The sequence below is a fragment of the Pseudochaenichthys georgianus genome, chromosome 23 (assembly GCF_902827115.2).
Source record: "Pseudochaenichthys georgianus chromosome 23, fPseGeo1.2, whole genome shotgun sequence".
Lineage (NCBI taxonomy): Eukaryota > Metazoa > Chordata > Actinopteri > Perciformes > Channichthyidae > Pseudochaenichthys > Pseudochaenichthys georgianus.
Window position 1 is genome coordinate 8,680,368 of NC_047525.1, and position 144,179 is coordinate 8,824,546.

Genomic DNA, 144,179 nt, shown 5'->3' on the forward strand with positions numbered 1-144,179 from the left:
CTCTGATCTCTCGACGAATTGAAAGTACTTATTGCCTGAGATCTCATGATGTTGTTTTATTAAATGTGCCAAGTGCTAGGACTGTCTTAGGGAAGAAAGCTTTTCGATGTGCAGCTCCACTAAACTGGAACAGTCTGCAAACCTGTTTAAAACTGAGCACTCTGGTTCCCCTGCATCATTTTAAAACTCGGCTGGGTGACATGCAGCTTGATACTCATGGTACCTGTCACTGTAAATAGAGTTTTGTAAACTGTACCCTGTACATTATGTTGTATGTCATCCTTATTGTTGTTCTGTTGTTTTTAGAAGAGATCTTTTGATCTCAAGGGGCTTTCACCTGGTTAAATAAAGGCTACAAACAATCTTAATCTCATCCTTCAAATATAAAATGTTCAGACTTCCAGTGACCAACAGTTGAGGTGGAGGTAAATACCATCATCCCTAAATGGCTTAATTTGAAACCCACCTCACTGATGGCGAGGAGATGAAGATGAGGACAGGTGATCACATAGTGGTGGTGTTTTACACACTTCATGTCACAAAGTCTCAGCGACAGCAAGCTATTCATTGGTTGGAAACACATCTTTTTTCAGCATTTGCTTTCTGGCACCCTTTGTATTAGTGCTGCTGTGTATTAGGAAACAAAAGCGGCTTGTATAACTCCCGCATTGTGTCGACTCTCTGAATCAGTCTGCCTTTGTTCGTCTTCGGGGAGTATTATTCACAGAGAAGATAGCTGCAAGGAAACTGTCTCTCCAGAAAGAAAAAGGCCTTTTTCTCAAACATAGCAGAGAAGTAATAAAAAAGTTTCTTGTAATGATGCAGTAAAGTCATCCACCTCCCCTGTTTGTTTTAGTGGTCTCCACAGATGCTGGTGTATTGGATTCATACTGCAGCTTGGGGGGCTTATGGCAGCTGTAAGGGGGGGATATTCTGAGGGTAAATGTAGTTTTGGCAAGGGGAAGAAGAGTAATTGATTTTGGAGCCTTTTGCTGCTCGTGTGTTTTGCTGTTTCACTTGATTGCCAGTGAGTTAACTGAAGAGAGGCACAGCAGGACTCCACCCTGTGTGCACAAGAACACAGCTTACAGCGCAGAGCCGTGTGTGATTGGCCTATCTCTCAGAAGAAAAGAGGATTAGAGAAACCTCTTATGTCTGTGCATGAGTGTGTCATCAGACCCTGTGTTTGCACCAGTGTGTGTGTGTGTGTTGAGAGCAGGTGCACGCCTACCTGTGCACAACATACCAGATAGTAAGGTGGAGTAAGGACAGCAGGGGAGCCTCTGCGACTTTAAAGGTATTTTTAGTCCACAGTGTCTCGTTTGGTCTGGAGAAATTGCCGTCGGGGGGGGGGGGGGGGACTGTTAGGCTGCTAATAGGAATTTAGAAAGGCTCAGTGCTAATTCACCAGAAATTAAACATCACGTGCAGAATAAGTCGTCACTCGGGAGCTGCCTCACCTCACACACAACAACTGAAAGGAAGCATACTCCTGCGCGATTACACGGTCAAATAAAGGTATGTAACTTATTTCTGCTTGTCTTAGAAGTAACCATTTCGTTTTGGATAGAAGAGGTGATTATGGAGAGAAAGCTCTCTAGGGAAGGTTCTAGTAGCTTTGAGCTAACCCTACTACAGGGGAAAGAGCTGTTGAGGTACATGTATACGTAACAGGTATCATTGAGGTGTCTTTGGTGAGTTGTCTTATTGCATAAACCTGCACATGTTTTTGTTTAGATGGATATTATTCGTTTGTGTACTGTTAGAAACGGCCTTTGTGTCTTTACCTGATGCCCCAACTGTGTATTCAAATTTAATGAACACAGTGCAGTGTGTGTTATCTGGTTACCAGACTCAGGTTACATTAGCCAGGCTGCTCAGCACAAATACATTTCACACAAACTGATAATGTCATATTTAAATGCATTGGTAGGAGAACATACTGCTGTAGTGTAAGTGCAGGTGTACTATTACTATACTTCATTTCAGAAGGAAATATATTGTACTTCTTGAACAACATTTATCTTAGCGTTAGCCACTAGATACATTTAAAAAAAAAATGAAGAGGCATTAATAAAGATTCACTACAACTCTACCTTTTTGGCTTGTGAGACCGTACATGCTATTACGTCAATAATATAATGTCACATAAAATAATACTTCAATAACAGGCAGCACACAGCAACAGTTCTTTCTCTTTTGATATGTTCAACACATTTAGCGGACAATATTCCCTCATGTTGACTTTTTCAGAATTGGTAATGCCTCCTTATTTGGGATATGATAGTTCTATAGTGTGTGTGTGTGTGTGTGTGTGTGTGTGTGTGTGTGTGTGTGTGTGTGTGTGTGTGTGTGTGTGTGTGTGGGGGTGTGTGTGTGTGTGTGTGTGTGTGAGAGAGAGAGAGCGAGAGAGAGAGAGAGAGAGAGAGAGAGAGAGAGAGAGAGAGAGAGAGAGAGAGAGAGAGAGAGAGAGAGCATGCATCATGTACGGGCTGCTTCCGCCTCACAGCGTAGAGACAATCTGGCCACGCTTCAGCGATCAGTGGGAAGAAGAGGAGGTGCACTACACACCATCATTTATCACTGGAGACAGAGAGCAAGATTCACCTCGGCCTACACATAGACTATGGTGAGGAGGAGGAGGAGGAGGAGGAGGAGGAGGAGGAGGAGGAGGAGGAGGAGGAGGAGGAGGAGGAGGAGGAGGAGGAGGAGGAGGAAGGACGAGGGAGATAAGAAAGACAAACATCTTTATTCTAAATATGCAGATAAAGAAAGGAGAATTGGAGAATTGGAGAATATTGGCCGGGAAGAACACAAAGCATAAAAGGAAACAGTGAAGATGAGGATTGAACAATATGACCACAACACTTTCTAAAGTCAACAACATGTGACCATTTCCTCTCGTCTTCTGTATTATGTCATGATATTTGCTCTTGGGAAATTAAAAAGATGACTGTAAATATGAAGATAAAGTATACATTATCTTCATATTTACAGTCATCTTTTTAATTGGACTTTTAACATGGTCTAGCTATATGGTTAGCTTAGCGTAGCAGAAATACTGAACAAGAGAGGGAAAACATTTAGCCTGGCTCTGTCCACAAATATGCCTGCATATTTCTAAAGCTCACCATTTAACATATTCTTTTTTAGTTTTTATGATCGTACATGTTCTGGTTTTACCGTAACTTATGTGAAGCACTTTCTTTCCTGGTGCGTTATGTTCCCGAACATAACCCACATAAAAGTCAAGTAAAGCTTTTATTTGTGAGAAATTGAGAACTGATCAAGCATGTAACCCTGCCGAAGACAAAGCAATGCCAACGTTAGCTTAGTTTAGCTTAGCATGAACAAATCAAAACTTGGGAGAGCTTCAGGAGAAGTTTTGGCTAACTTTGAAGAGATGTAGGCTAGCTGTAGCCTTTGTGCTAAGCTAAGCTAACCATCTGCTAGTTGTAGCTTCATATTACTGTGCGGAAATAATTGTAATAAAATGTCGAACTCCTAGAAAATATGCAACAATGTACTTGTTGTGCATTCCGTCATTAATTCAAATTGTGCTATTTTGTTTTTTATATATTTGAAATGGCTCTAATCGACCCGCAAGGACCTCATCATGGTATGTCATATCCACTTGCATCACATCTGACATTGTGTTTAAAGATGATTTGTTGTGAATCCTTAACGCTTTTATTAAGAAGCTTTTCCATGTAGGAAGACATAAAGGATAGTAACACACACATATTGGCCTTTGATCGGTTCATTTTAGGACAGACCCCCCCCCCCCCCCCCTGTCCAGGTACTGAGGGCTCTGAGATGGTGTAGAAGACACATCTGCCTCAGAGCTCCGCAGACGACACAGCAAATGAGCACTCGTTGTCATAATGCAACACATCAGCTTGATGTACAGCGGAGGAGACGTGTTTGAATATCCTACGTGTTCCAGGCGACTGGCTGTGCATATTCTCAATACAGTGGAGCTACATTTACTATAGGTCTGTTCTGCGTCCATGTTCAGTATGTAATGGCATTGCCCTTTATCATTTGGTGTGAGCGTGCTGATGCATTCTGCAGCCTCTGTATTGTCTTCTCATCATGAGCTTTTAATATTACACCGATTTGATCACATGCTGTGTTTGCTATGGTAACCCTAGCAATCTTCACAAGATGAGACCAGATTAAGAATTCATTATGATGAATGTGCCTACAACCTGATGTTCCCACATGCTTCTGCCAGCTTTCACATTTGAGAATATAAAAGATCGAGATATAAATGAGCCATCTAGAGAAAATAGAACAAAGCAGAGGAGATATTATTCATGTTATGAGTCATCTGAAGACCTTCGCAGATGTTATATCTGCGTGTTTGAATATTTTATGGCAGCAATTTCCCCTAAAATGTGATGGTATTTTGAAGTGAATTGCTATAAATGTTTTGTTGATCTGTGGACTAAATGGCTAGTATTGGATACAGATGTTACTTATTTTACATACCCTGGGAAATAGATTATTCATCCTGGGATATAACACTATGAGAGACTTTGTATTTTGAAATCTGGGGTGTGTGTTCATACAGTATGAACCTCCACCTTTCACTGGAGCCCCAGATATTTGACCTAAAAACGACTACCCTCTTCTTTTAGTCGTTCTACTTTAAAACCACAATATAGGTCTTCAGAAAAGCATACATAATCTCACCTGTTCACCTGCTTGGATTCTTTAAACAATAAAGCCAGACACGTTGGGCTGAGTAAGTCCCCTTTAAACATATTTCCCCCCGCTGATGTCTTCTGATCACCTGTCAGGCGGTTGTAGTGTGCGTAAAGAGAACCAGTGTTACATAGGAAACCACGGAAGAAGTAAAAGTTAGGTGTCAACATAAAAGCTTTACACATATTTATTGGGGTTTACGATAAATGCAATGTTTAGATGGTGGATTAAAACTAGAAATGTTAAGTGACACTTTGACATATTCCATTCATCTGGTAGGCTACACCTATGGTTTAGTCTCTGTGGAGAGTCGTAGAATGTGTGTATGTATTAAGGTACCATTTTGAGGTTGTCGTTAATTAGCCTGCATGTTAAGCATTTATGTAGTCTAGATTATATTATTTTAAATATAATTAGTACATTTTTGGCAATTGCCTTGGATTTTATTTTGTAAAACCTACCGGAAACCACCGTGTGACTGTGAGCAGTAGTAAGACGGAGACCCCCTCACGGAAAACTGTGGTAACTGTGGTGTACAGCTGCAGAGATGCGCGACACAGAAAAACAAGGAAAATGAGGGAAATGGAGGGAGATGACAGGAGAGGACGGTGACCACTGAACACACACCATCTGAGAATGTTTCCACACACCGAGGAGCACCGTCGCCGCTGCGCACTTCGGACATAAAAACGCGGACAGGGCTCGGATCGTACATTGATCCGAATACAGGGGACGGGAGGGGTCGATCATGGGGAACGAAGCGAGCCTGGAAGGAGGCGAAGGGCCTCTGTCGGGGCTGCCGGAGGGGCTGGCACCTGACGGGAAGGGAGGCTTCGTCCGGGTCCCCGAAGGGACTCCGGTCAACCTGGGCGACCTGAGCGAAGAGCAGAGGAGGCAGCTGGCCGCCGCGATGTCAAGGGCGCAGGGCAGGCAGCCCGGAGGCGCAGCACGAAGGCAGGGTTTTGTTACCAGCATTTTCCCGTGCTCTTAAATACACACTGCTACGAGAGAGAGGAACGAGTGGATGTGTTTTGGTTGTGTGAAGCATCATTTGGAAAGCGTCTCAAGGAAGCTCGTTCACGCCCATGTTGGAGCCTCCTAAGAAATAATTGTATTCTGAGAGCTCACCATAATGGCTTATTATCATCTGATGATATGCATGACAGAAAAAAAGGTTTCTAGCCTAATACAGCTCTAATAGTAGCTGGGCAAGATACGCTGCCGCTTTGGCCATTGTGTATCAGCTGTTTGTACAAGATGCACAAGCCTCGCTCAAACTGCTCGACATCCGATTGTTTTCTTAGATTGAACGTGTTAAATTAGCCTGAATTGGTTTTAGTGTCCACGGTGTTTCTCTCTGTGTGAGGGACACACCTCCAATATTTGTGCGAAATTTTCGAAATGCCTGCTGGGTATCAAATCTGTCAAGCCCAGAGCTTTTTATTTATTTTTCTTTCTCATCTGAATGACGTGCGAACACCCAACTAAACAAACCCTCCACCTTTGTCGAATGTCTCCCTAATATTACCAACTAGAGTTCTGAATCTGGCATACATTGGATTTGAATCGGATGTATGGAGACTGTGATGGGCTGTGGAGAGCTGCCAATGAAAACAATGTGCTGCCAGATCCACGATACTTTAGATGTTGAATGATATTTACATGATATACAGTAATATGGAAATATTCCTCAATATCAGACACAATGACATGATGTACATCATTTTTCATTGGCTCCGATTTGGGGTAGACTTGTATTTATATCTGAGCTGGAGACTGGGGGAGGGGTGCATCAATATTAATATGACTATTAATAGCACAGCAGTGTTAATGTCATCACCCATAGTAGACATTCCTAATGCTGCTGCTTTCTGATATGTCTTCATTTCAAAGTAGGATATCATCTTGTGCTGTTGAGGCCTTTTCCTTTTGAGTCTTGTCGCTGTCCTTGGTGCTGAAAAACAGCCCGCAGGGGATTGAAGCCCAGGCATTGCAACAGCAATACTTACAATGTGTGCAGGGCTCCCACAATGCAAAGGCTTCTATTACTCAGTACCCACTGTAAAAAAATAAATAAAATTCAAATGCTGTATTCATTACTGCATTAAACTTTATTGCCTGGTAATGTAATGTAACTCACACAATGACAGAAGCACTATAGGGACTTTCAAACTGCAGGCACTAGGTCTGTATGTTGCATTCCCACGTCATACAATAGCACAACATTAGCCCATTAGTGCATTGATGCATTTCTCTAAGGATGCCGTTGACTTTCACGCTTGTGCTGAGCAGTGTGTGTAGGTTGTATGCTGCCTCTCAGCCTGAGCTAACAAAGATGTCTCATCTTACCCCCGCGGAGGCGAGCATTTCCCTTTCTATCTCACTGATCTACACTCCATGTCATTCAGCAGTATTCACTTTCCTGTCAGCGTTGCCCCGGGGCTGCTCGCTACACATTCTCTGCTCACTGATGTGTTGAAAGGGCCTGAGATTAACAAAGGGCTATGTTGATGGACTTAGCTTAGCACAATGAAGCTACATTAGAGGGAGAGGGGTTAGCAAACATCCTGAGCAATTATGTGTGAGATGGAAACAAAGCAAATGGAATGAAAAGACAACTGATACTCAACGTTTGTAATATTTCAGACGGCATTAGTGTTTTGTTTATTATAAGGCTTATTATTCAGCAGAGACAGCTGGTTAAGATATAGTCAGAGGGTGGCCATCAAATACATGGACATGCAAGGATAAGGTAGGGAAAAGGAGCTAGAGTCTTAAACTCTCATTAATAGTTGGCTCTGTTTTAATTGAGGCTCTGGGTCAGCTGTGTGGGGTTATAAGATGTTCTCACAGTGCTTATCACCCACAACATAAAAACCCACATTAGAAATAAAATCACTGCTAACTAATCTGTGTTTTTCTCTTTTCCAGACCGTCAGCATCTGATACCCAGCGTTCCCAGCAGGTAGGGGCCTCCAGGGGCCCTACAGGTCTCAGTAAGAGTCGCACTGTAGACGCCTTCAACCAGGGTCCACCAGGAAAGGCCGCTCCGGGCCGCAGCCCCTCGTCCCTCAGCCTTTTTGAAAACAGATTCCGGCAGGAGCCAAAAGACCCAGAGAGCAAGTCCTCCGGCATGTTTGGCTCCAGCTTCCTGAGCGGGGCCAACCCCCTCAGTGCCATGACCTCCTCCGTCTCCTCCTCCATGTCCTCCATTGGCGACACTGTCACTATGCCCAAGTTTGGACTGTTTGGGGATGAGGCGGAGGGGGACGCAGCCGCAGCGCCTGAGTCCAAACAGGGAGGTAGGCCCCCTGGCAAGGGCCCTCAACAAGGGCCGGGGCAAAAGGGACCACAACAGGGAGGACCTCAGAAACAGGGTCAGGGTCCTCCTGGACAGGGGCCAAAGCCAGGGCAAGGACCCCCAGGCCAGGGACCAAAGCAAGGTCAGGGACCACCAGGCCAGGGTTCAAAGCAAGGTCAGGGACCACCAGGCCAGGGACCTAAACCTGGCCAAGGTCCACCTGGGCAGGGACCCCTTGGGCAGGGTCCCAAGCAAGGTCCAGGGCCTCAATCAAGCCAGGGTCCACCTGGTCAAGGACCTAGGCAAGGCCAGGGACCACCCGGCCAGGGTCCTCCTGGCCAAGGACCCCCAGGACAGGGACAGAGACAAGGACAGGGACCACCAGGACAGGGGCCACAATCAGGCCAAGGTTCTCCTGGTCAAGGTCCTCCAGGGCAGGGACCAAGGCCAGGACAGGGACCACCAGGACAAGGGCCCAAATCAGGCCAGGGTCCTCCTGGTCAAGGTCCCCCTGGGCAGGGACCAAGACCGGGACAGGGACCACCAGGCCAGGGGCCCAAATCAGGCCAGGGTCCTCCTGGTCAAGGACCTCCTGGGCAGGCCCCAAGGCAAGTTCAGGGTCCGCCAGGCCAAGGACCCCCTGGGCAACAAGCCCCAAAACCAGGTCAAGGACCACCAGATCAAGGTGCCAAACAGGGGGCTCCTCCTCAGCAAGGACCTGGAAAGCAAGGGCCCCCAGGTCCTGGGGCTCAACCTGGGGAGCCAGCTAAGAGCGGAGGGTCTCCTGGTCAGCAGGGGGCTGGAAAGTCTGGAGGGGGTCCCTGTCCTCTGTGTAAGACCACCCAGCTGAACGTGGGCTCTAAGGACCCCCCCAACTACAACAACTGCACCGAGTGTAAGAACCAGGTCTGCAGCCTCTGCGGCTTCAGCCCCCCCGACTCAGCGGTAGGTGTCAGATTTCAAATGATGATTATTCAGTGATGAACACAATTGCAGTATCTCACCATGTACACTGGGCTTGATCTCATAATAGAGAAGACAGTCCATGTATTGAGTCAGGGAGTGGGACATTTGGATCTGTGTGTGAAATATCAAAGTGCCAAATCAAGTGTGCTAGATAGCCATTACACTGCAACTATGTCATTCTTAAACATCTATTACTCTAATCGTCAGAGACTAAACTAAAGTGTTTATGGCAAAAAGTGAATGTTGAAAGTTGAATCCACCTTGTCAAATTGAAAATCAAATGAGTAAAATAATACGATTTCAGAAATAAGATCAAAAATAAGAATTCGTACTCTATTATGAAAGCCCACATTAGCCTGTTAGCAGCACGTTGCTGTTCTCTGAGCCAGGCGGGAGGAGTGCATCTCATGAGAGTGGCACATTTGAGAAACAGAGGGACCATATGGACCCGGGAATGTTGACCAAGGTGACTCATGTCATGGCCACAGGAAGAGACTGTGCCAGGCAGTGAGGACACTCCGTCACACGGGGACTGTAAGCACTGGTGGGCCATGACTACAGCACAACAGAATGCCCGGTTCCTTCTGCGTAAGCCTCTTCTGGGGGCGTGCTATTATGCAGCTCTATGTATTTCTGTGTGCAGTTACAGTATCCTACACTGTTTACACATTATGCAATGAGTATTACACCCACAAATACACACATTGTTTTGAGTAAGTGATCCAATAGTCAACATTGTCCCTTTTTAACACTGGTTTGCACACACTGAGATACCCTACACATCGTGGTGTCGCCAGGCTGTTTGGGAACAGGCGTTCAGATATACTGTGTGGGCAGAACATAGACGATGAAATGTATTTGCTAAGCTGGTCCAGCATTTACAGAGCCCATGCTGAATAATAAGAACAAACATCATTGATACATGAATAGTATTACAAATAGTAATAATAGTTACAAATATTCCCCTTGTTTACACACTTTTTTATTTTTGCTGAAATAAAAGGATCGTTTAAAAATCCCAGGGTTTTTCTGATTTAGTTCTAAACAAACATTTATTCTATAACTTTCTGGACTGATGAGTATTTATGTAACCGTTGGCCGATTTAAATTCTCTCATGTTGTAAATAGGCAATTTGGCGCGGGAAGAAAGGATTCAGCAACTTTTTTAACGCTAATTAGTGTCTTTATTTTACACTAAACAAAATGGTTATTTTAGGGTATAATTAGGTATGCCTGTAATTAGCCATTACACATGCCGTTGATGTTTGTGTCAAATCTAACCCATCTTTTGTTTCCTGCGCAGGGCAAAGAGTGGTTATGTCTCAACTGCCAGATGCAGCGAGCGATGGGCGGTATGGATCCCCCCGGCATGACGAAGCCCAAACAAGGCTCGGCCCCGCCCTCGCCCCAGAGACAGGGGCCTGGCAAGCCTGGCAAGCTGCTGATAAGGCAGCAGAGTACCTCCGACCAAGGGTTAACACCTCCGACCACACCCAGGCAGAAATCCCCTACCTCTCCTGGGCCGCTTTCCCCGGGCTCCTCGTTGGGAGGGTCCCCAAAGATCGACCCCAAGACGGGCCGTCCCATTCAGACCAAGCCCAGTCCCCAGCAGTCTCCAGCTAAAGCCAAGCAGGAGTCCAGCTTCTTCGGGAGTTTTGGAGGTATCAGTCTGGGAGGCTTAACAGACACCAAACCTGCGGGTGCTTCTCAAGCTACCGAGTCTGTTACAGGGAAACTGTTTGGAGGGTTTGGCGGTTTGAAGGACTCACCGAAGCCTCAAGCGCAGACTGCCCCAAAGCAGGAGGAGTCGGTGGCTGGGAAGTTGTTTGGAGGTTTTGGAGGGTTGACAGAATCAGCTAAACCTCCCGCCGCTGCTTCTCAGATGTTCAGTTTTGGTTCTTCACTCTTGAGTTCAGCAACCAATATCGTCTCTGGAGAGGAAGAGAAGAAGCCGGCAGTATCTCCACCAGACTCTGGACCAGGTTCCCCTATGGATTCTGAGCCTGGTTCACCACCTGACTCCCCCTTCTCTGCTCCTGGGTCGCCTCCTGATTCGGACTCTGCTCCTGACACTCCACCTGCTAAGTCCAAGAAACCCCTCAGAACCCTTTCTGTGGAGCAGGGGGAGAAGGGGCCAGCAGCTGAACCAGCACCTGCCCCTGACCCAGCACCTGCCCCTGACCCAGCTACCAAGGAGAGCTGCCCTCTCTGTAAGACGGAGCTGAACGTCGGATCAGCAGACGCCCCGAACTACAGCTTCTGCACCGAGTGCAAGAAGACAGTTTGCAACCTTTGTGGATTTAATCCTACTCCCCATTTAGGAGAGGTAAGAACTTCATTTCTCTTAAGCTTCCTGTGCCTTCAGCACTCTGCACCTGCGAGTAATTTATGCAATCTGTCGTGTATTAATAGAACGCAAACATCCTCTCGATGTTTCATTGAAATAGGTCACCGTAAAGATACCATCAGGAGGATGGGCTCCGTGTTTTCCCCACAAGCACATTGCAAAGTACTCTGAAAGGAGGATAGCGTGTTATTATTTCAACAAAGTACATACATTTACACCAACTTACCGTCGCACACATTTGACTTCAGTAAATGTGATCAGTTGCGCTGCATTTTAACAGTCTCTACTACCAAGCTTTCTCTAGGCGAGAGGTCAGCCTGAAGGATGCATGAAATAGTTTTGAGTGGACGTCTCATCATCAAAGAGCACTTCCAACAATTGACTCTTAAACTGAATACTAAGCATGAGTGTGTGTGTTTCTGTTTCAATATCTGCTTTGTGTGTATTCTTATTTGACCGAATAGAAAAAATTTCTTCCCATTGACTATACTTTTATTGTGACATTTGTTATAAGCTTTTTTGAAGTGTGTAATGCTTGTATGTTTGCTTGCTAGTGTTTGTGTATGAGTGTGTTCTTTGTCTTTGTTTGTCTAATGATGACGTGGAAACCTAACACTTTAGGCCGTCTTATCTCCCGAGGTGTGGGGACTGGTTTCCCTGTGTTCCTGTGGTGTTCTGTCTCATATGGAAGTAACACGGTACTTCGCTGAGCAGATGGCACTATGGTGTAGGATCAGTATATGATGTGAATATAGGCCAAAGAGTGCTTTCGTATGAGTGGGTTTTCAGCATGCAGGCAAAACAGATTTACATATGCTAGTCTAAATATTCCATATGAAGTACCTTAGTTATTGTCTGCTTTGTCCTTTGATTATCTTTTCTGACATGACCATGTGATTTAGGGTACAGCTTTATCCTGTATTGAGATATGAAATCACAACTTTGTCAGGTGGTGGTTTCAGTGTGGTGATCTGCTGTGTAGTCCTGGCTCTATTAAGAACCATCTGGAACACAGAATATAACTATAGCAAAGCTTAAGACATGTTTCTATTTAAGTGTTATTGAGTACGCATTAAAGGTGCTGGTCAGCTAATTATTTAGTTTGAATTCATTCTCTTGTTATTAGAGGCTAGCTTTACCCCCTCTTTTCCTGATGTTGTGCTAAGCTAACGTATCATGTAACTCAATTTCTGAAAATGTCTCACTATTTCTATGCCTGTTTGACAAAGACAATCTGGAATATCATTCCTGTGTATGCAAGTGTGTCCTTCCATGCCACATTTCTAATGTATAATCACCAAAATATAACGTAGAAAGATAGAAGTTCTCCCCTGACTCATTGCTAAACTAGCACTCCAAAACAAGATGGCCGCCATAAAGACGACAATGCTTTACGGTCTGTTTCTTTTTCTGTAACCTTAATTTGCACACGCTTGCTGGTTTAATGAGCAGCTGAACACCACAATCACTTAATTGAGGCCAAGCATGGGGAAATATGTAATTATGCTGAAAGAGATGGGCATCCAAGCCACTGATGCTCTAATTGGATATAGATCCTTTCAACACCATGCTGTTTCAAAGCCAGAACTGCCAGCCAGTAAAGAACGATGTTGTTACAAATTGATACCGTACAAGAAGGATGAATAATATTTGACTCATCTAGGACTGAATACAGTAAGAATATAATGAGTATAAAACAGTGTTACCTTGTAAATCCTGGCTGTAGGAGACACACACAACACCTTGGTTGAGTCATCGCCACCCCCCCCTACATACTGTGCCTCGCTTCTTTGTCATTGGCTGTCATAATGCCAGCTGTCAGCAGGGGTTCACTTGCTGACGCATGTGAGTGTGTGTACATGAGTGTGTGTCGGAACTGAGCAGTATGTTTTATAAGCAAGACTGTTGAGATTGTGGAGTCTGGGCAGGGTGAATACAGTGTGTGAGACTTTGAGATCCATGTCCTTCCATGGGTAGGGTTAGGGTTCATGCATACCGTATATGTCTGTCAACATGCGCGCGTGTGTGGGCGTAATCTCTGATGCTTAGAAGGATTTAAAGTACAGTAGGAAGCCAGTCATTTCTATCGAGGCTTGATCCTTGAATCCTCATCAATACGAGTCGTGAAAATAGGCTCCTTAGAAAAAAAGCAGTCACCTTCTTTATTTTCGTCTTTCTTTTGTTGAGTCACCTTTTTTTAATAATCTTTTTATAATTTCCTTCTGTTTTATGTATTTAATCTTTTTAAGGCCTAGAGGAGACACTCTGGATAGCAGCAGTGTTGTTTGTGCTTATTCTCCTCTTAACTGCAGTGTTTCTGTCAGACTCTCCCTTAGTGGTGCTATCCCTTTGCCTTTTTCACAGTCGCTCCTTTTGATGTAGGGAAAGTCTGTCTAGCACGGCTCAGTGATGTCATGTTGCCCTTATCAGTACTGAGTGTGCTCGTTGGAGAAGTCTTACGTAAAATGGGAGAGGCTCCACTTTGCTATCAAGCACACATGAAAGAAACTAAGCTAACAGTGTGGGTTGCAAGCTAGATACATCCTGTACCACCTTACACCAAATAATATATATAATAATAATATTAAATAATATCCCATCTTTCTGACCAAACTCTCTGGAATATGGAGAGTATGGAGAGTATGATCCAATCATAGATACAGTGACTTAGTTAAGAGTTTCGTTTTTCAGTCTGACATGTGCCCCATTTTTTTTTACATCATTTTAAATTATGATTCATTTTGAGTTTACAGTCATGTTTTACTCACCAAGAGATAATGCTTTGCTGTAATACAGTATATATCAAATGGTCTCCTTGGCCTTAATTATTTAACACTGTACTGTATGGCTGAAGAAAATGTTCTGGTTTGCTAATTTGCTGTCTTGGCAAGAATGAAATGTGATAATTAAAACCTTTTTTATGTCTGTAAGCTAAATATGAAGAAGCAGCCGGTTAGCGTAGCTTAGCTTAACATTTTTATGAATCTTTATTGTTTAATTCATGGTTTTTATGTTTGATTGTATTTATTCATTTTGTCTTATGTATTTTATTTTATTTTGAACGCAGAGGGTTATCATTATTTATTTTTTATTATCATACCTATGTTACCTCCTTGTGTCCCTTTAATTCATATATTAGGTTTTTTATGCTGCATGTGTTCCAAAAGGTTTTACCATTTGACCTGAAGAGAATTTATTGCGCTTTAAGCTGCACCTGGGGTATGAAAAGTGCTATATAAAGCTTTATATTCGTAATAATAATACATAGATAAAGGAATAAGTTGGGTAGGTAAGAATGGAGAAACCAGCTCGAGTGCGCTAGAATTTGAAAGTACGCAGCCGAAAAAAATCTGCCCCTTCCTTCAGACTTCCTTACAGAGCCCCTCCTCCAACACACACGAACACGCACATGACCAATGAGGGCACGAGATATTCATCCAGTTATTTTAGCCGGGCCGGCTCAGATGATTGGTCGTGCTTTTTACAGCGCCACGCCTCATTTATTGTGAAAGCATTTCATATATTCATTGCTATAGGGATGTTAAGAGCATTCCATGGAATATAACAAAAAGTGTTTCTGAAGTGAATTACCTACCCCACCTTTAAGGCAAAACATGGTTATAGTCAGGGCTGCACATAACTGGTGCACAGGTGCGGGAAAAAATTCTCGCTGAAAAAAATTCTTCTGAAGCTTTAGACGAATCTTCCACCGCTTCCAACGCTTCTCTGCCCATTGACTTTGAATGGGGATGACGTCACTTTGCCTTGCTTTTCGCCGAACTGCATTGTGGGGGAGCGAAGCGAAGATTTCCAGGATTTCCAGGATTTCCAGGATTCAAAAGTTGAGCAATGTTCAACTTTTATGTAAATCTGACAGTAAGCTGGGAGAACCAGACCGCAGTTCATTTTTTCATATTCCAAACGAGAAATTACGGGAGCAAATCACCCGGTTCTTTACGACCAGAACTATTAACGGGATACAAACCGGAGGAACCAGGCATGGAGGGAGGTGGCAGAGACAGTGGGTGAAACTGGTTGGGGAGTTTATATATATATATTGCTCGCATAAAATCCCCGGGGTTTTTTGCTTTGTATGTCGGGGGCGGGAGATTCATGTGATTGGTTGTTGGTCGCATTGCTCGCAAAAAATCCCCAAGCTGTCAGACACGCTCCAAGATTTTCAAGATTTTTGAAAAGCTGCTGTGTGGACGTACCGTTAGTGATGAAAATGGGGGATGTTGGCTTATCTGGCACCCGCAGCTCTCAGCCAAAATGCTTGGGAGCGAGGGAGGGTGCACCGGTACCAGCGCTGTTGTTATTAGCATCTGGTGCTAGCTGCTCTAACGGAAGAAGAAGATGTTTCTACAATACTGTGGAGGGAGAGTCCTCTCCAGTCAGACTGAGGCTGATAACTCCAGCTCAGTGAGGTAAAGGACTCTGAGTGTTTAGATAGTTCACTTTAGTCTAAGTTATCTCAGTGGGTCTCAAACGTTTTGATCACAATTTATGTAAACACATATTTCCAAGGCACTCCTTTATAATTATTGGGATAAACAGGTTTGAAATCATTCCAATGTATACTATAGGACAGTAACCAAAAACATCCATACAAACTGGAAAGATTAAAAAAAAGGCATAAATATATAAATGTGAAGGTAAAATAAGATATGAACAACAAAAATAAAATAAGTTACATTCACTTGTTATTGGCTATGGTAGGTTATTGGTTATGGTCACATACTTATTTAATTACATCCACTTGTCTAAGATGACAACAGAGACTTTCGACCCAAACCCAGCTGTTGACTTGTGGATGCAAGCAGCTAATCACAGACTCAACCAGAGAGAAAGAAGTATGCCTACATCATCAGCTACCATGTCTGACAGAGAGGAAGACAGTGAGGAGAACAGTCAGGAGGGAAGTGATGACAGCTTGTAGGATTACTGGTCGTGCTAATGTTGTCTTGTGTTCACCTCTGCATGTGTGTTCTGTGTTCACCTCTGCATTTGTGTTCAGCGCGTTTGTCTGGCAAATTTAGTCAAGACCCCCTCAAAAGTTATTTCATTTTAAGGATGAGCACCAAGCAACATCTCCAGGTGCTCCTTTGAGAACCAGGGCAAAACAGTTATGTGCACCCCTGGTTATAGTAACGTGTGTTTCGAATGACTAGATCTCAGTTAATTCAATGTGTTCAATGTGTGTTGGTGCTTGCATGTTTTCGATGTTTAGACCCAAGACTTGCAGCTCACATCTCTGAGGCTTGTTACGCCCACTCCCTACGTGGTGTTCCCTGTGTCTTCCTCCCTCATTGTTATTCTGTGGCCGTGTTGAAAGAATCACACTACCTTGCCACAGTCTGGATCCTCCTGAGTCTATACTGGCAGAAAAAGGCATACTTAGAATATAGAATTGAATCGGAGGGATGAATCCCCTCTTTAATGGTCACACATGCAGCGCACACACCACACACAGGGAAATGTGGCCTCTGCATTTAACCCATCCTAGTACCAGGAGTCTAGTACTAGGAGCTATTGCACAGCACCCGGGGAGCAATGCGAGTGGGGGGGGGAAGGGGGGTGTCCGGTGCCTTGCTCAAGCGCACCACGGCAGGGCCCAGGAGGTGAACTGGGACCTCTCCAAGTAGCAGTCCACACTCCATATATGGTCTGTTCGGGGACTTGAACCGGCAACTCTACGGCTCACAGTCCAAGCCCCGACTGACTGTGCCACTGTCGGACAACTTCACAGTCATACATGCAATACACACATGTGTACACAAACAGCCTAATTCACACACACATGAAGTCAAGGCTCTAAAAAAGCTCAGCCTGGCATTGTTTGTTTTTCTCTTTACATAATCTGTCCCATCTTGCAAATGCAATCCAAATGTGATTGGTTTTGTGATTCATGTGTTTAATCCAGGCTGGTCTGTATCTGACACCATACGGTCCAGTTGCCTCACAGCTTTGCCATCACTTGCCCATGAGGCGGAAGTGTACAGAAATAGCCACAAAAGAGTCACAAAGGGGAGAACACAAGCAGCTGTGGAGCAGCTCTCTCTCCCTCTCCCTCTCTCTGTTGGGATCAGGGGGGCACAGGTTCAAACCCCACTGCAGTCAGCATGTCGTTGTGTCCCTGAGACACTTCACCCCAAATTGCTCCTGTGGGGATTGCCCACAGTATTGAGTATGTAAGTCGCTTTGGATAAAAGCGTCTAACAAGTAACATGTAATGTAAACAAATGTAACGTCACTTAGACAAAGGCACTGTTTACCAAAAAAATCTTTAAAGGTCCCCTATTGTACTCTTTTTCCACAATATATTATAGGACTCAGATATATACAAAACATGTCTCGGAAGTGTTTGGCTTGAAATACCAAACAGATCGTGCATTGTAGCATCCCATAATCCCCTCTGTCGTCGCACTGTTTCAAAAGTGCTGATTCTGTGTCTGTAGCTTTAAATGCTGATGAGCTGCTGCTGGCCACGCCCCTCAGAGAGATGATTGGTTAAAAAAACCACAATGGTGCTCTAGGAGGAGATTCAGGTGATAAGGTGGGCGGGCGTTACCTTGGTTGGTTATTGGCTAATGGTTACACAAACCAAAAAACCATTGTGACATCACAAAGTGACCAGAATCTGATCTGCTCATTTTAGGTTTTACATAAATGGATCAGGACAAAAAGAGAGAGAATCTTTTTCCTGAAATGTTCAGAATGTCTACACAGAGGGGACACATGTTGATGTATAAAAGACATAAAAAAGTGGATTTTGCTTAATAGGTAACCTTTAAAAAAAAGACAATGTTGACGGTACATTGTTGATTTAATGTGTGTGTGTGTGTGTGTGTGTGTGTGTGTGTGTGTGTGTGTGTGTGTGTGTGTGTGTGTGTGTGTGTGTGTGTGTGTGTGTGTGTGCACACGCAATGCATTGGTCTGTCTGCTGGAGAAGTGTTCAGTTCATTTACAGTAGTGTGAATGCTGGGACATTTACTGTTAACATCATATATCCTTGCTTTGGCTGAGTGATTGCACACACAGGGTGAATGAGTAGTCTTGTTTGCCCTATTTACCAGGTCCAGGACCCTGTTCAAGCTGTGACAAGTGGTTTACCATTGTTTTAGAAATTGCTGTAATTGAAATGAGCCGTCCTCAGGCTCTGCAAACAGCCTCTTCTCTTTCTTTTTAAACGGCTCACCCCGACAGCTCCACTCCATAATTAATTTAAATGACTCCTTTCTAATTTTCTGGTGCTTGCAAAGGGCTACATTTTAGCCATTGAGCCCTTAGTGCCAAAAAAGGGTGGGTGGGGAAGAAAGCCAAGACATCATGTGTGCCAGCACTGAGCCCTGCTTAGACTGATAATACCTCATTCACACCAACTGTGTTTCAGGGCCGGTTCGGAGCTGGAGCTTGAAAAGCACCGGATGTTCCTGTTCACACCGCAGCAGAGCAGCCTCTTACAGTAGCTCCGGAATCCGGTTTGTTTCAAGCTCCAAGAAATTGTCAGGCTAGAGCAAAAGCACCGCATACGTCGAGGCGGGGGCAGGGGGCAGAGACAGATTAACTCCTGAACAACAACAAAAAGCCGGCGTTTTATCCAGTTTGTACACAACGATGGAGAAACTTAACAAGCAGCAGTGGTCCACTGAAGAGACCAGCTACCTACTGGGAGTCTGGTTTTCCGAAGAGGTACAGAGGAAGCTGGAGCACAATCGGCCATTGTCGTTGTTGTCGGTGTCAGCTGTGAGGGGTTTCCGCAAGGTTTGGCTTTAAGAAGCAGGCACGCAAACGGTTACGTCATGACGCAAACGATGACGCAATGACGCAGCACCAGTCGGACTCTGGGCGGTGTGAAAAGAGCCTCCGCTAAACCGAAGAACCGGTTCTGAACTTGAAAAGCTCTAGCACGGAGCTTGAACCGGAGTTGTGTTGGTGTGAATGAGGTATTTGAGGCAGGCAGAGACACTGACACTCGATAACACAAACATTCTGGCAGCGCCCTCATCTAGTTTGCACAGGCTGTTGTATTTACATCCTGACTGCTTGCCCCCTGTAGCACAGAGTGACAGCAGAACTTCAGTTTAGAGTTTAAAAAGCAAGTGTCTGACTTTGACATCTCCCTAATTGATATTCAATAGGTGCGACCAACAACAAAGCCAGGATTAGGAAATGGCTCTACCTCAAGAAATCATTTCCATGCATTAAAACCTGAGAGGAAAATATTTTTTCTCACACCTTTCATCCTTATTGGATAAAAATGGAATGCAGCTGGAATGCACTTGTTGGATTGACAGATAGAAACGATCCTGGTCACAAATTGCCCTTTAAGGTCTCTAAATATACTCTTGCATAAAACACAACACTATACTAGAACAAAGTAATGAAAAAGCACAGAAAACAGAAGAGACAAGAGAGAATACTGTGACATAAATACAAGTCTGGCAGAGGAGTCAAGACGATAAAGAGGGGGGGGGGGTCACAAAGGATGTGGGTGCCAGGTAATGCCGCTCTAAGCAGTGCAGACCACGACAACCTGAACATTGTGCTCCGTCGTGACTCACTCCTCTGAGCCACATTAAGAGCACCTATAGGCAGTAATGACTGTCATTGCAGTAACATGTGATGAAGCAGGAATTGGGATATCATGCAGTAGTGTAAGAAGGAAAGCTGTTTTATGTGGCTGTGTAGGGTTGATTAAAGTCTGTGAGGCAGAGTTGCATGTAACTTGTAAAATCATGTTATATTTCATGTTAAAATGCCGTAAATGTCAATACATGAAATGCAAAATGTTCATATACAACATACAGTATCATGTGGTCCTCTATATGGCTGTATGTAATGAATGTATACAGATTACACATTAATTAACATTCTCTGAAAGGAAGCATATGTATTGTGATACCTAGACTCAATATGAAAATATCTATCTTGCTGTATGCAATCTGTATAAAGGTGCCCGTAATGTACGACACATGCAGACAGATTATGAGGTGGGTTGCAGATAAACACACACAGCTCCAGACAGGAAGTGCCCTGAAACGAGCGACAATCTCCTTAATCCCTGGGCTCAGAGTAAATAAAGGCTCTGTCTCACACCTCTTGATTTGTGTTAGAATCCCTAGACTCATACACACTAACGCACAACTATTTCTCCCTTTTTCACTGAGCTGGCACTTTAATATCAATCCACAATGTAGACACACAATCTGACATTAGTTAAGAGAGAACAAGTATTGTACTGTAAGTCATCAGTGAGATTTGAGTTGGGTAAAAGATGGATTTGTTTCCAGAGAATGTTTGCTCAGATGGCTTTTTGTGGTTTCCTACAGCACTCTGCTTCACTCACATGCATCTAGGATCGGACCAGTACAACCACAGCCCACTAGTGCTGGTAACTAAGCTGCTGGAGGTTAAAAGTACTTTTCTCAGAGGCTTTTTGAAAGAACAATTTGATTTATTCAACTTACCCCTCTTAGATTTGGCTGCTCATTTTGGGATTGAAGCCAGCATTATCCTGGTCCAGTGCCCAGTTTTTTCCAGCCTTAAGGCTATCACTGCCAGTGCCCACATAACATTTAGTTTCATGACTCAAACGAGCATTACAACACACACGAGCATGGTTCATGTGTAAAGGGCGCATACAGCACATTGAACCGGAGATTGGAACATCTATAAGAGAGAGATATTTATTAGGACAGAGATCTGTTTTGGCTTGTGAAGGAGCTGATGCTGTGATGTTGCTTGTGCATTATAATAATAATACATTACATTTATAAAGCGCTTTTCCTTGTGCTCAAAGCGCTTACAAGCAAGGTTGTGTCGTTGGATGAGGTTCATAGAGGTAGGGGGGGGGGGGCAAGGTTGTTGAGGGCTTTGAAAGTGAAAAGTAATATTTTAAAGTCAATGCGGTGTTTGATGGGGAGCCAGTGGAGGTCATGGAGGATAGGGGTGATGTGGTCGGAGCGTTGGGTGGAATGCGTTTTCTGTGACCTGGTTGACGTGAGGGAGGAAAGTGAGGGTGGGGTCGAGGATGATGCCAAGTTTACGGATGTGAGTGGAGGGGTTGACAATGGAGCCATCGATGGTAAGAGAAAAATCTTGGGTTGAGCGGGTAAGTGAGTTTGGGCCAATGATTATAAGTTCCGATTTGTCACAGTTAAGTTTTAGAAAATTGTTTTGCATCCCAATTTTAATGTCAGTGAGGCAGGTGCTGAGCTGGGAGTGTGTGGTTGGAGAAATTGATTTTATTGAGAGGTAGAGCTGTGTGTCATCAGCATAACAGTGGAACTGGAGTTGGTGTTGACGGAGGATTTGTCCAATTGGGAGGATGTAGATGATGAACAGAAGGGGACCAAGTACAGAACCCTGAGGGACGCCATGATTGACGGGGGCTGTGGGGGATTTGGAGTTGTTAATGGAGATGAATTGATGTCTGTCAGAGAGATAGGATTTAAACCAGGAGAGGGCAGTACCGGTAATTCCAATGGAAGACTGGAGGCGGTTCATGAGGATGGAATGGTTGATCGTATCAAATGCGGCTGTTTGGTCAAGGAGAATGAGAATTGAGAGGGAACCAGAGTCAGCAGAGAGGAGAATGTCGTTGGTCACCTTGAGTAGGGCAGATTATGTGCTGTGGCGAGTACGGAAACCAGATTGAAAAGGTTCATGAAGGTTATTGCAGTCCAGATGGGATTTTAGTTGGGAGGCAACAGTTCGCTCCAGAATTTTTGACAGGAATGGGAGGTTAGAGATGGGCCGGTAGTTATTGAGGGAATCAGGGTTGAGACCAGGTTTTTTGAGTATGGGAGTGACAGCAGCGAGTTTCAGATCAGGGGGGACGAGTCCAGTGGACAGAGAGGAGTTAATGACTGTGGTGATGATATGAGTGAGTTGGGGGAGGCAGGCCTTGACAAGGGTGGAGGGCATGGGGTCCAGGATGGGAGTATATAATTATAATTAATTAATAATAATTAAGAAGGCCACAGGTGACTCGACCAACATTGTAGGAAGGACACAATATTTTCAACAGCTTTATAATTAATACTAGTGCAGTGTCTGTCAGAAATGTCACTTCCTTGTGTCCTGAATAATACCCCCGCCAAGTTTGTTGAGAAAGCGTATAAATAGATGTGTGCTGTAACTCTCCAGCCTGTCTTTCTGTTGTCTAATCTGTTGTTGAATGTGAGTGACGTTAAACAACCAGTTCCCAGCATGCCGTTCAGTGTTGTAACCGCTAATAGGGTTCCCTTCTTAAATCATTACACCATGTGTATGTATTGCATATTGGCAAATATTTTTGAACAATTAACTAGGATAGCTGGCCATAGCTTGCCATTCAAAACTGCATATTCCATGCTGGCTGGTACTGCGCTGTGATTGGTCGTCTACACTGGGCACACCTCGTCGCAGGTCTCTTAGGGATACGTCACATTTGAATAACTTGTTTTAAAATGTGAGATGTTTCGAGACTAATTCGCATTTACTATTTGGTCTTACCTTGTCAGACTAGTACCAATACATTTAGTTTTGGAATAGTCCATTTTCAGGGGGGAAATATCCATATTTGCCTGTTGTTGAGAGTTAGAGGAGAAGGTTGATATTTGACTGTTCTTTAATATGAAGCTCCCTGAGTCTAAAGAATGGAAACAGGCAAAAAACATCTAGTTGTTATTGTTCTATATTGGTTTTATTTACAATGAAATGTAATGATGTAAGGTCACTCCTGGCATTCACCACGAACTGCAGCTTGTCCTGATTTCCTGGCAATTAATTGGCATATTTCTAGGGTGATAATGTTAAGCTGGTTGGCAGGAGGTGGTGTTGAGTCGCCTCGAATGACCACTAAGCTCCTTCGCTTGCTTCACACTTTCCCTCACCACACCATACTCCTTTTGTTTGAATCCTCTTTGCTTCCCTCCCCTCATCTCTCTGTCTCTTGCCTCTCACACACCATTATCACCCTTTTCTTTCATTCCCTCTACCTCCTTCCTTCTCTCATCTTTCTTTATCCATCCGTCCCATCTTACTCTAAATCCTCATCTTCTCCAAGTGTCAGTGCCAGGCTCTGTCTAAATGTAGATGGGTAGGATCCAAAGTCTTAAACAAAGAGCCTCACCGACCTTCCCAACACTCCAATTCCCAGTTGGGAACAATAACCGAACATAAGTATGGCTACAGCCCATCTCGTCTCAATATCTGCTTTCTGTCTGCGGTTTTCAGTCTGTCTACTTTCTGTGTCCTTGGAGAAACTTTGAAGAGAATGGAAAGTTGTAGATGAAACACTCACACTGAATGTGTCTTGACTTATGTACGTATAAGCTTGTATTTGTTTGAGAAACGGTGGGAAGAGGAAGAGCAAGTTGTCATTTCTCTCCGAAGTATTTCACGCCTTTCATCTGATACATATGACAACAACGTCAACACTCCTATCTGTGGCTGTTGGTATGTGTCAACCTCCATGCACATGTGGTAGTTATGTGAGCGAGTGACTCCCCGGCCTTTATGAATCATCCAGGCTGCATCACAGCAGATTCTCACACAGACGCTCCACATTGCTTTGAAAACTTGCAGCAGGGAAGATTGTTATGCAAAGACACACCTTCTCGTTATATTAATGATTACAAGGCAGAGCTGCAAGAGAAGAGTGTATCATCCCCGCTAATTTAGACCCTGCAGATTCACTCTATAAATGACATTTGTGATGTGTGTGTCCTGGTGAGAAGGCTTATCTGATGGTAAAAGACCAACTAGGTCCTAACCAATGATTGTTGTCGTTATATCATGATCTATTCATTCATTTTGGCCACGCTAAAAGCTAGGGCAGCTGATTGTAAACTTTTTTTAGATGGACATTTCTCAACTACCAGATGGATTGCAATTGAATTAAGCACACACATCCATTGTCTTCAGAAAGATATATTCACTTACAATGATTTTATCAGCAAATCCTTCGCATTTCAAATGACGGACACTTTTTATTTGCCAGAAACTTAGACAGCAATGACCCAGAGAGCAGGCTGCGTGTTCTTAGGTATAAAACTATTTCCAACATTGGGATCAATACATTATATCTCATCTGAAAGTGCCTTTTTGAGATAGAAAACTTCTATGCAGACATCTGAAACAATTGGGTTTCTAGGTATTACATTTTCCTGAATTTGTTGAATTCCGATCAAAGTCATCTTGTTTAACTTTAACCCTCCTATTGTCTTTGTTTCCCCCCCTTACTTTGGTGTTCGCGGTCAAATTTGACCGGTCCTGTTTTAACTGATATTACATTAACACAAAAACCATTAATCATCACCAAATTTCATTTAACACCCTTTGAAACTGTAAATATGGTATCAGACTACTGGTATACATGAAACACTGCAGTAAATATACAAAGAATAGACACTGAACATGTATTGCGTGAGCCAGGTGTGATCCATGCGGGGGGATGGGCACATAAGAGCGGGAAATGTGTCAAATTGTTCTGTGTGTGTGTTTGTGTGTGTCAGGTGTGATTCACATGGGGGGGATGGGCACATCATGGGGGGGGACACACATCTAGAGTATGTGTGTGTTTTATCTGGTCCGGATGGTTACTAATTCCTTTTCTTTATGGAGGTCATTTTTGACCGGGAACACCATGGGTGTTACAAAGTTGACTAAATCATCCAAAATTCAATGAAAGTGGTGATCAGCAATTTCATATGTTCAAATGTCTGCTGTGAAGGATATCATAAAGCCTTAATGCAATGGAATGTAAAACTAAAAAGTTATGATTGATGAAAGTAGTAAATCGGTCAGATTTGACCCGAAGACAACAGGAGGGTTAAGTAAAGCCAGACTGACGTTTCAGGGTGACAGCTGTTAGACTTGTCAGTAGGAAATGCATTAAAGATGGCCACTTAGCAGTTAAAGAAACATATCTGCTTTAACAGATAGAATATTCCTAATGACTTAAAAGAGGGCAATTTAGTTGTGCACAGTAGCTATTACAAACACAGTGGCCAAGGTTGAAGTGCGCCTGTGGGGATGTGTTGATAACGTCGGTGATGACTGGCTCTGGAGAGGCTGAGGCTGACCGGCTGTCTGACTGAGTGGGTTCTGTTTCCCCTATCTGGCGGCCATCTCTTCGGCTCTGATTGTCTGCTCTCTCTGGTTGAACTGATAGAGCCGTCAAACCTGAGAATCTCAAGTCCTCCCAGCAGTGACAGATGTTGATAATGCATGCTTTATTACTCAAATACACACACACTCACATCTGCGCTGTGCCCATCATCATGTCTGAGGATTAACTGGATTGATGTCAAGTTGGGACCGTAACTCACTAATGTTAGCAAACGTGCATGTTTTCATTTCCTCTTTTGCTTATTTCATCTTGTGGGTGGCAATTGCAAGTATGAAATGTTTTCCCTGTCAATAAATGTGTGCTGCTTTTTTATGTTGGGTGTGTGCCACAGATATCTGGTGTCATTCTCTCAAGACTTCAAAAGGATTGAAACACGGCAGCTCATGCCTTATTTACCCTGATGCTGCTGCTGCGACATCCTCCCTCTTTCTTCTGTGCCTGCAGAGAGGTGGCTCGTCTGTGACAAGGCTTTACAGGCCGGCTGCGATCTTCTCTGAAGCCCGAAATGTTGCATAAACCCCACTGTTAAGCCAGGCCAAGGCATTTCTTAAGGGGGGGTCAGAGGCGTATGTTGGAGCACTTCAAAATGCGAAAGGAGCTGTAGATACATGCATTCTGGTTTATAACATGCTGACATTTTACCCTTCTTTTTTGTAATGCTTTTTATTTATCGGTTTATTTAATTAAACAGATGCACTTTGTTCAGATTATAAACTCATATTTTTGTATACAGTATAAGCAAATCAAAACAGAAAAACCAAAAAAAGAACAAAAATCTAGCCAAAATACAACATTAAATAAAAATAAAACAAAAATCTAAGCAGTAATATGTTATGTTAGATTAAAGGTGATAATAAAGCAACATTTCCCCCTTCTAAGAGTTATTGTGTGTGTGTGTGTGTGTGTGTGTGTGGTGTGTGTGTGTGTGTGTGTGTGTGTGTGTGTGTGTGGTGTGTGTGTGTGTGTGCGCGCGCGCGTGTGTGTGTGTGTGCATATAGCTGTGTCAGGCACATCAGAAAGTGTGTGTGGTACTCATAAAACATGTTCTGGCCTAGTGCTATGGCTATTTGTGTGTGTTTGTTTGCACTGTTTATAGCTCCAGTATTATTGTTCTCATATGCAAGCCCATTGATTGTTTGTCAACACTTGTATTTCCACTTAAAGCACAGCAGTGCTGGATATAAAACTCTAATAATAGCTGCAACTCTTGATTTATAGCCCTCATCAGGGCCTTTAGGTGTGGATGTGTACGCCTCGGGCCGGTGTCTAAGTGAATACCTTGGGAATATGCAACAATTATCAGATTGCAAGGACAGGACAGATTTAGCAGAGCTCTAAGATGACGGATTAGGCATCGGTGCCACCAGTTTGTTTCTCAAAATGCAACGCTTCAGGTGAGGACTATATCACAGTGGATTTTCAGGAGGAGATGATGGTATTAAAAAGAAAACGGCAGTGGGAAACTTGGCCTTTGCTCTGCCTCAGCGTTTGCAGAGATGTTCAAGGATCTAAGATAAGATGCTCAGGGTGCAGAGAGTCTTAGGAAAAACTGTCTGGGTTCAGTGAAGGAAGCCTTAACATAGCCTATACACACCATTAAAGTACACAATCAAAGAAAAACACTTTCAAAACGGCCACCCAGCCCTTTCTGACATGCATTGGTAAACCCAGCCCCATTACCATGCATTATGCATAGGTCTGTCTCTTAAGTCCGATACATGTAAAAGCTTAAAATAGCATGCCTTGCACTGGTGCCTCGTCACAGTGACGTTTTAACTACGTGGACACATTTGGTTTGACTGTGAAATTCAAGTCATTTTGTGTTAATCAGAACATCATACAAATGGTTATATGATGTTAAAATGTTAAAAATGATTGCAGCAAACATAATGAATTCCTAAATACTTACAATGTGTTCTCATCTTTGTCTTACAGAAAGAATGGCTCTGCCTCAACTGCCAGACACAGAGAGCCACGTCTGGCCAGCTGGGAGACGTGCCACCTCCAAACATGGCTTCCCCAAAGAAGCAAACACCTGCTCCTGCTCCCTCCCCCACCCCGGCCCCTGCTGCTGTAGATAGGAAACCTGTAGTAGAAGCAGCAGACCTAACCCCACCAGCTCCTGATACCAAGGTATTGCCTGAAAACATTCCCACACCTGATCTTGAAGCCCCTCTTTCCGTTAGCTCCCCTCCTCCTGATGAAACCCAACAGGAAGCACCACAGTCAAAAGAACAACCACTAGCAGCTGAACCAGTGTCTGAGCTTGTAGTTCAGCCTGAGCCTGAACAGCAGATTAGCTCTGATAATGCAGCAGAGAATCCTCCTAACTCAGAGACAAATGTGGATCAACAAGCACAGAGTTCACCTGTCAGTGAAATCCCAGCAGGTGAAATACAGAGTAGCTCTGAGCATGCGACAGAGGACTTTTCTCCTCCTGTGGAAAGTGAGGTGCAACATGTACTGACTAATACAAGTTTAGATGCGACAACTGTCCCTGCTGAGGTAGAAACAGAGCCAACACTTGGGATTGCCTCGAGTGAGGCTGCAGCTCCCCTGACAGACATTCTTCCAGAAGTGACACCTAATTCAGTTGTGGCGAAACCTGCCTTGATTCTAGAAGCAGTCTCACAGGAAGGCCCTGTTCAGGTCGATCCAAAGCCAGATTCTTCAGCTACAAATGTAGAAGCGGAGAAAATAACAGATGTAGAACTTGATAAGCCGAGTGAAGAACCCCCTATAGATGAAACTACGTCTACTCCACCAGATACAGTAGAATCAGCTTCTAATGTGGAGCAAACAGATATCACAAACCCTGAAGCCGACAGTATAGCACCTGATGTTAAAAATGAAGATGTACAAATAGAAGCAGAACCTATAGAAGATAAGCAAGTACTGATAGAAAGTGCTCCTCCACCTGTGGTTGAGGTTGAGGGAAATGTAGCTCCTGCTGACAAAGTTGAGGTCCCTAAACCTGACGAGACACAGCAAGAATTGCCACCTAAATGTGTAGAAACGGATAGTCCTTCACTGATGTCAGAAAACATTCACCCCGTCTTAGGTTCAGAGGAGAATAATGAGGCGAATAAAGTGGAAACTAAACCCATAGAAAAAGAGGAGGAGCCTTCCGCACTTGTCCCAGCAGATAAGTCACCTTCTGTTTCTCCAGTTGAAGGAGAAACTAAAGAGGAAACAAAAGAGGAGATTGTTGTTGTGGATAAAGTTCATATTGAAGACGAAGAAACAGCTAAGCAAAAGATTCCTGATGTGGAACCAACAGTTCCGATTGAAACGGTTAATGATAATGCTGACGAAAAGAGTATTGAGGAGAAAGCTGTAGAAAAAGAAGTTGTTGAGGAGATAGCTGTTGAGGTGACAGTAAATGAGAACACTGACAAAGCCGTTAAAGATGACAGAGTTCCGGAGAACGCAGCAGCAGAGAAAGCTATTGAGGTCAAAGATGATGAAGGAAAAGCTTTTGTAAATGAGGCTGTTGAACAGGAAACAGTTGGGAAAGCAAATGACCAGAAACCTCTTGAGAAAGTTGATAAAGCTGAATCAAGTCCAGCACCTTCCTCTACTGAAACAACACATGTTTGTTATATAATAGAGAAGAGAGAAACAGAAATAGCAAGAGAGCCAGCTCCAACTACTGCTGAACATATCCAAACAGCTATAGATACATCTGAGAAAGTTGTGGATGCATCTGTTCCCCCAACTCCTGATGACAGGAAAGAGATGGAACATGTTGATGTCAATGAATCATTGCAAAGTGTAGAGATGGTGTCATCCTCAGCTGGCATTGGTGAGACAGAAGTCAGAGATGTAGCCGGTGAGGAGAAACTTGTTCAGCATGAGGCAGAAGCTGGATCTCAACGTACAAACGGTATTACTGAAAATCAACATGAAGTCAAGAAAGAGACGTTGACTCTGACAGGGAGTGATAATGAACCACTTGAGAAAGTTGCAGAGCAAAAGGTGTCAATCAAAGAGATGGAGTCACAAGCTGTTGCTGGCAACATTCAGGAATCAGAGAAGGTATCGGAGACAAGCGCAGTGTGTGACAAAGATAGCAATGCCGAGTCTAACGTAGGAAAGAACGCAGAATCAAAGAAGGATGAAGCTTCAGAGACAGATTTAGAAAATGGAGGTGTATCTGCATCAGAAGCAACAGCCCCTGTAGCAGAACCTGAAATCCCAATGTCTCTAGTGAGTGAGCATGACAATGAACCCAAGGAGGGGAGCACTAACGTGGAGGAGAAAGAGGAGGCTGTAACCCAGTCTCTGAGAAAGCCCAGTGATGAAGATGCAGAGGTGACCATAGTATTTAGCACAAGTAGTGGTATCATTCATTATTATCTTTGTACATCATCTGTTTTATTTCTGCAGATTTTAACACACCAATAATCTCTATGAAAAAAATAATGGCGTCTTTTTTCAATCCAACAGGTAAAACCATTGGAGACCTTGAAAGAGCCTGCAGGGAAGGATATGGTTGCAATGGATAGCAGTCCCACCAGCCCATCAGACCTAGCTAAGCTGGAAAGCTCAGTCCTTCCAATTCTTGAGGCAAAGGCAACCACACAACCAAATGATGATGAGGAGAAACTAACAGACACTTTAAAGTCCAGACGTAAATTAGAGGTGCTTCCTCTCTCACTAGACTCCCCAAGCTCAGAAGATGACAGAGAACTTTCTGATAAGAATGCCAAAGGCACCACAAAGAAAAAGCTTCTTGTGCCCATGGATGTCAGGGCAGATTCGCTGGATGATAGCAGTGAAAGCTTTGGGAAGGAGAGCCCAATGTCTGGGGATGATGAGGACTTTATTCGAAAACAGATCATCGAAATGAGTGAGAATGAAGATGCTTCCCCGTCTGATGAGGAAAACCTGATCCAGCGTAAGATCAGAGATCATGAGAAGAAACAAATGGAGAAGAAGACAACAGAGGCAGTAGAGCGGAGTTCATCAGGAAAAAACAGAAGACTTACCAAGAAAAGCACTATAAGTCCAGATGATGAAGAAGATAAACAACTCCATGGCTTGTTCGATAAACCTGATATAGACAAAGAGGTGGGACAAGAGTCTCAGAGTGGTACTGGAGTTCGCCAATTCCAAACTATGGAGCTGAATTCTACCAGCAGCCCAATATGTATACCTAACGATGGAGAGCCTGAAATGGAAAGCCTTACAGACTCTCCGGATGATCGATCTAGAGGTGAAGGGTCTTCCAGTCTACATGCTTCCAGCTTCACTCCTGGGACATCCCCAACATCCATTTCATCACTGGATGAAGACAGTGACAGTAGTCCAAGCCATATCCGTTCTGGTGAGGGTAAACAACACAGGAAAGCCAAACACAGACAACCTGGTCAAGTGCTACCAACTATCGAAGACTCTTCTGAGGAAGAAGAGTTACGGGAAGAAGAGGAGCTACTCAGAGAGCAAGAAAAGCAGAAGGGCTCTGGGAAGAAATCTAAGAAAGACAAGGAAGAGATTCGTGCCCAGAGGAGGCGAGAGCGTCCAAAGACGCCACCAAGCAACCTTTCCCCCATTGAAGATGCCTCACCAACAGAAGAACTGAGGCAAGAGGCTGAGATGGAGGAAATCAGGCGATCATCTTGCTCAGATTTCTCGCCCAGTATTGAATCAGACTCTGAAGGATTTGAAATCCATCCCTCAAAGATTGCAGCAGTTCAGAAAACATATCAACTGCCTCTATCAGTATCTCTTCACTCCCCTTCAGATGATACATCGAAGAACAAATCTCTCAAATCTGCTGATGAGGCTTACGAGGAAATAATGCTAAGGGCGAAGTCTCCAACACTTGAGAAAGGTGAGATTCAACCCAGAAAAGAGTCCATTTATGGAGGCATGCTTATAGAAGACTATGCTTATGATTCACTTATTGACAATTCAACAACTGACCTTAGGGAGCCAGAAAAGATTGTTGTTCCTTCTCAGCCCAAACCACTGAGATCACCAGATGAAGTTTATGAAGACATGATTAAAAAGAGGCAGGAATTCATGAAGCTGGAGCAAGAATATGAAAAAATTCTGCCAAAAAAGGAAAACACTAATCCAGAAATTGTGTTGCAACCTGCTGAGAATACCTTCTCCAAAAGCAGCGAAGTAACCTTAGGCGCAGACGGGAAGCCATTGTTGGATGCTGAAACTGCCTATGAAGAGCTAATGAAAAAAGTGCTGACTCCTGGAACAAGTCCAACTCAGCAGGATCCAGAAGTGGAAGCCACTGCTTATAGAAAGGCACTCCATCCCATTCCAGACTTAAGGGTGACGCAATGCTCTTCAGGAGAATTGTCTTCTGATGATGAGAGTATGATAAAAAAGGAAAATGGTACAACTGCAGTATCAGGCACAACATCAGCTATGGAAACTGACCCTGGAACAGTGTCCGAGTGGCCCCAATCATCCACATCAGATCAACAACCTCAAACCACAATTGCTGAATCACAGGATGATGTTGTTGACTTATCCAGTGCACTCCCAAAAACATCAGCCACTGTAATTGCCAGTGTTTCACCCCTGCCCACAGTCCCACAGTACACACCGAGTATCCCTAGCGTAATCTCTACTGCCCCACCTCTACCCCCCAAGTCAAGTGTCCTGTGTAGGGCTAATTCTCAGGAAAAAGCAGAAGTACCTGTCCCACCACCACTGCCTCCTCCAACACCACCAAAACCTACAGTTTTTCCAAGGAAAGCCCCCGTTCCACTTCCACCTCAGGCTTCAGCGACTCCAATGAGGCCAGAGATAGGGGCAGTGACTGCAGCCCAAGGACCTCCTACAAGACAAGCAGTGACACCAATGTACAAGCCTCATGTTCCTCCCCCTGTTGCCCCAAAGCCATCCATTCATTCACCAGGACATAGTGTCAAACCACCTATTGCCCCAAAGCCTGGCTCCCAGCCTTCTTCACCTGCCCATGCCCCATATCCATCCAGACCCTCTGTACTTCCCACTGGTCCTACTGAAATGACTGCTCTAAATCTGAGCCCTTCTTCTGAGAGTAAGCAGTTCCACCCGTCACCAAAGTCACCTTCTTCTCCAAGATACACCAGGAATCTACGTGACACATATGTAGTTATTACACTGCCATCTCAGCCTAGCTCTCCTGTAGAAGGTATTTCCACTATGGCTCCTTCTAGCCCTGGCCCAGCATCCCCTTCATACCAAGCTCAGCCCCAAAGTTATCACCAAGCACAGCCTCAACATCATTCAAATCCACCGCAGCATCAACAACCAACCCCTCCTCAAACAAACAGGGTGCCTCTGGCATATACTCGATTCACAGAATCCATTGAAAGTCAAGAGATTTGTGGCCCAGAAAAACATGTATCTAGTTCTTGTCACATAATTGAGGCTATATCTGCCTCAGCACAGCCACCTGTGGTTATGCCGAACCTGATCTCTCAAGTAGTCACCACCGAAGTGCAAAGGACCACTGTCTCTGTTGTTCATGAAAGGACAACACCACCAGTACCAGCTCCAAGGGCAAATGGTGTCCCAATCTCAATGGAGAAACCTAAGCCCCAATTGCCAGCACAACATGGACAGGCTGTCCAACCCTTTGAGGTGGTGGATCTTAGGACTGTTAAGGTTGATCAAGCTTCAGATATGAATGGTGTGGATCTCTCTGCTGGCCCAGACTCAAGACGTCAGACCTTTCCAACTGAAATCAGTCGCCAAAACAGTGCAGTGCAGTCACCTGTAGTCAACCTTAGTGCTGAATCATCCACTGTTTCTATAGTGACTGATAGTATCACCATTGTGACCTGTGCTGCCACAATCCAGCAATGTGACACAGTAGACACCTCTCTAGTATCTTCAGGTCCTCTCGAGCTAACAAAAGTCAAAGCTTTTGAGCCTGTTTCTCAAATTATATATCGGCCAATTGATTATCAGCCCTCCACTAATGTTGGTACAGAGATTCCTATTAACCTATCAGTTGGATCAAGTACAGGTGGAGGAACTTTCCAGACCGCCCCTGTCACTATTGCACCCACTTATATAGCGAGTTGTGCTGCAAATGGATTAACTACGGGAACAACCACAGTGGCAGGAGCTGTTGACCTAAGCACAACTAAACCATTCAACACTATGGTATCAATGGATGCTGCTTCTGCAGAGATGGTCACGGCTGTAATCACAGATGATGACGGCAAACCAGTGGATCTGACTGCAGGAAAAAAAGCAGTATGCTGTGATGTCATGTTCCAAATCCCATTTGCAGGAAGCTGCACTTCTCAACAACCTACCACACCTCTACCTGAAGATCGTTTTGGATATCGGGATGACCATTACCAGTATGACAGATCACCTTACAGCATGAGAGGTTTTGGTGGGATTAAACCTTCAATGTCCGAGACAAACTTAGCAGAAGCTGGTCTGTTCTTTTACAAAAGTAAGAACAGCTATAATTTCAGTGGTACAACAGAGGGTGCAGTAGATCTTACCTCGGCAAAGATTTCGGATGCAGGTCAGTGGAGTGACATTGCTGACCTGTCACTTAAATGTCAATTTGAACTACCTCAACTCATTTATGGCTAAAAGACATTATTTTGTTTGTTATGCTTTTCTTTTTGTCTTGCATGGAAATTCATCTTTTTTTTCCTTTTTATTTTTGCCCTCTTTCACCATATATTTTTGTTGCATGTGCCTGCATGCTGTGATCTTGTTTATACTTGTTGCACTTCCAAACATTGGATTTTTCCCCCCATTTTTTTCCCATTAATTGGATAAAGCATGGCTTGCTTCATCATTGAATAAGTCTGCATTATTTGGACTCAACTGATATTTTTGACTTTTGACAGGTGAAGCTGTTGACTACTCCAAGAAAGGGGCTTATGCAGGAATGACAATTCCACCATATTCCCAGACCAGAGTCACAAGTGCTGTTGGTACACTCTTTGGTACAAGCAGTGTCTTGAGGTCATCAAATGGCGTGGTCTATTCCTCTGTTGCAACACCAATCCCATCAACGTATGCCATTACCAACCAACCTGGGTCCATCTTTAGCACATCATACAACTCTCTGTCAGGTATGCATACCAGTGACACCATGCCCTCCCTGTCCAACCTCCAGAACATGCCACTTACAAGATCCCACAGTTTCCTGTCGACCATCTCCATTACTGCAACAGAAGAACAAGGAGATGCCCCACTTAATCTAGAGATCTCAAGAAGGGGTAGCATTGCTGGTGTCACCACATTACCAGCTTCCTTATCCCTTGACACTTACACTGATGCATCACTAGAAGCAATAGCGGCTTCACTGGAAGCTCTGTCTTCACCCATGGTTCCTGGGGATGGCCAGTATCAGGCAGAGCGTGAGAGGCTAGAGATGGAGAAACTGAAGCAACAGCGCCTGGCTGAGGAATTAGAGTGGGAGCGCCTGGAGATTCAGCGATTCCGAGAGCACGAACAGGTCTTGGTGCAGAAGGAACTGGAGGAGCTGCAGTCCATGAAGCAGCATATCCTGAACCAACAAGAAGACGAAAGACAGGCCCACCTTATGATGCAGAAAGAAACATATGCCCAGCAACAGCAGCAGCTTGAGCAGATTCAAAGACTCCAAGAGCAACTGCGCATGCAGCTGGAAGAGCAAAAGCTTCGTCAGATGTACCCAGGTGGGGACTTGCCCGGTCACGGTGTGCAGGAGGCAGTTGTTTTGGGACCTGATGGCACAGTGCTGTCTCGAAAGATCACGGATAGTGGGTGCCAGACAGATGACGAGGATGAGACAGTTAGTAAAGCTTACACTGCAGGTAGAAAAAAGAGGAGTGCTAAAAGAGTGTTGATAGTTGTGTGCAGACTGATGATGAAGATCAAGACGAATGGGAGGCTGAGACCAGAAACCGCCAAAGCCGGCCACGCACTGCCAGGGGTGATAGGGGCGGGCACTCAGATATGTCTTTTAAAGCCCACACTGAGATTTCTATACAAACAGATTCTGAGGGGAACATTATAATGGACACCAGGATGGAGCTGTCTGACTCTGAAAGGACCTCACCTAAGAAACGACCTACCCCCTTAGAAATAGGCCAGTCTTCTAACCTCAAAGTTGATTCCTCCACACTAGCACCTTCGAAATCTGCCAACGTACTCTATTCCCCAATATCTCCCTGTATATCCCCTAGCAAATCCCTTGAGTTCGTGTCCTATGAGAAAAAACTGGGTGATACAAGCCCACAAAACCTAAAGGGGAGTCCAGATCCAGCAAGTCCCAGGGGACACAAAGGCATGCAGAGATCCATGTCTGACCCTAAGCCTGTGAGCCCAACAGGAGAAGAAAGGGGAACCTCTGGGGATAGCTACACTGTGAGTATTGAACGTATAACACCAATTAACATAAATATAAGACGAAACAAGTGCTGGCTAACAAAAAGACACATTTTAATTGTGTCGGAAGTGTTCTTTTGGTTAATAAAATATCCTGGTAGCAGCTCCAATGAAGGCAGTGTTTGTCCTTTGCTTTGGTTTGTAATGCTTCTCATATTGCAACTTTGATTCACCTTTTCATTTAAATACATGTCATCTCCTAACAGTACCATATTTTTTCACTCACACATCATCTTATAGTTATTAAAATATTATTTAAAATTACTCCTCATGTAAAACTAAACATTAGTCATGACCATTCTTCGTGACATAATTGCTCAGTGGTTATATCTATTTTGCCTCGTGGCGAGAGTTTGCATGTTCTTTTCATGTTTGCACGAAGAAACTTGCACACCATACTGTATGACATTTTGTTCACCACACAGCTGGCCTTAGAAGAGTTGATTCAATAGAGTATTTTTATAGCAGAGATAGCAGAAAACGCTCCATTCATTGATCCGAATGTTATACAATGCTGCTGGTTCCATCTTGCACATTGCGAAGTGTACTATATGTAAAAGCTTAAACTCTGAATGTGAAAGTAAAAGGAACAACTGAATAGGTTGCACATATTCACTTTTTTTCTATGGTGCTCCTGGCCCTCATTGGGTATGGAAGTCAGTTTTCTGCCTGGGCAATTCAATGTTGAGAATCTCATACATACATAAAAGGATCGGAAATGAGCTGAGCTTGCAGGAATATGCTGAGCTGTCAGAGATCCACAGAGGCTTAGTGTGAATAAATTACATATGTGAAATTTAGTGAGATTGTGGGTAACATTTATGGGCAGAATACATATCTTACTGGAAGGCACAAAAGGTGCAAAAATGGGTGTATTTCAATAAACTTTCTTACACTTCACATTTTCTAGTCTATATCCTTATTTATTGTCGTTAATTTATATTAACATTATGCAGACATTAGAATGTATGCCCTTTTTTCCTTTGAGACAAATGAGATCGTGAATAAAAACAGCAATAATCTGTTAATCTGTCAATAATGTTAATTTTACATGGCATTCCGTTCAGAGAAATAATGTTTTACATGTTAATGACTACATAACCTGCTGAATAATTTATACTGGGGATTAGGAAATATGTTTTGATTTGGAAGTCCTAATTTTTGTTTACTTTTCATACAGGGGAAAAGCTCAGGTAGCACACCAACAGGCACTCAAAAGAAGGTGAAGAGGACCCTTCCCAATCCACCGTCAGAGGATGAGTCAACAACAACTGGTCAGACAGCATACACCACTGGTTCGGCCCGCCGAAGAATGTGCCGCAATTCCAACATGGCACGTGCCAAGATACTGCAAGATATTGACCGTGAGCTGAATCTAGTGGAGCGTGAGTCTTCAAAGCTCAGGAAAAGACAAGCAGAGCTGGATGAGGAGGAGAAAGAGATTGATGCCAAGCTCAGGTATTTGGAGATGGGCATTAATCGTAGAAAAGATGTCCTACTGATGGAGAGAGAGAAGAGAGAAAGGGCCTACTTACAGAGTGTTGCTGAGGATAGAGACTACATGTCAGACAGTGAGGTTAGTAACATCCGAGAGACAAGAGGCGGGCTTGGAAGTGAAGATGTTGAGATTGAAAGTCATGGTCTTGAACGTCCCAGGACAGCTCCCCAGGCAGAATTGGATGAGTTTGTCCCACCTCAAACCAAGCATGAGTATGGAAAATACTCCCAGTACCAATACAATCAAACCCAATACCAGCAGTCTCTCTACCAGACTCCTCAGTCCTACCAATCTCACTCTCTGTACTCCTCTGTCCCCTCGCTCACCAGCGCCCAGCAGCAGAGTTACCACCAGATGCTTCTGTTGCAGCAGAAAGCCGCTAGACAAGCAGCCCTCCTCTCAGAGCTGGATGCAGCTAAATATGAAGTCATTAGCCGCCAACCTGATCCCACATCATCAGCTTTCCTGGGGGTCAAGTATGACAAATATGGCAACCACCTTGACCTCAGAGCGTTGGATGTGGGAAATATGGCACGTAGCCCAATGTCAGCTGTCTCTGATTCCTATTACACCGACGTAGATCATCATACACCTAGGAGTTACATGTTGCTAGAAGATGCTGCAGAACTTGCTAAGGGCTCCACAGGTATGTCTTCATCTTACAGTCTGGCGGAGAGGGAGCTGGCCAAAGCAGAGAAGCTTCTGCGTAGGAGTGCTGCAGATCTGGGGTCTACTGACTATCTGGGATCCACCTCTAGACTCCATACTTATGGAAAGACCCCTGATGAAGAGGATACAATGGAGGAACCCTATGAACTGAAACTACTAAAGCAACAGCTCAAGCAAGAGTTTAGGAGAAGTACAGGTGGGACAGAAAACTTAGAACAACTGACAGGGCTGTCACAGCACTACTATACCCCAAGCTCGAGCGTCTCTAGTTACTCCCAAAGAAACTATCCAAAGACAGACAAGTACAGCATCAGTCGACTTACTCTAGAGAAGCAAGCAGCTAAACAACTCCCGGCATCGATATTGTACCAAAAACATAAGACTCCATTGATAGAACCTAAGATCTCCTCCAAGTATTCCTCTATTCCAGATAACAGAGGCTTGGAGACAGACTATAACTATCTTGGGTCTACCAGTGCATCAGCAAGAGCCAGCCGGCTCTCTCAAGATGAGATCACCTTTGGCCTTCGTAAGAATATTGCAGAGCAACAAAAATACCTGGGGTCCACCTTGGGTGCCAACTTGGCTGGGTCATTAAACCTGGGCCAGAGTTTAGGATTGGACTCTGCCTATCCCAGTGGTAGTCGCTCAAGACCCTCATCCAGGCCCACATCTTGCTATGGGTTGGACTTGTCTCTCAAAAGAGACCCTTCCAGCTCTTCACTGAGGCTCAAAGGGGATGGGGAATCATCTGGAGATGTACCAAGCTATCAAACCCCGTCTGGCCGCACCAAACCTACCAGCCTTCCCATTGTACAAAGTGGCCGTGGCCGATTACCCATAGTGGCCCAGAACTCAGAAGAAGAGAGTCCGTTGAGCCCTGTTGGGCAGCCAATGGGCATGGCCCGTGCCTCAGCGGGACCTTTGCCACCTATATCAGCAGATTCAAGGGACCAGTTTGGTTCCTGCCTGTCATTGGAGGACTCCCAGCAGCAGCAACTTATCAGGGAAGAGCCAACCAGGGGTAGGGGTTATGTGCTGATGGATGACCTTCAAGGCACCATGTCAGATAGTGAAGGTAAAAAACAGACATGTCACTCTGTCACTCTTTTCCTACTGAATGTTTCATACTTTAGAGTGTCTGGTTGTGGTTTATTTTGCTTGCATGTATTGCGTATAACATCTAGCTGTGTCTTTATTGAAATGCTGCATGTGTCTAACCTTAATTTTGGTGAATGTATTATCTCTTTATTTTTAGGTCTCACTAATGTTGGTCTATCAGTTGAGATCTGGTGTGCATGCATGCCTTTGTTCATTTTGCTTTTTGTGGTTGAATGTAATCTTTATGCATGCACTGTGTTGCTTTCTGCATTTAAGATATTGTATAACATGTCCAGTATTAATTCACTGCATGACACTGTAAAGTCTAACTTCCTGTTACTGCTATATTGCGTGGGAGGTTCCCGTCCTTATATAGAAATGTCTCACTGGTGGCAGTCAGCATTTTATTTAGAGCATGCGGTCATTTATAGCCCTTTTCAACTGTTAAAGAAGATTTTCATTGTATTCAAATCCTGCTTGTTAGACATTCAAGGCAGAGCAGGATAATCCTTTGAGACTTAAATCAGATTTAGAAAAAGAAAAATTCTCAAATTACACACGTAAAAAGGGCCGCCCCATATGAAAATGTACCATTTGGTACAAAAGAGTTTCAATTGAATCAGGTATTATACATTTACACTTAAAGACGAAACATATTGTAAAAGAATAGCCAATTGTACATTAACTATATTTTTGGATTTTCCAATAGTGTGAAATGTCATTTAGATGGTGGATAATGTTGGTGTATTATCATCATATTCAATTGTATGAAAATAAATGTGGGTTGAATCATAGTATCAAGTTATAGGCAAGATCAATAACATTCTAAGAAAACAACAGTACTGTTTTTCCAGTACAGTATTTCCACAAGTACTGCCGTATTTGTGGAAATGCATGATATTTGTTTGCAACACTTATCTGTGTGTAATAAATATAACAATTTAACTTGCATGTTTTGTTGTTGTTGCTTGTATGATGATATATCAGTGATTTTGTGTTGCATGGAATGTTGCATTCATTTCTTGTAACATTCACTATTTATTTGTCTCTACTTTCAATGAAAGCAAACAGTATTCTGACCCAGTTTTTTGCAGAATGTGCAAGTGTCTTCCAACAGGAAAGACTATTATTTAAAGCAAAAACTAAATAATTTCAGTACATCTCAGTTTGCTTCTGTTTTGCTGATAAAAGCCACAAATCATCTATTCAATATTTAGCAATATATTGTTGATGCACACTTCCAGTGATGGCTAAAACCATTGTATTAGAAGTGTTTTTTTTAAGTACCAATATGCAACAATGAGTTCCCATGGTTTCCAAACTAAGAGGAGTGTGTCATAAAAAGGAAGCAAAATGTGAAAATGTTTGTAAATTCAGATTTTAATAAAGGTTACAATGTTTCTTTCTAGTTTAAACATTTAAATATCCCAGTTCGGATTTGTCTTGAATGCAGAATAACTTGTTAATAAATTCCAATGGATCCCAACATTATGCAATGTAAACCAATTTGCCTTGATTCCAGCCCTAAGTGATTCGCTGATGGCTTTGAACAGAGACGACGCAACCAATGGTAGAGTATTAGTTCAGTTCTATAGTCATTCATAAGCTATCACATTAAAATGCACCTAAGGTCTAATGCACATCACCATTATTTGTACTGATAGGCCTACCGTTTAAAGAAAGTACTTTCACGATTGGAGGTATGAATAATGTAAAATATCTACATACCCAAGATTTACATTAATAGAAAAATAACTACCTTATAGATACTAATAATAATGCGGATAGTACAAACACTACATTTCTTTGGTTCTGTTTTGTTTTTTACATTACCCTTAATGTTGTGTTGCTTGTCAGTCCTCTCTAGCAAGGAAGTAAAATAATATTAAATTCTTTCTCTGGCCCTTGTTTTTCTCATATTTCTATCCCAACTAATTGATGTAGATTTATTTATAAATACAAATGTGCTTAAAGCATTTTAATAACCCTTATATGAACTGACGAAGCCCATATAGTGGGATGAAGCGGCTCAAGTTCTAAGATCTGTTCTGAAGTAGTTCTTGTTTTTATCCCTAAAGCCTACCACCTTAGACGAGAGGAGACCGACTGGTTTGACAAACCTAGAGACGGCCGTTCAGAGAATGGCCAAGAGAAGAGACAGGTGAAACGAGAAAAACGCACACACCTTCTGTACACAATTTTACTGTAGTTAAATTCTTGCATGGCAATATCTACTGGTCTATTTGTTGTGTAAAAATCACCTTGATGCAGAGCTACCATAATGTACTGTTTCCCGTTGACCTTGTACACAAATGACACTTCCCAATTGTGCGTGGACCACAGGGAAAAGGCCCGTACTACCCCTTCCCTCACCTCAGGGTCAAACTGCAGAGGGATCCCAAAGATCGCAGTGTCTCAGGTAAAGTATCACAATATTCCTTCAATAAAAGGAAAAGCAGTACGCAAAGAAAATGTATGGCTTCAATTGCAAGCTAATGCGTTATTGACTGTAATGCATGCATTCGATTTTATTGACCCTATTGCTTACTGACTGCATTTAATATGCACCGCTTACAGTATACACATTGTTTTACCTTTATTTAATTAGAAACATTTAAATATAGATTCAAAATCATTCAAAAAGAACTAATATAGTCAAATGTACACATGTATCATGATCCCATTAGGGTTTACAGAGCATGACCGGTGTGCTTCATGCGTTCTATTTACTTGATATTCATGCCAGATCTCATGAAACTGATGAGTCACTTCCCCTGCCATTACATTCCATCACACTATTCTTCCAGGCTCTAAGCAGGCAGACATTTCCTGGCTTCTCTTATGATTTGGCTCTTTTCCACACTCATCAGTCATTGCCATGCTCAAAATGGCGTATCCCTCACATTCAGGATTATTTTACACAATTAACAAATAGCCCACAAAGGCAGCATTGTGTTTACTTTGTGCTGTACTGAGTCATTTCTATTCTATCTCAGTTATTTTGTTCTTGCTTCAAAAACCATGTTAAATATTTAGTTTTGCTTCTGTGTATATGTGAATGCATTTTATTTTACCTGTGGGGTACATGATAGATCAATATGTGATTTGTGGATAACTCATAAAGAGGTTGGCATTAACGTTTTTTTTTGTTATTGTTTTAGGTTGAGATCATTTTCTACAGAAGCTGTAAAATGTATAGAAAATGTTTTAAAATTAGTAAAAGAAAGGTTGTAGCCTTATGCGTTATTGTTAAATCTGCGTAAATATCTACATAGCTAACAAACAACCAATAATACCTTCAGATAAACGTTATTCTGATTATTTATCATCCATGATTATAGGGGGAAATGTGGGCCATCTGGTTGTTAGTGTCCTTCTACTTTTACTAGTCAATGGAGACCATATTATTATATAGCGTGTATTAAAATCAATGACAAATGTATCTCAAATTGATAACATTAATATGTGATTTAAGTAACTTAACCACACCAATTCCCAACAATTTGAATCAAAGCTCAACTGACAATACTGCTACTCTGCTAAGCTAATTAGCTTTCATCACGATTGGATTTAAAGGGGACCTATCATGTCAAATGCACTTTTTTATGTCTTTTATACATAAATATGTGTCCCCGGTGTGTCGGGGAACTCACGTAGCGTCAGAAAATAAAACCCTCTCTCTTTTCCTCCGTACCCAAATCTCTAAAAGCGGGGGCTACAACGGAGCTGATCCAGATTTGCGTCCGATATGACGTAATATCGGAAATGTAGGCTGGCTTTACACCCACGGCCCTATCAGAAACGTTGCTATCAGAAGCAATGCCCGACGGTTTTGGACGTAATATGGTCGGTGTTTACATTAGCATCGCTAACACTCAGAGCTAACCTGTACTGCACAGAGCATGTGTCTGAAGAAGCAGGAAATAAAAAGGCAAGAGAGAAAGCCTTTGAGCTCCATACTGTTTCAGAAATAATCCTTGATAATCCATGATATGGCGTTTCATCACGGCAGTATTTAGTTTAGACAGTAGCTACCGGGTCCCGCATGAGCTCAGCCCCCTCCTTTTTTTATCAATCTTTTTTTTTTTAAAGCTTTATACCCAGAATCAGCACTTTTGAAACAGGAAGTGAAATGGAGGGATATGAGGCATGGCCAAATGGGTATCTGTTTGGTATTTTGAGCAAAACACTTTATAGACATGTTTTTTATATATTTATATATCTGAGACCTATGCTATTGCCTAAAAATAGCATGATAGGTGACCTTTAACTTTAACCTCTTTTAGTTATGAGGAATAATGAACTCACCTACCAAGAAGTGTGTTTATCTAAGTGGGTATTTTCATTTTGGTTTGCAGGTAGCTTAAACAAAGGATTTAGCTAGGGGAATTTTGAAATGACTGTAGGCTATTTCGGCTTCATAGGGCAGTAGGCTACATTTGTGACCATATTTTCTCTGTTTCTGTACGTTTTAGAGTCTGAATGGGTTTGTGGACAAAGAACAGGTTAATAATTGAACGTTATTTACACTAATATTGCACTCACAAGTTTTTGTTTTTTGTTCTATACAGGAAATGGTCTGGGTATCCGTGTGGTTGGAGGGAAAGAGGTCCCTGCAAGTAATGGAGACATTGGAGCCTATGTAGCTAAAGTCTTACCAGGTGGAGCTGCAGAACAAACAGGAAAGATTCTTGAAGGTAAACTCTCTACGATCAGAAAACAAATTCATAATAATCAGAATGTTTAATCTGAGGATGCAATTTTAAGTTTTTAAAGTGACAAATATATTGATACCACACTCCTGTCATTACAGTTAGAAACTGAATGCTAGCCGTTTAGCTCATAGCCCTGCCCTTAAACCGAGAGAAGCTCGCTTGGTTCCGTTTAAAATGTAAAAATGAAATCTTGCTAACTCGCCTCAAAAGCTCCCTGATAAATGTGGTATATCATTTTCTTGGCATTTCTTCTTATTCATTTCCGTTATTCATCATTCGTTTCATTCACAGTAGCTTGAAATTACAAAAATGTGTCACCAAGTAGCCATTGTGCAACTAAACTTCCACACCTTTTACTGACACCAGCTCAGGATAAATTGCTCTGTGGTATGTTAACAGGAAACACCTTTCATGAGCTGGTATTGATTTCACATGCGGGAGCTAGGAACTGTTAACCCTCTTTCCCTCCCAGTCCATCTGTCTGCTCACGCCCCCTTTAATCTTGTGTTGAGTCACATTGAGGGTGTCACTGACAATGGCTAAAGCTGTACCCCGCGCCTTTTAAAGCTGCCAAACTGGTGATCTATGGATGGTGAGATAGGGCTCGAGGGAAATACTGCCCTTTGTAGTGTGCTATCCATCTGTCTGCGCTCTGTGAATATGTGTGTGTGTTGAGCATCGATAATATATGTTTTAAATATCTATTCTTGTTTGTATTCCTTTCAGTTTCCCTTCCTTTTACAATTTTTGTTTTGCCCTGTTCTGCTTGAAAGCAAGTACCTGTCTCCTGCAAACTGTTAAAACAAACACTTCGACTTGTACAATTTTGAATCTGTATTTTTGAATATCGATCTTAAGTTGGCGTGACGTTGAAGTCGTGCGACCCTGCTGTAGTTCGGTAAAAGCATAAAGTTAGCATTTTGCTTCTGGCGATTAGATTTATGATTCGAAAATTATAAAATGTGGATATTATCCGCCTGAACAGGTTCGTTTTCCCCAGACCTTATTTCGAGCTATTTTCTAAAATCCTATGGAGAAATCCCATTGCTTTTTTGTAGAGGGAACCCATGCACAGCTTTCTTCCGGGTAAATACGTCATCCCTGCACCACTCTAAATAGGCTACAGAGCAGCCACAGTTCCTCCGTGTAAATACGCTATCGTAGCTAACTAGCTTCTGCTTCTGCATGCATGCTCTCACACACCTACTGCACACACACACAACCATTTTGATTATCACCTGCAGTCAGATCACATCAGTGGAAATATTAGGGGTCTTAGTAGATCACTAATGCAGCAAAGCCAGCAACTTTGTGAGGGACTGTAATTGTTCATGCTAATCATCTTCATGTTAGCATATTAACATTTTCCATTTAATTCGCACTAAACAGCTGATGGGAATTGATGTTGTTAATTTTGCAGGTGTTGCAAATACAAGTGTTGACATATAATTACCCACATATTTCATAGTTGTTACTTTGTCTACTACTACAGTATAGCTTTTACATACACTTTTAAGTATACTGTATTTTGTTATTATTTGATACGGTTTTCTTTAACCGCTTACTATCAATACGTTTATACCTCAAGGAAACTTCAGGGTCAGTTAAGGATGTGTATTGGCAATAATATGACAATATGATTTATATATCAGTCCCTGTATCATCATAGTTCCCACCAATATTTGCCAGTAAACTATTTATAAAATTGACTTTTGAGTGATTTTGAGGATCAATACAATTTCACGTAACATAATACATGTAATAATAGTTTCCTACACCAATAGGATCAGTGGGGTTTTAACTGTACCTTTTCTATTATCTCACTCTGTCTCAGGCATCATTGTCCAGACCTTTCCACTAGTCTCATGCATTAGCATTGTAAGAAATCAGTGGTTGATGACTCCTCATTTCAAGATCTGCCATGTTGTTAGTTGCTTGGACAACTAAACAATCATAACAGCCCTAACCCTATCATCAACACTGAGCAGAAATGCTACTGAGGGAACACAGCGCCTCAGTATTGGGTGTTAATAAGGAGAAATGTTGCCAGATTTAACAGGCGCAGAGGCACAGTGTCATCGAGGGACACTAAGTGTAGGAATACATGCCTGTTTGTCTCATCACTGAAATTCCAGCTACTGTAACTAGTATCGGGCAAACTGCAACATACGCAAGCCATAGAGTGTGAACAACAACTGAATGCATGATACAAAGGTGAAACTACAGTCGTTTCCCTCTCACTCACACATGCAGCTCGAGACTATCGTCGCAAAAGAACCATCCTGATGAGCTGTTTCAAACCGTGTAAGTCCTGCCGGTGTGCAGGGTGTACTTTGGAGGATGCAGTGGCTTTGCTGTGCTGTGTGGATTTATATGAGCTGTCATTGCTGCATTAAATATGAATACATGGCCAGTGTTCCCCATTAGACATGTGTCTTAGCTGGACTAGATAAGAGAAACTAGAATCTGATTGGATTTTGGGTCCTTTCCAGGCCGTCATGCATCATGTTTGAAATGTTGTTTTATAGCTGAAATACCATAGAGCCATTTACAAGTTACTTTTAACCCAGTTCTGTGCCTGAGTGCTCCACTAGCAGCTGAGTCACAGCTGCTGTGTGGGCTTTCAGCCTGAAGCATGATGTTGGAGTGATTCAATCAAAGCTTTTTGTGTTTTTCATTTAATCATTGAAGGGATGTCCGCCCATCATTTGGGTCTACAACAAAGTCATTGACTTTTGATTTCATAATTGAAAGAGCTCATCACTTCAAGGCTTTGATTTGGTTTGTGGTGAAATGTTTGCATATTTGACGAATACTGTATTATTGATTGTTTTCTTATGTGCAAATGTGTAATTGTGTATAGGAATGCAAGTCCTGGAGTGGAATGGTGTTCCTCTGACGGGGAAAACCTATGAAGAGGTTCAAGGGCTCGTCGGGCAGCCGTGCAATGAAGCAGAATTGTGTGTCAGACTGTGAGTATCAGTTCCCTCCTGTTGGTTTTTTCCTCATACTGTAATTATTACTCGATCTGCCATCTTCCTTATTCAGTCATTTCTCTTTTTACATTTCTGCCTGTACATCCCCTGATGCCCCCATCGACTCTTCTCTCTTTTCAGAGTAACTTGAGTTGTTATGACACATTATTTCCTGTCTTTCAGTGATCTCAACATGCTTTCCGATTCTGACGGTTCTGATCACCTGGATTTCCAGGAGCACAGCAAAGGTGAGCTGCTGTATTTCTATAACTACACTTCATAATCCCATCACTGCTTCTCACCTCCTCCCTCACCACCATCCCTGTCTTCTCAGTATTTCCCAATTAACGTTTGTCTCTTGCAATTTCTAGACACTCTTGTCATATCGCTTTCATTTACAATTCTCTCTTTTCTCGAGTTCAGCCATGCATTACTTGTGGCCTATTTTCCCCTTCTGCAACACGCCCCATTAGATTGTTGTCAGAACTTCCCCACTGTAAAATGGTGTTATAAACTTGAATTTGGAGAAATACAATTATACTCTGTCTATAACATCTCACATCTGGCTAGCAGAGAACTCACAGCTCCATAGTTTCTTATTTGATTACTGGAATTATAACTGGACTTGTCTCCACACTATACATTTTACATTTATATTTAATTTAATATGCTATTCCTTCCACTGACAGTCTAGCGATGTGTATCTTTCACTGTGAACCTGTATATTGTTTACCCCTTACTTCTGTTTTATCTTAAATGTTGAGATGTTTCTATTTTATGTTTGTTTAATTTGTACTCTCTTTGTTCCCCCATTGTGTGCAATACCTTGTTGTAACATGCTGCTGTGACTACCATGTCAATCTTCTCTCCCATTGATGCTCCTGTGTGTCTAGGTGACAGACCCCCCAGGTCTCCAGGTGTTGACCCTAAGCAGCTGGCGGCTGAGCTGCAGAAGGTGTCCCAGCAGCAGGCCCCTTCCTCCACCTCTTCCTCCGGCCTGCCCCCCACCACCTCCGCCACCTCCAGCCAGCCAGGATCTCCCTCCGTCAGCAAGAAACGCCACAGCAGCAAGGCGAGTCCGGGGGGGGTCTGTTTGTCTTACAATAGATCGAGCTTCATAATGTTTTGGCTTACAGTATGGCCCTGAAGTGAAATATCAGTGGACTAATTGCTTTCTGGCTACTGCATAGTGTCCTGTTTATTTTCCCGGTTCGAACATTACGTTTGGGGAACACATTTTGTGCATACCTAGTACTATTTGTGTCTATCAATACAATTGAGAGGTTACTTTAAAAAGATGTAGTCCGTTACTACTGTAGATAACCCTGTAAATATAATCAGTAACCTAATCTGAGTAACAAAATATAAAAGTAATGTATCCTGATTACTTTCCGTTACTTTCGGATTACCTCAATATCAAATGCACTGCAAATAATTAAAAGACAAAGAAATATCAATAAGATTGTACTTACAGTGTAAGTGTATTATGTAAGACAACAGAACACCTCAAAAAGGAAGAAACCAAGATATTTAGGTTAAAAAATGTGTCCTCTTATAGGACAGGCTTACAGAATAGTATAGTTTACAAATGCATTTTTGTTTAATAAATCAGGTGTTCACCAACTGCATTTGAAAATAGATATTTAAAATAAAGAAATTAGCCTAAATGAAGACTAAAAAGAATAATCTAGCAGTCTGTCTACCTATAATATATTTTTTTATTTTGAAATATATTGTAACATTGTACTCCTGTTTGTTATCCCCTTTTTATTCAAATCTATCAGTAATTTGATTACGCTTTATTTTTTTACTGCAAGGGAATACATTTAAAAAAAATTGTATCCTGATTACATCATCTTGTTACATGTAATCCGTTACTCCCCAAGCCTGAACATGCCATTAAGAAATAAAATTCAAGAAATCCCAGTGCATTTTAGATGCACAACATTTTAATTTTACAAGTTCAACTTTAGTTCAGCCTCAAGCTCTGCATAAGGCACAGCACAGTCAGTACACAATGTACAGTATGAACACCCACCAGTATCCACCTCCAGATTTCTGCTCGAGGCGTTCTAAGTGTGTTGCTTTATTTCTTACAGACTGCAGAGGGAATGAAGACCCAGTCGCAGCCCGTCTCTGGAGAGATACAGGTCTGTGAAGCTCTGTCATGTTTAACTTCAAAGGATTATATGTGAGCAAAGTCGGTGATCACTTCCAGTTTTACTGTAAGCATTTTGGAAAACATTGAATCAACCCTCCCGTCGTGTTCGGGTCAAATCTGACCAATTTACTTTCATCAATCATAATGATTGTGTTTGACATTTGGTTGCTCAAGACCTTATGCATCCTCCATATTAGGATTTGAATTTGCTGATCACCACTTTCATTGAAGTGGTTTAGTCAACTGTGTATCACCTATAGTGTTCCCGGTCAAAAATGCCTGCCATAGGAAATGAATGGTTAACCCTAGATCAGGGGTGTCAAACTCAAGGCCCGGGGGCCAAATCCGGCCCGCGACTTCATTTCATGCGGCCCCTCAAAAGATTGCAAAGAATATTATACGGTTACATGCCGATTTACAGAAGCACGTTGCCCATAAACTACATATCCCACAATGCATCTCAAATTTGACTTTTTTCTCAGAACTTGACTTTTTTTCTTCAAAATATTAATTTGTTCTTAGAATTTGCCTTTTTCTCATAATTAGATTTTTAAATCATTTTGTAACATTCTCAGTGAAGAGACTTGCAATGATTTGCCCTAGACTTCTGCTTTCAGACGTAGTTAATTATGAAGTTATTACCCTATCCGATAATAATCCAATACAGAGGCAATGATGTAATATAATACATTATTTTATATATATTAAATATTTATATATATATTTTGATATATAGTCTTAGAGTTACAACCGGCCCTTTGAATGCAACCATAATGCTGATGTGGCCCGCGAAGAAATTGAGTTTGACACCCCTGCCCTAGATCATCCATCAAATAGTACACACCCACAAATCGACAGTTTTTTAGAATACATTTTCAGTGTTCTTTGTATATTCACTGCAGTTATAAGTATACACCAGTAGTCTCAGACATTGTTTAGAGCTTAAAAGAGTGGTAAATAAAATATGCTGGTAATGAATGGTTTTTGTGTTAATGGAAGAGCAGTTAAAACAGACCGGCAAAAGACACCAAAGTAAGAGGGAGAAACAAACACAACAGGAGGGTAAAATAAATGAAGGAAATGCAGTTTTATTCCATTGATTCTCGCACCGAATGCATTTCAATCCATTGTAATCCAATATGTTTCTATTTGCAGCTTCAAATCCACTACGACAAGCAGCTTGGCAACTTGATCGTTCATGTCCTGCAGGCCAGAAACCTTGCTGCGCGGGACAACAATGGCTACTCCGACCCGTTTGTTAAAGTGTATCTCCTTCCAGGGAGAGGGTGAGTCAAGGGTTTGGAACCTGCAGTCACACCTAAAGTAGTTCAGAACAGGAACATCAGTTTAGGATGTGAACGAGAAAGATGTTTTCGCTTGTGTTAATCTAGAGAGAAATGTGTAAGATGTGACATCGTCTTTCAGTCACTGTACCTGCTAAGATAAGCCCAGTGATATACAGGCTCTAAAGGCAGCCAGTTTGTAAAGCTCAAACCTAATTTCCATTCATTTTCAAATCGATTTACAATTGATTTTGGCTTACCATGACATCTTTCAATGTACAGCACATGACCTTTCTTTGGTATCAATTCCAAAACACATAAACACTGCACATCATCACATGTTTTTATGATGTATCCAGGGATGTAATGTGATATGAACTCCTTATGATGGGAGTCATCGGCCCTTGACACAAACATTATGTAAAATATATGAGGTGTGTTCTTGAGTTGACGTCGCCCATGTTAATACGAGTTCTACTGTAGGTGTAAGTGCAGTCAAAATCAATAGCTCTCATATTTACTTGCAATACGATCCACACATCCCATAAGTCTAGGCCTGCTGTTCTCACCGTGATTGCGCTGTAATGTAATTGACTCTCCCACCTTCTCTGCTGTTCGAGCTCCCCGGAGAGAGGCTTTTTCCCTGGGATCGTTTCAGATAAAAGCAATAATGTTCAGCTGTGGGCTTTGCAGCCGCCACTCAGAAATTGCACTGTGGGTTTTAAACAGAGTAAGGGTTACTTTAAGGGGACTGGTAGAGTGATACGCACAAGCTGTACATACGCCCTTCTGAGAGTGGTTGTAGAAATACACACTTAGTCTCATGTGGGCCAACACTTGTGTATATGCTATATGTGTGCATACATGGACAAGATCACAGCTTTTAAGTTGCATCACAGATATCCTGGCAAAGATATGGAGCTGCTGCTGCAATGAAACAGGTGGTTTTATAGAGGGAAATGGTTGTTTTGGCTAAAGTAATACACTTAACAGTGTCTATAGAGTTGGCATTATGGTTCTCCAGGCTGCGCGGGTCTCGTTCAAACACGTTTGCATGTGTATTTAAAACCTGTATCACGCCAGCCAACCTCAATGAAGTCAGTTAACATAGAAGTAATCCTCAGATGGAATCATAGTTCACGCCTGAACGGTGTAAACAAACCACTTTATCCAAGAAAGTACATTACAATGCAGTCTGAAAGAATACATGTGTATCCCCTTTCACTTTCACCAGGAAAGTAGTAATGTCTCTATTGTAACCGAGGTTATTAGACATGATCTAAAGTCTTTGAAAAGTAAAATACTTGTCAGTAGGGCAGAGACATCATTTTTCACCATACACATTTTGGATAAATACTACTTTTAACTTGACACGGTAATGTTTAGTAAACTCACAAGACACTTTTGGCTAACAAAGTACGTAAACATAAAGTACATTTTATTTTGTTTTTACATGCTAACCAACCAATCAGAATCGGTTGTATTACCAAGTAGGTTTACACGAGGACTTTGATATGAGTGGTGCATACAAAGACACGGAAGGAAGAATACAGAGCAAAAAACAGTACTATGATAAAAGATATTTTAGGATTATTAAAACTCTACTTATGTACAGTAAAGTCAAATAAAATATAACAAATACTATTTTCAAAGTGGAGAGCAGTACAGATTTAAAAGGAGGTAGTGTGGAGCAGAAATGTGCAACATGTTGTTCAGGATTTACAATATTAAAAAGAACAAGATAGTGTTCTCAAGATTATTAAAATGCTTCCACTTTCCACAGTTTCATGAGCAGCAGATCTCCATTATGGTTGCCAATGGATGCGTCACATCACACAACTCATAACACGACAACACACACTCAATCCCCCACTGCAGGCAGCACACCACAGACCCCCCTCTCGGACCCTTTTCTAAACACAACTTCTAAATCACACACTTAACCTAAATCTACAGTCCCTCCCCACGTACACGCGGACACTCTCTGAACCCCCCCCACCTCTGACTATTGTTTCTGTATGTTGTTCTCTATATTTAATGCATGCTGGACCCTCTCAGTCAGGTCATGGTTGTCCAGAACGCCAGGTATGTGACTTGACCATTTTGATACTTTTGGTTCTATTTTGAAATTTGGTGGTCAGTTTGGTGAAGGTAACAACACATCCAAATTGTTTTCTAACTAATCTGAAGCTTTTGGATACAAACCAGTTCAACTAACTCCCTTAAATTGTGCATTTTCCCCAGTCCCCTATTCTCATGATACTCCACTCACCCTAAAGCAAGGAGTTGAATCCCTTAATATTAACATCTTCCCATTTCTTTAACATAACATAAATAAACGTATGATCCAAGCTAACTTCTGCGTGTTCCCGGTCTGTCTTTGTTCCCAACCATTGTAATTTGATATCCAAACATTGACCCCTTTAGTTTGTCCTTGTTTTGTGAATAAAACCATCAGTAATGTCCTACACCGTGCCATGACATCGTCCTGTACCCTTGATGCCCTGCCACATTCAATACACACTCCATTGTTTTCCTATGCAGTCCTTATTCATCCCATTATTTTCCAATATACATTAGATTGTCCTTGTCTTTACCAAACTAACTCTTACAGACTCACTAATATCCTACACTCTTATATTAAACCCTACACACTGCAAAAAAACATCCATTGAACAAGTCATTTATTTTTACTCCAGTGGGTCTGATACAAAAAAAATGTTTCTCCTCAAAACAGGTGAATAATTAGTCAGTAAAGTCAGATTATGCTTTTGTTTCTTTTGAGGATACAATCGTGTTACTAGTGGCACCAAACAAGAAAAAGATTCAAGCTCTCTCTACCATACTGGCATACAATTTCACTTGTTTTAGGACTTCGACATTTTATGAGACTAAATGACTTGATTGACATCAACATGGACTTTTTTGCAGCGTGCCCTGACATCATACCTGCCTTTCATGCACGTAGGCTCATACATTGTTGTCGTCCGAACAATGTGCATCACCTTCATTCTCTCCCTTCTTCTGTCTACATTGTGCCCGGCGTATTGTGGTGGTTTCACTCTCCTGCAGGGCTCCGGCATGTTTCTGACCGAGTGTGTCTTGTTGTGATGTGTTCCCTCAGTGCTGAAAACAAGAGGAGGTCCAAACACGCAGGCAAGAGTCTCAACCCCGAGTGGAACCAGACTGTCATCTATAAAAACATCCACCTGGAGCAAGTATGTCTTCATACAGATGTTTCTGTTACGCATAGCTGCACCAGTCAATGTTCAGGAAGTCATGGTGCAGAATAAGTTGTAAAAACACAAAATGACACAGCATTTTTGTACTGACTTTATCTTAAACTCAATGTTTTTTTGAATTGCCACAAAGATTATTATGTGCAAGAATCAAAGATCAAATGCCAAACTCCCATTTGCTAAATATAACATCTCTGCATCACTCTATTGCAGTGTTTCTCAAACTTTTTCATACCAAGGACCACTTAACCAATTAAAAAACACTCGCGGACCACCTAACTCCACAAATATCCAAAAACACATTGTTTTTCTAGAGCTGATTACAAATCGCTTGAAAATGCTACAAACAGGTGGCAACATGTGTGACAAACTGATGAAACTTAAGCTCGCTCCATTGCGGAAATATTCCCGCGAGAGTGCGGACAATTTAAATAGATTAATTAATTTAAAATGTGAAATGTTACCAATATACTCACGGACCACTAGGGGGCGCTCACGGACCACACTTTGAGAAGCACTGCTCTATTGTGTAGTATGCTTTGTATACCTCAATATTCAGTGAAGGCACAAAAAGAGACCTCACATTAGGCCAAGTTTGATATAAAAATGATAAAATGACATGTATCTGTGCTGGCATGCTGACTAGCATTGTGGCCTTTGGTTTGAGTAGAGCAGATGGATATGCCATTGGGATTTAATGAAATCATGTTGGATCCCATTTTATTCATTGATGCCAAGCTCAGGTATTTGGAGATGGGCATTAATCGTAGAAAAGATGTCCTACTGATGGAGAGAGAGAAGAGAGAAAGGGCCTACTTACAGAGTGTTGCTGAGGATAGAGACTACATGTCAGACAGTGAGGTTAGTAACATCCGAGAGACAAGAGGCGGGCTTGGAAGTGAAGATGTTGAGATTGAAAGTCATGGTCTTGAACGTCCCAGGACAGCTCCCCAGGCAGAATTGGATGAGTTTGTCCCACCTCAAACCAAGCATGAGTATGGAAAATACTCCCAGTACCAATACAATCAAACCCAATACCAGCAGTCTCTCTACCAGACTCCTCAGTCCTACCAATCTCACTCTCTGTACTCCTCTGTCCCCTCTCACCAGCGCCCAGCAGCAGAGTTACCACCAGATGCTTCTGTTGCAGCAGAAAGCCGCTAGACAAGCAGCCCTCCTCTCAGAGCTGGATGCAGCTAAATATGAAGTCATTAGCCGCCAACCTGATCCCACATCATCAGCTTTCCTGGGGGTCAAGTATGACAAATATGGCAACCACCTTGACCTCAGAGCGTTGGATGTGGGAAATATGGCACGTAGCCCAATGTCAGCTGTCTCTGATTCCTATTACACCGACGTAGATCATCATACACCTAGGAGTTACATGTTGCTAGAAGATGCTGCAGAACTTGCTAAGGGCTCCACAGGTATGTCTTCATCTTACAGTCTGGCGGAGAGGGAGCTGGCCAAAGCAGAGAAGCTTCTGCGTAGGAGTGCTGCAGATCTGGGGTCTACTGACTATCTGGGATCCACCTCTAGACTCCATACTTATGGAAAGACCCCTGATGAAGAGGATACAATGGAGGAACCCTATGAACTGAAACTACTAAAGCAACAGCTCAAGCAAGAGTTTAGGAGAAGTACAGGTGGGACAGAAAACTTAGAACAACTGACAGGGCTGTCACAGCACTACTATACCCCAAGCTCGAGCGTCTCTAGTTACTCCCAAAGAAACTATCCAAAGACAGACAAGTACAGCATCAGTCGACTTACTCTAGAGAAGCAAGCAGCTAAACAACTCCCGGCATCGATATTGTACCAAAAACATAAGACTCCATTGATAGAACCTAAGATCTCCTCCAAGTATTCCTCTATTCCAGATAACAGAGGCTTGGAGACAGACTATAACTATCTTGGGTCTACCAGTGCATCAGCAAGAGCCAGCCGGCTCTCTCAAGATGAGATCACCTTTGGCCTTCGTAAGAATATTGCAGAGCAACAAAAATACCTGGGGTCCACCTTGGGTGCCAACTTGGCTGGGTCATTAAACCTGGGCCAGAGTTTAGGATTGGACTCTGCCTATCCCAGTGGTAGTCGCTCAAGACCCTCATCCAGGCCCACATCTTGCTATGGGTTGGACTTGTCTCTCAAAAGAGACCCTTCCAGCTCTTCACTGAGGCTCAAAGGGGATGGGGAATCATCTGGAGATGTACCAAGCTATCAAACCCCGTCTGGCCGCACCAAACCTACCAGCCTTCCCATTGTACAAAGTGGCCGTGGCCGATTACCCATAGTGGCCCAGAACTCAGAAGAAGAGAGTCCGTTGAGCCCTGTTGGGCAGCCAATGGGCATGGCCCGTGCCTCAGCGGGACCTTGCCACCTATATCAGCAGATTCAAGGGACCAGTTTGGTTCCTGCCTGTCATTGGAGGACTCCCAGCAGCAGCAACTTATCAGGGAAGAGCCAACCAGGGGTAGGGGTTATGTGCTGATGGATGACCTTCAAGGCACCATGTCAGATAGTGAAGGTAAAAAACAGACATGTCACTCTGTCACTCTTTTCCTACTGAATGTTTCATACTTTAGAGTGTCTGGTTGTGGTTTATTTTGCTTGCATGTATTGCGTATAACATCTAGCTGTGTCTTTATTGAAATGCTGCATGTGTCTAACCTTAATTTTGGTGAATGTATTATCTCTTTATTTTTAGGTCTCACTAATGTTGGTCTATCAGTTGAGATCTGGTGTGCATGCATGCCTTTGTTCATTTTGCTTTTTGTGGTTGAATGTAATCTTTATGCATGCACTGTGTTGCTTTCTGCATTTAAGATATTGTATAACATGTCCAGTATTAATTCACTGCATGACACTGTAAAGTCTAACTTCCTGTTACTGCTATATTGCGTGGGAGGTTCCCGTCCTTATATAGAAATGTCTCACTGGTGGCAGTCAGCATTTTATTTAGAGCATGCGGTCATTTATAGCCCTTTTCAACTGTTAAAGAAGATTTTCATTGTATTCAAATCCTGCTTGTTAGACATTCAAGGCAGAGCAGGATAATCCTTTGAGACTTAAATCAGATTTAGAAAAAGAAAAATTCTCAAATTACACACGTAAAAAGGGCCGCCCCATATGAAAATGTACCATTTGGTACAAAAGAGTTTTCAATTGAATCAGGTATTATTCATACACTTAAAGACGAAACATATTGTAAAAGAATAGCCAATTGTACATTAACTATATTTTTGGATTTTCCAATAGTGTGAAATGTCATTTAGATGGTGGATAATGTTGGTGTATTATCATCATATTCAATTGTATGAAAATAAATGTGGGTTGAATCATAGTATCAAGTTATAGGCAAGATCAATAACATTCTAAGAAAACAACAGTACTGTTTTTCCAGTACAGTATTTCCACAAGTACTGCCGTATTTGTGGAAATGCATGATATTTGTTTGCAACACTTATCTGTGTGTAATAAATATAACAATTTAACTTGCATGTTTTGTTGTTGTGCTTGTATGATGATATCAGTGATTTTTGTTGCATGGAATGTTGCATTCATTTCTTGTAACATTCACTATTTATTTGTCTCTACTTTCAATGAAAGCAAACAGTATTCTGACCCAGTTTTTTGCAGAATGTGCAAGTGTCTTCCAACAGGAAAGACTATTATTTAAAGCAAAAACTAAATAATTTCAGTACATCTCAGTTTGCTTCTGTTTTGCTGATAAAAGCCACAAATCATCTATTCAATATTTAGCAATATATTGTTGATGCACACTTCCAGTGATGGCTAAAACCATTGTATTAGAAGTGTTTTTTTTAAGTACCAATATGCAACAATGAGTTCCCATGGTTTCCAAACTAAGAGGAGTGTGTCATAAAAAGGAAGCAAAATGTGAAAATGTTTGTAAATTCAGATTTTAATAAAGGTTACAATGTTTCTTTCTAGTTTAAACATTTAAATATCCCAGTTCGGATTTGTCTTGAATGCAGAATAACTTGTTAATAAATTCCAATGGATCCCAACATTATGCAATGTAAACCAATTTGCCTTGATTCCAGCCCTAAGTGATTCGCTGATGGCTTTGAACAGAGACGACGCAACCAATGGTAGAGTATTAGTTCAGTTCTATAGTCATTCATAAGCTATCACATTAAAATGCACCTAAGGTCTAATGCACATCACCATTATTTGTACTGATAGGCCTACCGTTTAAAGAAAGTACTTTCACGATTGGAGGTATGAATAATGTAAAATATCTACATACCCAAGATTTACATTAATAGAAAAATAACTACCTTATAGATACTAATAATAATGCGGATAGTACAAACACTACATTTCTTTGGTTCTGTTTTGTTTTTTACATTACCCTTAATGTTGTGTTGCTTGTCAGTCCTCTCTAGCAAGGAAGTAAAATAATATTAAACTCTTTCTCTGGCCCTTGTTTTTCTCATATTTCTATCCCAACTAATTGATGTAGATTTATTTATAAATACAAATGTGCTTAAAGCATTTTAATAACCCTTATATGAACTGACGAAGCCCATATAGTGGGATGAAGCGGCTCAAGTTCTAAGATCTGTTCTGAAGTAGTTCTTGTTTTTATCCCTAAAGCCTACCACCTTAGACGAGAGGAGACCGACTGGTTTGACAAACCTAGAGACGGCCGTTCAGAGAATGGCCAAGAGAAGAGACAGGTGAAACGAGAAAAACGCACACACCTTCTGTACACAATTTTACTGTAGTTAAATTCTTGCATGGCAATATCTACTGGTCTATTTGTTGTGTAAAAATCACCTTGATGCAGAGCTACCATAATGTACTGTTTCCCGTTGACCTTGTACACAAATGACACTTCCCAATTGTGCGTGGACCACAGGGAAAAGGCCCGTACTACCCCTTCCCTCACCTCAGGGTCAAACTGCAGAGGGATCCCAAAGATCGCAGTGTCTCAGGTAAAGTATCACAATATTCCTTCAATAAAAGGAAAAGCAGTACGCAAAGAAAATGTATGGCTTCAATTGCAAGCTAATGCGTTATTGACTGTAATGCATGCATTCGATTTTATTGACCCTATTGCTTACTGACTGCATTTAATATGCACCGCTTACAGTATACACATTGTTTTACCTTTATTTAATTAGAAACATTTAAATATAGATTCAAAATCATTCAAAAAAACTAATATAGTCAAATGTACACATGTATCATGATCCCATTAGGGTTTACAGAGCATGACCGGTGTGCTTCATGCGTTCTATTTACTTGATATTCATGCCAGATCTCATGAAACTGATGAGTCACTTCCCCTGCCATTACATTCCATCACACTATTCTTCCAGGCTCTAAGCAGGCAGACATTTCCTGGCTTCTCTTATGATTTGGCTCTTTTCCACACTCATCAGCAGTCATTGCCATGCTCAAAATGGCGTATCCCTCACATTCAGGATTATTTTACACAATTAACAAATAGCCCACAAAGGCAGCATTGTGTTTACTTTGTGCTGTACTGAGTCATTTCTATTCTATCTCAGTTATTTTGTTCTTGCTTCAAAAACCATGTTAAATATTTAGTTTTGCTTCTGTGTATATGTGAATGCATTTTATTTTACCTGTGGGGTACATGATAGATCAATATGTGATTTGTGGATAACTCATAAAGAGGTTGGCATTAACGTTTTTTTTTGTTATTGTTTTAGGTTGAGATCATTTTCTACAGAAGCTGTAAAATGTATAGAAAATGTTTTAAAATTAGTAAAAGAAAGGTTGTAGCCTTATGCGTTATTGTTAAATCTGCGTAAATATCTACATAGCTAACAAACAACCAATAATACCTTCAGATAAACGTTATTCTGATTATTTATCATCCATGATTATAGGGGGAAATGTGGGCCATCTGGTTGTTAGTGTCCTTCTACTTTTACTAGTCAATGGAGACCATATTATTATATAGCGTGTATTAAAATCAATGACAAATGTATCTCAAATTGATAACATTAATATGTGATTTAAGTAACTTAACCACACCAATTCCCAACAATTTGAATCAAAGCTCAACTGACAATACTGCTACTCTGCTAAGCTAATTAGCTTTCATCACGATTGGATTTAAAGGGGACCTATCATGTCAAATGCACTTTTTTATGTCTTTTATACATAAATATGTGTCCCCGGTGTGTCGGGGAACTCACGTAGCGTCAGAAAATAAAACCCTCTCTCTTTTCCTCCGTACCCAAATCTCTAAAAGCGGGGCTACAACGGAGCTGATCCAGATTTGCGTCCGATATGACGTAATATCGGAAATGTAGGCTGGCTTTACACCCACGGCCCTATCAGAAACGTTGCTATCAGAAGCAATGCCCGACGGTTTTGGACGTAATATGGTCGGTGTTTACATTAGCATCGCTAACACTCAGAGCTAACCTGTACTGCACAGAGCATGTGTCTGAAGAAGCAGGAAATAAAAAGGCAAGAGAGAAAGCCTTTGAGCTCCATACTGTTTCAGAAATAATCCTTGATAATCCATGATATGGCGTTTCATCACGGCAGTATTTAGTTTAGACAGTAGCTACCGGGTCCCGCATGAGCTCAGCCCCCTCCTTTTTTTATCAATCTTTTTTTTTTAAAGCTTTATACCCAGAATCAGCACTTTTGAAACAGGAAGTGAAATGGAGGGATATGAGGCATGGCCAAATGGGTATCTGTTTGGTATTTTGAGCAAAACACTTTATAGACATGTTTTTTATATATTTATATATCTGAGACCTATGCTATTGCCTAAAAATAGCATGATAGGTGACCTTTAACTTTAACCTCTTTTAGTTATGAGGAATAATGAACTCACCTACCAAGAAGTGTGTTTATCTAAGTGGGTATTTTCATTTTGGTTTGCAGGTAGCTTAAACAAAGGATTTAGCTAGGGGAATTTTGAAATGACTGTAGGCTATTTCGGCTTCATAGGGCAGTAGGCTACATTTGTGACCATATTTTCTCTGTTTCTGTACGTTTTAGAGTCTGAATGGGTTTGTGGACAAAGAACAGGTTAATAATTGAACGTTATTTACACTAATATTGCACTCACAAGTTTTTGTTTTTTGTTCTATACAGGAAATGGTCTGGGTATCCGTGTGGTTGGAGGGAAAGAGGTCCCTGCAAGTAATGGAGACATTGGAGCCTATGTAGCTAAAGTCTTACCAGGTGGAGCTGCAGAACAAACAGGAAAGATTCTTGAAGGTAAACTCTTCTACGATCAGAAAACAAATTCATAATAATCAGAATGTTTAATCTGAGGATGCAATTTTAAGTTTTTAAAGTGACAAATATATTTGATACCACACTCCTGTCATTACAGTTAGAAACTGAATGCTAGCCGTTTAGCTCATAGCCCTGCCCTTAAACCGAGAGAAGCTCGCTTGGTTCCGTTAAAATGTAAAAATGAAATCTTGCTAACTCGCCTCAAAAGCTCCCTGATAAATGTGGTATATCATTTCTTGGCATTTCTTCTTATTCATTTCCGTTATTCATCATTCGTTTCATTCACAGTAGCTTGAAATTACAAAAATGTGTCACCAAGTAGCCATTGTGCACTAACTTCCACACCTTTTACTGACACCAGCTCAGGATAAATTGCTCTGTGGTATGTTAACAGGAACACATTTCATGAGCTGGTATTGATTTCACATGCGGGAGTCTAGGAACTGTTAACCCTCTTTCCCTCCCAGTCCATCTGTCTGCTCACAGCCCCCTTTAATCTTTGTGTTGAGTCACATTGAGGGTGTCACTGACAATGGCTAAAGCTGTACCCCGCGCCTTTTAAAGCTGCCAAACTGGTGATCTATGGATGGTGAGATAGGGCTCGAGGGAAATACTGCCCTTTGTAGTGTGCTATCCATCTGTCTGCGCTCTGTGAATATGTGTGTGTGTTGAGCATCGATAATATATGTTTTAAATATCTATTCTTGTTTGTATTCCTTTCAGTTTCCCTTCCTTTTACAATTTTTTGTTTTGCCCTGTTCTGCTTTGAAAGCAAGTACCTGTCTCCTGCAAACTGTTAAAACAAACACTTCGACTTGTACAATTTTGAATCTGTATTTTTGAATATCGATCTTTAAGTTGGCGTGACGTTGAAGTCGTGCGACCCCTGCTGTAGTTCGGTAAAAGCATAAAGTTAGCATTTTTGCTTCTGGCGATAGATTTATGATTCGAAATTATAAAATGTGGATATTATCCGCCCTGAACAGGTTCGTTTTCCCCAGACCTTATTTCGAGCTATGTTCTAAAATCCTATGGAGAAATCCCATTGCTTTTTTGTAGAGGGAACCCATGCACAGCTTTCTTCCGGGTAAATACGTCATCCCTGCACCACTCTAAATAGGCCTACAGAGCAGCCACAGTTCCTCCGTGTAAATACGCTATCGTAGCTAACTAGCTTCTGCTTCTGCATGCATGCTCTCACACACCTACTGCACACACACACAACCATTTTGATTATCACCTGCAGTCAGATCACATCAGTGGAAATATTAGGGTCTTAGTAGATCACTAATGCAGCAAAGCCAGCAACTTTGTGAGGGACTGTAATTGTTCATGCTAATCATCTTCATGTTAGCATATTAACATTTTCCATTTAATTCGCACTAAACAGCTGATGGGAATTGATGTTGTTAATTTGCAGGTGTTGCAAATACAAGTGTTGACATATAATTACCCACATATTTCATAGTTGTTACTTTGTCTACTACTACAGTATAGCTTTTACATACACTTTTAAGTATACTGTATTTTGTTATTATTTGATACGGTTTTCTTTAACCGCTTACTATCAATACGTTTATACCTCAAGGAAACTTCAGGGTCAGTTAAGGATGTGTATTGGCAATAATATGACAATATGATTTATATATCAGTCCCTGTATCATCATAGTTCCCACCAATATTTGCCAGTAAACTATTTATAAATTGACTTTTGAGTGATTTTGAGGATCAATACAATTTCACGTAACATAATACATGTAATAATAGTTTCCTACACCAATAGGATCAGTGGGGTTTTAACTGTACCTTTTCTATTATCTCACTCTGTCTCAGGCATCATTGTCCAGACCTTTCCACTAGTCTCATGCATTAGCATTGTAAGAAATCAGTGGTTGATGACTCCTCATTTCAAGATCTGCCATGTTGTTAGTTGCTTGGACAACTAAACAATCATAACAGCCCTAACCCTATCATCAACACTGAGCAGAAATGCTACTGAGGGAACACAGCGCCTCAGTATTGGGTGTTAATAAGGAGAAATGTTGCCAGATTTAACAGGCGCAGAGGCACAGTGTCATCGAGGGACACTAAGTGTAGGAATACATGCCTGTTTGTCTCATCACTGAAATTCCAGCTACTGTAACTAGTATCGGGCAAACTGCAACATACGCAAGCCATAGAGTGTGAACAACAACTGAATGCATGATACAAAGGTGAAACTACAGTCGTTTCCCTCTCACTCACACATGCAGCTCGAGACTATCGTCGCAAAAGAACCATCCTGATGAGCTGTTTCAAACCGTGTAAGTCCTGCCGGTGTGCAGGGTGTACTTTGGAGGATGCAGTGGCTTTGCTGTGCTGTGTGGATTTATATGAGCTGTCATTGCTGCATTAAATATGAATACATGGCCAGTGTTCCCCATTAGACATGTGTCTTAGCTGGACTAGATAAGAGAAACTAGAATCTGATTGGATTTTGGGTCCTTTCCAGGCCGTCATGCATCATGTTTGAAATGTTGTTTTATAGCTGAAATACCATAGAGCCATTTACAAGTTACTTTTAACCCAGTTCTGTGCCTGAGTGCTCCACTAGCAGCTGAGTCACAGCTGCTGTGTGGGCTTTCAGCCTGAAGCATGATGTTGGAGTGATTCAATCAAAGCTTTTTGTGTTTTTCATTTAATCATTGAAGGGATGTCCGCCCATCATTTGGGTCTACAACAAAGTCATTGACTTTTGATTTCATAATTGAAAGAGCTCATCACTTCAAGGCTTTGATTTGGTTTGTGGTGAAATGTTTGCATATTTGACGAATACTGTATTATTGATTGTTTTCTTATGTGCAAATGTGTAATTGTGTATAGGAATGCAAGTCCTGGAGTGGAATGGTGTTCCTCTGACGGGGAAAACCTATGAAGAGGTTCAAGGGCTCGTCGGGCAGCCGTGCAATGAAGCAGAATTGTGTGTCAGACTGTGAGTATCAGTTCCCTCCTGTTGGTTTTTTTCCTCATACTGTAATTATTACTCGATCTGCCATCTTCCTTATTCAGTCATTTCTCTTTTTACATTTCTGCCTGTACATCCCCTGATGCCCCCATCGACTCTTCTCTCTTTTCAGAGTAACTTGAGTTGTTATGACACATTATTTCCTGTCTTTCAGTGATCTCAACATGCTTTCCGATTCTGACGGTTCTGATCACCTGGATTTCCAGGAGCACAGCAAAGGTGAGCTGCTGTATTTCTATAACTACACTTCATAATCCCATCACTGCTTCTCACCTCTCTCCCTCACCACCATCCCTGTCTTCTCAGTATTTCCCAATTAACGTTTGTCTCTTGCAATTTCTAGACACTCTTGTCATATCGCTTTCATTTACAATTCTCTCTTTTCTCGAGTTCAGCCATGCATTACTTGTGGCCTATTTTCCCCTTCTGCAACACGCCCCATTAGATTGTTGTCAGAACTTCCCCACTGTAAAATGGTGTTATAAACTTGAATTTGGAGAAATACAATTATACTCTGTCTATAACATCTCACATCTGGCTAGCAGAGAACTCACAGCTCCATAGTTTCTTATTTGATTACTGGAATTATAACTGGACTTGTCTCCACACTATACATTTTACATTTATATTTAATTTAATATGCTATTCCTTCCACTGACAGTCTAGCGATGTGTATCTTTCACTGTGAACCTGTATATTGTTTACCCCTTACTTCTGTTTTATCTTAAATGTTGAGATGTTTCTATTTTATGTTTGTTTAATTTGTACTCTCTTTGTTCCCCCATTGTGTGCAATACCTTGTTGTAACATGCTGCTGTGACTACCATGTCAATCTTCTCTCCCATTGATGCTCCTGTGTGTCTAGGTGACAGACCCCCCAGGTCTCCAGGTGTTGACCCTAAGCAGCTGGCGGCTGAGCTGCAGAAGGTGTCCCAGCAGCAGGCCCCTTCCTCCACCTCTTCCTCCGGCCTGCCCCCCACCACCTCCGCCACCTCCAGCCAGCCAGGATCTCCCTCCGTCAGCAAGAAACGCCACAGCAGCAAGGCGAGTCCGGGGGGGGTCTGTTTGTCTTACAATAGATCGAGCTTCATAATGTTTTGGCTTACAGTATGGCCCTGAAGTGAAATATCAGTGGACTAATTGCTTTCTGGCTACTGCATAGTGTCCTGTTTATTTTCCCGGTTCGAACATTACGTTTGGGGAACACATTTTGTGCATACCTAGTACTATGTTGTCTCTCAATACAATATTGAGAGGGTTACTTTAAAAAGATGTAGTCCGTTACTACTGTAGATAACCCTGTAAATATAATCAGTAACCTAATCTGAGTAACAAAATATAAAAGTACTGTATCCTGATTACTTTCCGTTACTTTCGGATTACCTCAATATCAAATGCACTGCAAATAATTAAAAGACAAAGAAATATCAATAAGATTGTACTTACAGTGTAAGTGTATTATGTAAGACAACAGAACACCTCAGAAAGGAAGAAACCAAGATATTTAGGTTAAAAAATGTGTCCTCTTATAGGACAGGCCTACAGAATAGTATAGTTTACAATTGCATTTTTGTTTAATAAATCAGGTGTTCACCAACTGCATTTGAAAATAGATATTTAAAATAAAGAAATTAGCCTAAATGAAGACTAAAAAGAATAATCTAGCAGTCTGTCTACCTATAATATATATTTTTTTATTTTGAAATATATTGTAACATTGTACTCCTGTTTGTTATCCCCTTTTTATTCAAATCTATCAGTAATTTGATTACGCTTTATTTTTTTACTGCAAGGGAATACATTTAAAAAAAATTGTATCCTGATTACATCATCTTGTTACATGTAATCCGTTACTCCCCAAGCCTGAACATGCCATTAAGAAATAAAATTCAAGAAATCCCAGTGCATTTTAGATGCACAACATTTTAATTTTACAAGTTCAACTTTAGTTCAGCCTCAAGCTCTGCATAAGGCACAGCACAGTCAGTACACAATGTACAGTATGAACACCCACCAGTATCCACCTCCAGATTTCTGCTCGAGGCGTTCTAAGTGTGTTGCTTTATTTCTTACAGACTGCAGAGGGAATGAAGACCCAGTCGCAGCCCGTCTCTGGAGAGATACAGGTCTGTGAAGCTCTGTCATGTTTAACTTCAAAGGATTATATGTGAGCAAAGTCGGTGATCACTTCCAGTTTTACTGTAAGCATTTTGGAAAACATTGAATCAACCCTCCCGTCGTGTTCGGGTCAAATCTGACCAATTTACTTTCATCAATCATAATGATTGTGTTTGACATTTGGTTGCTCAAGACCTTATGCATCCTCCATATTAGGATTTGAATTTGCTGATCACCACTTTCATTGAAGTGGTTTAGTCAACTGTGTATCACCTATAGTGTTCCCGGTCAAAAATGCCTGCCATAGGAAATGAATGGTTAACCCTAGATCAGGGGTGTCAAACTCAAGGCCCGGGGGCCAAATCCGGCCCGCGACTTCATTTCATGCGGCCCCTCAAAAGATTGCAAAGAATATTATACGGTTACATGCCGATTTACAGAAGCACGTTGCCCATAAACTACATATCCCACAATGCATCTCAAATTTGACTTTTTTCTCAGAACTTGACTTTTTTTCTTCAAAATATTAATTTGTTCTTAGAATTTGCCTTTTTCTCATAATTAGATTTTTTAAATCATTTTGTAACATTCTCAGTGAAGAGACTTGCAATGATTTGCCCTAGACTTCTGCTTTCAGACGTAGTTAATTATGAAGTTATTACCCTATCCGATAATAATCCAATACAGAGGCAATGATGTAATATAATACATTATTTTATATATATTAAATATTTATATATATATATTTTGATATATAGTCTTAGAGTTACAACCGGCCCTTTGAATGCAACCATAATGCTGATGTGGCCCGCGAAGAAATTGAGTTTGACACCCCTGCCCTAGATCATCCATCAAATAGTACACACCCACAAATCGACAGTTTTTTAGAATACATTTTCAGTGTTCTTTGTATATTCACTGCAGTTATAAGTATACACCAGTAGTCTCAGACATTGTTTAGAGCTTAAAAGAGTGGTAAATAAAATATGCTGGTAATGAATGGTTTTTGTGTTAATGGAAGAGCAGTTAAAACAGACCGGCAAAAGACACCAAAGTAAGAGGGAGAAACAAACACAACAGGAGGGTAAAATAAATGAAGGAAATGCAGTTTTATTCCATTGATTCTCGCACCGAATGCATTTCAATCCATTGTAATCCAATATGTTTCTATTTGCAGCTTCAAATCCACTACGACAAGCAGCTTGGCAACTTGATCGTTCATGTCCTGCAGGCCAGAAACCTTGCTGCGCGGGACAACAATGGCTACTCCGACCCGTTTGTTAAAGTGTATCTCCTTCCAGGGAGAGGGTGAGTCAAGGGTTTGGAACCTGCAGTCACACCTAAAGTAGTTCAGAACAGGAACATCAGTTTAGGATGTGAACGAGAAAGATGTTTTCGCTTGTGTTAATCTAGAGAGAAATGTGTAAGATGTGACATCGTCTTTCAGTCACTGTACCTGCTAAGATAAGCCCAGTGATATACAGGCTCTAAAGGCAGCCAGTTTGTAAAGCTCAAACCTAATTTCCATTCATTTTCAAATCGATTTACAATTGATTTTGGCTTACCATGACATCTTTCAATGTACAGCACATGACCTTTCTTTGGTATCAATTCCAAAACACATAAACACTGCACATCATCACATGTTTTTATGATGTATCCAGGGATGTAATGTGATATGAACTCCTTATGATGGGAGTCATCGGCCCTTGACACAAACATTATGTAAAATATATGAGGTGTGTTCTTGAGTTGACGTCGCCCATGTTAATACGAGTTCTACTGTAGGTGTAAGTGCAGTCAAAATCAATAGCTCTCATATTTACTTGCAATACGATCCACACATCCCATAAGTCTAGGCCTGCTGTTCTCACCGTGATTGCGCTGTAATGTAATTGACTCTCCCACCTTCTCTGCTGTTCGAGCTCCCCGGAGAGAGGCTTTTTCCCTGGGATCGTTTCAGATAAAAGCAATAATGTTCAGCTGTGGGCTTTGCAGCCGCCACTCAGAAATTGCACTGTGGGTTTTAAACAGAGTAAGGGTTACTTTAAGGGGACTGGTAGAGTGATACGCACAAGCTGTACATACGCCCTTCTGAGAGTGGTTGTAGAAATACACACTTAGTCTCATGTGGGCCAACACTTGTGTATATGCTATATGTGTGCATACATGGACAAGATCACAGCTTTTAAGTTGCATCACAGATATCCTGGCAAAGATATGGAGCTGCTGCTGCAATGAAACAGGTGGTTTTATAGAGGGAAATGGTTGTTTTGGCTAAAGTAATACACTTAACAGTGTCTATAGAGTTGGCATTATGGTTCTCCAGGCTGCGCGGGTCTCGTTCAAACACGTTTGCATGTGTATTTAAAACCTGTATCACGCCAGCCAACCTCAATGAAGTCAGTTAACATAGAAGTAATCCTCAGATGGAATCATAGTTCACGCCTGAACGGTGTAAACAAACCACTTTATCCAAGAAAGTACATTACAATGCAGTCTGAAAGAATACATGTGTATCCCCTTTCACTTTCACCAGGAAAGTAGTAATGTCTCTATTGTAACCGAGGTTATTAGACATGATCTAAAGTCTTTGAAAAGTAAAATACTTGTCAGTAGGGCAGAGACATCATTTTTCACCATACACATTTTGGATAAATACTACTTTTAACTTGACACGGTAATGTTTAGTAAACTCACAAGACACTTTTGGCTAACAAAGTACGTAAACATAAAGTACATTTTATTTTGTTTTTACATGCTAACCAACCAATCAGAATCGGTTGTATTACCAAGTAGGTTTACACGAGGACTTTGATATGAGTGGTGCATACAAAGACACGGAAGGAAGAATACAGAGCAAAAAACAGTACTATGATAAAAGATATTTTAGGATTATTAAAACTCTACTTATGTACAGTAAAGTCAAATAAAATATAACAAATACTATTTTCAAAGTGGAGAGCAGTACAGATTTAAAAGGAGGTAGTGTGGAGCAGAAATGTGCAACATGTTGTTCAGGATTTACAATATTAAAAAGAACAAGATAGTGTTCTCAAGATTATTAAAATGCTTCCACTTTCCACAGTTTCATGAGCAGCAGATCTCCATTATGGTTGCCAATGGATGCGTCACATCACACAACTCATAACACGACAACACACACTCAATCCCCCACTGCAGGCAGCACACCACAGACCCCCGCTCTCGGACCCTTTTCTAAACACAACTTCTAAATCACACACTTAACCTAAATCTACAGTCCCTCCCCACGTACACGCGGACACTCTCTGAACCCCCCCCACCTCTGACTATTGTTTCTGTATGTTGTTCTCTATATTTAATGCATGCTGGACCCTCTCAGTCAGGTCATGGTTGTCCAGAACGCCAGGTATGTGACTTGACCATTTTGATACTTTTGGTTCTATTTTGAAATTTGGTGGTCAGTTTGGTGAAGGTAACAACACATCCAAATTGTTTTCTAACTAATCTGAAGCTTTTGGATACAAACCAGTTCAACTAACTCCCTTAAATTGTGCATTTTCCCCAGTCCCCTATTCTCATGATACTCCACTCACCCTAAAGCAAGGAGTTGAATCCCTTAATATTAACATCTTCCCATTTCTTTAACATAACATAAATAAACGTATGATCCAAGCTAACTTCTGCGTGTTCCCGGTCTGTCTTTGTTCCCAACCATTGTAATTTGATATCCAAACATTGACCCCTTTAGTTTGTCCTTGTTTTGTGAATAAAACCATCAGTAATGTCCTACACCGTGCCATGACATCGTCCTGTACCCTTGATGCCCTGCCACATTCAATACACACTCCATTGTTTTCCTATGCAGTCCTTATTCATCCCATTATTTTCCAATATACATTAGATTGTCCTTGTCTTTACCAAACTAACTCTTACAGACTCACTAATATCCTACACTCTTATATTAAACCCTACACACTGCAAAAAAACATCCATTGAACAAGTCATTTATTTTTACTCCAGTGGGTCTGATACAAAAAAAATGTTTCTCCTCAAAACAGGTGAATAATTAGTCAGTAAAGTCAGATTATGCTTTTGTTTCTTTTGAGGATACAATCGTGTTACTAGTGGCACCAAACAAGAAAAAGATTCAAGCTCTCTCTACCATACTGGCATACAATTTCACTTGTTTTAGGACTTCGACATTTTATGAGACTAAATGACTTGATTGACATCAACATGGACTTTTTTGCAGCGTGCCCTGACATCATACCTGCCTTTCATGCACGTAGGCTCATACATTGTTGTCGTCCGAACAATGTGCATCACCTTCATTCTCTCCCTTCTTCTGTCTACATTGTGCCCGGCGTATTGTGGTGGTTTCACTCTCCTGCAGGGCTCCGGCATGTTTCTGACCGAGTGTGTCTTGTTGTGATGTGTTCCCTCAGTGCTGAAAACAAGAGGAGGTCCAAACACGCAGGCAAGAGTCTCAACCCCGAGTGGAACCAGACTGTCATCTATAAAAACATCCACCTGGAGCAAGTATGTCTTCATACAGATGTTTCTGTTACGCATAGCTGCACCAGTCAATGTTCAGGAAGTCATGGTGCAGAATAAGTTGTAAAAACACAAAATGACACAGCATTTTTGTACTGACTTTATCTTAAACTCAATGTTTTTTTGAATTGCCACAAAGATTATTATGTGCAAGAATCAAAGATCAAATGCCAAACTCCCATTTGCTAAATATAACATCTCTGCATCACTCTATTGCAGTGTTTCTCAAACTTTTTCATACCAAGGACCACTTAACCAATTAAAAAACACTCGCGGACCACCTAACTCCACAAATATCCAAAAACACATTGTTTTTCTAGAGCTGATTACAAATCGCTTGAAAATGCTACAAACAGGTGGCAACATGTGTGACGAAGGTGTTGCGCTGGGCTATATCATGCAATTGAAAGTGAAACTTAAGCTCGCTCCATTGCGGAAATATTCCCGCGAGAGTGCGGACAATTTAAATAGATTAATTAATTTAAAATGTGAAATGTTACCAATATACTCACGGACCACTAGGGGGCGCTCACGGACCACACTTTGAGAAGCACTGCTCTATTGTGTAGTATGCTTTGTATACCTCAATATTCAGTGAAGGCACAAAAAGAGACCTCACATTAGGCCAAGTTTGATATAAAAATGATAAAATGACATGTATCTGTGCTGGCATGCTGACTAGCATTGTGGCCTTTGGTTTGAGTAGAGCAGATGGATATGCCATTGGGATTTAATGAAATCATGTTGGATCCCATTTTAGATTCATTGGACCCATATCAATCACAGTCAATTCTGGACTTCTGCTCGCTGTTTTTTTTTAGCTGCTGAATGTCCAGTCTCACTTTAAGCCCAGATCATATGTTCTTTCTCCAAGGTCAATTATGTCAGCCAGGAAAACTTTTCATTAACTTTATATGTGTGTGTATCAGCTGAGGAAGAAGACGCTGGAAGTGAGCGTGTGGGACTACGACAAGTGCTCCTCTAATGACTTCTTAGGAGAGGTAAACCTGTTTTCACTCAGGTCATTTTTGCACCATGGGTGTAGGCGCATGTCCGTTAACCTGCCGAGTTTGTTCCCAGGTTCTTATCGACCTGTCCAACACAGTCCAGCTGGACAACGTCCCGCAGTGGCACCCCCTGAAGGAGCAGAGCGAGGGGGACCACCACCGGCGCTCCCACTCAGGACAGAGCCGCCACTCCTCCTCTAAACCCTCCTCCCAGCACTCCTCCCCTAAAACCGCGGTCTCCGAACACGACAATCAGGATTCTCCCAAATCATCTGTCATCAAGAGCCGAAGCCACGGGATATTTCCAGATCCGGCCAAGGGTAGGACACGATGAAATTCCTTCAGCTGCTTGACCTTATCACCCCCTAACAACCGTCTGTACTCCTCTAGTACTGCTACCTCTCTCTACTTCTACTCTCTTCCTGTCACTTCTTCTCTCGTCTGTCCTCCCACTATCTCTGTATCTACTTTCTGTCCACCTGTTTCTACTAGCACCTTCCTATGCTCATTTATGCACACCCATCATAGCTTTAGCTTCATGCTTTTTTGCTTTCTCATGGGCTGTGTTCTTGGTTGCCATGATGTCACCCAGCTCAGAGGCCTAGCCTGAGCTCCCCTCTATCTCTCCCCTAACACAGAGGGCAGCATGGCCGTGGAAGGTTTTGAATGCTCCCCTAATTTAGAGAAATAACCATCAAATGTAATGAGGCTGTTTGAAGAGCATATACTTTAATATACAGTTACCATGCTGGGCTACCTTTCCCAGCTACTTATTCACCACAGGTGTGAATAAAAAGTAAACCTCTAACTTCTCTAAAGTAAAAGGTAGTTTTTTTTGGTAATTTGGTGAATCTGGTTGTTTTAGACACGCAGGTGCCAACTCTCGAGAAATCTCACAGTAGCCCTGGCACATCGAAGCCTTCCCCGTCCGAGGGCCAGAGCCAAAGGCACGGACACAGGGAACACTCTCGCTTGCACGGCGCTTCACACTCCGGCAAAACTGCCACGCGGCACCACCATCAGGACAGCGGCACTGGAAGCGGTGGAGGCGCTGCCATAGCAACAGCCACTGCCTCGCAGCAGCCACAGCAGCCGCCGCCGCCGCAACGCCTCCAACCAAGTAAACCAAGACGCAAATAAAGCCTACGCAGCATGGCCTCCTCGCACTCATCCACCTTCTGTTATTTGACTTTGTTCCTTCAGTTTCCTTTTCTGTTTTCGGTTTCCCTCACCCTTAACACAAGTCTGGTCCTCTCCCATGTCGTACTCACAGTGTGTCCACCTCTCACCGCTTCTCTGCTGTGTGTACTCACAAGTGTGTGGAGCAAGCACCTCACCTGTACTGTAGCACATCTGACCTTCCTAAGTTTGACCCTTTTTAATTAACCCAAAGAGGCGTAATGGTTGCTGATCGAGGCCAATTCTACCTACTTACAAACGTAAACAGGCTATAGGCTAAATCCCTATTTATCTAATGCTCTTTTAAATATAAACATAAATAGGTTTAAACATTTGTTTTTGTTTTGAAGGGTGATTGAAATACTCTTTAACCTTGACATACGATGAGCAGAAGTATGACAGTCATAAAAAAGAAAATACATCTAAAGTAGATTAGCAGGACATGATCTAAAGGCAAATCTGACAATTATGTCGTAGCACAAAAACATCTCAAGCTCTCTCAAAAATACTGAACAAATTATAGACTTTGTGGCAAAAGTTCAATTATTGGAGTAGAGTTTCCACTTCCAAGAGAGTTTATATCACCACTAAGCAGGGATATCTTTTGGATGTATTTATCCAAGCAGTAAAACAGAAGAAAGTCCCAGCCCTTCCCCAAACTATCATTAACCTCTTTTGGTAGTCTTTTGTTTGGTTTTGAGTTATCCCCTTGCTCTGAACAAACATTAACCAGCTCCTCCACTGAGATGGCTGTGCATGCAGTCCGCTAACCCCCCCCCCCCCTTTCTGGTTTGAACAACTATGCGACTCACACTGCACCTCAGTAGATGCTGCACACCCCGCCTCCTAGTGACATGCAGGAGGGGCGAATGTGCACCGCACACTGTGGCTGCATGTGATGTGACAGTCAAGCTGGTTTCCATGGTGAAGATAAACCGCTCTCTGAATCTCCATCTCGCTCCTCCCTCCTTCCATCTTAAACGTCGACCCCATGACCTTTGTTTCCTGGCGTTGACCTCCCTGACACCTGACCTGCCGAAAAACAAACAGGCCAACGAGGCCGCCTCTCTCTGAGGCAGCAGAGGCACAGCGTAGCGGGCGTGCTCACCATTCAGTCAGCGCAGTCCGATTGGCTGCCTGCCCTGCCAGCCGTCGCCTCGGCCAATGGGAGCAGAGCAGACGGCAGACACCTGACCCTCGGGAAAGCCGTGTCGGAAGAGAGGCCGCAGAGCATCGGAGGTGAGAGTTCCCCCCAGAGTCTCCTCGCAGGGGGAGAGTGAAACATGAGATGCTACTAACGCACACCTGCAGAAAGAGAGTCTCATATTAAGAGCCAGGGAGTCACCAGAGATCCATGCAGCGAGACACGCTTTCTTCACGGCCACCAACACAGTTCACGAGAACCAGGAAATGAATGTCTGTCTGATTCAATGTGCCACCCCCACCCCCCCCCAGTGCTTCATTCCTCTGGTATTGACGACGTGTTGCGTGGCCTGACGGGAAAACGTGTCGCCATGGATTCTGATCTGCACCACATCCCACATCATTCATACTCTATCACACTGCCTGGTCAAACATGTACTTCTCGAACATCTTGCAAATAAACAGGTTTTAAAAACAAATGTAGTACAATCTTAAACATCCTTTAAACTTTAATGATCTATATTTATTTTTAAGCTAAACTAATGCTAACATCGAGATTATTATTAAAAGTTCATGTAAAAAACGAACATGTCAGCAGGGTCTACGTGCCTCTTGTGTGGTCTATTTGTGCATACACATATGTGGTTTCTCTGGATGTATTTCTGTGTTTCATGTTAAAGCTTTAAATGTCTTGTCCATGTCTCAGAGAAAATGTTACACACTTTGTTCATGTGCTTCTTGCTAGTCAACATTGTTTCTGTGCTATTCATTACAATCCAGTCAAGTGTAAACAAAGCTCCCTGTTACAGATCATTTGAAGTATTAGGCTGATAATGATGGGTTTTAGTTGCTACGGACATGAACTGATGCTTCTTGGACCTAGTTTTTACAATATTGGATCCGACAGAGGTGCCGTTTGTGTCCCTTCTCTTTGTGGTGATGGTGTGGTCGTGTCTCTGCACAGCTCGGTCCAGCTACAGATCCGGAGACGCCCCGGTCACAGCCGCCTCTCTGGACAGCGGCCTGAGCGGCAGCGCCTACAGCCTGCTGGACGAAGAAGGAGAGACAAACGAGGTGGACAGTGCCATCTTCCAGGTGCCACGATTGTAAGTCACCTTACTCAACACTATTTTTATTTTGTATTTAAATCTTTATTGTCACATTATACATGGCATTAACATGCTGGTTACAACAACATAACAATCATGTAACAATCCTAGTGATAGCTTTCCCTCAACAATTATTTTAAGCCTCAGTTTTTTGGATACATGCATTGTTTAGTTTTCTAAATTCCAGAACTTTGTTTCCTCTCTCTTTAGTGGAAAGATCCCCAATGGCACAGACGTGATGAAATCCTCACTTGGACTCGGTGACACTGAAGGTTAGACATTTCCTCTAACACTATTAAATGCACTTTAACATCATTGTGATATCCTCCAGTGACCCACCCATTCCTTTTTGAATGAATGATTGTATGAGTTTAAACATTTTCTCTTTACCACTTTAGTGCATTGAATATTTGCATTGAAATAAGTAATTGCAGTGAAATTAAATAACTAATGAATTTATAGACGAACAATTGGTTTGTTGTTTCCGTCTTTTTTGTCTCTATTTATTTTATTAAATGTTTTTAATACAAGTTATTTAATGTTTACTGATTGTTTCAAAGTATTTCAATGTATATTTGTATCTTTCACATTATCATTAATGTTCATGTTATTTTCCTTATCTATCCCTGGCTATTTCCTTTTATTCTTCCTGTCTTTAGATATTGGTTCAAGTAAATTATGACTAATGCAAAAACGCAAATCTGACCTTAAAAAGCTAGAAAGAGGTTTGTTATCCGACGTTCACATTTCCAACCAGTGTGAGACCTACGCTACACATGGACGAACACATTTTGATTATCCGCATGACTTCTTTATCTCTTTATAATCTGCACTCTTTTTTTTGTCAATGGGACTCTCTCGTCTGGTAACACACACACACACACACACACACACACACACACACACACACACACACACACACACACACACACACACACACACACACACACACACACACACACACACACACACACACACACACACACACACACACACACACACACACACACACACACACACACACACACACACACACACACACAGAGTATACCCTTACACAGTTCTCATTTCCATTCAGTTTCCAAGGCAACCAGAAGCCAGGCACAGCTCTTCATAACTTCTCCCCATCGTTGTTAAACAAATAAATGAGATGTTTGAAGGCCTCGTTTGAGTTGACTCATCATGAGAGTTCTCTCAGCGTCCAGCAGAGGGCAGGCACACGCACCAGGTCCCTTATTTTACAGAGGGAGTGTGAGAATAGAGCAGTGATGGAAAGTAAATTTACTTAAGTATTGCACTTAAGTACTTTTGTGACATAGTTGTACTTGAGTATTTCCATTTAATCAAACTGTATACCTCTACTCCACTACATTTCAGAGGCAAATATGATACTTTTACTCCACTACATTTATTTTGACACTCAGATGTACTAGTTGTTACAGTTACTAGTAAATGGGCCATTCTGTATAATGAGTACTTTTACTTTGTGTACTTTAAGTACATTTTGATGCTAACACTTTTAAACGTTTGCTGAAGTGACATCTTGAATTGTAGTATTTTAAAACCCTAGCATTTGTAATTTTACTCAAGTTAAGGTTCTGAGTACTTCTTTCCACACTGGATTAGAGGAGTGTGTGTTTCACTGCGCCCAGCTGATTCAATGTGTGTATTTTCAGGTAAGTCCCAGGTGATGGGGGAGATAAAGATCGCTCTGAAGAAGGAGGTAAAGACGGATGGTGAGCAGCTGGTCCTCGAGATTCTTCAATGTCGCAATATCACCTACAAATTCAAGTCTCCGGACCACCTGCCTGGTAAGAGCAAACACAACACACACACTTACTGTCATTTAGCTTGGATATGCACAAGATCTCAACATGCAGGACTGATTTCTCCATCTTTTATCTTCTTGTTTCCTGTTTTGTCAATACTTCTATAAAGATTCTGCACAGCATTCAAAGAATATTATATGCGATACATATTATTTTCATAATTTGACAGCCAGGAGGCCCACACTGCCCACACTGCCCACACTGCATAGAAAAAGACAGGCATCTGACATAGCACGTACATCCGTGCCAGTTTCTTTAGATGCAGATCCTTTGGTGTCATAATGGTGTCTTTCAGCCAGCATTTCCTTTACCCTGTTCCTGCCCAGATGGATACTTCAGTTAACACCCAGGATGGAAAATAAACGTTATTACTGTAACTGCTGTATCTGTAGTTTAGAAAATCAGCAGCACCCTGAGTCAAAGCTCTACTGTCATATCTGCAGATTAGACAGTACAATATATTTAGATTTCATGTGAACTGGACTTGGCGTTGACAACAATCCCTGACTTGTCTTCCCTCAGCGTAGCCGCCCACCTCTCCTCTTGTGAGATTTACATCTTAATACCCAAGCTGCCTGCTACTTGTTTAATATGCATTGGTTAACAGATTGGATATGCAGGAAAGTCCATTGACAGTAGAGAAAAATGTGGAGCAGTGACTCAGTGCATTAATTCTTTATGGTTGGCTGTGTGCAACTGTGAGTATTTTTAAAGCTGCTGTGTAGACTTTCTACTGTATGTGTTAAGTGGCCATGATTCTCCAATATTAATGACCAAAGCCCATTTTAAACTACGTGTGAAACAAAAGAAAAAGCACAATTTGATGGATGGGATTATTTTTTTGCATAAACAAAAATGGCAGAAAGACATGAAATAAATACCTGTGCTGTAAATGTAGAAACATGATCATTTTAATAAGGAAACATACAACTATTGTTGTGGCAGACGTCATTCTTTGGCGGGGGCTCTCAGGCCCCCCTCTGCCTCCGCGCGTCCTTTTGTGAATGGGTCAGATTAACAGAGGAAGAATTCACAGCAACCATTGGTAAAGTTCTAACAAATATGCTGATTTAATGGCAACAGATACAATAACACAACATCACGAAGTAATCCGCATTACCCCGGCCCTGGTTCTAATGCCGGGAGTACATCATCAGTCTTGATGGCAGGAGGAAAAGAGACCGGACACAAGGACTCAACAGGAGATATTGTAAGAACAAAGGGAGGAGCTGTGTGGATGGTCCTCCCATACAGGTCATCTATTGGCCCATATACAAACGATGGGCTTTCGTAGCGTATCAGCGCGCGCCAGCCGAGATGATCCGGAAACAGTCTCTTAGTTTGAAGCAAAACACATCTGGCGTCCGTTATCACACATTCTTCATAGACTTTCACACACACACTTTCTACAACATTCCAGAGACTTGGGTTGTGTCTAAAGAATATTCCCTTGATCATATCTTACTCCAAATACAATGGTTTAATTTCTCATATTTTCAGCATCTGGTTACACAGACTGCTATTATTAATACAAAGTAATTAAACACACACATCTACTATTCAAGAGATGTATACGTCCCTGACATGTTGGAGATCTTATTATCAAGAAGGTCCCTTCCCCCACCTAGCCTCCTGTCCTGCATAACAGCACCCCCTCCACAGAGTAATAAAACCTGTTTACGCCAACCACCCCGCAATTTTAGTCCTCACATTTATGAAAGAATAAAACAGAGAAATCAATATAAAACACAAACACCAGTATAATTGAGCAGTTATTATACAGCCTTATGGCTCCAGCAATGCACACACACACACACACACACACACACACACACACCACACACACACACACACACACACACACACACACACACACACACACACACACACCACACACACACACACACACACACACACACACACACACACACACACACACACACACACGCACGCACGCACGCACGCACGCACACACCCATTCTACTCTCTGCTGTCTATAGCATATGTCTATATAAGGATATTTCCTCTCTGTCCCCTCCACTTCTCATATCTCCAGTTTCTTGTTCATATAAACTGCTACTATTAAATACAAAGTAATTAAGTACACACATGAATATATAAAAACACACTTCTTATATATCAGGGGACATTAAGATGAATATACCAAAAATACGCTGTATCAAACTTTCACTTCAAACTTTCAAGTTACTTCCATTTTCGCTCACTATAAAGCTTTTTCTCAGCCCAATGGGCTTCCCCTAGGCCAAGATCACATGACTTACTATGTTGTGTGTGTATTTGTGTGTCCACAGATCTGTATGTGAAGCTCTACGTGGTGAACATCGCTACCCAGAAGAGGATCATCAAGAAGAAGACCAGAGTGTGTCGCCATGACCGGGAGCCATCTTTTAACGAAACCTTCCGCTTCTGTATGAACCCGGCCGGACACTCGCTACAGGTAATGCTAATCCAGTCCTTATTACAGCACACACAAACACAGCAGGAAGAGTATACATCGTTTTAATAAGGTATACATTAACTGCTTAAGACATGCTTATTATTTTAGTGGGGTTATTTGCTTTCATGCCGGGAGTTAAGTGTTTCTTAAGTGCATCACTACCCTATTCTCCAGGTAGGACCAAAGATATTTCATGTTTTCTTCCAGGTGAAATTTGTATTTCTATATTTACTCCGTTTACAAGATATACATGGTGTATTGGTAGGATAATATGTACCACCACTTATGGTTCAATGTATTGTATTAAATCGTTTATAAATGTGCTATATAAATAAAACTTGATTTGATTAAAAAAAAATCATTGTGACAAAATATTTTACTGTTCTCAAAGATTGATAAAGGTAACTAAGAGAAATTATCTTTGCACATTTTTGTTAATTTTTTTACGTTTCTTGTCCCCAACAATTGTTTTTTCTTTCTGCTCCTGTAACACTGTGCTTGGACCCCCCTGTGGCCCCCCTCTAAAAGACTACATCTATGATAATACAATGTGTGATAGTGTTGCAGCCAATACTGCGCTGTAACCTGGGTCTAAGATAACAGGAATGGTTTTTTTTCAGTAATGTAATTAAATACATTGAAAATAAGTTACTGAAACAAATTCTGTTACTAAAGAAAATACCAACAAATATTAAGAAATTAAATAAAAACAATGTTTGTCTGCATGAATAATGTATTTATTATCCCCAAACTGCATTTATGTTAATGGTAAAGTCAGTAACTCAAGTTGTAACTCAGTCATTAACACAAATGCTGTTATTAAACAAAAACCAGTGATGGTATTGTATGTTTTTTTGTGCGCTATGACTTCATACTGAACTGAAAAAGTTTAAATCTTGAACTCTGTCTTTGTCTCCTTTGTCCAGCATTTAACATGCCCCTCTCATTCAATAACTATCCCCCAGTTAAATTGGTCTGACCCGCTTTTGCCCCTCTGGGCTTCCGTAGATACCTAGAACCAGGAGACTACTAGCTTAGCTTAGCATAAGGCTGGAAATATCTAACAGAACATGTATATTCCTTTAAACATTCACCAATCTCTTGTTAGACCTGGTTCCTTCACGTACTCAATCATTTGACATATTGTTTGTTTGTTCTTTCAACACCAGCTGTTCCTGGTGTCCAATGGGGGCAAGTTTATGAAGAAGACCCTGATTGGGGAGGCCTACGTGTGGCTGGACAAAGCGGACCTACGCAAGCGAGTGGTGAGCTGGCACAAGCTCCTCGCCAGCACCGCCCAAATCCACTCATAGACAGAAACTCCACCTAAAAAACTCTCATTTGGGGACGCTTAGGTTCAACATCTGTCACACTGATCCACTCCGACTGGATGGGTAAAGGGTGGTTTGGGCTTGGGAATATTTTGTTCAGGGCTCTGAGATTTGGAAGATGCTTTTGTTCGTAAGGGCACCTCTGATGATCGTTTCTGTCCTGCAGGAGGGTTGGGGGGAGTAGTGATGCGTTTACAGGAAACTAAGCTAAGTTTACAGGAAGTACAGTGTACAGTAGTGAAGCCAGGGCTGAGGAGAACACAGGTGCTGAGGTCAGAGGTCAAGCACGGAATCAACCAGGTATTACACTCTTTAATTCACTACACACACACACACACACACACAATTATTCACGACAAGTTTGCACACTCATTCACGCAGAAGAGACATTTTAATTCTACAGGGAATGGACACACTTCTGATTTATTTATGTAGATGTTTTATCCATTCCTTCATTGCTTTACTATGAGAGTTTTATTGATTTACAAAGCATTTTGGGAATGAAATAGTGAAGACTCCGCTGCGGAGACCTCGTATTTATTTTTGTATTAGGATATTAGCGTAGAGTTCTATCATTTGTCTTCTTCTCAATTATTGAAAAGATAATCTATCCTGGGAAGGAAGCATCATATATTTTATAACACACTACCTAGCATTCCAGTCCAAGAGAAAAAATAAATCTCTGAATGCATGAATTTATTATCTCCTTGTTCACTTTGCACCCCATCTTTTCTCTCCCTAAGTGTAAACACAGTTATATCAAATGATGTATATTGTTTGATAATGATTAATATGGATATATAATTGGATACTATATATTGTGCACATGAGTCTATCTATCTGGTATGCATTGCCACATGTTCTGCACAAAAAACAATCACCTCTAAGGTTCACTCTGTACATAGTGAAGTGTCATAGCTGGAAAGGAATTATAACATATATAGATAGATATATAGATATCTTTATTAGAGACAATCGAGTCTTGATGATTGTGACATAGAGCTTTTATTTACCCATGATGCCCCTTAGAATGTGAGATGTTTACCATATGAGATTTTATTATTTTTCTTTGTGAGATCCAGGCACATTACGAGTCTTATATTCACCCTGCTTTCACTCATAGGAGCAGTCAACCTAACAACGCACGCTTTTGTGGTATTTTGCACTTTTTTCTGCTTAGAATGTAAAACCGATGTCATCGTCCTGCTAAAAATTGGAGATGATTTACCTTACAAGGGCGGGAAGTAGAGAGGTAAAGTAAAGCGATGAAAATATCTGGAGATATTGTAGCGAACAAAAGACAAATGTGCCGGGAACCATCCACGAAAAAGCACTATTACCATTCTAAGATACGTCAATGCTATCGTTGTAGCATGTTGATGTTTTGTCCCAGTTTTTGTCATATACGTGTTGTCTTGTTATTGCCACTTCCACAAATTGTCAATGTTGTGTCTTTAAAAGTCCATAATGTCTTAGTAAATGTCCTACCATGTGCTATTTAGGGGGGAAAGAGGTAGGCTTCATTTAGCATTTTCAGTCCAAATTAGCAGTAAAAGTTGATATCGGAGTCATATGAAACATCTTCTGAATAAAGGTGGTAACTGCATCATGACTCAGCAGATAGTTGAAAAAAGAGGAAGCATTTATCTTGATTTTTCTTTCGCACTGTTTTCATGCCCTCCATGAAACGCTTAATCCTTTAATATCATTTCTATACAAATCTTTTATTTATTGACTGTGAGACTATTTTATATGGTGTATTATATTTGTTTACAGTTCATATCAGGTGTACATAAAAGACAAGTTGGGACATTTGTTTTTATACACACCGTATTGTTGTTTACAAGGTTCAGAGGGCCTGGAACTCAGAGAACTAACTGTGTTGTCCTTGTGTGCACCAACACACATACGGACATTAACATGCACACATCCTGAATTTCACAGCCGGGAATCAAGATAAGAAAAGATAACATACCCATTTAAACATTTCATGTTCTCCCCTTTTGAATAGTTAATTGTAAGCACTTGAATAACTGAAATGTTTTAAGGTCAGTGTGTGGTTTTCTTATTTTCATACCTGTGTGTTTGTGTAAAGCATCTCCAGACCAGTCCATGCATGTCATAGGCCAAATTGCATATCTCTTCTTTTACTGTAAGTGTTGTCTGTCTAAAAATATCAACTTTTAAAATCTCTCTAAAAAGATGAACACACTCACACAAACACATACACACGCACACACACATGCTATCTCTATTTCCAAACTTGTAAATACAAAGCTTTTTTATACTGGGGTTTGGGGAGCAATAGGTCTTTTAGCAGACTGAAAAAAGGTGTGTAATCATAGAAGTAAAAGGAAGTTGTTTTTTTCTCTTGATCAATGTACAGCGGATAGACTGAGAAACAACGTTATGTCTGTTTATAGGGACAGATTTACCCGACCCTTAACACCAAACACTTAAGGTTTACCAGAGTCTAACTACACAGAAGTCTATCTTAACTCGAGCAGTTGCAGGAGAATTTAAATGTGCTCACACTGGATGTTGCATGTTTCGTTGGTGGTTCATACTATTTTTGTGTCCAGATATTATTAAAGAAAAAAAAAAGAATGAGGTAGCGAAAGATATAGAACAAAACTGTCGTAGAGAAGGAAATGATGAAGAAAAACCTATTAAGATTATCGATGATGTATGCTGACTGTACAAAGATTATGCTTGTAAAACCCATCTGGTTTTTCACTTGTAAGTAAACAGAAAAAAAATCTACTGTCATGGTTTTGTGATTGTATACAGGAGGTATTGATAAATTATGCAAATTGTGCTGTAAAAATGGCTGTTGCCCCATGTCTAAATATTAAATATCAGTACAAAGGAAATGCTGTTGGGAATTGTATTATTGACAATAACACAGTTCTTTTATTTTATTTGTTTTATCCAGTGGCGACTGGTCATTAGGGGCAGGTGGGGCACAGCCCCACCTAGTGTCAGCAGAAAGTATTACAAATAATGATTACTAAAAAATGCAAAAAATTAATTAAAAAAAATATTAAAATATATTAAAAGATCATGTTTAATCATCTGATTCGTCTGTACATTGCTGTTTTAGTCTGTGTTATTCTAATTAGTGTCTACAGTGTGTGCCTATTGAGCTGTTTAGAGCCATGTGGGACAAAACCCGATCCTGCCCCTCCCTCTCCCTGTTTAAGTCAATGGTGACTGTAAAAACTACACTGCGCATGCTCAGAGCATTGTCCTATTTAAAGAGCCTGTGACACGGTTTTCCCCCATCATCCAAACCCATCAATTTGAGTACACATTGTCCCCTTGAAAACCGTTACTGAACTGATTTTGGATATTTGTACTTTGATAACCATTAATCTGCCCTTCAATGTTGACAATTTTCTGGATCTTCTCGCGGATTCTTCAAGTGTCACAGCGCTCCAGCTGCACTGTTCAGGATCCCAGCATCTGCATGTAAACCTTTATATATATACAGTCAGATGTAAACGCACGACGGCGCACACAGCAGCAAGCTCAGACAGCGATGACAGGTTAATGTTGAACGTGTCTGAGAGCTCATATGAGGCTGAAGGATCGGTTTATGTTGTATCTGTTAGAAGTTTAGGAATGAGGTGCGTCAATATGGGCGATCATATGGTCATGTAGCCAGTGGTGGAATGGGACTAAAAATCACCCCGGGACTCTCGACCGGCCCACTTCGGTACCGCTAGTAAATTGTCAACGGGGGGAGTGGGGGATGTCAGGAGCGGCGGGTGCTGTAGATAGTAAATGTAAATATGTAAATATTTGTGTCACTGCATCCTGGTAAAATACAAATATAATGTATAATGTCTGTGTCTTTGACATTAGCGCTGCTAGCCACCTGTGCCCTGTACTACGAAGCCAGTTCAACAGACCCTGGATATGTTTGAGTAACAAACAAACTAACAACAACAAACTAACAAACGAGATCTCGCTAAGCGGTCCTACGACGCTGGTTATCAACTCGGTAAATCAAGCCAGGGTTTCTCTCTCCAGCTGAGAGCGCGTTCACGTCTAAGAGACGAGTGGATCTGACTTTAATTACATTTGTCTCGAGTGTTTCGTCAACATAATGTGTTAAATAATACTTCTGCATACAGTCTGTGACACTGTGAGTGTTGCACGGCCAGATGAGGCTGGAGAAGCTTACTCAGATAAGGAAATATATGATATATTATGATATTATATGATCGATGATCTGATTGATGATGTAATATGAATGATAAGTGCGACACGTCGGCGTCTTCTCTGCATACGGCAGTTTAAACTGTATTTCCTTTATCCTGTAATATGACTTGAGAGATTTAAACTCCGCACACTGAGTTGATCTCTTTTCTATAGACGCCGGAGGCGGGCAGCGTCAGGTAAAAGAAGTTATTTAGCCTTCTCAAACCTGAGCCTCACGCGCCGCCTATGGGGGATGTGCTAGTTACTTATCCGACCGGCCCACTTCGGTACCGGCCCATCGGGATTCGTCCCGATGGCCAGTCCGCCACTGCACCCAGCCCACGTAAATTGTCAACGGGGGGAGCCTCGCTGCGGGGAAACGGTGGACCTAGTGTCCCGATCGGAGTGGGAATAATAATAATAATCCGTGCATTTTATCCATTAATTTTCCCAACATTGTGGTAAAAAAAACACACGTTTAATCCATGTTGTTGGTGTACTACAACTACAAAAAGCATCGGTTTGTTTTCTCATCAGGAAATGCAGACCGGTTCAAACAAACGATTTGTAATCATCATCCTCACTCATCATTTAATGTATCATATGTTCGCCGAATTGACATGAAAGCACTAATAAATGTAGTTTCATCCACTTGAGTTTACAACCACAAAAATAATCGATTTGTTTTTATATCACATCCGACGGGAGGAAATTCAGCAGCTCTCACTCCCGATTTTTAATCCTAATGTAATCATCATCTTCACCACGATCATTTATGTTTATGTCGCCGAATTGACATGAAAGCACTGACAAATATGAATATACTGTAGTCAATTTCATTAAAACGTTATTAACGTGCCTAATCTCAGTAATTCACAATTTCTACGCATGACACAACACACTTTGTCCGTGTTTGGCTCTCGAAGCGTTCCCGCATTGATGTCACTTCCGGCTTCCCCCAAAACTTCAAAATGAGTCGAAGGAATTTCCCCGCGATGTTCGAAATTATTGATATTTAACGAAACGGTATCGCTTTTTCTTTTTTAAACTGACGGTTCGAGATTACTAGTCGCCCAATATTTCATTGCACAACAGTTGTTGGGATGCTGTCACAGGCTCTTTAATGTGTGTGGCAACAAAATAATGACCATAGGCCAGGGGCATAGAGCTGCCATCCCCACCATACCTCATCTCACAGTCACATCATTCAGAGCTGATTGGCTGTAAGTACGTGTGCCGCGAAAAGTGTGGTGTGTGAAGAGCAGACGAGAGAGCTGCAGTGACGCGTCCTAAAACCAGGAAGTAAGCTGCGCATGGCTTCCCTCGACAAAAAAGCAATGAGATTTCTCCATAGGATTTTAGAAAATAGCTCAAAATAAGATCTGTGGGAAACAAACCTGTTAGATAAATGCACGTTTTGTTCAGCCGGATAATATCCACATGTCTACCCTACTTTTATAATTTTCGAATCATAAATCTATTGATTAGATTAGATTTATGATAGACTTTTGAAACTACAAGAACATAACATAGAGATTTTTGTCCAGAAGGATAGGCAAATGGACTTCATCTTCAAGTCAAGGTAAGACTGCAATTTTATTGAAAATGGGATCTTACTAAGAGAGAACAATTCAATATTTAAATGATAAAATTACATGTTTTGGGTATCCTTCTGTTGAACTGTCTGTTTAAAATTAATTGAAGCATCAGACTAAAGAGGCTTTTGAAAATAATATTATATTTTGATTTAGGTCAAAATATAATATTTGTAAACCTGAAGAGTCAGTGCCAGTGCCTCGCCAGCCATGAACCTCACTGCAGAAGCTTATATATAGACATCTGAGTTTTTTGTGCCCCACCACTTTTGTACATATAGAAACGCCACTGGTTTTATCTACTTTTCAAAGCTGGTTAATGCATTGTTGTATTGATGCATGATGTAACCACAGGATGGTGCCAATGGCTTTCAATTTGAGTCCATGGTCCATGGCCGTGGTTGCGGTCGGATAGTTTAAAAATCAGCTCCTATATTCTAACCTTATCTCCTATTCCTTGACCTCTGAGTGAAACGTCACAGGGTTAAGGGATAGTGGATAGGAGAATTCAAAAGGACTTAGGAGAAGAGACTGCGGTACTTTAGAGAATCCGAAAGCACTTTCAGTATCCGACGTGTTTATGATGCGCCAGCGGACGTCATTTTGTGCGTCTGCTGCTGTGGGGAAACTATGGAAACTACAGTTTTCTATACAGCGGACTACAACATGAACATGGATGTTTAATAAGAACGACGGACTCATCTAGAGACTCTGCACCGTGCTCTGATGCTGTTGCTTTGCTTTATGAACGTGGACAACAGAGACACATATTCTTCATGACCGAAGTTGGAATTGAAATAAAAAATGAAAGTGAAACTTATGCTCGTCACCCTCCCCCTCCGGTCCACATTAATACAAATGATCCCAATACGTATGATTGTATGAACTATGAAAAGATCTTAAAATCAATACAAATGTATTTATTATAAACGTTAGTCCTTAATCACTGTGTACATCACCATTCAAACATCTTTTAAAAGTTGAACAAACCCCACACAGTTCAGTGAAATGTTGACTTTATTTAATAATTTCAGTAAAAACTAACGTTCATATTTCTCTTTTTGATTATAATACTGATGAAAGTTCAAAACAAAGCACTTTGGCAACTTACCACATACGTTTTAAAATGCTTAATAAGCACCGCAACTTTCATGATATCATTTCTCCGTCATAATCGCTTGTTTCCGTGAACGGTCGACTGTTGTGTGATGCAAATGCTGCGGCTGCAATGCATTGTGGGGCAGCATTTTCTCCTCTCCTTTTGGTTAAGGAGGTCCAGTGGTTCCTAAGCTAAAGGAGGTTATAAAGGAAGTTTGAAACCTCCTGTCCTATCATTCTAGAGAATTCGAACGGCACTTATCATGGCTGCCACTGAGAGACTTCCGGGTCATTTCACTCCGTTAGGAAGATTCCTAAGCTAAATGGACTATTCGACTTCAGCCCGAGGGTCCTTCTCACTTCGGTTAAATGGATTCCTTGCGTCCCTCACTTGCGTCATTTCCCTGCGACTAGTCCCTCCCTCCAGGGAAGCATGGAGAGATGCAAGGAAACCATGGCTGCAGTCGAATAGTCCAAAGATCAGCTCCTAAGTTCTAACCCTATCGTCTATTCCTTGACCTCTGAGTGAAACGTCACGGGGTTAAGGGATAGTGGACAGGAGAATTCAAAAGGACTTAGGAGAAGAGACTGCGGTACTTTAGAGAATCCGAAATGCACTTTCAGTATCCGACGTGTTTATGATGCGCCAGCGGACGTCATTTTGTGCGTCTGCTGCTGTGGGGAAACTATGGAAACTACAGTTTTCTATACAGCGGACTACAACATGAACATGGATGTTTAATAAGAACGACGGACTCATCTAGAGACTCTGCACCGTGCTCTGATGCTGTTGCTTTGCTTTATGAACGTGGACAACAGAGAAACATATTCTTCATGACCAAAGTTGGAATTGAAATAAAAAAGGAAAGTGAAACTTATGCTCGTCCCCCTCTCCCTCCGGTCCACATTAATACAAATGATCCCAATACGTATGATTGTATGAACTAAAGATCTTAAAATCAATACAGATGTATTTATTATAAACGTTAGTCCTTAACATCTATCACTGTGTATATCACCATTCAAACATCTTTTAAAAGTTGAACAAACTCCACACAGCTCAGTAAAGACTGTGAAATGTTGACTTTATTTGATCATTTCAGTAAAAACTAACGTTCATATTTCTCTTTTTGATTATAATACTGATGAACGTTCAAAACAAAGCACTTTGGCAACTTACCACCTATGTTTTAAAATGCTTAATAAGCACCGTAACTTTCATGATATCATTTCTCGGTCATAATCGGTTGTTTCCGTGAACGGCCGACTGTTGAGTGACGGCAAATGCTGCGGCTGCAAGGCATTGTGGGGCAGCATTTTCACTTCTCCTGTCGGTTAGGGAGGTCCAGTGGTTCCTAAGCTAAAGGAGGTTATAAAGGAAGTTTGAAACCTCCTTTCCTATCATTCTCATCATTCTAGAGAATTCGAACGGCACTTATCATGTCTGCCACTGAGGGACTTCCGGGTCATTTCACTCCTTTAGGAAGGTTCCTAAGCTAAATGGACTATTCGACTTCATCCCACGAGAAGCAGGGAAATTAGTTTTAAGATCAATGGGACGTCCTTTCCTCCGGAGCGTGACGTGAAGCGACGTCCATTTGTGATGACGCTGCACAGCTGATCGTCTGACAGCAGCTCTGTCCCCGTTATTTCCACACACACCCCCGCCTCTGTTAGTGCACATTTACTGACACAAACATTTCTATCATCTGTTGTAGACCCAAATAAATAAAATCAAATAAGAACTCATTCTATAAAAAATAAACGCCATTCTTAAAATGTATAAACGAAAAAAGCGATCATGGAAATGTTTCCAATAAATGAATAAAACATTTTTTGACCACTTTGTTGTTCAGATATATCACATATTTGTAACTAAATTATTAATTGTAACAAAACACAGTATAGACCAGTGGTTCTCAAAGTGGGGGGCGCCGAGGCATGACAAGGGGGGCGTGAGAGACCAGGAGGAACAATTGTTATTTAAAAAAAAAAATGTTTTTATATATAGATATTTTGAAAAATTATTGATTCGAAATGATACAGTACTATTACGTCTGGGTCTCTGTGTTTCATTAAAGCTCGGCTCTGTGTGTGTGTGGAACGAGCCATTTTGGGTACCGGAGATCGTTGTTGTTAGCTTCTGGTGCTATCGAGCTACGCTAACGGATATAAGGAGTTTTTTCAACAACAACGTGGAGGAGAGTCCTCTCCTGTCAGACTGAGAGACTCAGTGAACTAAAGAACTCTCTCAGTGTTATCTCAGTGGGTCTTAAACGTTTTGGTCACCATTAATGTAAACAATTATTTCCGAGGCACACGTTTATCATTATAGTTATAAAAAAATAAGAGAATAAATTAAAAACAGATATGAAATACTATATGACATTAAAAAAAGAATAAAGTTTAAAAGGGAGTGATTTGTCAAATATCCATAAAGAAAAAGTTAATCTGTTTACAGTTCTGTTTCATATGGGTGTTGAGAGATGTATCCATATCTCTTCATTTTGCTCTCAAAGTGCACCAGATTGATGCTTTTAACTTCAATATTTAAAAATCTTCCCGGGGGAGCTTGGTGTGAGGTCCACACACCACCTATAAAAATAGCACTTTACCCCTGCTTATAGGGGGTATATGGTTTATATGCTTATATGCGGCTTATATGCCGTGAGCTGATATCGAGCCTTCATTGTAACAGTCGCGGGTACATTGTGTATTTGCGTGGGGAGTGTTGCAGTAGAAAATTCCACTGTAGCGCCCGGTACATTAATGGGAAACCCTAAATGTTTGAGCACCCTCTATGAAACGTCAAGCTACCCCACAGCACCCCCAAAATAAATCTCTGGCGCCGCCACTGAGCCTGACTATTTGTGTTGGGGGGGGCCCGACTTTTTTTTTTCTCCAAAGGGGGGGCCTGACAGAAAAAGTTTGAGAACCACTGGTATAGACTGAGGAGTGACTCCCGTGAGGTTCATGTGTTTTCTTCACTCCGCTGGGAAACTGCTCTCATGTCAAGAAGCATCAGATCAGTGCATGCACTGCATCGTCCAATCAGTGAGCGATACACAGTAAGGGGGCGGGGCGAGTGTCTGAGGATTTCATCGAAGGATGGTCTGGTGGTTCCTCGGTTATAGCTCCTCCATTATCGCTCCTCGCTCCTCCAGCAAAAATAAGGCCATTGGGACGCTACTCAAGATGGCGCAGACAAATCAACTTCCGGTGAGACCGAGACCGAGGAGTGAGGAAATGAAAAATAAGAGAAGTGAGAAGGGCCCAGAGAGAGTTATGGGGGTTGTTGTTAGCATCTGGTGCTAGCTCGGAGCTAACGGAGATTAGAAGCCCCCCCCCCCCCCCCCAGAGGATGTGAGATCATCACAAATTAAACAGGCTCACATGAGAGGATACTAGATAAGTTTGCGCACTCATTACACTACACATTTTTCCTGGATTAGTTAACACCATAGTCCCTAATATATTTGTAGAAAGGCAGGAAATGGAATTAAATCGAGAACAATGTTTCATTGCGGAGGACCCCCTGTTTTGTGTCCCCCCCACTTCTCAAACCAAAGTTACACCCTTGCCCACGGCCCATGTGTCCTTACAGGACCAATCAACACAGGTGTTTCCACTTATTGGTTGATTACACCTCTTCTCAGCTCTAAGATGTGCTTGTGTGTTTGATTGACAGCTCTCCTCTCCTATGGCATCTCCACATCCATCTTCAAGGTAAGAGGCGGTCTAATTTGCACCTACTGTGTGCAAAGGGCCTTAATCCTCAATTATTTATAAATATGTCTATGATTTATACACAAAGGAAGACAAAAGATCTAAGAATTTGCCCACATTTCTTAAAGATCAAACATGGTTGTATTTCTTGCCGCTTACATTGTTTAAGAGGTAAAGCCCATATACTAATAAACTTAACAAGTGGCCTGGTATGAGGCTTGAGTGTGTTTAGTCAGCTAGCATTCACAATATAGATACAATGTTATTGAAACTAAATGGAATGCAGCCCTAATTGATTTTGACATTTCTGCTTTTTTTCGTAGACATGTATGACTTATGTGAATGTCTTGATGAGCAGGTGGACATACCTCTGTTTTCTTTTAATTGTGAATGATGACTTGTTGTGTTGTAAAGCGCTCTGAAGGGTTACAAAGACAGGAAAATGGCTATATAATTGCTGTTAATTCACATAGGCCGTTTGACAGGCTTCACTTCATTTTCTCTCATCATCTTATCAGGGAGAAGCGATTCAGCCGGTCTAATCACTTGTTGCAAAATTTACGGTGTACATATCTAAAACCTGGCTTACACTCTTTTTTCATCACTAAAACCACTGCTGTTGCATCTTTCCACTCTACATGATTTCACTTTTCAATCCGCCCCCCACAGCACTCCAGAACCTAATTGTATCACTGGACTTTTAAGGTATATCTGATATGAACTAATTATGAACACATGCCAATAATGTCACATTCTGTTAATCTGCCAAAGAAGGGAATGTTACTTGCTCACTTGAATGTGTGTAGTTTGAGGAATAAGGTGCATGAACTCTGGAATTTGGTAGAATCAAATAATATACACATACTGGCTATCTCAGAATCACACCTGGACTCATCTGTTGATGATTCAGAGGTTGCAATGCATGGTTACAATCTGTTCAGAAAGGATAGAGATAAGAATTGTGGCGGAGTTTTGATTTATGTACAAAATCATATTCCAGCTAAAGTACGATACGACCTAATGAAAAATGAAATAGAAGCTTTATGGTTACAAATACAATTGCCAAATTTAAAACCCATATTAATTGGATGCTGTTATAGGCCACCGAGTGCCAATTCAAACTATCTAGATGGTATTTGTGAAATGGTAGATAATACAGCTGAGTGTAATAGCGAAATATATTTCATGGGAGACCTGAATATCATTGCCTTCAATGAGAAATGCCCTATGTGGAACAAGATTGCATTAGCTGCCAAAATGTATAATATGACTCAGGTAATAACATCACCAACCAGAAGGGCTACAAATAAACATGGGGCTATTACAACGACCTGCATTGACCACATCTATACTAACAGGCCAGAGCACTGCACTAAAGCGTTGTCACTCACAGTTGGCTTTAGTGATCAAAATCTAGTTGCTATCGTACGCAAGACCAAAATACCTAAGGCTGGCTCCAAGATAAATTATAGAAGGTCTTAAAGGGTTTAATCAGGAACAATTTGTAGAGGAGGTAAAGAATGTGCAATGGTTTGATGTTTGCCATGAGGAAAACCCAGAAAAAGCACTGGGAGTATTTATGAAGTCTTTCATGGGGATTGCCGATCAGCATGTTCCTATGAGAAAATGGTCTGCCCGGTCAAAGTGTGCACCTTGGTTGAATGACGAGATGAGAAGTTTAATGGTCCAACGAGATGATGCTAAAAAAACTGCAGACAGAACAGGTTCTCTATGTGACAAACAACAACAAACAACAAACTAAGAAATGCGGTAACCAAATTGAATAAATGTAGAACGAGGGAATACTACATGCAGGAAATCAGTGATTCTACGAATGATGGAAACAAATTATGGAAAATATTGAATAACATAATGGGGAGGAACTCAAACATGCATCCTTCCTTTATAGAAACCGAGGGTAAATTCATTATCAAGCCAGCAGGTATTGCAAATCATTTTAATGATTATTTTACAAATAATCTAGATAAGCTGAGGAATGCCATGGGTGCAGTCGAGGACACAGTGTCACATCACATCATTAAAGGTCGTATCATGAGGGAAAAGCAGTGCATGTTTGAATTCCACAATGTTACAGAAGAATATGTTGAAAATATGCTTTTACATCTGTCCGATGATAAATCTCCTGGGATTGACAACTTGGATGGTAAACTGCTCAAAATGACGGCCGAATACATATCCAAGCCATTGAGTCACATTTTTAATAAAAGAGATCTGGAAGGAAGCCAAGGTCATCCCATTACCCAGGGATAAAAGAAAATCCTTTGCTGGTTCCAATAGTCGACCGATAAATCTCCTCTAAATTAATAGAAAAAATAGTATACACCCAAATTCAATACTACTTTTCAAGTAACAATCTGAGAACGAACTACCAACATGCCGATAGAGATGGTCACTCTACAAGTACAGCACTTGCACAAATGACCGACGACTGGTTAACCCTCTGGAGTCTAAGGGTATTTTCTCGAATTTTTGATGTTTTCTTAAATCCCCTTTTAAATGTATTTCTTCTAACATGGCACCATGTGTTAAATATCAAAATGTTCAGGACAATCTCTGGTATTGCTATATATGCAAATTACTCACCTTTGAGCACTGTTTGATGAGATAAGTAGCTCAAAAGCTTAAAATGTTACATCCGATTTTCAGAAAATCTTCAAAACTCAAAATGTACTCATGTGATCGAAATGTTTTGGTGTTTTAGATTTGGTTACCAAAGTCGTAGGATCACAAAAGCAGTGATATATTTGAATTACACTGTATATAAATGTGTAATTCATGTCTAAAATTAAAAAAATGTAATTCGAATTTTGAGTAAAACAAGTGTTTATCACTCTACTTTCACCACAGCAGGGACTGAGATACATTAGGACTGAACAATGACTTCATATTACATACCAAGGTTCATGTGATGTGTAAATACAAATTGAGCATTCAACCTTTTTTTTTCAACCAACAATTTATTATAAATGTGTTTTTTTCAACCAACTATTTATATAAATATAAGAAACTGGAAAATCTAACTATTTACAATATTGAACATCAGAACTTTCAACCAACTATTCATTATAAATGTCAAGACAGTGTCAAGGTCTTTGTCTGTCTTCCAAGACAGTGGGTCTGGCTGCTGTGTAGGTGGGGGTGATGGTGCATGGGCTGCTGTGTAGGTGGGGTGTACAAGTGCTATACGAGACCTCCACGAGACCTCCTTGATGGCTGGGTTGAAGGTGATGGCTGTGGTGGAGCCTTTGTGCTGAGGTGTATCTTGACCTGGTGGCAGCCGCAGATGGAGGTGGAGGCAGCTGGAGTGATGCTGGTCTGCTGGTCCTTGGTGGTGATGGCTCTAGTGAAGGCCCTTGAGCCACAATAGATCTTGACCTGGGGGCCGGCACAGATGGATGTTGTGTGTGGCTGCTGGATAAACGCCGCCTGTGATAGGAAAGGAAAGGATGTTTCAAACTTCCTTTATACCTCCTTTAGCTTAGGAACCACTGGACATCCCTAACCGAAAGGAGAGGAGAAAATGCTGCCCCACAATGCATTGCAGCCGCAGCATTTGCCGTCACTCAACAGTCGGCCGTTCACGGAAACAACCGATTATGACCGAGAAATTATATCATGAAAGTTACGGTGCTTATTAAGCATTTTAAAACGTATGTGGTAAGTTGCCAAAGTGCTTTGTTTTGAACGTTCATCAGTATTATAATCAAAAAGAGAAATATGAATGTCAACATCTCAGTCTTTACTGAGCTGTGTGGAGTTTGTTCAACTTTTAAAAGATGTTTGAATGGTGATATACACAGTGATAGATATTAAGGACTAACGTTTATATTTTAAGATCTTTTCATAGTTCATACAATCATACGTATTGGGATCATTTGTATTAATGTGGACCGGAGGGAGAGGGTGACGAGCATAAGTTTCACTTTCCTTTTTTATTTCAATTCCAACTTTGGTCATGAAGAATATGTTTCTCTGTTGTCCACGTTCATAAAGCAAAGCAACAGCATCAGAGCACGGTGCAGAGTCTCTAGATGAGTTTACAGTAGTCCCTCGTTCTTATTGAACATCCATGTTGTAGTCCGCTGTATAGAAAACTGTGGTTTCCATAGTTTCCCCACAGCAGCAGACGCACACAATGACGTCCACTGGCGCATCATAACCCGCAGTCTCTTCTCCTAAGTCCTTTTGAATTCTCCTATCCACTATCCCTTAACCCCGTGACGTTTCACTCAGAGGTCAAGGAATAGGAGATAGGGTTAGAATTTAGGAGCTGATTTTTGGATTATCGGAACGCAACCCTGGTCTCCCATCCCCCTCCCCCCCACGGGAACTCCACCTTTCTCAAAGAATATGTACACACTTGAACCTGAACACACACATGCACGTGTGCAATATGTGGTGTAATGTGTTTTGGGGTCATAAAATACAATTACAACAGGATTGTATGGTTATGAATGCATAATAAGTTATTATGTAGTTAAAACAATATTTCGAACACAACATGGGTTGTTTTTATAGGCAATACTTTAAGCTTTGTTAGTTCCAGGTTTAATATGTGCAATACGTTTTGCAATAAACATTGAACCAGTCTGGCCCTTGAATAGTACCGATTTTTTTATTTTGGCCCACTGTGTATTTGAGTTTGACACCCCTGCTCTAGTAAGTCATACAGTATAAACTCAGAAATAGTATATCCTCCTTCTTGTGTGTACTTTAAAGGTGTTTTAATTAACCCAGATTTAGCAGTCTTAACAAGGCTGTGAAAATGTGTGTACTGTGATTTGGTGGGATCAGACATTTCAACATTTGAAAACAGTTAATTTTTAATAATGATATCCTGTATTGATCTTAATTATGTATTTGAAAAGCTTTTTATCAATTTATTTGGCGATCAGAATTAACAGCAAGATGCTATTTTACACTCCTAACCTCCGTCTAGAGACTATTTGTATATTCTGTGTACTTGTACATGTTTTTTATACACACTTTCAAGTTTTGGTTGAAATATGAGGGTGAGTAGTTGCATCATTCTTCCTGCAGGGGGAGTGACGGACCCATTAAGCAAAGTGACCCAGTATTCTCTTTCTGAAAGACAAAAAATATTATGTGTGCGTGTGTGTGTGTGTGTGTGTGTTTACAGACAGCCTGTGGATAAATCATGTGTGTGAGCACCTGCTGGGGGGCGGTGACTCTGCAGCTGCAACTACAAACCACCTGCTTCTGCCTGCTGAGTCTGTCAGATGTCAAATGAGATGGATAATTGATCTAAAAACACATACCACCTCAGCGTCTACAAATATCAAAAACATATTTACTGTATGCCACAGGCAAGATATTCAGTCTTTAATGTACTTCATCAACCTACAGTAGCACTTGTAATCTGTTCTCATCCTGGACCCTACATGCGTGATTCACTCCTCCTGCTCTTAAATGGAGTCCAGACGATTCTGTTGTGTGAGATCATATGATGACTTGGTACTCTTCATCGTGATGATCTGGTGTAATTATAATCTGTGCACAGACACCTGTCGCAGACACCATAAACGGCTGTGATAGCTGTGTGAGGCTCAGTGAGTCTACACTGTATATTTAAATATAGAAGTCATTTTAAATATAGAAGAGCCTTGAGGTCATGTCACAAGCTTTATTCAGATATTCTACAAGTGGAACTGTATACGTTTGAGAAGATTTAATTATTAAGTTTGACACGTATCTGGAAAACCCCTAACCAGAAGGAAAGATTGATACCACTCTGATATGAAACTGAAGTTTGTTGGCTTGGCTCAGTATAAAGAATGGGAACTGATGGACAATGTTGAAAATAAAATGCTATTTGCATCCGGGTGACTATAGTGAACAACGCTATTTGAAACCAGGTAAAAATTGTGAACAATGTTATTTGCAACCAGATGACTATAGGTGATAATACTATTTGCAACTGGACAGTGTGGCAACATTGTTACTGGGCTAAATGTTAAAAGACATCTTTTTAAATGTTACATTAGAATGTCATTCATTTACAGGCTATACTGCAACATACACACACCTTTTCAAATATACAAACGTTTGCATTACTTTAAAAATGTATTTTCATTGACCCGCACTTGCAATCTTGCGGGAGAGAGTGAACATAAACTATAAGTGTACCATAGAGATAATGATTATTTTCATCAAGACGGAGATTACAATGATTTATTATGATTAATAATCAATGGTGCAAGTGACAAATTATGTTAATACACTTAAATAAAGAGACACATCTAATGCCAGGCTAGCTCATTCCTATTGTTTCAGCTATTGTGCTAAGCTAAGCCAAGTGACTGCTTACTGTAGCTCCATATTTAGACGGATATAAGAGTTACCAAAGAACAGAATGTGTATTATTTCATATGTAGAACAAAATTAATACATGAGGTTATTACTATGCCCTCATTTAATTTACTCCTTTCATCCATCTTTGAAAAGAGTATTGTGATAATACATCTAACTTTGAGAGAAGAGTGTAAATTCAAGGGCAATATTTGGTTGATTTCTCATGTGCTTCTTTCTGAAAATGTTCACAATTTGATCAAAGGATGCCAGGCTCTCTCTGCACGATCCTGCACTATTCTCTACACCCTTTTCTCCCAGTCTCCCACTCGTTTTATGTTCCCTGTGTAGTCTTTCATATTCAGCCTCTCCATCTCTCCTCTCTCCCTCCCTGTTTCTCATGGATCCCTCAGATCCTTCACTTCTAAAGATGTGTTTGTTCCCCTCTTTGCCTTCAAAGATGTGGCCTGCGTCACACAGGGGCCTAAAACGTCCTGTGATACACCGAGTGAGCAGTGAGGCTGATCACAACGACAGTGATTCGGCAAGGCCACATGAGGCAATGTTTTCCGGATGCATCAGCCTATCCAAGGTCAGACAGGGTTCACATGGCTTGTTCTCCAAAGAGGCAACATTCAATCGAAAGGTCATTTTCAAATGTGTGTTATGTAAGGCTTTGTGGAGAGGATTACAAAGGATAATAAATGTGACCAAACAGATCAAGTAAAAAGGAATGTGGCTGACATTTGGGGTTTTGTGTGGAGCTATTGGATGAATTGCCATGATATTTGATATGGACATAGATCTTCCGTTTAATTTTGTTTCAGTTTTGGGGTCTCCAGACTTCATCTACCCGTATGATCAAAGCAAAAATGTTCCTTTAATTAAAAAATAAAATACTCGCAACACTGATTCCCATTAGCTGAAGTAAGTTGTGTTTTCAGCTAGCAACATGCTAACTTGCTAAACGTAGACCGAGAGCATGTTTAACTTTATGTCTACTCAAAATGAGAATTGTTAGAATTGTCATTGAAAGCATGTTAGCATTACCATTAGCTTTTAGCCAAAACATACTGTACTGTAGCTGTGTCCAAATAAGCTTCAGTCTAAAACAGCCGCTAGCATGGCTGTAAGACCGTTGGTGATGTATTGAATTGAAAAACTGGCAAAGAAATTATCTGGCCTTATAGAACTCACTGTTTTTCAAATTGATTTCTCCGTTCCAGTTATTGGCTACATTATACCAAACCATTTGACATGCCAAGAGAGATCAGAAGAGTAGAAGCCATCTGGACTTTGATTTAATGACTAGAGCCATTTTTCTTGCTGGGCTATATTTGAAACGATGATGATGATACACAGACAAAGATGTGCTGTCACTACCCAGTGACTAATGTTAGTGCGTTAATATTATATTAAGCCATCGTCTGGAAACACATGTGTGCAGGGCAGCCTGGTAAATGTCAAAAGATAACATCAAATCCTCCAACTCATACGACCAAATAGGTTGATTGTTCAAGCGCTTATTACGACCAAATAGGTTGATTGTTCAAGCGCTTATTACAACCTATAATCACGTTTTAAAGTTTTCGACCTCTAGTGCTCCCGTTGACTGCAAACGCTCCAGTGGGTCGTATATTCACAAATAACCCTCTCTGGAAAATCCTGAATTGTAGGATAGTTTGGCCATTAAAATGCTTTTTGATTAGATTTCTAGTGAGAAGTATATATTGTACTTTTAGAATCCAGGTCCTGTGGATGTGTAGGATCTATAGTTTGATTATTATTATTGATTATTTGAGGTCTCGCCAGGAGAACGTGTATATACTACGTCTTTCCCCCTATTGATTTCTATTGACGGCAGCGTCCATGTAAAGTCAGCGTCAACCAAAGAGATGAGCTCAAAGTGCCAGCTCTTTTAAGTGAATGACGGGAGCCGGCTCGAACGAGCCGTTTTTTTGTTGTTTTGTTTTTGTTATGTAGGCCTAATACAAGACAGAATGATATGATGACCTCCGCGCTACGGGTGCTCCGTGCATGCATGCAGTGACATGTCATATCCAAGGATTAGAGACTGTTGGATGTTGCTGTTTTGAGCATTGCTATATATTATTTTCATTATGTTATTTATTTATGATTATTTTTAGGCTCAGCAAAGATTTGTTGTCAGTTTGTGTTGCTATCTGCTTTCTTTAGCGTGGTTCTACAAGAGTTACAAGGGTCTGTAAATAGCAATGAAAACAATTGTCCACAGCAAATCATTTATATTAAAAATGTAATTTTTACCTTTGAATACTTCAGTACAAAGGATGTATTGAATAATTTAAGTGATAGGCTATATGTGTACACATATAAATCACACATATTCACATATATTTATATACACATATCAATCATTCGTCAAAACAGGGCTACATTTGATTGAATTATAAAAGTTATTTTTCGCAGATAAACCTATTACCCTGCCCCCTTAAAAAAACGGCTCTTTTGAACGGCTCTCGCAAAGGAACGGAGCCATAAGATCCGGCTTCCTTCAAAGAGCCATAATTCCCATCACTAATTCTGAGAGACACATTTCTTTTTTCAGAGATTTTGATAGGCTAAAACATCGAACTACCCGTTATCGTTGAAGCTCGGTGATTGGATGTTTTAGTCGCAATGCACGTTTGGATATGGGTGTTTATTGCGATGTGTAATCCGAAAATCTTTTAAAAATAAATAATAATAATACTTTATTCCGAGTGTTCTTGCTTTTCTCTTTGAGCTGCTGCTCGTCATCACAGCTGCTGCTCGTGCTCTGAAACTCACATGAGGAACAGGTTACACGCCGTCAGCGCTGAGACGTGATCCACCTTTGCTGAGTTCCGGATGAGAGCCACGTTCAACCTCATCCACCACAGCGGACCCGAGTTCCACTAAAGGCACGCCGGGAAGGGTTTCAGGAGCCACTCCACACTGGGCGAATCACTTCTGGGATCCTACTTTTGACCGCCGAGTGGATTTAGCACGAGAGGGAGCAACTCTTGCAGAGATAAAGAGTCGGAAGTGTGGTCCCGGCTCTCCTCTCGCCGCCCTTCTCGCCGCTCCTCACACCGCGTATCGCCGCTCCTCTTGCCGCTCCTCTTGCCGCTCCTCTTGCCACTCCTCTTGCCGCTCCTCCTCGCCGCTCCTCACACCGTGTATCCGCCGCTCCTCTCTGCGCCTGTGCAACCGGCGGAGATGTAAAGTGGATTAAATAGCCGGTGTAACGCGGTGGGATTACCTTCTCTACTCTGCTGTGCTGCTATAGCTGATGCCTGGTTCCACCTTGCTCCGGGAACAGCGTGGATACTGTTGTGCTGGACTGGGAGAATGGCGGGTGTCGTGTTTTCTGCTGTGCCTTTCTTGGCTGTGCTGGACAAGGAGAAGATCGCTAGTCGTCCTGAACAATCTACTGGATTCGGGTATGTTCTGCCGCCCACAGTGGACATCCCCTGTACAGTTTCGGAGGTGTTGCACAAACAATTGCTGGTTGGACATTCATTCCGGAAAATGTTTGTCTTTCTCACATGCCTGCCACGATGGTCCTTCAGAATTGTTTTTAAACTCTAATCTCACTTTCGCGAAGTTTGCTGGTGACTCTAGAACAGCTGACAATGTATGTGTGTTGATTAAGAGGAAAAGGTGCTTGGTATTTTTATTGTTGTTACTATCAGGAAATGTACAGCCAAATCCAGGTCCACCGAGCAGTATTAGTCAAATAGCTACTCCTGCTGATTTATATCTAGATCTGGGCTAGGTTTTTAATTCATTTTAAATGTGCGTAGTCTGTTACCTAAATTAGATTTTGTCCGTATTTGGGCGAGTTCGACTGATGCTGATGTCATTGTCTTATCAGAAACGTGGCTAGATAAATCCATTTTGGCCTCTGACATTTCCATAAATGGTTACAGTGTATATCGTACTGACCGGCCGAAAAAAGGTGGTGGCGTTGCCATTTATGTGAAAAATAAGTTTTGTGTAACTAATATGGTTTCCAAATCTGTTAGTAAACAGCTAGAATTTTTAGCCGTGAATATTGAGGTAACAAAGGGTCAACAGCTCATGGTGGTGGGCTGCTACAGGGCCCCTTCGGCTGTCAAGGACTCTTTATCGTCATTGGCAAAACTGTTATCACAGCTTTCCTACAAGGAAATAGTGTTGCTTGGTGATTTTAATTGGGACTGGTTAACTTCTGTGTCAGAGGATTTTAAAAAAAGACAGTCCTACTCGCCCAAATATTAAGTCCCCAAATAAATCCTCCTTAATTGATCTAATTTTAACAAATGTTCCACATAAATACTCATCTGTGGGAGTATTTGCTAATGATGTGAGTGACCACTGTGTTGTAGCCACAATTAGGGACACTAAGGTCCAAAAGGTTAAACCACGTGTCATCACAAAGAGAGACAAAAAACACTTTGTGGAGCAGGGTTTTTTACATGATCTGTTTGATTTTGATTGGGGTAGAATCAATTTGTGTGCTGATGTAGAAACTGCATGGTCTTATTTTTATCTTGGTTTTATGAAAATTATAGATAGACATGCACCTCTGCGTACATTTAGAGTGAAGGGACGAAACAATCCCTGGTTTTCTGCTGAGCTGTCCAGTCTCCTTCATGAGAGAAATAATGCTTGGGCTAAGGCTAGGAAATTCAGGCTCAGAGGTAGAATGGCTACATTTTAGGCAGCTAAGAAATAGCTTCACATCCTCAAATAACAAGTGCTAAATCAAAGTACTATTTGTCAGGTTACCACAGAAACCCTGAATAATCCTAGGAAGAATTTTGGAAAGCATAAAATCGATTTCCACTGGTGATATCCCCAAATGAGCTACCTCCGTTGCCTTACCATAGCATCTGGCCACTTATACTCAGACAGGGCTACTATGCTAAATTGCTTTAATGAGCATTTTGTGTCTTGTGGCTCTCTGTTTGGCGGTGTGGCTCCTGTGAACGCTCCAATCCTTGACTCTGAACAATGTGGTCTGGAAAACCCTTTCAGTTTTACTCCTTTAACTATTGGTATGTTCATGAAGCATTATCCAAGTTAGATCCTAGGAAAACCGGCTGGCTCCGGACAACGTAGAACCTTTCTTTTTAAAGATAGCTGCAGATTTTATTGCTCCCCTCTTACTTCTCTTTTTAACCTCTCCCTCAGCACGAACACAATTCCAAAAGTATGGAAGTCTGCTTATGTCTTGCCTTTACTGAAAGGAGGGGAGGCAACTATTTTAAATAACTATAGGCCAATCTCTAAATTGTCAGTTCTGGCTAAGGTGCTCGAATGCTTAGTGAGTGAACAAGTAAAGGAGTTTTTATGTATAAATGATATCCTGTCTAAACATCAGTCAGGATTCAGAAAGAAACACAGCACCATCACTGCGACAATGAAAGTGGTGAATGACATTACTAGTATTTTAGATAATAAGCAGAGTTGTGCAGCTCTGTTTATTGACCTTTCCAAAGCATTTGACACCGTTGATCATCGCATTTTAAAGCAGAGGCTACTCAGTATTGGCATATCCAGCAATGCAGTGGGGTGGTTTGTGAACTACCTCTCTGAAAGGTCCCAATGTGTTCATTTTGATGGACTGTCTTCTGAATGGTTAAACATTTCTAATGGTGTACCACAAGGTTCTGTTTTAGGACCACTTTTATTCTCCATATATATTAACAGTGTAGGTGATAATGTGGATGAAGCTACTTTACATTTTTATGCGGATGATACTGTGATGTATTGTGCAGGTCCCTCCATTAAAGAGGCTGTTGTTACATTACATTACATTACATTGCATTTAGCTGACGCTTTTATCCAAAGCGACTTACAATAAGTACATTAGACCAGGAAGACACAACCTTGAAGAAAACAGAATCATATAAGAACATCAGGTTTCAAAGAGCCAATCGTTTCAAGTGCTACTCAACTGGCTTTAGATAAGCCAGTCCTTTATTAGTATATAAGTGCTCTGTTAGCAGTTCTTTGTTAGTCATTCTATCGCTCGAAGTGGAGTCGAAAGAGATGAGTTTTCAGTCTGCGCCGGAAGGTGTGTAAGCTTTCTGCGGTCCTGATTTCAATGGGGAGCTCATTCCACCATTTTGGAGCCAGGATAGCAAACCCACGTGTTTTTGCTGAAGGGAACTTGGGTCCCCCTCGCAGCGAGGGTGCAGCGAGCCGTTTGGCTGATGCAGAGCGTAGAGCACGTGCTGGGGTGTACGGTTTAACCATGTCCTGGATGTAGGAAGGGCCAGATCCATTCGCAGCATGGTACGCAAGTACCAGTGTCTTGAAGTGAATTCTAGCAGTTACCGGAAGCCAGTGAAGGGAGCGGAGGAGCGGCGTGGTGTGGGAAAATTTAGGAAGGTTGAAGACTAGACGAGCCGCTTCATTCTGAATGAGCTGCAGAGGTCGGATGGCACATGCAGGTAGACCAGCCAGGAGGGAGTTGCAGTAGTCTAGGCGTGAGGTGACGAGAGCCTGGACCATAACCTGCGTCGATTTTTGGGTCAGCTGGGGGCGTATCTTCCTGATGTTGAAAAGCGTGTATCTGCAGCAGCGGGTTGTAGCAGCGATGTTTGCAGTAAACGACAGGTTGTTATCTAGGATAACACCCAGATTCCTTGCAGTCTGAGTCGGGGAAACAACAGAGGGGCCGATGTTGATAGTTAGGTCAAGAGAGGGACAATCTTTTCACTTCAGTTTTGTCAAGGTTGAGCTTGAGATGATGAGCGGACATCCACTGAGAGATGTCAGCTAAACAAGCAGAGATGCGTGCGACGACCTGGATCTCTGAGCGGGGAAAGGACAGAATTAATTGGGTGTCGTCAGCGTAGCAGTGGTATGAAAAACCATGCGGGCTAATGACAGATCCGAGCGAGTTTGTGTACAGGGAGAAGAGGAGAAGAAGTTAAATTACAAGCTGTTTTTAACACTATTCAGACTCAGCTCTCTGAATTAAAGCTTCTTTTAAATGTGGATAAAACCAAGGTAATGCTCTTTTCAAAAGCTAAAAAGACACCAGAGCCTGTTTTAGATATTGTAACTACGCAAGGAACAAAACTTGAAGTTGTTGCCTGTTACAAATACCTTGGTATCTGGCTTGATGATTGTCTCTCTTTTAAACTTCATGTCAATAACCTGCTTAAAAAACTGAGGGTTAGGCTAGGTTTCTTTTTCAGAAACAAGTCCTGTTTCTCGCTTGAGGCCAGGAAAAGGCTAGTCACTGTGACCTTTTTACCTGTGCTGGACTATGGTGATTTGTTGTATATGAATGCACCTGCCAATTACCTGAGCAAATTGGATGCTGCGTATCACAGTGCTCTGAGATTTGTCACAAATTGTAAAGCACTTACACATCACTGTACACTGTATACCAAGGCAGGTTTACCATCACTCTCTGTACGGAGGCTCAGTCATTGGTATACGTTTATCTATAAAGCTTTGTTGGGTAAACTCCCGTATTATATCTGCTCTCTGATAACACAGAGAGTTGCAAGCAGCTATTGTCTGAGGTCACATGATGTAGTCTTGTTAGATGTGCCAAGAGCAAGGACTGTCTTAGGTAAGACAGCTTTTATGTGCGCAGCTCCACTTGCTTGGAACAATCTTCAGCAAGAATTGAAACTGAGCAATCTCATTCCTCTGCATGTTTTTAAAGCTAGGCTAAATGAAATGCTTGCTGATACAATGGGCACTTGTAAATGTCTATAACTATGTATCCTGTAAATATAATGTATAATGTCCTTTATTGTTTTATGTTTCATGTGGAACCTATATGCTGCAGGTCTCCCTTGAAAAAGAGATCTATGATCTCAATGGGACCAATCTGGTTAAATAAAGGTTTGAAATGAAATGAAATGAAAGTCATCACATAACGGCATTGTAATACACGGTTCGGCTGCATTAAATATTACACATCTGCCGTAGTTCTTTATTTATAGAGCCCTGATTAGAAGACCTTTTGACAAACTTGAGGAAATGCCACCGAAACTGAATATGTGACGTGGATCATAAATATATCAGCAATTAAACAACGTCTTCAATTTCTCTTCACAAAATACGTCTTCCTTGCAGTATCTTTTATTTTTATTTTATATAATAATTTTATTTTTCAGTTAAAAATAAACAGACATTGCTCTAGATCAGTGGTTCCCAAACTTTTTGTGCCCAAGGCACACCAAAGGACAAGTAAAAATCTCAAGGCACACCTATTGTGCAAAATAGCCCTTATAACACGTGTTATCACTGATATCATGTAAAATATCTGTAAATGTGCATAATCATTTACTAATGCCAAATAGAGGAACAATTGTTATTTAAAAAAAAAAATGTTTTTATATATAGATATTTTGAAAAATTATTGATTCGAAATGATACAGTACTATTACGTCTGGGTCTCTGTGTTTCATTAAAGCTCGGCTCTGTGTGTGTGTGGAACGAGCCATTTTGGGTACCGGAGATCGTTGTTGTTAGCTTCTGGTGCTATCGAGCTACGCTAACGGATATAAGGAGTTTTTTCAACAACAACGTGGAGGAGAGTCCTCTCCTGTCAGACTGAGAGACTCAGTGAACTAAAGAACTCTCTCAGTGTTATCTCAGTGGGTCTTAAACGTTTTGGTCACCATTAATGTAAACAATTATTTCCGAGGCACACGTTTATCATTATAGTTATAAAAAAATAAGAGAATAAATTAAAAACAGATATGAAATACTATATGACATTAAAAAAAGAATAAAGTTTAAAAGGGAGTGATTTGTCAATATCCATAAAGAAAAAGTTAATCTGTTTACAGTTCTGTTTCATATGGGTGTTGAGAGATGTATCCATATCTCTTCATTTTGCTCTCAAAGTGCACCAGATTGATGCTTTTAACTTCAATATTTAAAAATCTTCCCGGGGGAGCTTGGTGTGAGGTCCACACACCACCTATAAAAATAGCACTTTACCCCTGCTTATAGGGGGTATATGGCTTATATGCTTATATGCGGCTTATATGCCGTGAGCTGATATCGAGCCTTCATTGTAACAGTCGCGGGTACATTGTGTATTTGCGTGGGGAGTGTTGCAGTAGAAAATTCCACTGTAGCGCCCGGTACATTAATGGGAAACCCTAAATGTTTGAGCACCCTCTATGAAACGTCAAGCTACCCCACAGCACCCCCAAAATAAATCTCTGGCGCCGCCACTGAGCCTGACTATTTGTGTTGGGGGGGGCCCGACTTTTTTTTTTCTCCAAAGGGGGGGCCTGACAGAAAAAGTTTGAGAACCACTGGTATAGACTGAGGAGTGACTCCCGTGAGGTTCATGTGTTTTCTTCACTCCGCTGGGAAACTGCTCTCATGTCAAGAAGCATCAGATCAGTGCATGCACTGCATCGTCCAATCAGTGAGCGATACACAGTAAGGGGGCGGGGCGAGTGTCTGAGGATTTCATCGAAGGATGGTCTGGTGGTTCCTCGGTTATAGCTCCTCCATTATCGCTCCTCGCTCCTCCAGCAAAAATAAGGCCATTGGGACGCTACTCAAGATGGCGCAGACAAATCAACTTCCGGTGAGACCGAGACCGAGGAGTGAGGAAATGAAAAATAAGAGAAGTGAGAAGGGCCCAGAGAGAGTTATGGGGGTTGTTGTTAGCATCTGGTGCTAGCTCGGAGCTAACGGAGATTAGAAGCCCCCCCCCCCCCCCAGAGGATGTGAGATCATCACAAATTAAACAGGCTCACATGAGAGGATACTAGATAAGTTTGCGCACTCATTACACTACACATTTTTCCTGGATTAGTTAACACCATAGTCCCTAATATATTTGTAGAAAGGCAGGAAATGGAATTAAATCGAGAACAATGTTTCATTGCGGAGGACCCCCTGTTTTGTGTCCCCCCCACTTCTCAAACCAAAGTTACACCCTTGCCCACGGCCCATGTGTCCTTACAGGACCAATCAACACAGGTGTTTCCACTTATTGGTTGATTACACCTCTTCTCAGCTCTAAGATGTGCTTGTGTGTTTGATTGACAGCTCTCCTCTCCTATGGCATCTCCACATCCATCTTCAAGGTAAGAGGCGGTCTAATTTGCACCTACTGTGTGCAAAGGGCCTTAATCCTCAATTATTTATAAATATGTCTATGATTTATACACAAAGGAAGACAAAAGATCTAAGAATTTGCCCACATTTCTTAAAGATCAAACATGGTTGTATTTCTTGCCGCTTACATTGTTTAAGAGGTAAAGCCCATATACTAATAAACTTAACAAGTGGCCTGGTATGAGGCTTGAGTGTGTTTAGTCAGCTAGCATTCACAATATAGATACAATGTTATTGAAACTAAATGGAATGCAGCCCTAATTGATTTTGACATTTCTGCTTTTTTTCGTAGACATGTATGACTTATGTGAATGTCTTGATGAGCAGGTGGACATACCTCTGTTTTCTTTTAATTGTGAATGATGACTTGTTGTGTTGTAAAGCGCTCTGAAGGGTTACAAAGACAGGAAAATGGCTATATAATTGCTGTTAATTCACATAGGCCGTTTGACAGGCTTCACTTCATTTTCTCTCATCATCTCATCAGGGAGAAGCGATTCAGCCGGTCTAATCACTTGTTGCAAAACTTACGGTGTACATATCTAAAACCTGGCTTACACTCTTTTTTCATCACTAAAACCACTGCTGTTGCATCTTTCTACTCTACATGATTTCACTTTGCAATCCGCCCCCCACAGCACTCCAGAACCTAATTGTATCACTGGACTTTTAAGGTATATCTGATATGAACTAATTATGAACACATGCCAATAATGTCACATTCTGTTAATCTGCCAAAGAAGGGAATGTTACTTGCTCACTTGAATGTGTGTAGTTTGAGGAATAAGGTGCATGAACTCTGGAATTTGGTAGAATCAAATAATATACACATACTGGCTATCTCAGAATCACACCTGGACTCATCTGTTGATGATTCAGAGGTTGCAATGCATGGTTACAATCTGTTCAGAAAGGATAGAGATAAGAATTGTGGCGGAGTTTTGATTTATGTACAAAATCATATTCCAGCTAAAGTACGATACGACCTAATGAAAAATGAAATAGAAGCTTTATGGTTACAAATACAATTGCCAAATTTAAAACCCATATTAATTGGATGCTGTTATAGGCCACCGAGTGCCAATTCAAACTATCTAGATGGTATTTGTGAAATGGTAGATAATACAGCTGAGTGTAATAGCGAAATATATTTCATGGGAGACCTGAATATCATTGCCTTCAATGAGAAATGCCCTATGTGGAACAAGATTGCATTAGCTGCCAAAATGTGTATATGACTCAGGTAATAACACATCACCAACCAGAAGGGCTACAAATAAACATGGGGCTATTACAACGACCTGCATTGACCACATCTATACTAACAGGCCAGAGCACTGCACTAAAGCGTTGTCACTCACAGTTGGCTTTAGTGATCAAAATCTAGTTGCTATCGTACGCAAGACCAAAATACCTAAGGCTGGCTCCAAGATAAATTATAGAAGGTCTTAAAGGGTTTAATCAGGAAAATTTGTAGAGGAGGTAAGAATGTGCAATGGTTTGATGTTTGCCATGAGGAAAACCCAGAAAAAGCACTGGGAGTATTTATGAAGTCTTTCATGGGGATTGCCGATCAGCATGTTCCTATGAGAAAATGGTCTGCCCGGTCAAAGTGTGCACCTTGGTTGAATGACGAGATGAGAAGTTTAATGGTCCAACGAGATGATGCTAAAAAAACTGCAGACAGAACAGGTTCTCTATGTGACAAACAACAACAACAACAAACTAAGAAATGCGGTAACCAAATTGAATAAATGTAGAACGAGGGAATACTACATGCAGGAAATCAGTGATTCTACGAATGATGGAAACAAATTATGGAAAATATTGAATAACATAATGGGGAGGAACTCAACATGCATCCTTCCTTTATAGAAACCGAGGGTAAATTCATTATCAAGCCAGCAGGTATTGCAAATCATTTTAATGATTATTTTACAAATAATCTAGATAAGCTGAGGAATGCCATGGGTGCAGTCGAGGACACAGTGTCACATCACATCATTAAAGGTCGTATCATGAGGGAAAAGCAGTGCATGTTTGAATTCCACAATGTTACAGAAGAATATGTTGAAAATATGTTTTACATCTGTCCGATGATAAATCTCCTGGGATTGACAACTTGGATGGTAAACTGCTCAAAATGACGGCCGAATACATATCCAAGCCATTGAGTCACATTTTTAATAAAAGAGATCTGGAAGGAAGCCAAGGTCATCCCATTACCCAGGGATAAAAGAAAATCCTTTGCTGGTTCCAATAGTCGACCGATAAATCTCCTCTAAATTAATAGAAAAAATAGTATACACCCAAATTCAATACTACTTTTCAAGTAACAATCTGAGAACGAACTACCAACATGCCGATAGAGATGGTCACTCTACAAGTACAGCACTTGCACAAATGACCGACGACTGGTTAACCCTCTGGAGTCTAAGGGTATTTTCTCGAATTTTTGATGTTTTCTTAAATCCCCTTTTAAATGTATTTCTTCTAACATGGCACCATGTGTTAAATATCAAAATGTTCAGGACAATCTCTGGTATTGCTATATATGCAAATTACTCACCTTTGAGCACTGTTTGATGAGATAAGTAGCTCAAAAGCTTAAAATGTTACATCCGATTTCAGAAAATCTTCAAAACTCAAAATGTACTCATGTGATCGAAATGTTTTGGTGTTTTAGATTTGGTTACCAAAGTCGTAGGATCACAAAAGCAGTGATATATTTGAATTACACTGTATATAAATGTGTAATTCATGTCTAAAATTAAAAAAATGTAATTCGAATTTTGAGTAAAACAAGTGTTTATCACTCTACTTTCACCACAGCAGGGACTGAGATACATTAGGACTGAACAATGACTTCATATTACATACCAAGGTTCATGTGATGTGTAAATACAAATTGAGCATTCAACCTTTTTTTTTCAACCAACAATTTATTATAAATATGTTTTTTTCAACCAACTATTTATATAAATATAAGAAACTGGAAAATCTAACTATTTACAATATTGAACATCAGAACTTTCAACCAACTATTCATTATAAATGTCAAGACAGTGTCAAGGTCTTTGTCTGTCTTCCAAGACAGTGGGTCTGGCTGCTGTGTAGGTGGGGGTGATGGTGCATGGGCTGCTGTGTAGGTGGGGTGTACAAGTGCTATACGAGACCTCCACGGGACCTCCTTGATGGCTGGGTTGAAGGTGATGGCTGTGGTGGAGCCTTTGTGCTGAGGTGTATCTTGACCTGGTGGCAGCCGCAGATGGAGGTGGAGGCAGCTGGAGTGATGCTGGTCTGCTGGTCCTTGGTGGTGATGGCTCTAGTGAAGGCCCTTGAGCCACAATAGATCTTGACCTGGGGGCCGGCACAGATGGATGTTGTGTGTGGCTGCTGGATAAACGCCGCCTGTGATAGGAAAGGAAAGGATGTTTCAAACTTCCTTTATACCTCCTTTAGCTTAGGAACCACTGGACATCCCTAACCGAAAGGAGAGGAGAAAATGCTGCCCCACAATGCATTGCAGCCGCAGCATTTGCCGTCACTCAACAGTCGGCCGTTCACGGAAACAACCGATTATGACCGAGAAATTATATCATGAAAGTTACGGTGCTTATTAAGCATTTTAAAACGTATGTGGTAAGTTGCCAAAGTGCTTTGTTTTGAACGTTCATCAGTATTATAATCAAAAAGAGAAATATGAATGTCAACATCTCAGTCTTTACTGAGCTGTGTGGAGTTTGTTCAACTTTTAAAAGATGTTTGAATGGTGTATACACAGTGATAGATATTAAGGACTAACGTTTATATTTTAAGATCTTTTCATAGTTCATACAATCATACGTATTGGGATCATTTGTATTAATGTGGACCGGAGGGAGAGGGTGACGAGCATAAGTTTCACTTTCCTTTTTTATTTCAATTCCAACTTTGGTCATGAAGAATATGTTTCTCTGTTGTCCACGTTCATAAGCAAAGCAACAGCATCAGAGCACGGTGCAGAGTCTCTAGATGAGTTTACAGTAGTCCCTCGTTCTTATTGAACATCCATGTTGTAGTCCGCTGTATAGAAAACTGTGGTTTCCATAGTTTCCCCACAGCAGCAGACGCACACAATGACGTCCACTGGCGCATCATAACCCGCAGTCTCTTCTCCTAAGTCCTTTTGAATTCTCCTATCCACTATCCCTTAACCCCGTGACGTTTCACTCAGAGGTCAAGGAATAGGAGATAGGGTTAGAATTTAGGAGCTGATTTTTGGATTATCGGAACGCAACCCTGGTCTCCCATCCCCCTCCCCCCACGGGAACTCCACCTTTCTCAAAGAATATGTACACACTTGAACCTGAACACACACATGCACGTGTGCAATATGTGGTGTAATGTGTTTTGGGGTCATAAAATACAATTACAACAGGATTGTATGGTTATGAATGCATAATAAGTTATTATGTAGTTAAAACAATATTTCGAACACAACATGGGTTGTTTTTATAGGCAATACTTTAAGCTTTGTTAGTTCCAGGTTTAATATGTGCAATACGTTTTGCAATAAACATTGAACCAGTCTGGCCCTTGAATAGTACCGATTTTTTTATTTTGGCCACTGTGTATTTGAGTTGACACCCCTGCTCTAGTAAGTCATACAGTATAAACTCAGAAATAGTATATCCTCCTTCTTGTGTGTACTTTAAAGGTGTTTTAATTAACCCAGATTTAGCAGTCTTAACAAGGCTGTGAAAATGTGTGTACTGTGATTTGGTGGGATCAGACATTTCAACATTTGAAAACAGTTAATTTTTAATAATGATATCCTGTATTGATCTTAATTATGTATTTGAAAAGCTTTTTATCAATTTATTTGGCGATCAGAATTAACAGCAAGATGCTATTTTACACTCCTAACCTCCGTCTAGAGACTATTTGTATATTCTGTGTACTTGTACATGTTTTTTATACACACTTTCAAGTTTTGGTTGAAATATGAGGGGGTGAGTAGTTGCATCATTCTTCCTGCAGGGGGAGTGACGGACCCATTAAGCAAAGTGACCCAGTATTCTCTTTCTGAAAGACAAAAAATATTATGTGTGCGTGTGTGTGTGTGTGTGTTTACAGACAGCCTGTGGATAAATCATGTGTGTGAGCACCTGCTGGGGGGCGGTGGCGGTGACTCTGCAGCTGCAACTACAAACCACCTGCTTCTGCCTGCTGAGTCTGTCAGATGTCAATGAGATGGATAATTGATCTAAAAACACATACCACCTCAGCGTCTACAAATATCAAAAACATATTTACTGTATGCCACAGGCAAGATATTCAGTCTTTAATGTACTTCATCAACCTACAGTAGCACTTGTAATCTGTTCTCATCCTGGACCCTACATGCGTGATTCACTCCTCCTGCTCTTAAATGGAGTCCAGACGATTCTGTTGTGTGAGATCATATGATGACTTGGTACTCTTCATCGTGATGATCTGGTGTAATTATAATCTGTGCACAGACACCTGTCGCAGACACCATAAACGGCTGTGATAGCTGTGTGAGGCTCAGTGAGTCTACACTGTATATTTAAATATAGAAGTCATTTTAAATATAGAAGAGCCTTGAGGTCATGTCACAAGCTTTATTCAGATATTCTACAAGTGGAACTGTATACGTTTGAGAAGATTTAATTATTAAGTTTGACACGTATCTGGAAAACCCCTAACCAGAAGGAAAGATTGATACCACTCTGATATGAAACTGAAGTTTGTTGGCTTGGCTCAGTATAAAGAATGGGAACTGATGGACAATGTTGAAAATAAAATGCTATTTGCATCCGGGTGACTATAGTGAACAACGCTATTTGAAACCAGGTAAAAATTGTGAACAATGTTATTTGCAACCAGATGACTATAGGTGATAATACTATTTGCAACTGGACAGTGTGGCAACATTGTTACTGGGCTAAATGTTAAAAGACATCTTTTTAAATGTTACATTAGAATGTCATTCATTTACAGGCTATACTGAACATACACACACCTTTTCAATATACAAACGTTTGCATTACTTTAAAAAATGTATTTTCATTGACCCGCACTTGCATCTTGCGGGAGAGAGTGAACATAAACTATAAGTGTACCATAGAGATAATGATTATTTTCATCAAGACGGAGATTACAATGATTTATTATGATTAATAATCAATGGTGCAAGTGACAAATTATGTTAATACACTTAAATAAAGAGACACATCTAATGCCAGGCTAGCTCATTCCTATTGTTTCGCTATTGTGCTAAGCTAAGCCAAGTGACTGCTTACTGTAGCTCCATATTTAGACGGATATAAGAGTTACCAAGAACAGAATGTGTATTATTTCATATGTAGAACAAAATTAATACATGAGGTTATTACTATGCCCCTCATTTAATTACTCCTTTCATCCATCTTTGAAAAGAGTATTGTGATAATACATCTAACTTTGAGAGAAGAGTGTAACTTCAAGGGCAATATTGGTTGATTTCTCATGTGCTTCTTTCTGAAATGTTCACCAATTTGATCAAAGGATGCCAGGCTCTCTCTGCACGATCCTGCACTATTCTCTACACCCTTTTCTCCCAGTCTCCCACTCGTTTTATGTTCCCTGTGTAGTCTTTCATATTCAGCCTCTCCATCTCTCCTCTCTCCCCTCCCTGTTTCTCATGGATCCCTCAGATCCTTCACTTCTAAAGATGTGTTTGTTCCCCTCTTTGCCTTCAAAGATGTGGCCTGCGTCACACAGGGGCCTAAAACGTCCTGTGATACACCGAGTGAGCAGTGAGGCTGATCACAACGACAGTGATTCGGCAAGGCCACATGAGGCAATGTTTTCCGGATGCATCAGCCTATCCAAGGTCAGACAGGGTTCACATGGCTTGTTCTCCAAAGAGGCAACATTCAATCGAAAGGTCATTTTCAAATGTGTGTTATGTAAGGCTTTGTGGAGAGGATTACAAAGGATAATAAATGTGACCAAACAGATCAAGTAAAAAGGAATGTGGCTGACATTTGGGGTTTTGTGTGGAGCTATTGGATGAATTGCCATGATATTTGATATGGACATAGATCTTCTGTTTAATTTTGTTTCAGTTTTGGGGTCTCCAGACTTCATCTACCCGTATGATCAAAGCAAAAAATTTCCTTTAATTAAAAAATAAAATACTCGCAACACTGATTCCCATTAGCTGAAGTAAGTTGTGTTTTCAGCTAGCAACATGCTAACTTGCTAAACGTAGACCGAGAGCATGTTTAACTTTATGTCTACTCAAAATGAGAATTGTTAGAATTGTCATTGAAAGCATGTTAGCATTACCATTAGCTTTTAGCCAAAACATACTGTACTGTAGCTGTGTCCAAATAAGCTTCAGTCTAAAACAGCCGCTAGCATGGCTATAAGACCGTTGGTGATGTATTGAATTGAAAAACTGGCAAAGAAATTATCTGGCCTTATAGAACTCACTGTTTTTCAAATTGATTTCTCCGTTCCAGTTATTGGCTACATTATACCAAACCATTTGACATGCCAAGAGAGATCAGAAGAGTAGAAGCCATCTGGACTTTGATTTAATGACTAGAGCCATTTTTCTTGCTGGGCTATATTTGAAACGATGATGATGATACACAGACAAAGATGTGCTGTCACTACCCAGTGACTAATGTTAGTGCGTTAATATTAGATTAAGCCATCGTCTGGAAACACATGTGTGCAGGGCAGCCTGGTAAATGTCAAAAGATAACATCAAATCCTCCAACTCATACGACCAAATAGGTTGATTGTTCAAGCGCTTATTACGACCAAATAGGTTGATTGTTCAAGCGCTTATTACAACCTATAATCACGTTTTAAAGTTTTCGACCTCTAGTGCTCCCGTTGACTGCAAACGCTCCAGTGGGTCGTATATTCACAAATAACCCTCTCTGGAAAATCCTGAATTGTAGGATAGTTTGGCCATTAAAATGCTTTTTGATTAGATTTCTAGTGAGAAGTGTATATTGTACTTTTAGAATCCAGGTCCTGTGGATGTGTAGGATCTATAGTTTGATTATTATTATTGATTATTTGAGGTCTCGCCAGGAGAACGTGTATATACTACGTCTTTCCCCCTATTGATTTCTATTGACGGCAGCGTCCATGTAAAGTCAGCGTCAACCAAAGAGATGAGCTCAAAGTGCAAGCTCTTTTAAGTGAATGACGGGAGCCGGCTCGAACGAGCCGTTTTTTTTGTTGTTTTGTTTTTGTTATGTAGGCCTAATACAAGACAGAATGATATGATGACCTCCGTGCTACGGGTGCTCCGTGCATGCATGCAGTGACATGTCATATCCAAGGATTAGAGACTGTTGGATGTTGCTGTTTTGAGCATTGCTATATAATTATTTTCATTATGTTATTTATTTATGATTATTTTTAGGCTCAGCAAAGATTTGTTGTCAGTTTGTGTTGCTATCTGCTTTCTTTAGCGTGGTTCTACAAGAGTTACAAGGGTCTGTAAATAGCAATGAAAACAATTGTCCACAGCAAATCATTTATATTAAAATGTAATTTTTACCTTTGAATACTTCAGTACAAAGGATGTATTGAATAATTTAAGTGATAGGCTATATGTGTACACATATAAATCACACATATTCACATATATTTATATACACATATCAATCATTCGTCAAAACAGGGCTACATTTGATTGAATTATAAAAGTTATTTTTCGCAGATAAACCTATTAACCCTGCCCCCTTAAAAAAACGGCTCTTTTGAACGGCTCTCGCAAAGGAACGGAGCCATAAGATCCGGCTTCCTTCAAAGAGCCATAATTCCCATCACTAATTCTGAGAGACACATTTCTTTTTTCAGAGATTTTGATAGGCTAAAACATCGAACTACCCGTTATCGTTGAAGCTCGGTGATTGGATGTTTTAGTCGCAATGCACGTTTGGATATGGTGTTTATGCGATGTGTAATCCGAAAATCTTTTAAAAATAAATAATAATAATACTTTATTCCGAGTGTTCTTGCTTTTCTCTTTGAGCTGCTGCTCGTCATCACAGCTGCTGCTCGTGCTCTGAAACTCACATGAGGAACAGGTTACACGCCGTCAGCGCTGAGACGTGATCCACCTTTGCTGAGTTCCGGATGAGAGCCACGTTCAACCTCATCCACCACAGCGGACCCGAGTTCCACTAAAGGCACGCCGGGAAGGGTTTCAGGAGCCACTCCACACTGGGCGAATCACTTCTGGGATCCTACTTTTGACCGCCGAGTGGATTTAGCACGAGAGGGAGCAACTCTTGCAGAGATAAAGAGTCGGAAGTGTGGTCCCGGCTCTCCTCTCGCCGCCCTTCTCGCCGCTCCTCACACCGCGTATCGCCGCTCCTCTTGCCGCTCCTCTTGCCGCTCCTCTTGCCACTCCTCTTGCCGCTCCTCTCGCCGCTCCTCACACCGTGTATCGCCGCTCCTCTCTGCGCCTGTGCAACCGGCGGAGATGTAAAGTGGATTAAATAGCCGGTGTAACGCGGTGGGATTACCTTCTCTACTCTGCTGTGCTGCTATATCTGATGCCTGGTTCCACCTTGCTCCGGGAACAGCGTGGATACTGTTGTGCTGGACTGGGAGAATGGCGGGTGTCGTGTTTCTGCTGTGCCTTTTCTTGGCTGTGCTGGACAAGGAGAAGATCGCTAGTCGTCCTGAACAATCTACTGGATTCGGGTATGTTCTGCCGCCCACAGTGGACATCCCCTGTACAGTTTCGGAGGTGTTGCACAAACAATTGCTGGTTGGACATTCATTCCGGAAAATGTTTGTCTTTCTCACATGCCTGCCACGATGGTCCTTCAGAATTGTTTTTTAAACTCTAATCTCACTTTCGCGAAGTTTGCTGGTGACTCTAGAACAGCTGACAATGTATGTGTGTTGATTAAGAGGAAAAGGTGCTTGGTATTTTTATTGTTGTTACTATCAGGAAATGTACAGCCAAATCCAGGTCCACCGAGCAGTATTAGTCAAATAGCTACTCCTGCTGATTTTATATCTAGATCTGGGCTAGGTTTAATTCATTTAAATGTGCGTAGTCTGTTACCTAAATTAGATTTTGTCCGTATTTGGGCGAGTTCGACTGATGCTGATGTCATTGTCTTATCAGAAACGTGGCTAGATAAATCCATTTTGGCCTCTGACATTTACATAAATGGTTACAGTGTATATCGTACTGACCGGCCTAAAAAAGGTGGTGGCGTTGCCATTTATGTGAAAAATAAGTTTTGTGTAACTAATATGGTTTCCAAATCTGTTAGTAAACAGCTAGAATTTTTAGCCGTGAATATTGAGGTAACAAAGGGTCAACAGCTCATGGTGGTGGGCTGCTACAGGGCCCCTTCGGCTGTCAAGGACTCTTTATCGTCATTGGCAAAACTGTTATCACAGCTTTCCTACAAGGAAATAGTGTTGCTTGGTGATTTTAATTGGGACTGGTTAACTTCTGTGTCAGAGGATTTTAAAAAAAGACAGTCCTACTCGCCCAAATATTAAGTCCCCAAATAAATCCTCCTTAATTGATCTAATTTTAACAAATGTTCCACATAAATACTCATCTGTGGGAGTATTTGCTAATGATGTGAGTGACCACTGTGTTGTAGCCACAATTAGGGACACTAAGGTCCAAAAGGTTAAACCACGTGTCATCACAAAGAGAGACAAAAAACACTTTGTGGAGCAGGGTTTTTACATGATCTGTTTGATTTGATTGGGGTAGAATCAATTTGTGTGCTGATGTAGAAACTGCATGGTCTTATTTTTATCTTGGTTTTATGAAAATTATAGATAGACATGCACCTCTGCGTACATTTAGAGTGAAGGGACGAAACAATCCCTGGTTTTCTGCTGAGCTGTCCAGTCTCCTTCATGAGAGAAATAATGCTTGGGCTAAGGCTAGGAAATCAGGCTCAGAGGTAGAATGGCTACATTTTAGGCAGCTAAGAAATAGCTTCACATCTCAAATAAAAAGTGCTAAATCAAAGTACTATTTGTCGGTTACCACAGAAAACCTGAATAATCCTAGGAAATTTTGGAAAGCCATAAAATCGATTTCCACTGGTGATATCCCAAATGAGCTACCTCCGTGCCTTACCATAGCATCTGGCACTATATCAGACAGGGCTACTATGCTAAATTGCTTTAATGAGCATTTTGTGTCTTGTGGCTCTCTGTTTGGCTGTGTGGCTCCTGTGAACGCTCCAATCCTTGACTCTGAACAATGTGGTCTGGAAAACCCTTTCAGTTTTACTCCTTTAACTATTGGTATTGTTCATGAAGCATTATCCAAGTTAGATCCTAGGAAACCGGCTGGCCCGGACAACGTAGAACCTTTCTTTTTAAAGATAGCTGCAGATTTTATTGCTCCACCTCTTACTTCTCTTTTTAACCTCTCCCTCAGCACGAACACAATTCCAAAAGTATGGAAGTCTGCTTATGTCTTGCCTTTACTGAAAGGAGGGGAGGCAACTATTTTAAATAACTATAGGCCAATCTCTAAATTGTCAGTTCTGGCTAAGGTGCTCGAATGCTTAGTGAGTGAACAAGTAAAGGAGTTTTTATGTATAAATGATATCCTGTCTAAACATCAGTCAGGATTCAGAAAGAAACACAGCACCATCACTGCCACGATGAAAGTGGTGAATGACATTACTAGTATTTTAGATAATAAGCAGAGTTGTGCAGCTCTGTTTATTGACCTTTCCAAAGCATTTGACACCGTTGATCATCGCATTTTAAAGCAGAGGCTACTCAGTATTGGCATATCCAGCAATGCAGTGGGGTGGTTTGTGAACTACCTCTCTGAAAGGTCCCAATGTGTTCATTTGATGGACTGTCTTCTGAATGGTTAAACATTTCTAATGGTGTACCACAAGGTTCTGTTTTAGGACCACCTTTATTCTCCATATATATTAACAGTGTAGGTCATAATGTGGATGAAGCTACTTTACATTTTTATGCGGATGATACTGTGATGTATTGTGCAGGTCCCTCCATTAAAGAGGCTGTTGTTACATTACATTACATTACATTGCATTTAGCTGACGCTTTTATCCAAAGCGACTTACAATAAGTACATTAGACCAGGAAGACACAACCTTGAAGAAAACAGAATCATATAAGAACATCAGGTTTCAAAGAGCCAATCGTTTCAAGTGCTACTCAACTGGCTTTAGATAAGCCAGTCCTTTATTAGTATATAAGTGCTCTGTTAGCAGTTCTTTGTTAGTCATTCTATCGCTCGAAGTGGAGTCGAAAGAGATGAGTTTTCAGTCTGCGCCGGAAGGTGTGTAAGCTTTCTGCGGTCCTGATTTCAATGGGGAGCTCATTCCACCATTTTGGAGCCAGGATAGCAAACCCACGTGTTTTTGCTGAAGGGAACTTGGGTCCCCTCGCAGCGAGGGTGCAGCGAGCCGTTTGGCTGATGCAGAGCGTAGAGCACGTGCTGGGGTGTACGGTTTAACCATGTCCTGGATGTAGGAAGGGCCAGATCCATTCGCAGCATGGTACGCAAGTACCAGTGTCTTGAAGTGAATTCTAGCAGTTACCGGAAGCCAGTGAAGGGAGCGGAGGAGCGGCGTGGTGTGGGAAAATTTAGGAAGGTTGAAGACTAGACGAGCCGCTTCATTCTGAATGAGCTGCAGAGGTCGGATGGCACATGCAGGTAGACCAGCCAGGAGGGAGTTGCAGTAGTCTAGGCGTGAGGTGACGAGAGCCTGGACCAGAACCTGCGTCGATTTTTGGGTCAGCTGGGGGCGTATCTTCCTGATGTTGAAAAGCGTGTATCTGCAGCAGCGGGTTGTAGCAGCGATGTTTGCAGTAAACGACAGGTTGTTATCTAGGATAACACCCAGATTCCTTGCAGTCTGAGTCGGGGAAACAACAGAGGGGCCGATGTTGATAGTTAGGTCAAGAGAGGGACAATCTTTTCACTTCAGTTTTGTCAAGGTTGAGCTTGAGATGATGAGCGGACATCCACTGAGAGATGTCAGCTAAACAAGCAGAGATGCGTGCGACGACCTGGATCTCTGAGCGGGGAAAGGACAGAATTAATTGGGTGTCGTCAGCGTAGCAGTGGTATGAAAAACCATGCGGGCTAATGACAGATCCGAGCGAGTTTGTGTACAGGGAGAAGAGGAGAAGAAGTTAAATTACAAGCTGTTTTTAACACTATTCAGACTCAGCTCTCTGAATTAAAGCTTCTTTTAAATGTGGATAAAACCAAGGTAATGCTCTTTTCAAAAGCTAAAAAGACACCAGAGCCTGTTTTAGATATTGTAACTACGCAAGGAACAAAACTTGAAGTTGTTGCCTGTTACAAATACCTTGGTATCTGGCTTGATGATTGTCTCTCTTTTAAACTTCATGTCAATAACCTGCTTAAAAAACTGAGGGTTAGGCTAGGTTTCTTTTTCAGAACAAGTCCTGTTTCTCGCTTGAGGCCAGGAAAAGGCTAGTCACTGTGACCTTTTTACCTGTGCTGGACTATGGTGATTTGTTGTATATGAATGCACCTGCCAATTACCTGAGCAAATTGGATGCTGCGTATCACAGTGCTCTGAGATTTGTCACAAATTGTAAAGCACTTACACATCACTGTACACTGTATACCAAGGCAGGTTTACCATCACTCTCTGTACGGAGGCTCAGTCATTGGTATACGTTTATCTATAAAGCTTTGTTGGGTAAACTCCCGTATTATATCTGCTCTCTGATAACACAGAGAGTTGCAAGCAGCTATTGTCTGAGGTCACATGATGTAGTCTTGTTAGATGTGCCAAGAGCAAGGACTGTCTTAGGTAAGACAGCTTTTATGTGCGCAGCTCCACTTGCTTGGAACAATCTTCAGCAAGAATTGAAACTGAGCAATCTCATTCCTCTGCATGTTTTTAAAGCTAGGCTAAATGAAATGCTTGCTGATACAATGGGCACTTGTAAATGTCTATAACTATGTATCCTGTAAATATAATGTATAATGTCCTTTATTGTTTTATGTTTCATGTGGAACCTATATGCTGCAGGTCTCCCTTGAAAAAGAGATCTATGATCTCAATGGGACCAATCTGGTTAAATAAAGGTTTGAAATGAAATGAAATGAAAGTCATCACATAACGGCATTGTAATACACGGTTCGGCTGCATTAAATATTACACATCTGCCGTAGTTCTTTATTTATAGAGCCCTGATTAGAAGACCTTTTGACAAACTTGAGGAAATGCCACCGAAACTGAATATGTGACGTGGATCATAAATATATCAGCAATTAAACAACGTCTTCAATTTCTCTTCACAAAATACGTCTTCCTTGCAGTATCTTTTATTTTTATTTTATATAATTTTATTTTTCAGTTATAAAATAAACAGACATTGCTCTAGATCAGTGGTTCCCAAACTTTTTGTGCCCAAGGCACACCAAAGGACAAGTAAAAATCTCAAGGCACACCTATTGTGCAAAATAGCCCTTATAACACGTGTTATCACTGATATCATGTAAAATATCTGTAAATGTGCATAATCATTTACTAATGCCAAATAAAATGTGACAAAGACAACTATATTACTCATGAAATATTTATTAACGAAATATTTCAGAAATGTATTTGAAACGTTATCAAATTAGGCTTCATCAAAGCAGCAACACACTCATTTAAACCAGACAGGTCACAACATTAAAAATGAGACAAAGGAAATTCAGCACAGAGAACTGTCAATGCAAGGAAGCTGCATTGTCCATGGTCCTGAACTACAAATTAGAAATGTAACATTTCAGCAGAGATGGGGTCGTTACTAAAAAAAAGTAATATATTACATATTACTTTAAAAAAGTAATATATTACACTACTTCGTTACTCTCTACATAAAGTAACTCGTTACTTTACTCGTTACTTTACTCGCAGGGCCGGCCCGCCCCTCCCTGCAAGCAGATCACGCAGACTGCTAAAGTTTCAAATGTTCTCTTTAGTTCAGTTTCCATTGTCGCATAAGACTGATCCAGATCCTGAATGTTTTCCTATCTGACCATGGCTGTTCTCTGTCTCCTGCTATCTGTATATTTTGTGCAGTCTATCTCTGCTCACTCTGTTGCGTCGGCGTGTTCTCCTGCGTGTTGGCCATGTGTTGCACTGGAACCAGACACCGCAAAGACTTCAGCCGAGCACATACGAACTGCGCATGCGTGAGTGGCAATAACTCCTTACCAGCAGGTGGCGGTAGTGTGTATTCGTCATTCAAAACAGGCAACAACCGGAAGACAGAGAAGAAGAACAGACTGTGATATAAACAAACAACAAATAGCATGTGCGGTAGCTCCACCTTAGCATGTGTTCTTTGCAGGTGCTTGTTGAGGTTTGACGTGGTGTTTACAGCAGTGGATAACAGCTTCTGGCCTGGACACAGTTTGCACCTCACCGTCACATTCCTGTCTATTCTTCGGATGAACTCAAAATAATGGGCATACCTCCACCCCTCGAGAGTTATCACTGACTCAGCCATGTGTATGCAGCACTGCACGTGGAGATGTGGACGCGCAAGTCGCGCAGATTACGTACATATAAACCTACAAAGTACTGATATAGTAAATTAATTTATTTTTATTTTTGTGTAGTTGTATATTGCAATAATAAGGTATGGTTGTCACAAAATCCCACGGCACACCCGGACTTGCCTCACGGCACACCAGTGTGCACACCGTTTGGGAACCACTGCTCTAGATAACAGAACATACAACAAAACATGTAACAACAAACAACTACACAAAACATAACTGGGGGGGGATGCAAAGATGACTTCCTAAGACAGCTGATTGTGACATACACAGGACATTAGATACACAATACATTACACAGGAGATGCCATATTGACAGGGTCAGATAGGAGAGCTGCGGGCAGTGAACCATAATCATCCTGTCTCTCCTCAAAATCCCCCAGCAGAGAAGCTGCATGCTCCATGTTCAGTAGGTCCAGATACTCCCTCAGCCATGAGTCCCTAGTGAAGCAGGCTGGTTTGCGTTCCTTCCAGCTTAGTAGGATGAGTCTTTTTGTGGCTAAACAGCTCAATGTCCAGAGCCGATCAGCAGTCCTTGCAACATTGCCATCTGGCTTGAGCCCCAGTAGGCATGCAATGGGACATGTAGGGAAATTAACTTTTAAAGATTCAGACATTAATGATATTACTTCTGACCAAAGTTTTTTTACCGCTGGGCATTCCCAGAGTAGGTGCAACAATGTACAGTACCTCGCTTTCCACATTCAGGCCAGCATAAGTCTCTGTTTTTATTGTCCATCTTGGATTTTGTAACAGGGGTGATGTATGCTCTATTGAGAATTTTGAACTATGATCCTGAATCTTACACATTTAGAAGAGAACATAGCTGACCTCCAAATAGAGTTACATTGCAAAGCAGACAAAGAGATATTCAAGTCATGCTCCCAGGACAGTTGGACAGGAGAATAGGTATTTGGGGCAGCCCTAGATAATAATATATAAATATTAGAGACCACCTGATGATATGATTACTTTCTTGAGGCGCTGGTCCTCTTCCATGAAGCAGGCATGGCTCCCTCCTTACATTTTGTACTAATAATAGATGCTATTTGTGCATATGATAGAAAAGATGAGTCTGAAAGACCATAGGCCTACTGATTTTTGAGTTGTTGAAATGGAAGGGTTTGGTCTCTATATATATTTCCAATTGTAGTAATACCAGCCTTCTGCCAGATATTATTACCTAAGGTGCCTCCTCCTGCAGAAAGACAGGGGTTACTCCAAATAGGGCAATATGGTAAAGAGAGCCCCTCTATATTGAGTCTCCTGTGCAGTTGCTTTACAGTAGAGCATGAAAAGCCGATGATGGTATTATCCATTGAGGGTGGTGGTTTTGGGCAGTACCACATGGATGCCAGAGATATGTTTTGGTTTACAGACATGATGGATTGCTCCAGACATTGCCAACTGCCTACCGGAGAGGCACTTTTGTACGCCCACGATAATGGATACTTTACGTTGAAGGACAGATAATACTGGAATACATCCGGGACTCCCAAACCTCCCATTGATCTTGGAATGATCAACTTATTATGTGCGACTCTGGATTTTTTATTATTCCAAAGGAACTGAGTGAATAGGGATTTGATATCTTTAAACCATTTTAGTGGGAATTCAAGAGGGATAGAGGAGATAATATGAGAAAGCCTTGGGAGAACATTCATTTTCAAGGTTTCTGCTCTGCCCCATAGAGAAAGTGGTATGGCCATCCATCTGTTAATGTCCTCCTTAATGGACTGGAAAATAGCAGGGCCGTTAAGGCTAAAGATTTTAGAGATAGGAGAGACAATGTTAATTCCCAAATACCTCATTCCATTTGTTTTCCAAATAAAGGGGGTGTTCATTAGATTGTGCTTATATGTATGAGTTAAGTTTAAGATGGCGCCTGTGTCGGCAAGCCACTCCCTCAGCTCTCTGCCTTTAGCTATCCTGTTTTTGTTTTATGTTTGTCAGAATGTCCCTGCTCTGCTTGTCTATGATCGCCAAGCTCTCCTGCACCTAAGACCCTCACTGGAGTTTATACTGCTGGCCAAACCTATATCTGGCAACCGTAAATCGGCACAGGTATGTGGGAATATCTGACAGTAGAGGGGGCTCTACTGTCAGATATTCCCACATACCTGCGCCGGTTGCCCTGCATCCTGCCTCACCGAAAGCGCTTTAGGCGACGGGGAAAGCATGGTGGTGCGCTTGTCCATCAAAAAGCACACCTGACGGCTTCTTCCGTGACTTATCCACGCATCAGATATCATGGCCCTCCCGCTGCACGCCATCCGAGGGTTTGGTGGATTCGCCCTGTCTTTCCGGAGCTGCGGCCTCTGCTGGGCCCGCTGGCAGCTCCTCCTGCCCGACTGACTGCTCCCAGTCCGCGCGGCGTTCAACACGCACATCTTCGTCAGCTGAGACGCACTACACCTTCGGCCAGCCCGGAGAGAAAACTCTGCATGGCTTAGCTAAATGCTAGGTCAATAGCAAACAAGACGTTCCTGTTAAACGACTTCTTCACCTCTCATGATCTGAATTTAATGTTCCTGACGGAGACCTGGGTCCACACCGGCGAGTATGTACCGTTTTCTGAACTTCTTCCTCCCGACTGTACTTTCTTCAGCTCCCCCCGTACCACCGGCCGTGGTGGGGGTATAGCTTCAGTGTTTAGAGCTAATCTCCAATGCTGTTTGCGTCACCCAGTAACTAGCTATGCTAGCTTTGAGTTGCAGCTTTTTGAATTGAACCTAGCCTCGCCTATACTCTGCGCAGTCGTGTATCGTCCGCCAAAGTACAATAATGATTTTATAACTGACTTTTCTGACTTTCTGTCCGGGATCATGGTGAAATATGATCGTGTTTTGATCTGCGGAGACTTTAATGTCCATGTGTGCTGCGAGTCTAAACCTGTGGTTAGGGATTTTTTAAACCTCCTCGACTCTTTCGGTCTTATTCAGTCTGTGGCTGGCCCAACACATGATAAAGGACACACCTTAGACTTAGTATTATCGTTTGGATTGTCTATCTCTGTGGATGAAATCTGTGTAGGAACACGTATCTCAGACCATTTACCGGTTCTGTTTACAACCTTGATCCCTTCTGTAGGAGTTGAATCACGTGCTCTTGCGCGTTGTCTGCGTTCAATTAACCCCTTGACTGCCTCACAGTTTTCAGATGCTTTTAATACTTATCCGATTTGTAAATCAGAGGTGAACTGTGCGTTTAGTGCGGATGAGCTTATCTCTTTGTTTGATTCGACATGCACACTAATACCGGCTTCCGTTGCTCCTTTTACGCTTAGACGCAACAAAGTTCTCTCAGAGCCGTAGCTCAATGATTGTACTCACGCTTTTAGACGCGCTTGTAGGCATGCAGAGAGAAAATGGAAAAAAAGGATCCTTAGAAATTCTTCGTGCTTGCCTTTCCGATTGTCAGACGGCAGTTAAAGCAGCCAAAACAGAGTATATTTCTCTGTTAATCTCCAAAAATAGCCATAAACCTCAAGTTCTTTTTAATGTCCTCAATTCGATCATTAATCCTTGTGATGCTTCTCCAATTGTGCCATCAACTACTCTCTGCGATACATTTCTTAAATTTGTTATCGAAAAAGTATCTGCTCTTAGGCTAGCCTATACTAATGCTACCCCAGATCCTGCTCCCTTTCTGTGCCCTGCTGTCCTCAACCATTTTTAGCCTGTATCCCTCTCTTCTCTCTCGGAAGTAGTCAAGCACCTGCGGCCGACAAACTGCACCTTAGACAGCATTCCCTCTCGCTTCTTTAGAGATGTTTTTGAATCAGTTGGAGCAAGTGTTTTATTGCTTGTAAACACTTCTCTTAGCTCAGGATGTGTCCCAGCTGCCTTCAAACATGCCGTGGTTAAGCCACTACTTAAAAAAAAAAATCTCGATCCCTCCATTCTCGCAAATTTCAGGCCCATCTCCCAGCTACCTTTTTTATCTAAAGCCCTGGAGCGAGTAGTCTACGCCCAGCTGCAGTCATTTTTAACCACGCATGGTATCCATGAAAAATTTCAGTCTGGCTTTAAACCTATGCATAGTACTGAAACAGCCCTTTTAAGAGTTTGTAATGATCTGCTCTTAGCCGCCGACTCAGGCAGCCCAGCTGTCTTGGTGCTGTTAGATTTAACTGCTGCCTTTGACACTGTGGATCATAGTATCCTGTTGTCACGGCTTGAACAGTCATTACAGGCTCTGCTGGTTCAGGTCTTATTTGACGGACCGTAGCTTCACAGTGCAGTTAGGTGTTTTCTCCTCTGCCAAAGCCCCTCTTATCTGTGGGGTTCCCCAAGGCTCGATTCTGGGCCCCATCCTTTTTCTATTGTACATACTGCCCCTAGGTTCAATTCTTACAAAACATAATATCCCCTTCCATTGTTACGCTGATGATGTACAGATCTATCTTCCTCTCAATCAAAATGCCAACTCATTACAGCAGTTGAAGGACTGCTTAACAGAGATTAAATCTTGGCTGAGCCAAAACTTCCTCACCCTTAATGAGAGTAAGACCGAGGTCATCTTTTTTGGACCCCAACCAACAGTCTCCCCGGTTGATATTCTGGGCTCCCTCAATAAAAATATCTTCCCCTCTGTTATGAACCTTGGAGTGACCTTCAACAGCGCCTTTAAATTTGATAAGCAGGTTAGCACTGTAGTCAAGACCTGCTTTTTCAAAATACGACTATTGGCTAAGACCAAGTCGTTTTTATCTTTTAAAGACCTAGAAAGGGTTATTAATGCCTTTGTTACCTCGAGACTGGATTACTGCAACGCTCTGTATGTGGGTATGGATCAGGCCTCAATTAGACGCCTCCAGCTAGTTCAGAATGCAGCTGCACGTCTTCTCACTGGCCATAAAAAGCACGACCATATCACCCCAATTCTGGCTTCATTGCACTGGCTTCCAGTTCGGTTCAGAATTGATTTTAAACTCCTTTTATTTGTTTTTAAAGCCCTAAATGGGCTGGCTCCTGCCTATATAGCCGAACTCCTCCATCGCTACACCCCAGGCAGAGCCTTAAGGTCAGCTGATCAGCTGTTGTTGATAGTGCCTAACCCCCTAAACACACCAGGAGCGTCTGCGCCGCGTTACGTTGCGGCTGCGCCGCGCTGCGCCCTCCTCCTGCGACCTAACACACCAGGCGCGTTTCAAAACGTTGCGGAAGCGGAGCGTCGTGTGTGCAGCCTGCAGTTCTTCTTCTTCTTCTTCTCTTTAATGGCGAATAGCTTCCACTTGGAGCATATATCGCCACCTACTGTTGAGTTATTAAATGTTCATATTAAATCCTTATCCTCAAACTAGTGCTTTTGAGGAATATGAAGATCAGCTTGTTTGCTTCATTTCTTGATTTACTTTACATATATTGACTTGAAATCCATGTCCTTGATGTTGAGTTGTTCCAGTGCAGTTTTCAGAATGAGTCTTTGCCTTGTATATTCCGGGCAGCTAAAAAATACATGATGTATTGTCTCTGGTTGTTGGCAACCATCACAATTGCCATTTGGATGTTTTCCAATCAGATGCAGTGATGAGTTTAATCCAGAGTGACCCAATGTTATCCTGCTGTTAATGCTCTGTTCTCTTCTACTACTCCCCCAGGTGCTTCCTGTTCCCACTTCCCGTTGTATCTGGTATAAATGTCTTTGATGTTAGCCTCGCAGTTGTTGTTGATTTTTGAATATTTCCTGGACATTTGTACTTCTACAAGTAAGTAGGCTACGTAGTTAAATAGTTTATGTTTGTGTCTGTTTAAATCGGGTTTATTGTTGTTATTTCCTATGTTGTTGTGTTGTAGACTACAGACACAGTTAATAATAATTGTAATATTCCAGTTATAAATGATATGAATCAAAGATGTGTTGCTGTATTTTAGTGGTAAAAAAATATGCATTCATCATCATAATTATTCTATATATATATAATTTACAGTGCCTGTAAACCGGAGGAGAACGCTGGCATGTATTCTCCTACTTGAAAGACTACGGGGGGATGGGGGGAGCCGGTTTTGGGTGCACCCCCTCAACCAGCAAAGGAGACAACAAGGTGATTTTCATCACCTCGTGGCTGAGCTGAGGCTGGACAGCCAACGACATCACCAATATTTTCGGATGAGTGCAGAGCAGATGGATGAACTGCTGTCCCTCCTGGGCCCTGAACTGACCAGACAATCCACAAATTACAGAGCTGCCATTGAACCCAAGCAGAGACTGGCTGTTGCACTTAGGTCAAATGCCCATTTCACAGACAATACATCACTGACCACAAATTTAATAAAGGTTTTATTTTTTAACAATTTCACCCCAAACAACACTTTAAACAGAAACATCAAATATAAACAATCAACACAAAAAAAGTAACTATTTACAGTAAAAAAAACAATGAACTCAATTGCTCAACTATTGTTCGTAAAAAGACTCCTGCCAAGCTGAGCTACTGCTGGAGGACAGCATGTCTGATGGCCTTGTAGGTGTTGATTAGGCGCGTGGGGGTTGGGGTACACTTGGCCGAAAGGCTACTGGCCTGGAGGTGTGAATGGAATGTTGAGTGGCGGGGGGATGGTCAATGGGCTGCCAATGTTGCTGGTGTTGGGTGTCTCTTTCCAAGTTGTGGAAGGTGTTTAAAATACAGACTTTTGCCTGATGTTTTCTGTCTTTGTCCAGTCTTTGCAACATGGGCACAAGACTGAGAGCAAAGTAGTATGACTCCTCTAATTCTGAGTCTGGCATGTGTGGTGCAGTTGGAGGTTCCTGCAGTAGAGATATCAGCTGCTCTCCAAGGTCTGTGCTCTGTGGCCTCCTCCTTGTGTCCCGTGTGGAACGCTGGGCCGCTGCTGGTGTGGAAATGGGATCCCTGGGGCTACGGGACCTAGAGGGCCTTTGCCTCTCTGCAGAGGTTGTGGGTACCAGAGGTGGTGGGGCTGGAGATCCACATGATGTCCTGGCATGTTCCTCTGTTTCCAATGACAGGGGTGTAGATGCTCTCTCCATGTCTTCTACAGGGGAAGGATTGCTCAAGCTGCTTTTTGAACTATATGAAAAGAAACAACATGAAAACAATTAAAACCTTTTTTCTGGGGATTAATTTATGCAATAGGAACATATTTATGTAATTTAAAATAAAGTCTTTCATACCCTTTGCAATACATCATCACAAATTACAAAATTATATAAATTAAAATATGTGCATACATACCTCCTTTGCTGTACATAGGGCAAAAGGAAGGACATTATGTCTGTATACTTCCAGCCCTTTTGCGTGCCGCCTGCAGATCCACTTGGGAGAGATTTCTTCCTGTTTTTAACAAAAGCATCCCAAAGTGACTTCCATCGTGCCTTGCCTTGTCGACTGAAACAAAGAATAGATTCAGATTAATAACATGATTTCACATATTTTTCTTTGCTTTTTTTTACCCTTCAGATACTTGGCTTCCAGGGACTCATTGGTCAGCCTAGCATTCAGCTATAGCCTAGGATGCGCTACTGTGTATGTAATACAATTTATAATAAATGGTTTTGTCTGACAAATGACTGCCAAATTATTCTTGTCTGTCCTCACAATTTATCTGACTATAAATGCAAGATTTTCCACCACAGCATACTGTATTTAAACATTATTGAGAGTATTTTGGGTAGTTGTTATAACACATGAATAAAAACAAACTATAATACAAAAATATAATATCATTATAAAGAGTTAAACACAACTGTATTGATCCCTGGGCGAAATTCACAAGATAAAGTATAGTTAAAAAACCAATATTTATAAAAATATAAATACAAAATAATAATAATATAATAATATTATAATCTTGATATAGGAAATAAGATCTTACTTTATTGTGAAATGCAAGTTTACTGAACAGTTTTTTAACGACTTTCACAAGATGTGAAACTACTGAATGGCTCTGTACTGTACCTACAAGTATTAATTAACTTTAAAACATTAATATGTAGTTGTTACCTTCCACTCCACAAACTGCAGCGACTAAAAACCAGGCCTTGTCCTTTCTGATGTTGTCCTCGTAGTAAGCATTGGTTACATCGTATACAATGGTGTGTTTCTCCACTTCTATTATGAACACCTCGTCGTCCATTGTGCGCATCGTAGTGGAGGTGTTGTGATGAAGGAGGGGGGTCTGCTAAATTAGTATATATGCGGGCTGGGCCCGGATGCTCACCTTTCCACTTCCTGCGAGGGGGGGGCTGCCTGCCCGACCTTACCTTACGGCTGCGCCGCGGCAAAAATAGGATTCATCCTAATTTTAGAGAAGCGCTGCGCCGAGCCGCTTCTGGGACGCGTCTGAGCCGTAACGCGGCGCGTGTGGTGGAACAGCACCCATTGACTAGAGTGGCCGCGATCCTTACGACCGCCGCGGCGCGGCCGTAACGCGGCGCAGACGCTCCTGGTGCGTTTAGGGGGTTAGACCAGGCTTAAAACCCGAGGGCATCGAGCTTTCGCAGCGGCTGGCCCTAGGCTCTGGAATACTTTGCCCCTCCATGTGAGGTTGGACCAGACCCTGGGGGTTTTTAAATCAACACTTAAAACTCACTTATTCTCTTTAGCTTTTGTTTAATTATCTATTTATTCATTTATTTATTTAGTTGTTTATTTATTCATTTAGTTCTTTATTTTAATATTTATAACATAACATAGGATTTCATAAAGTATTTTTAAAATAGTTTATACATTATTCAAATATAGGAATAGTAGATAGGATTACTTAAAATATAGTACCTTATATATTAAACTGTATGCCCAGGCAAATATATTAATGCGGAAGTTTCACAAGTGCTCTGTAGATGTCAAGGTATCACTTTTTAAAGCTTTCTGTACACCATTGTACACGGCTCACCTGTGGAGTAACTACAAGGCTAGAAGCATGCAAAAATTAAAAGTTGCATACAACGATGCTTTACGGTTGCTGCTGAGGGTACCGAGATGGCACAGTGCCAGCCAGCTGTTTGTTAGCTTGGGGGTACCTACTTGTCAAGCACTTTTAAGAAAGTTAATGTACAGATTCATGTGTCGCCTGGAAGACTCGGACAATAATGTTATCTCGATTTTAATTAACCCTCTGAAGAGTTCTACCCGGTTCTCTTCCATGATTTGGAGACATTGGCGCAATAGCCTCTACAGACAGTGAGCATGTGTTTGCTCGCTGTGATTGGACTGATTTTATGTTTTTATCTGTTTGTTTTTATCTGTTTTGTGTTTAGCATTTTATCTTATTTATTGATGAGTGTTTTGTCTTTTTGTGATATGGACCTTGAGTCTGAAATAAAGATTGGAAATTTCATATTTTTTCCCTTTAGACCCTTGCGGTTTATTCTTAAAAATCCTTACCCTTACACCCCCCATTTTCCCTCTGCTGGTCTATGGCCTTGTAGAGGGTAACGGGGTACAGAGTCGCTTAGATAAGCGGGGGAGTGCATCTGACGAAGAGATAGGTTGTTGTGCTCCCTATCTCTGTTTCTTATCCTATATCTAATAGAACTGCTCGGGTCTTAATAGATTGAGTGGGGAAGTTCATGAGATCTTTCAAGAGGGTTATCAAGAATAACTTTTATCCAATGACCTTTTCCCTCTCTGTCTGTGTCTGTGTATTCTCTTGTTCCGATTAACCCAGCCAAATCTTTTTTTTTGTATCTATATCTACACCGGGATCCGGAGTCGAGGCTGATCCTCTTGCTGTAGTCCTATGTCTTGGATCCTCTATCCTGAGTTCTGGATTAAGTCGTGGACTTCGGGTCGTGGCTGAACCTGTCTCTGCGGTCCTGCCTTGGGTCTTGTCATGCTGCTTCCCTGATGGCTTCCACAGGATTGTAGCTGACATCCTCGTGGATTCATCTTCTTATTACAGACACATGCATTTCCTAACATTCGGTCTATATGCTGTAAAATGTATTATCTCTTCGATTTACACACGGCATCTATTGCACCTCTGTCCGTCCTGGGAGAGGGATCCCTCCTCTGTTGCTCTCCCTGAGGTTTCTCCCATTTTTTCCCCTTAAACTGCGGGTTTTCTCTGGAAGTTTTTCCTTGTACGATGTGAGGGTCTAAGGATAGAGGGTGTCGTTTTTCTCATACTGATAATCTGAACAATCTGTGCTGTTGTTTTTGCTGTAAAGTGTCTCTACTGGGGGTGTAACGGTATCCGTATTCGTCCCGTACCGTCACGTCATACAAGAAGAAGAAAAGTTAGTATGGCGATTTCAGATAACACACAGGAGCTAGAACCCACCAGCTTCTTTTAAATCAGCTGTGTGGGAACATTTCGGGTTCCCTGTGGACTACAATAACGATGAAGTGTGCGAGTGGTGGATCCGACGAGGACGGCGTGTGTCGGCGTTGTTCTACAGCGGTACGGTATGCTAATGGGAACACACGCCAAACATGCTAAATCATATCAGAAGGGATCACCCAGATTTGCCAATCACCGGAGCCCGGCAAAAGACAACAGCAGTTCAACAGCTGATCCCCGCTGTTTTTAAGAAGCCAATAGACATGAAAGCCGTGAAACCAAAATAAATAACGGAAGCTTTTGGCATATGTTTTTCACAACCTGATCTCACCAGAATGCGTGACTCCACCACGACTTCTTAACACCACAATGCGTGGTGGAGTCACGAACTTTGTTACATTTACGTGTCGGCACCACGCAAACAACCCCAATGTAAAGTGGATGAGGCTCCTTTGCCGTGGTGCACACACGCATTTCTACAACGTCCCGCAGTAAGCTTTTATTCTATAAAACGTTTTTTAAATCTACTTTATAGCTTGTAGTAACTCACGGGAGGCTTCTTTTATTTTATTTGTATTCATAATTATTATTTTTTTTTCGTCAGAATGTAAAAATTACATTAGTTACGAATTTGTGTTCTCAAAAAACAGTGCATTGTGTGTAATGCAACTGATTTTTATTAAATTAGTTAGTTTGTAAGGAAGGCCAGAGCTTCAGCTGTGTCAAATAGATTGTTCCCTTCAGTTAACGTTATTTAAAAGATAATGATCATGTCCCCTGTATTGTATTACGAGCGTCCATTCCCATTGGATAACGGAGAATTTTACACCCGGAAGTAAGTAGCCTATTCTCCTTACTGTCGATTGATTTTACAGTGATATCTGCACTACTCATCGACTAAAAAACACCAAATTGTCCTTGTTAATTACACAACATTGATTGGTTTGAATTGTGTACAATGCTTTTGTATTTTCCCCCTTCGATTCGGAGAAACAAATATTTTTTCGGAGTTTTAGGATGGCCGGAGACACTACACTACCCAGAATCCTCAGCTATCGTTTGGGACTACACCATGTGCTTAGCTTGACAAACCCCGTGATCAGTCCTCAACCTCTGTGATTGGATGCGCGACGTTTACACAGAGCGCCAAAAGGACTTTGAAATGGAATGAAACCCATCGACGGCACACTATTCAAAACAGGAATCGAACGTGTCCTACCCCCCTCCCCCCCTTAGGTCACAGGCTCCTCCAACAGTGCTACGCAATAAAACAGATACACAGAAAAAATAGTGAAATAGTGCAATAAGAGTCTATATACAAGTGATTGGAATATGATATATTAGATAAATAATTTCTAAGTAGCAGCCAGATGAATGTTATTTCTAAATTCAGGTGTTTAATAGTCTTCTGGCCTGTGGGATGAAGCTGTCTCTGTGTCTGGTGGTTTTAGTCTGAATGCTGCGGTACCGCCTGCCAGACTGCAGCAGACAGAACAGTTTGTGGCTGGGGGGATGGTGGTCTTTTATAATCCTGAGGGCTTTCTTTAAGGTTAACCTGGTATTTTTACTCCACTACATTTATTTTAGTTATTTTACAGATTTGGATTAATGATGTGAAATATAAACAACCCTTAAATCAGACTTTAGTTACACCTGAATGAAATTCAGTGAAGGTGATTGTCAAGTGCCAACAATCAGGCGAGATATTTGATAGTTGGTGCTTGAGAAGACTAAATATTTATCTGCAGATCCGTTTAAAGCATATTCATTACTCGTTATTCTCTAATAGTTAATTAAAGACTGTATATAATTGCTATTTTGCACATCCCTTTCAAGTTTTTCTAGGTTTATTGACATATCATATACACAATAGTGTAGTTATGCAATGAATGACAAACTTGGGTCACAGGTTCCTCAACAGTGCATTACAAGACATCTATCAATGTGTGTATACTTCCACCATTACACTGTCGTATTCTGCACATTTCTTTAAATAAAGCCTTATTAGTTAGCACATCCTCCTATCAGGCACTAAACTGTTTTACTCTAGATATCATTTGAGTATCTTCTTGATATTTTCTATTCTATATTTATATAATTGACCTTCTACTTTCCCACTATTTTGTATGTACTCTTAATATTTGAATGTTTTCATAAAATATAACACATTCAAAAGTGCTTTACAAAAATGAAAGACATTAAGAAAAAGGCATTTTAAACAGTCATTAAAAAGCAACACAATCTTCCTGCATTGCAATTACTCTAAACGTGTAATAACGTGCTTTAACCAGTAGGTGGTTTGGGTTAAAAGCATAGGTTAAAAGGCTGTCAAGTTTACAGTGTTAACAAAATAAAATATACTGCTGTTTCCGGTTTAGTTTACGACGAATATTATTTTGTTATTGTTTTGATATTTGTAACACAAAAGCGATGGAAAAAAAACCCATAGCAACCAAAAAAAGATGGTCTTAACATGACCCAGTCGTCTAGTAGTTAATAAAAAACAATAATATCAAAACAACATATTACTACTAACTTTATTGTGAAATTAAAACAGAACGGTAAAAGAATAGTTTCCGGTCTATTCTGATGCCCGATCTCTGTAAATAAATAAAGAACTAAGACAGATGTGTAATATTTAATGCAGCCAAACCATTTATTACAATGCATTCATGTGATGACTTTCAAAGAGTAAAGCAAGCACTGCTGAATAAAGTATGATTTTCTCTTTTACGAAACGTTTTTTTTCATATGGAATGCAGTTGGAGGTCAACCAATCAAAGAGCTTGAGGACTGATCACGGGGTTTGTCAAGCTAAGCACATGATGTAGTCCCAAACGGGAACGCGTACAGAAGGCCCGAAGGCCAAACGTGTGCGAGTGCGTCCACGCCTAACGGTGCGTTTAAGTCGCGCATCGAAAAGAACAGCTGACATTGAGCATTTTCTTTTGATGCGAACAGGTCCACCGTGGCTCTACCATAACGCACCCACAGCTGGCTCACAATCCTTGGATGTAGAGTCCAGTCTGCATAAAGTGGTGCACCTCTGGACAGTAGGTCAGCCCAGAGGTTCAACACACCCGGTACGTGCGTCGCTCTCAGAGAGAGGAGACGCCCGCTGCTCCATAAGATCAGTTTGCGTGCCAGCATGTGTAACTGGAGAGAACGCAAACCCCCTTGGCGGTTTATATACGATATTGTAGTTGCATTGTCTGTCCTCACGAGGACGTGATGTCCTCTGAGAAAAGGCAGAAAGCGTTTTAGGGTGAGGAACACCGCTAAAAGCTCTAGGTAATTTATGTGCACCCGCTGGAGGTCTCTGCTCCAGAGACCCCTCACCGGACGGACTTCATAAATACCTCCCCAACCTGTCAGACATGCGTCCGTGGTGACCACCTTCCGTGAAAGGACAGCACCCATAGGAACGCCCCGTACTAGAAAAGTCGGGTGCAGCCAGTGGCGCAGTGCCGTTACGCATTTCACAGTAACCATTATTAGTTTTAAGGCGGCTACCCAGCGCTGAAACTCCCTCATGTGTAAGCGTCCTAGTCGTACGACCAGGATGGCTGACGCCATGAGCCCCATTAATCGCAGGCATGTTCTGAAGAGAACATGTTTGCGCAGCTGGAATTGAGCGAGACAAGCTCTGAAAGCTTTCACTGTTTCCGCTGACAAGCGAGCTGAAAAGGGCACCGAGTTCAGGCATAACCCCAAGAAGAGCGCGGGGAACAACATGCTCTTCTCTGTGTTTATCATGAAACCCAGGTTGAGCAGGTGCTTTACGAGGACATTTGTCTGCGTAACAGCCTCCTGCTCCGACTGTGCGAGAAGCAGCCAGTCGTCCAGGTAGGTCGCCAAGCGAATACCCTGTTGTCTTAACGGGGCTATCGCGGCTTCCGTACATCGTACAAACACTCTTGGACTGAGAGACAGGCCGAAGGGAAGTACTCTGTATTCGTAACAGATCCCCTGAAATGCGAACCTCAGATATTTCCTGTGTGGATAATATACTGGGATGTGGAAATACGCATCTTTCAGGTCGACTGATGTAAACCAGTCATCTTGTCGCACGAGACGCAGCAGAGATGTGTGAGTGAGCATTCTGAATTTGTATCTTTTTAGATATCTGTTCAGAACCCTCAAATCCAGTATTGGCCGAATTCCGTTCCCTCCTCGCTTGGGAACGAGGAAATACTTGGAAGAAAAGCCACTCTGACTCTGCTCGGCAGGTACAATAGATATAGCCCTCTTTTCTAGAAGTGAGAGGATCTCTCTCTCTAGAATATGGGCTGACTCTCCCCGGGCTTGTGAATACAAAATGCCCGAGAAACGAGGGGGGGTGACAGCGAATTGGAGTCTGTAACCCCGTGTTACTGTCTTGAAAACCCAAGCAGATGTTGTCAGCATCTTCCACTGTATGCTCCTTAGAGCCAGCGGAGATGTCACATCTCTTGCCCTCTGAGACTCTGTTTGTTGTGTTATGGGGCCCTCTAGTGTCTGAACACGGTGGTACCCCATTTCAACAGTCCCCACCGTCACTGCGCACGCGCGTGGCGGTGGCTTCACGGACCCGTCAATAATCCGCCTCTTGAGAGATGCCGTAGCTGCTCTCAAAAGGGGAAGGATTGGCGGGCTGTCCTTTACAGCTCTAGCCGGCACTGCGCATGCGCGTGACGGTAGTGCCCTTAAAGCCCCAACCAGCACTGCGCATGCGCATGGCGGTGGTGCCTTCACAGACCCGTTTATTATCCGCCTTTTGAGAGAGGCCGTAGCTGCTCTCAGAAGGGGATTTATAGTTAACGGACTGTTTATTGTTTTTCTTTTCATTTTTTTGAGCTGCGCCCTTGGCCGAAGCCTGGATGCGTCAGCGGAAAATTGTTTATTCAAACAATAAAGATGTGACATGTGTTTTATGTGGATTGAGGATGACGCATCTCTCTCGAGGCAGCGGGAACACGTTTCGAGCCGGGGAAGGAACTTCCAGCTCTGTCACAGAGGGGAAAAGGAGGGGCTGTCATGCCGCTCGCTTCTTCCTCCTCGACTGCTGGCCGAAATTCTGGGTTGGTTGCGCCTGGGCTGCAGCCGGAACCGGAGATGTTCTAGGCCAACTCGCCCTCGTCTCCTGCCTGGGCTGGGGACTCGGGCGGGCTGCGACCTCTGCTGACCTGGTACTTTAAACCCAGCAGGGTTCGGAGCAGCTTGGGCGAAGGGCCGCTGTTGCGGAGGCAGCGGCTGGACCCTTCGAGGGAGACAGAGGTGGAGGGCCTTGTCTTCCTTCTTTTTCGACTCGCACCTCCTCTGCATGGAAGCGAGAGCGGAGCCGAAAATCCCCTCGGGAACGATGGGCATATCAAGCACATCTTCCTTTTCCCGGTCCAGGAGGTTGGTGAGGTTGAGCCATCTAGCTCTTTCCTGCACCACCATGATCCCCATTACCTTGCCCGTGGCCTGGACGGCGCAGCGTTGGACACGGAGACAAATGTCTGTGACCGCGGCTATCTCGTCCAGAGTGGCCGGTCCAGAATTGCTCGACAGATCCTCACAGAGCTCCGCTTGGTACGCGGTTAGCATCGAGGAAACGTTCAGAGCCCTGGCGGACAATGCTGCGGCTTTGTAGGACCGTTCAGTCATGGTCGACTGGAATCGGTCCGTCTTCGCTGGCAGTGTGGGGTTCCTGCTTGGTGACGGGCCCATCCTCGGTAGGAGGTGGGTTGCCACCAGCGGTTCCATAGGCGGTATGCAGAGCAGGCCGAGCCTCTCCATACCGTCACAGTCAAGGGAGGAGGCACCCTGGATTGGGGCCTTGTTGCTAAAGGGCCGGTCTCTCCACGAGACCGACACCTCATCCAACATCTCCGGGAAGACCGGGAGGAGTTGCCTCTTTGTCCTCGTTGTTTGGGGAAAATGTTTTCCCTCATAACCTGGAGGTCTCCTTGGCCACTTCGGGCCATGGGATGTCTAGTCTGGCCGCAGCGCGCTGACACACGGCTTGCAGGTCCATGCTTAGATAGGGCGAAGCTGGTGTGCTATTGCCCGGGAGAGCAGCCATCGCTCCCGGCTTTGCAGCCTGAGCTGGTGACACGAAGATGTCATCTTCTTGCTCGTCCGAATCAGACAGGAGGAACTCAGAGGCATCCTCTTCGTCCTCCATGTAATCCAATTCTAGGACATCCTCTGCGGGTGAAACCATGGTGAGGTCCAGCCGGGAGCCCCAGCTTGGTATAGCGCGGGGCCCCGTTCCCGCATCTTTTGCCGCCACCGGGTCCCGGCCTGATATGGCGCGGGAATCCGGTTCCGCGGCTGCCGCAGTCGATGAGCCCCAGACCGTAAAGGTGAGGGACTCAGTCTCTGCGGCGGACGCCCCCGCGTCTTGATTGCCAGCCGGCCAATCAGTGGACATGAGGGGATCCTGTCCCGACAGGCTAGCTTGTCGTGCTAACCGTCGGCGGAGGCTCTTTATGGTGAGGCGGGCACAATGCCCGCACGAGCCGGGGTTGTCAATAGCCTCCTGGGCGTGTTCCAGCCCGAGGCAGGACGAGCAGACCTGGTGTGAGTCTGTGCCTGATATCTTCAACCCGCAGCCGCAGAGTCGAGCCTCCGAGTCCCTGACTCCTCTGGTGTGAGGGAGAGAGGCGTCCATCTCGTTCGCCGCGAGGCGTGGAGAGGACCCGCTCTTAACAGGTACGTCGAGAAAAAAGTGTTCCCAATCTGTCTTTAATCCGGAGAAAAAAAGGCTGTGTGGGTCTTTTTTCTCAAAGAATATTACCTGGTGTGGTAATATTCTTTTAATCCTTTTCAGCTCTGTGAGAAGAGAAAAGAAAAAACGTCCTCGCTACTGTGGTGTTGGCAGTGAGGGAAAAAAGCACAAGCTAGCAACTGGTGTGTTGCTAACTTGAAAGTCAAAATCTTACCTTAATTCCAGAGGAAGAACGGCGAGGCTGACTATAATACTAACTAGTGTGTTTAGTATCATACTCTTCTGTAAGGCAGAATAGGGTAGCCGGCTAACGCCCGTCGACCGAAAATTAGCTTTGGTTCAGTCTGTGGACTGTTAAGCTAGCCCGGCTACCATTAGAGATGTGCTCTGAAGCGAGAATAGGTGTTTGAATGACGCATGCGTCGTGGCGCAGGCTACTTATAGGGGGTGATTTCCCCTGACGTTGACGTCAAGATCACCAGCCAATCAGGATTGGTGTAATGAGATTGATGCTTCTGTTTGCTCCGCGATGAGGCGCATCCCATAGTGAGACATCGAACGGAGTGTTATGAATGAGAACGAGAAGCATGGCTGAAAGTGGGAGTGCAACTGCCGCTGCGCCTCGACTTGTTGACAAAAAAGACGCCAGAAGCTAAATTTGGAAGTATTTTAGCTATATCTCTGGCAGTGAGGGCAAGCCTACGGACACCACAAGGCCTGTCTGTGAGACATGTTTTAGATCCATGCAAACCAAGGGAGCCAACCCATCAAACTTGGCTAAGCACCTCGCCGACCGACATCCAGAGCTGTTTAAAGAATTTAAAGACAGACAGGTTAGCGAATGTGATAGATAACATAATTACATCATGCTCAAGTCATGCCCTCAAATCTAAGTCAAACAAGTGTAATTTATTTTGTGACAAACGAACGTTTCGTAGTTTGACGAGGCAATTAATGGCAATGATAATGTTACGATTATTGTGTTATGTCACGTTTTCTATGTCTTGGTTTGGGTGTTTTGCTGTTCTCCCTGTCATGTTTTCCTCTGGGTATATTGTCTGGTCCTTTTCCCTATGTTTTTCCTCCCGTCGTTAGTTTCCCTGGTGTGTATAGTTGTCTGATTGTTTTCACCTGTGGTCCTTGTGTTTCTCCTCCCCTGCCCGGCTGTGTCTCGTCTTGTGATTACCCCTCCCTGTATTTAGTCTTGTCTCTTCCTGTGTTCAGTGTCGGTTCGTCTTGTGATTTGGCTTGTCCTCGGTGAGTGTTCTGTTCTGTCTTTGTTAGTATAGCCTTGAAATAAAGGAATTTTCACGTTAAGCTGCATTTGGGTCCGACCTGCTTCACACGCCGTAACAGATAACTGTCTAATATGGCTATCTTTTTAGCTAACTTACCAATGTGGCTAACATCTGCAATGTACATTTTGTCAATTATTTATATTACTGTACTATTAAATGTTAATAAAATATAAAGTTAACTATCAAAGAAATCACAAACTCATATATAAAGAAGAGACCATGTTGTAAGAAAACACTTAACAGATAAACTACGATTGTATCGATCATGAAAATAGTAAAAGAAAAGTATCGAATCGGAATCGCAATTCTTGGTATCGGTATCGAAACCAAAATGTTGGTATCGTGACAACACATAGAGTGCTGGCTTGCTCAAAGTAAGAAGTATATCGTCAGCGTACATATTTCATTTGAAATCGTGTCCATGAATGTTCACACCATGTATGTCACCATTAGAGCGAATTGCACAGGCTAATGGTTCTAGAGCCATAATAAAAAGTAGGGTACTAACTGGACACCCTTGCCTCACACCACGGTGTAAGGGGAAAGGTTTGGAGATGAATCCATTAGTTCTAACAGAAGAGAAGGGAGCGCTATACAAAGCCTTTATCCAGCTAATCAACTTGGGCCCAAAGCCAAATTGTTTGAGCGTGTAAAATAGATATGCCCATTCTATTTGGTCAAAAGCTTTTTCAGCATCTAGTGATGCTGCAATCATTGGCAAATTGCTGGAGCTTGCTTCTAGGATAATCCGAAAAACCCTCCTGTTATTTGAGGACTGGCGGCCTGGAATGAAACCTACTTGGTCTAGATGCACTATAGATGGAACCACCTTCTCCAAACGGAGTGCCAGTATCATGGCTAGAATCTTGTAGACACAGTTTTAAGGGCGGTGGTTACCCATCAGAGAAGGATCTTTGCCCGGTTTAGGCAACAATGAAGTAATGGCCCTGCTCATGGAGGGAGGCATGGCTTCAGATTCTAATATTTCATTTAATAACAACAGTAAATATGGTGAAAGCTGTTCTTTAAAACATTTATAGAACTCTGTTCCAAAACCCTTGTCCCCAGGAGTTTTTCCTGATGCCATCTTCATGATTGCGTTTTCTATTTCATTTTGGGAAACAGGTGCATCTATAGCAGATCTGTCAGCCAAGCTGACGCTAGGGAGGTTAAAACCTCCGAAAAAGTTATCTAAGGCTTCTTCATTCAAGTTATTTTTTGTGCTATATAATTTAGAATAATAATTCTTGAAAGATTCATTGATTTTGGCTGCATCATACTGTAGCCTGTCATGCTCATCTCTGATAGCTGGAATAATCTGTCTGTTTTCTATTTTTTTCAATCTATGAGCTAACATTTTCCCTGCTTTGTCTCCGGATTCAAAGTATGTTCTTCGTAAACGAAAAAGAGAAAAAGCTGTCTCCTCATCATGTACAAGTTTCTGCAAATTAGTCCTAGCGGTGAGAAGTGAGTTCCTTAGATCTAAATTGGATGGGTCTAGCATATGCTGCTCTTCTAGAGTCTTGAGTTTAATGTTTAATGTTTAATTGGGATTTCACCTCTCTGCGCTTTTTATTCTCTGCCGAGGAGAAACTAATTAACCAGCCCCTGCATGTTGCTTTGAAAGCCTCCCAGACAGTGGTGACGCTTGGTACAGAATTTATATTGATCTCAAATAAATCTAAAATGTGGTCTTTAATGAACAGTGTCCATTTTTCATTTTTCATTTTTGAGTAGAGATGTATTAAGTCGCCACTGTTTGGATTTGCAAGGGTTGGTTGGAGGGAAAAATGTGACAGATACTGCAGCATGATCCATCCATCCATCTTCTCCCGCTTATCTGTGGCCGGGTCGCGGGGGTAGCAGTTCCAGCAGAGAGCCCCAAACTTTCTTTTCCCTGGCCACATCAACCAGCTCTGACTGGGTAGGAGTTATGCGCACTGGAATAGAAAGAGTACTCTCGGGCATCTGGGTGCACTAGGCGCCACACATCTGTAATACCGAGCTCGGATTGGAAGTCCCTCAAGGCAGCAGAAATGTTTTTATCTGAAGGGAGAGGGTGGCTGGATCGATCCACTAGAGGGTGTAGTGGAAATGTTTCTAATATATCATCCTTATTATATCTTTCATATGCTTAAACCAAATGCTTCTTATTTCCTCTTGTTGTGCTTTTCCTATTATCATTATATTATATTCTCTTCGTCTTCTTCTTCAAGGCCACAGAGCTGCTATGGCTACTGGGAGACTCACACAGACACACACGAACTTCCCTGCTCTGAGAACCGTTATGCTATCTCCCGCTCAAGGCCAGGTGTCTAATAACAATATGTGACTGTGTGAATCCAGATTTCTCACGTTCCCACTCATTTCCTATATAACCTCTGCTTTTTCATTGTACTGCGCACTCTCGCGCAGACTCTTATACTCTGTGCGACTTGTGACATATTATATTATTGTATCGTGTATTTGAAGCTTCAAATAAATAACCAAAAGACAGCTCTTCTCGATTCACCATTTATTTGTTTTTATCACTTTGACTTGTACTCTCCAGCCGTGTTTGGGTCCTAGATTTCCATAACAAGGGTCACAGACAGAATTGAAATTGCCACCTATAATAAGAGGACCCTCTATGGGCTGCAATATCTTTGGGCGCAGCGAGGTAAAGAATTTAGATTGTAAACTATTTGGAGCATACACATTCACTAATGTCACCATTTCATTCTGTAGCAAACCTGAGACAATTACATATCTTCCCTCTTGATCAACATGTACATTGGATGATTTGAAAGGCATATTCTTAGAAATTAAAATACTGACTCCTCTACTAGCTTCTCCTCCAGGGGGAGAGAATATCTGCCCT

General features: G+C 41.7%; 2 protein-coding genes and 1 long non-coding RNA gene across 3 annotated transcripts; 2 read left to right on the forward strand and 1 right to left on the reverse strand.

Annotated features, from left to right (window-relative positions):
* Nucleotides 1-5,242: 5,242 nt before the first annotated feature.
* LOC117468437 (protein piccolo-like) lies at nucleotides 5,243-83,372 on the forward strand. The gene is given in 28 exon segments (XM_071201735.1): nucleotides 5,243-5,653; nucleotides 7,673-8,956; nucleotides 10,281-11,303; nucleotides 27,379-27,576; nucleotides 29,893-33,943; nucleotides 34,278-35,249; nucleotides 35,252-35,784; nucleotides 36,986-39,050; nucleotides 40,596-40,643; nucleotides 41,152-41,234; nucleotides 41,417-41,492; nucleotides 43,645-43,770; nucleotides 46,652-46,760; nucleotides 46,947-47,011; nucleotides 47,657-47,835; nucleotides 48,863-48,913; nucleotides 50,080-50,210; nucleotides 52,266-52,292; nucleotides 53,332-53,425; nucleotides 71,300-71,371; nucleotides 71,451-71,697; nucleotides 72,243-72,497; nucleotides 73,607-73,795; nucleotides 74,664-74,805; nucleotides 75,019-75,080; nucleotides 76,485-76,619; nucleotides 78,950-79,095; nucleotides 80,265-83,372. Coding segments are annotated over 28 exon segments (12,702 nt in total). The 5' UTR covers nucleotides 5,243-5,458; the 3' UTR covers nucleotides 80,409-83,372.
* On the forward strand, nucleotides 54,369-67,166 carry LOC139433006 (protein piccolo-like). The gene is made up of 12 exons (XM_071201839.1): nucleotides 54,369-55,092; nucleotides 55,327-55,425; nucleotides 55,788-55,973; nucleotides 57,514-57,561; nucleotides 58,070-58,152; nucleotides 58,335-58,410; nucleotides 60,563-60,688; nucleotides 63,572-63,680; nucleotides 63,868-63,932; nucleotides 64,579-64,757; nucleotides 65,789-65,839; nucleotides 67,009-67,166. The coding sequence occupies exons 1-12, from the start codon at nucleotides 54,369-54,371 to the stop codon at nucleotides 67,141-67,143; spliced, it is 1,881 nt and encodes a 626-aa protein (XP_071057940.1). The 3' UTR covers nucleotides 67,144-67,166.
* A 46,226-nt stretch (nucleotides 83,373-129,598) lies between the features above and the next one.
* LOC139432986 (uncharacterized) lies at nucleotides 129,599-131,143 on the reverse strand. Its single transcript, XR_011642555.1, has 3 exons — nucleotides 131,044-131,143; nucleotides 130,276-130,428; nucleotides 129,599-130,110 (listed from the first exon to the last, which is right to left on the reverse strand). It is a non-coding gene; the product is annotated as an uncharacterized lncRNA (long non-coding RNA).
* Between the last annotated feature and the right edge of the window lie 13,036 nt (nucleotides 131,144-144,179).

What these genes read in the sequence shown, in the direction of transcription:
- LOC139433006 (XM_071201839.1), top strand. Translation starts at nt 54,369, where the DNA reads ATGGTCTTGAACGTCCCAGGACAGCTCCCCAGGCAGAATTGGATGAGT. An exon ending in TTTCCAGGAGCACAGCAAAG is followed by an intron (nt 63,933 to 64,578) that starts GTGAGCTGCTGT and finishes CTGTGTGTCTAG; the next exon opens with GTGACAGACCCCCCAGGTCT. An exon ending in CCGTCTCTGGAGAGATACAG is followed by an intron (nt 65,840 to 67,008) that starts GTCTGTGAAGCT and finishes TTCTATTTGCAG; the next exon opens with CTTCAAATCCACTACGACAA.